The following is a 108,514-nucleotide window of genomic DNA, read 5'->3' as shown; positions in this document are numbered from 1 at the left end:
GCCAGCAGCAGAGAGCCTTTCACCCTTGAGCCTCATTTGCTGCTCTGGTGCTACTTGACTTCGCCCAGCCAACGTGCTTTAGAAGTTTGGTGTTCAGGTTTTAACAATTACAAACTTCAAGAATTAATCTTTAAAAGTAAATAAAATGACTCTGTTTGATCATGCCAGTTATCTGGTTCATCTCCATAAATATCACAGCAGGTCTGGTGCTAGGAAGGGCTGCATTTTTGGCACCAACATCTGCTGCTGGTTCCGGTGGTGATGCCTAAAGCCATCCTGGGGGAAGAGAATGCTGTAGGATGAAAGCAGAGGCAGTTCAGCACTGTGCCTGCCCTGGGGAGCTGAAATGCCCACGGTGGGCATGTCAAATGTCACCAGTAGCCCTCAGAGTAAAGAGCCCATCTCGATGAATGGAAACAACTCTCCCCTGCCTTGCTTGTGTTGCGTGAGAATGCAGATCCTGGTGGGGCTCTGCTCATCCTGCCCGGGGTTTTGCTTACAACCATGTGGGTGACATTTATTTCCTTTTTAAGTAATTACTTTCTGGAACCGCTGTGGGGCTGCCAAAGGAGTAAGAGCCGAGCGCTGCATCCAGCCTGGCCCGGGCCCTGCCTTTGAAGTGCTATCGGGGCTGGAGATTATTCAGCAATTCTTCTTTCTCCCTGTCAGGAGTGCTCCTGAGGAGAAGGGAGGGCAGGGTTTTTGGATGGGGGTGCTGGGGAGCAGCTTTGAGGTGCCAATCCCCAGGCAGTGGTGCCTGGCACTGCTGAGCTGGGCTTTTGTCTTTGCTCCATGGGGACAGCAAGGCTGCTGAACATGGATTTGTTGCTGAAAAACCCATGGGTGCAGTGCTCTCTGAAGTGAAAAGTGTGATGATTTTCCATGTAGCTATCTGATTTCCTGAAAGGTGGCCAAACTGCCAGGAAGCGAGGGCGCAGGCGGCGCTCCCAGCGCCCGCAGTGCCGAGTGCCATTCCTGGATCCTGCTCAGTTTTGCTCCGGGCTCATTTCGAGAAACAGCCACATCAAAACAGCAGCAGGAGCAGCCCGACCTGCCTCCTTCCTGCTTGCAAAAACCCGGCTGTGAAGTTGCAGAATCGTGGGCTCTGCCATGCTCCTTCCTGGTGGGAGCGGGGCAGTGCTGCCAGGTGGGGCTGGCGGCCTCCAGAAAGAGCCCAAGCACTTCCCTGTCCTGTGCTGGGCAGGGAAAGTGAGAAGAGCTCAAAGGTTGCTGTGTTAAAAGGACAAGAGCTAAACTGCAGGGTATCAGCAGTGGGGTGTGGGTGAGAGGCAGAGGCTGCCTGGCTCCCGACTGATCAGGGTGGCACAAGTGCTTAAATAATTTTGAAATTGCTTAACAGTATAATTTAATTTTTTTTTAGTGCATTGCTCGATGGACCATCATCTTCCACCTCCTTATGTGGTCCCAGCACAAGGAAAGCTCATTCTGGGCAGCTCGGCTCTGCTGCAGCCAGCCAAAAGCCAAGGGAGGGGACGAGCAGGGGGGTCACAATGCTGGTTTTAAAAGCTTCAGTGAGCCAAAGGGACCAGGAGGAGCAGCAAGGGCTGGGTGGTTTTGGCAGCACCATCTGCTTGGCAGTTCCTGGGGTGGGACCAGCTTTGGGGGGCTAGACCTTGTCCTGGGCATATCCCTGTGGCCATGCTGGCAGCCCAGGCCACCTCTCAGCAGCTGTGCCCACATGCCCAGTCATTTGCATGACAAATTCAAATCTTTTTTATAGGAAACCATCACACTGGGGCTGTCAGGGGGAGCTGTGGCTTGTGTGGGCTGGGGAATGTGCAGCCCCTCTGCTGTCATGGGGAAGTGCCACCATAAATACCAGTGCTGGGTGCTGGTCATCATGTGGATGAACCCAGCCACAGTCTGGCATCATGTCCTGGCATCACCTCTCGTTCCACCTGGCAGCAGGAGTGAGAGACAGCCCTGTACCCCAGGGTGGCTGCTGCCAGACCTTCCCCACCTGCCTGCCATGAAAGGGGATGTCTTGGGTGAGATTTCTGCCCTTTCCAGGCACTCCCTCTCCCCAGGTGTCCCCTGACACAGAGGCACAGCCAAGGGCTCTGCTGCCAGCTGCCTGAATCTGCTTTTGACAAGGAGCAGGGGGTACCCAGCCCACACCTCTGCAGTGCTCCCCACGCTGTCCCACCTTGTTTGGGCAACCCCACGGGCTCCTGTCAAGGTCCAGATCTTTGCTGTGGCACCCCCAGCCAGTGGGTGTCCCCAGGATGGGATGGGAGCACTGGGGACATGGGGACACTGCCGATCCCCACAGCCCAGCTCCCCTGGCTAACAAGTTTGCACTGAGAGGGAAAGGCTGAGCACACCATTTATTTGCATAGTAACTGGGCTGCTTTTAGCACTTACCCTTTAAAACAGAGTTGACAGCAAAATGTTTTTACCCCCTCAAATACAGGGAATGCTAACAGCATCCTTTTTTTTTTTTTTCTCTCTCTCTCTCTTCTGGCTGAAACTTGTTTTTCCCTCCTTTGTGCCTCTCTGAATCCTGCCAGCATAGAGATTCCCTTGTTCAGAGAGTAAAAAAAGAAGAGGGAGAAAAAAAAATAGAAAAAGAAAAACTTAAGCCTGGGATTAAAAACCATCACTAAAATAGTTTGAATAACAAAGTCAACTGACCGGCCGGTGAATGCCTGTCACGTATCGCCCGGGCACGGTCACGTGTGGCACTAGATAGTTCCTGGAAAAGCTTCTGCTCAGCCTGATAGACCTGTGCCTGCTGATACTGCTGCACCCACTCCTGCAGGGCTTGGGAAACTTCCTGACAGGGTGATAAACTGGGGGGAATAAATAAATAAATCTCCCTTGGGTACCAAAGGCAATGGGTGTTCTTGAGGTTTTTCCATCCTAGTGCTGCTGGCACCACTGGGCCAGCAGGACTCTCTGTCCTTACTGATGTCTTTAGCAAGGGAATTTATGGTGGGTTTGTGGGTTTTTTTCCCTATGTAAGTTTTTTGCAATGTTTCAGGTGCATAAAAAATCAAAAATGGGACCTTGCATGAGATAAAATCAGGGGGTTTGTACCTACCCCAGGCAGAGCCAACTCAGCCATGTCAGACACATCATGTGGGGCCACACAGCCATGGAGTGTGTTACTGAGGGTTTGTACCTAAACCCAAACCTAAATAACAGTTTTATCCTCTTGCTGACTCCAGCAGCACAAATCTGGAAGCAGAGGGATGCAACAAGGCACAGCGACAGGAATGATGGCTCAGATAAAGCCACCCAGTGTGGGAGGGCAATTAAAGACAGATTTATTAGCTGTGTGCCCATGCTCAGGAGCATGATGAAGCAGTTGGAGATGGAAAAGTTGGTAATGGAAAGGTCAGAGATGGAGGCTTGTGAGAGGATGAATCAATGAGCACCCCAAATCCCAGGAGCCAATTTTTAAAAGCATTTGCCCACATAAAAGTGGAGACTGTGGCCTTTTATAAATCAGCCAGGAACATGTCTTGGTTTGAAAATAGCACTGAGCATCTTATTACATGTTTAACACTCAAAAGATCTTTTAAAATCAGACTCAGCTCATTGGAGTGGCTCCTGTTCATGGGTAAATGGGGGGTCAGTGTGTGCAGGTACTCACGGCCATTCCTGGTCTCCTGTAGCATCCACGAGCTGCTGACATGTGAGCACCTTAAACAAACCCTGAGCTCTGCAAAATGAAAGTGAAATGAAATAAATGAGTCATGCCATTAGTCTCCTGTGAGCTGGCTTTAAAATTAGCAGGTTTTAGACATAAACATGGTAGAATGAGCCCTGGGGAAAGAAAAGTCCTCCAAAAACCACATCCTACCTTCCTTTCAACAGTGCACACTACTCTTTATTTCATGCCACTTTAGTAAGGTAAACTAATTTGGTTTCCTGTTTGCAATGAATTTTATATGTAGAAAAACGTTTATATTATATACATTATAAATCTGATTAGAAACATGTATGTATGAACAAACACGTGGTTTTTATCAGTAGCTGTGTGCATTCATGTGTGTATGTGAAAGAATACACATAAATCCCTTATTTCAACTGGCATTTTAACTTTTATTTCACAAATCCTGGCTCCTGAAGATGCCAGGTGTGCACAGTTTAGAAGATAATTTAAAATGAGAAGCATAACATAACAGCAATGCAACCAAATTTAATGGCTGGTAGCACAAGCTAATCTGGGGCAAAACCCTGGACTGAGCTCAGGCTTCAGCAGACTGAGAAAAACATTAAAAATATCCCATGCTGGTGTGAGAGCCACGTCTGGAGATGGGGCAGACCCCAGGGGCATCCCCCATCCTTTTGCCCACTGCTGCCATACATTCTCAGGCAGTTTTCCTCTGTCTGTCTTTCTGTCTGTCTGTCTTTCTACATTCCGCTATGTCCTCTTCAATCAGCCAACCCCGGGCACTTCAGCCTCAGTCTGCTCAGCCCAGAATACAGATATTTTGGGCATCTGCAATCTGGACGAAAGCTGCAGTCCTGCCAGGAATCCTGCACAGGCTTGAATGGAAAAAAAATAAAAATATCCCATGGAGTTGGGCAAAGGCTGCCAGGCTGCCCCGGGCCCTGTCCCGCAGGCAGGAGCAGCCCCAGCCCCTCTGCAGCCACCAGCCGAGACACAGCCTGCAGGAGAGACAATAAATTAAATCCAAATGTTTATTCCATTGGCACTGGCCGGGTCATGTGCCTCGTGGGGCTGGAGAGTGCAGGAATATTTTCTTGTAGCTGTCGAATAAACTGCTGGAAATGGTGGCTGTGTGGAGATCCTGGAGGAGGCAGGGGCTGAGACCTGCTTGGATGGGTGGGTGGATGGATGGATGGATGGATGGATGGATGGATGGATGGATGGATGGATGGATGGATACACACACATACAACAGTTGGTACAAATTCAGAGACTGGGCCAAGAGCTTTGTGCACAGGCAGTGGTTTTGGGGGCAGGTGTGGGGGTCTGTGTGCAAGTGAGACACTGAACATTGTGGGCATGTGAGGGCCTTGGATTCCCCTCCCTCCTTTGCACACACACAGAATTAACTCTTGCCATCCTCACCAGCCTCAGTGAGCCTTGGATGTGCAGGGTCCTGAGCTCCAGCACAGCCCCAGCTCTGTGGGTGTCTGCAGCATGTCCTGGCTGCTGCAGGCCACTGTGCAGAGATGCTTTACAAACCTCCACCCCATCAGCACAGCCCGCTGCCCCACAGGTCCCAGCACGGTGGTTACAACAGGCTTACTCATTTCTGCAGTGAGTAAGAGCGAAAGGGGAGCCCCACAGGGGCAGGACTGGGGCTGATAAGGAGCAGCTCCCTAATCTCCAGCCCCAGCAGCCGAAGGGCTGAGGGTGATAACTCCCAGAGCCCCTGGGTCCCAGCAGTGCAGGGTGCTGCTGTTGGTTTCAATCAACCCTGTTTAGGAAAATCCAAAGTTTAGAAACTGGAGGTAAGGAAGGTCTCAACTTCATGCTCCATCCTCGTGCTCTGGGTGACACCAGGAACACAGGAGCACAGCAAAGCTGGCACTCCCCTGATTCAGACCTGGGCTGGGATTTAGGCTCAGGTACCTTTTTTCACCCTGTCCATGCCCATCCCTGTGGCACACACTCACATCTGCACCAGCAGCACCCACCACTGCTGCTCTGCTGGCTCAGTGTCACCTGCCCCAGCTCCAGGGACCAGCTCCACTGTCCCCTCACCGGCCCCATGTGCCAAATTGCACATGATAAGCTCTGCTCCACAGCACATTTTTGTCAGAGGCTAGCGAGATAAAGTCTGAAAATAGCTCACCATGACATCCATCAGGGCCTGTGCCACTGCATTTCCCATGTGCTGCTGTCCTCCCTGCCTGGCTTCAGCCGGGACCATCCCTGCAGCAAGGCTGGGTCTGAAATGCAAACAGCACAGGCAGAACAGAGCTGCTCCTGTCCTGGAGCACGATGGTCTACAGGCAGCGTGGCACAGAGTGTGACATGCAGTGAGCGTGACATGGCACTGAGTGTGACATGGCACTGAGTGTGACATTGCACTGAGTGTGACATGGCAGTGAATGTGGCATTGCACTGAGTGTGACATGGCATTGTGCCATGGCACTGAGTGTGGCATGGCACTGGGTGTGACATGGCAGTGAGTGTGACATTGCAGTGAGTGTGCCATGGCACTGCCAGCTCTGCAGGGCAGGCTCTGCCTTTTTGGGGTGCCCCTCTCGCACGGGCCCCGCTGCAGGGCCCCGTCCCATCCTTGGCTGGCTGCAGGAGCACCGTGCCCTCTCGCAGCCTTTGGCTCTGGCCAAACCCCGCTTGGCCAAATCCCCAGCACAGGAACAAAAGCAGAGAGCCCAGGATGGGAGCTGGGGGAGGCTGCAGCTCCCTGCACAGCTCCTCTGCAGAGCTGGGAACCAGCGGAGCGTGGAAGGGAAGTGTCCCCTCTCTGCCTTTGTCACTCCTGGTGCTGCCCTGTGTCCTTCAGGGGGCCCTGGTGGCTCTCAGGCTGGGTGCCAAGGGCAAGAGTGGGGTGCCAGCATCTCCTCCTGGAGAGGCCATTTCCAGCTCTTTCCTTGCAGGGTGAACCTGCTTCTTTAACCCTTCTGGTGCCAGCTGGCCAGCACCGTGCCCTGGCTGTGGTTCCTGGGCTCTGCCCTCACAGCGCTGCCAAGCGAGTGGCATTCAAAGCTTTAGCCTTTCTCAGCTCTTAGGCACATGCTCCAGCTCTCCCTTATTCTGTGTTTAGTTTTGGGCAGCCAACATCACGTCATACTTAAAGGCGCAGTTTCAATTCATATCTATCTCAGTTTATTATTTTTAATGAAAAAAAACAAGATTAAAAATAGTTATCAGAGAAAGCAAACACTGTAATGCCCACACAAATTTTTCAAACAATTTAAAAAATGCCCATGAGAGCAACTGCTTTTAAGTGTTTTAGAATGACAGTGGAGACTTTGCAGTGCTCTAAGGAAACAAAGCATTTTACACAAAGGGGAAATAGTCCAGGTGCTACTGTACCACAAGCCACAGCTCCTTCCACTGCACCTGACTCACACCTGGCTGGGGGCAGGTGGCCCTGCAGAGACATGTTGGAGTTACTGGGGAGGTCATGCCAGCATCTCCTGGCCCTGCCAAGGAAAATCATTCCATTTCCTCTGCCCTGTGCCTGGGAGGGGCTCATGGGCCTCCCCAGCTCATTGTCACTCAGCTCAGTGTCACCCAGCTCAGTGTGACCCTCAGTGTCAGGCAGTCACAGCACAGACTGTTGTGGCACACCAGGTGAGCCTGGGCCCACAGGGATGTCACCTGTGCCCCCAGCATCCTGGGGTGCTGAGGAGCCAGCATAGCCCACAATGGCTTGGACTCGACTCTGCAGGCTGGATGGGGTTTTTGGGGGCTTGTTTAGTCCTGTTAAGGGTTTTCCCCAGCCCCATGGCCTTGCTGCCCTCCCTCAGAGACACCAGCAAAGCCCCAGGGACCCTGTGCTCTGGGGAGCAGCAATGCAGCACAGCTCAAAGCCTGATGTGTTTGGGGCAGGGCTGTGAGGAAATCCCAGCAGGAATTATTGGAAGTGTGACAAATACTGCATGGAAAAAGGGGGGTTCCCCCAGCAGGGCCCAGACTGTGCCAGCACCCAGTAAGGCAGAAAGGCTGCCCCTCCATTTGACCATAGGGCTGCAGAACCAGTGGGAATCTTTCCGGTGCAGATCAAGGGCTGGTCTGAAGCCCCTTTTGAAAAGCTGATTCATCCCCAGCTCTACCCAGCCCTCTACACCAGAGTGCAGCATCCCCCTAGGCCTTCTCAGGGGCATAAGGATGCTGAGAACAGGGGAGAGCTCAGCTCAGGGGAAAACCACTCTGGAGAGATGCAGCCTGCCTGGAAAATGGGGTTTTACCACAGCTGCCTGTGGGCAGAGCACAGGCAGCACCACTGCCTCACACAGCCCGTGCTGCAGGAGCACGTGGCACAGGCCTGGCTCTCCCCATGGAAATGGCAGCCTGGCATCACTGCCCGTGTGGGAAAGGCTCAGCTTTGTCCCCTTGGTGCCCCTGGACGCTATGTAAATCCTGACAGGGTTTTCTTAGCAGCATGAAATGCCCATCTGCTCATGCAAAGCTGTGGGGGGGTGGCTGGTCACCGGTGCAGGAAGGTCCCTGCCATGCACGGGTGCCTCCCCTGCATGGGCCAGCCTCCCACCTCGATTTTGGGCCTGAAAGGGTTTCCTGCACCCAAAACAGGTTCTCCTCTCCTTGCTCCTCTCCTTGCCTCGAGAGCTGAGCAGGCAGCAGGAAAGCTGCCACAGCTCCTCTGCATGTCACCCAGGGAGAACCCCCAGCCCTGCAGCTCTGCTGTGCCTGGCAGGCTCCAGAGATAAGGCTGCAGGATGATCATTGGTGCTGTCATCATGACAACACAAAGCCTGGCTGCTTCCAATGCTGTTTTTCCCCCTAATTGTTCTATTTCCATGTGCCTGTGCTCACCCAGCTCTTGCCAGAAAGGCCAAGTGCTGATCATTGTCAGATGGTTCACACAGAGGTTTCTGGTTTGTTTTATTTTTCCAAGGATCCAAGAGGATAGGGGGATGGAGAGAACTTTGCTTCTCTGCTTAAAATAATTTGAGCTTTCCACTGTCTACGCCAGGCTCAGGCAGATATTTGCATAACAAATGAGCTTCTCCCCTCACTTCAACCCCGGGTTACCCCTGCAGCAATTGCTTGAGCTGGCTCCATCTCCTTCTTCATCTACAGCTCCATCATCATCATCTCCATCTCCCATCTCAGCCCTGGATCTGAGGAGGGGAGGGCATGGGGAGGGTTGCAGAGTTTTGGCACATTTGTCAATCAGACTCTAAACAGCCTCTGGAACATTTCACCAGTAAAAACATTTGCTTGGTGACCAACAAATAATTCCAGGCGTCTTTTATCTTGCTGTAAAAATGCCACAAAGCAGCTGATTAGTGGAGGTTCGTCTCCAAGCTAAAAGCTGTTGACAGCAGGACCAAACACTGACTTTCCTGTTATCAGCAGCAATGTCCTCTCTGTGCTGGGCATTCTCCAGGCAGTGATGGACAAGCATAAGGCACAGCTCTGAGAGCCTGTTTGGGTGCAGAAAAACCAAGAAAAGCCCTGAAAGTTTCACAGAATTTTTGTTTCACCCCTGAGACACATTAACACTTTGCTAGTTCAGATGGATAAATTATGCTATTGCTATTTAAACCAATTTCCTTGCAGACTGCTCCAGAGAACACCTGCTGCAATGGCTGAGGTCACGATTCCCAGCCCAGCAAAAGATAAAACTGCTGCCAGGGTCCATGGCCAGAGCTGCTTTGTGCAGAACCACACCACCTCAGCGTCTCTGCCAAGAACCTGGGGAATTTTCCAGTTCCCATTCTCCTTCTGGGAGGCAGAAAGTGGAGGAGTAAAGCTTACATACCTTCATGAAGATCTGAGAGGCATCAGGAGGGTTTCCATGAGAAACTGGATAGAAGCAAATGCTATCAGAGTCCAAATGCCCCATTAATTACACCAGAATCTCATTCTGGGGAGAAGGGAAGTCCCAGCAGTCCTGCAACAGCCTTCTCAGACAATGACTGAAAAAATGTTGCAGTTACTCATTTTGAAATGAGTTTTTGTAAGGGTTAGATTTTTCTTGCATGACAACACATTGTGGGTACACAATTAAAAAATGAATCCATGACCAGTCAGAAACAATCATTCCTCCCTTTTTCATTTAGAGTAAACTCTGAAATCTGCCTGTAACTGTAATTATAGAGCAAAACTCCAGAAGCCCTTGCAACATAAACATCCCCAGGTCCTTTCTGGGCAGCCCCCTGATATCAGTGAGTCACTGCAGCCCCCTCAGCTGCAGGTGGAGGGCACACATCCCTCCTCCAGCTTGTTTCCCAGCACGGCAAATGCTGCTCACAGCTCCTGGAAAGCAGGCAGCAAATGCTTAAGGTAATGAGATTCAACCAAACTGGGCTGTGCCTTTCCGCAGCAAACTCAGAGCATCACAAAGTGAGGTGTGAGGGAAAATCCCAGAGGAATTCTCCTGAGTCATTTTTCTTGCCTCTGTGTGTTTGGGACTTGATCCAAATGTGTACCCCTCCTCCTGTGTGCTGCAGCTCCGTTGACACCCCCAGGAGGAGCAGAGCTCAGGGCAGCCTCTCCAGCCATCCATGGTGGTTTGGCTGTGCTGCCCTCAGCCCTGGGAGCAGGTTTGGGTGCTGGCTGTCCTGGCACAGGCTCAGAGCACACACCACGTGTCCCCAAGCTCCCCTGCTGCCTGACTGGTGTTTGGGATGCTGCTCTGAGATGCCGCTCCCTCCACTTGTACCTCTTGACCACAAACCATCCTCCTTTACATGCAAACCCCCCAGTCTCAGCAGCACTGGCAGGAGACACCAACACACTCCTGAGCACCCGGGCAGGCAGCCTGAGCAGGGCAGGACAGGCTCAGCATGGCTCACAGTCCAACCTGCTGGGCTGCTCTGGTTTTGTTCCACTCCATCAGATGGCTCCCGGGGACGCTCCCCTGCAGGTTTGGTTTGCAGCACAGGAGTTGTGCCTGGCACAGGCAGCAGAGCAGCTTCCCCACCCTGTTCCAGAGTGGCCTGGGGTGACAAATGGCTCTGATGGGTGTCCCCAGCCCACACCAGTGCCCAAAGCATGGAAAATGCATTCCTGCTCCTGGCTGTGCTGTGTCCCAGTGGAATGGGGAAGGGGAAGCTCTGCTGGGTTTTTGGAGAGCCCTGGTGTGGGTTGGAGGCACAGGTGGGGTGGCAGTGGCAGCCAGGGTGCTTCTCTTGGTGTCTCTGCTAAGAAGTGACCAGCCTGGAGCTGCCTGAGCTGCTGCACAGGCCCCAGAGATGGAGAGGCCAGGAGAAGCTTGTCCTCAGGCTAAAAGAGCCTCCAGCTTCCCTCCCTCCCGTCCTTCCCTTCTCCTGCCAAGTGTTTTGAGAAGTTCATCCCCAAAAGCTGGCATCACCCTGGCTCAGCCAGGTGCAACCAGACCTCTCATCTTGGGCACCATCTCCAAACAGTGCACTGAGAACTGGGGAAACTGAGGCACATACAGCCACCAGGACACTGCTGCAGGCTGTTCCCATATTGCTTGGGAGGGACAGAAGGGACCATTGTGCCCTGCACCTTTGGTTTGACCTGGCACCTGGTACCTACCCCACCTTGTCCTCCTCGCTGCCCCTCCCTGGGCTGGTGGCAGCAGGTGACAAATCCTGCAGCTCCAGTACGTGCTGCCCACAGGTACCAGGAGCTGCTCCAACGGGCTCTGGCTAAAAAGAGAACAAAAGCAGCAACAAAAGACCAACAAATAGTTGACTCTGTTCCCAAGCAAATAAAAAAGAATGGGTTTGGATCGTCACTGCTGCTGTCCCTTTGTTTACCGAATGCAGTAACAAAAACAGCCAGGAAAGAAAAAAATATTCCCTGATAGGGACAATTTATTGTGGGTGAAGCAGGCTGGGGCATGCCCCAGGGAAGGAGGGCCAGGTTCTGTGTGGATCTGCTGGGGATGGGAAATAAACGTGCTCAAAAGCACTTAAAAAATCCTGAAAGGACCAGCCCTGATTGCAGCAGTTAGCAGTGATATATTCTTGGCATGGAAACAAAAAGCAAATTCATAGCAGATTTGGAGCTGATCTTACTGGCTTACATGGGATTTTATACTTAGGTAATTCTATTGTTGGTTGGGGCTACCTGATTTATGCCTGAATAAGGGACTGATCCTGCTAGCATTTACTGATGTACTTTAGTTTTACCTTTGCCCCAAGACATCCTACCAATTTCCCTGCAGCGAGGGCAGTGCCTGTCTGCAGAGCTGGGGCCTGTGCAAGAGGAAAATCTGTGTTGTAATGCCTGAAAGGGAGAGGAAATTTCACAGTGAGTCACTAACTTCCCCAGGCTGTGGCCATCCCCCAGTGCCAGGCAGGACACCCAAGGATGCCAGGGCAGCCCCACAACATTTGGGAGCAGTGGGGGAACATCCTCACACCAACCTGCAGCTGCATCCAGCTCTGAGTCTCTGCAACACACACCACCAGTTTAACACCAGGTTTGCTCTCCTGACAGCTCTCTCCCCAGGGCAGACCCTCCAGACAATTTGGAAACCCAGCAGAAGCCATTTGGACTGCTTGTTTCCATTCAAGAAAATGGCATTTATTGTCAAAAACACAGTGTTTACCCTGTAAGGTAAAAGAGATGGATTCATCCATCAAACACCGTCCTTTGACAGTGACACCTCTGGGTGTGCTTCAAAGGGAGCAGGAGAATAAAATCCTGAGGTGAGAGGAGGATGTCCAGGAGGAGAAGCTGTGAGCTCACCCACGGCAGTGAGATGTCCCCATGGCTCCCCTGCCCCTCACAGGCTGCTGAAATCAGACAAATGCAATCAAACAGGGGCACTGAGTCCCGGAGCAGCTGCTCTGCTCCCTGCCAAGCTATTCCTGAGCCCTGGGAGAATTCATTTGCTTTACAATGGGCTGCGAGGGCAGCCGGGGGTCTGAGCACCACCTGCAGCCAGCCCCGAGGGTGCTGGGGAGCCTGGGGGGCCCCAGAGTGAACCCCCCTGTACAAACCCCTGGGGACACCCAGAGTGAACCCCCCTGTACAAACCCTGGGGACACCCAGAGTGAACTCCCCTGTACAAACCCCTGGGGACACCCAGAGTGAACCCCCCTGTACAAACCCTGGGGACACCCAGAGTGAGCCCCCCCTGTACAAACCCCTGGGGACACCCAGAGTGAACCCCCCTGTACAAACCCTGGGGACACCCAGAGTGAACTCCCCTGTACAAACCCCTGGGGACACCCAGAGTGAACCCCCCTGTACAAACCCCTGGGGACACCCAGAGTGAGCCCCCCCTGTACAAACCCCTGGGGACACCCAAAGTGAACCCCCCTGTACAAACCCCTGGGGACACCCAGAGTGAGCCCCCCCTGTACAAACCCCTGGGGACACCCAGAGTGAACCCCGCTGTACAAACCCCTGGGGACACCCAGAGTGAACCCCCCTGTACAAACCCCTGGGGACACCTGGCTGAGCCAGCAGTGCCACCCCAGCCCAGCAGAGCTCAGGCGATGCTCACAGACCTCGGGGCACTGCTGTGGGATCTCCGTCCCCCAAAAACACACCTGGCAAAGGCTGCCAGCAGCAGTGGCAGGGCTGGGAGAGGGGCAGTGGTGTGTTCAGAGCTTGCCTTCATCCCACAGTGCTGCTGTGCACCCGGGAGTGATGGGGTTTATGTCACCCAGGACACTGCCATGACCACACAGACCGAGATGGGGTTTATGTCACCCAGGACACTGCCATGACCACACAGACCGTGATGGGGTTTATGTCCCCTGAGCTCCAGGACACTGCCATGACCACACAGACAGGCTGCAGTACTGGAGACAGCACCCAAAGGCACTTCCAGAGCAGCTCCTCTGAAATGGGCTTTGTTTATGCTGTAGCAGCCTGGAGAAATGGGTATTGCCTGCCCAGAAAGATTTAAATATACATAAAGTTAGAAGGAGGAAGTGTTAGCGAAAATCTCATGTTTCTGGAAGGCAGACGGTTCGTTAGCAGTGCTTTAATGAGGCTCTAACCTCACTGCAATGCTTTCATTAATGCTCCTTGCTTGCTGAGTGCCAAGTGCTTGGCTCCTCTCCGACAGCCCGGCTGGCCCACAAAGAGAGGGGCTGAGGGTCCTTTGATGCAGAACGTGAGCACATTGCCCCCCCAGGCAGGACAGACGACAGTTGGTGAGAGGAGACAGCCCCAAGCTCAGCAGATGGTGCCCAGGGCAGGGTGGGCAGCCAGAGCAGGGTGGGCAGCAGGGCACACAGGAGGGAACGGGAGAGGGGGGAAGATGAGGCAGTGATGCCCAGTGATGCCCGTGCTCCTGTTGGCTGCAGCAGGGTCAGCTGAGGGTCAGGCAACGAGCAATGCAGAACATCAGGGATGGGCGTGCTGGAGATTTGGTGACAAGGACAGATGTGGGCAGTGCAGGATGCAGGAGCTCAGCACTCAGCCTGCTCCCCCTGCTCTACTGCTGCAGATATCTTGTGTGCTCTGAGCCCAAAGCTGGAGCCAGATCTCACCTGCTTTGGCCAAACTAGAGTCCTTAATCCAACAGACTTCCAAACTTCCAGACTTCCAAACTCCCCCTGCTCTGCTGCTGCAGATATCTCATGTGTTTTGAGCCCAAAGCTGCATCCAGATCTCACCTGCTTTGGTCAAATGTAAGTCCTCAATCCAACAAACTTCCAAACACTCAAGGACCACTGTGACCATGAAGGGAGGGCCTCTGCCCTTGAGGTGCTCCCAGCCCTGCTGTGGAGCTGATCCAGCTGAAGGAAAACCAGGAGAGGATGGAGTCCCTCCTCCAGCCCCTCTGCCTGCGACACCCCTGTCCACGCTGCTGGCTGCGGAGGGGAGGAAGGGACAGCACCTGCTCGTGGAGCTCACCTGCTCATGGGGTGATGCCCGACACCCTGAGCACACCTTCAGACGTGGCTGCGGAAGGACAGACAGACAAGGATCACCCCAGCAGCTGCTGGGACACCCCCCACCCCTCCTGGGAGCCGAGGTGAGCATATGCCGTATGCCTCTCCTCCTGTTCCTGGAAACACTGAATAGAGGGATTAAAAACCACCCCTCACAGCCTGCAACAGCGGAGCCAAGGCTCTGGCTGGTATTCCAGCGCAGCAGAGAACAGGTGGGCAGGCTGCTGCAGGAATGGGAACAGCCTGTGGGAGCCTGGCCCTGGCTCTGCCTGCCTGGCCACCCCTGCCAGGATGGTGCCAAGAGGAATGGCAGGCTGGCCCTGGCATCACAGCACAGAGACAGGAGCAACAGGGGCTGGGCATGGTGTCCCACCAGGGTCTGGTGGCTGCAGGGGCAACCAGAGAGCCCTGGCAAAGAAAAGTTCAGCATCGTGTCACAATCAGCTGAAACAGACTCTCATGTTGTTTTAGCCAAAAAAAAAAAGAAGGAAGATTATCCAGAGAAAAAAGGAGGAGGCCATCAGGCTGCCAGGGCACAGAGTAAGCGTGAAACACAGGATGGAGGCAGGAATGACCATGGAGAAAAGCTCCTGCCCTCAGTGCATTCTGCCCAAACCACCAAACTACAAATCTCTGAACTAGAAAATTCACAATGTATTTTTTTCTCCACGTAAAACTGACAGATTCAAAGCCAAACATGGAAATATCTCAGGGTGCTGATGTGCATTTTTCCTGTTAAAGTTGCTCTGAAATCTGGCCGGCTTCTTGTGAAGGGATAAAAAAACAGAGAGAAAAAAAGAAACAGGATATTTTCAAGTAAAATTAGTTAGATGCAGTCTTTTTTTGAAGTGACTGCTATAGGCAATTGGGAAATTGGTAAAATAAAAATGTTAACCCTAGTATTTTTTGCCAAAATATGGTGTGGTTGTTTTTGAAAATAAGGCTTTCTAAATTTATCAGAATTCAGAATATGGCAGATTCTAGAAATGAAAGCAAAACACAGAAAATAAAATAGAGCAAAATTGAATGGCAAATGCTGTGAAATTTTCATCTGGAATTTACAGCAGCGTCTAAAGCCCACTCACACCACAGTAAATTCTTGTTCCTAGCACTATAAAATAGTCCCATAATAAATCTTTTTAGTTTCTACTGGCCCCATCCAAAGCTTCCCTGCACTGACAGTGAGACCTTGCAGGTCTCTGGGAGCCTGGGCATCACTTTGCACATGACAGCAACTGTGCCAGCCTGAAACACAACGTCCTGAATGCCCCAGCTCCTGTGGCAAAACAGGAGAAACTTGGTGCTTAAAATGGATTTTATCCATGACATACAGCAGATGAGTTTTGCCCTAGTGCAAAATGGGAAAACAAAGTAAAAAATGAGCACAGCTGTAAACAAGATGCACACTGGCAGCCCTCACCACCCTGGCAAGGGTAATTGCCCTCGAGTTTAATCAAGGTAGAAGGAGGGGATTAGGAAGCACCACATCCATGGCACACTTCCCTGCTTTGTCACATCACACTGAGCACTCGATAAAAGATCCCTTTGAAGAGGAGCCAAGCCCATCCTCATTGAGGACAGGGATCCTGCACTGGGTGTGCTGAGCTGGGCTCCCACTTGTGCAAAGAATTTGTAAGAGGCAGAAAAAGGAGTAGGAGTGAGCAGACAGTGTTGCAGCTCAAAGAAAACTACCAAAGTCAACAATTAATTATTGGGGTTTGCCTCTGTTTTTTTGCTGGCAGTGAAACAAACAGACTCCTGTGTTATTAAAATGTATCCTTCTCTAGAGATTTGGATATGTGTCAATAAAGATTCAAAAATCATTTGCCATCTCCCCAAAATCACGTGATGAGTAAAAAAAAAAATAGAATAAAAAACCTAATAGTAACAAGGGATTTTCTTTTGTGTCTTTCTTTCTGAGCTGCTGCCCTGCCAAGCTAATTTCAATAGAACCTTGGTTAAAGGAATATTAAAGAAGGGAAGGTGAGACTTTCCCATCATTCCACCAGAAGGGTTCAGTTTCCCAGGAAAGCAAATCTGTAATACAATGAGATCACTTCCAGCTGACGACTCTGAAGTTTGTTTTCAGAAGGCTAAAAACAACAACAAAAAAAGATAAAGTTAAAAAAACCCACACCCAAATGCAGATCACTTGGACATTGGGAATTTGGGCCCAGCCAGAGCAGGTACCGTGCCATCTTCCTGCTTCCTAGTGAAGGCAAAATTCCCTGGTTTAATTAGGGAATCCGGCTTGGGCAGAGGTGTGAGTGGTGATTAATCTTAAAAATTAATCTTAAAAATTAGTCTTAAAAATTAAATCTTAAAAATTAAGCCAGACCAGTGATTTCCCAGTGCTGTTTGAGCCCAGCCCAGGCAGGAGCAGAGGGGCTGGGGCAGTTCCACTCCAGGCTCTGCTCCTGCAGGCACAGAGGAGCTGCTGCCATCCAGGGCAGGGCAGGCACCCACTCACCAGGGCTGACGGAGCCATCCTCCTCTTCCTCCTGCTCCTGCCGTGCCAGAGCCCCACCCTGGAGCACAAACAGCCTCTGCCCACCATCCCTCTCCCTTGCAGCCCATGCCCAGCTCCTCCAGGTGTTGTTTGCTCTCCCAGTTCAGACAGAACTCACCACAAAAGCTCAGTTTCGTTGCTATTGATTCTCAGCCCCAGCCTGGTTTTGTTGAGGTGACCAAGTGAGTGGCAGGTGGTTGGTTCTTCTGCTTATTTTCTGCTGGATGGGGACACCAAATATTTGCTTTCTGAAATATTTGCAGCAGCTGGTTTCTCGGCTGTTTAGGTGACCTGGAAAGGCCCGGGGTGGCCTTGGACAGCCCGCGCTTCAAGGACGAGAAGAGGCTTCAGATCTTTTCTCTGTCTCAGTGTTTATTAATTGTTTATCTAAAAGATATGCTCAAAAAGGGTGGGAGAGTGCTCCTGTGCCTTTGCTAAGATGGCACAGAAACCCCTGGGCTGTGTTGCTTTGTCATGGAGTGCACCTCACAGGCAGCACATGTGATGGATTAACCCCTGGTTTCAGTGGAAGATGCCCACTTGGATGAAGGAGTGGATCTGGACTCCTGGTTTCTGATCCATACCAGACCACTCTTGGGGAGCAGCTTTCACTAACCCAAGTACAAATGCACTTAAAGCACTCACCAAACCAATCCTGTAGCAGCAGAACAGTTTAGACCTTGCATTTCATGAACAACAGAACTGCCTGAGGGCATGTGCTAATTACAGACTGCTCCTATCATTGCAGTTTACATTGCAAGGCACCAACCAAGCAGAGCAAGAGTGACTTACCTTTGATGAGGGGAAGCTCCAGCTATGATCAAGCTGGGATGTTGTATTCAAGGCAAATGTAGGGAAGGCTGAGCCAAGTCCTGCTCTGGATGAGCTCACAGATTGCCCAGTAGCTGTTGTCTGTAGCAGATTCATTGAGGGATGTGTTCTCATCTGAGACCTCCAGAAGTGCTGAGTTCTGGATAAGTTCTCCGTCCCTCAAATCACACTCACATCATGGCCATATTTCAAAAATAGACCAGGAATTTTGGAGACAAAATTCTCCATTGCTGAGATGTCCAAAGGCCTGCATGCTCCAAGGTTCTCACAATGTCTCCAGACGCAGCAGAGAGAGAGGGAGAAGGGTTTCCTCCAGGCAGGGACTGCTGCTGCAACAGAGATTCAAAACCACAGCTCAGCATAAGCTCTGCAAAAAGGAGACACCTACACAGAGCACAGGATTGCTGGGGCCTGAGTGCTGCACCCAGAGATCTGCTGGTGAAACGCCACAGCCTGCAGGGTGGATGGCAGAGGAGGGATCCATCCAACCTGGCAGGTCTGGGTAGAGACTCTGGCCAGTGGTTGAGGGGCTGCCTCTTCCCCATCTCTCACTGCTCTTCATATCCTCTCCTGCATGAAAGAGGCAATCATTTAGGAGTGGATTTTTAACTCAGTGCCATGAATCACTGATAGGATCAGGCCCACAGAGCATGCAGGGTATGACTCAGTGCTAAGCACCTTTTATTCTGCAATCTTCCTAGGCAGACAATATGCTTTTGGATTCATGCATTCTGCAGTTTCTTTCTTTTCCTTCTTTTTTTTTTTTTTTTTTTTTTTTTTTTTTTTTTTCTCTTGTAAATACTTTGCTATGTCAGAATCTGTCAAACAACTCCTTGTGCCATGTTTTCACAAGAATCCTACTTGCTGGCTGGTGCCAAGCTCCCTTTTAAACAATCCTCAGTGAAGCATTGCACTGCCTGTGCTCTGCTCTCATGCCATATTTAGACAAAAGCCAGGGAATTCCCTGCCCTACATGAGGGCTTGAATGAGTGTGCTCTTCTCCCACCTCAACTAAAAAAGCATGTGTTCACATCAGCCAGGCTTCCACCCAGCTTTATTTTTAATTCATTCCGCACTTGGATTTATTTACCTAGAAATCTGAAGGGGGGAAAGGAAAATTTAAAGAAAACAAAACAAAACAAGTGAATGCAACCACAGACACATGCTTAGTCCTGCTGGGTCCATTCCCAAAGAAACCAAAACCAGTGGAATAAACCAAAACCCCACACTGACAAAAGTGAGAAAAACATGCAAACCTCACCCCAGTGCACAGCTGACAACAGCTGGATCAGGTGGCTTTTAGCACATTAGCCTAGGGTAAGGAAACAGCTGACACTGCTGCAGGCTGCCAAGGGGGTTCTGGCAGAGCACCTTGTGTGCACCTGGCTGATGGGGAGGAAAAAAGGGAAAAGGAAAGAGGAAAAAAGGAAAAAAAAAAAAAAAGGGAAAAGGAAAAAAAGGGGAAAAGGAAAGGAAGGGGAAGGGGAAGGGGAAGGGGAAGGGGAAGGGGAAGGGGAAGGGGAAGGGGAAGGGGAAGGGGAAGGGGAGGTTTGGGAAGGGAAGGTTTGGGAAGGTTTGGAAAGGTTTGGGAAGGTTGGGGAAGGGAAGGTTTGGGAAGGGAAGGTTTGGGAAGGTTTGGGAAGATTTGGGAAGGGAAGGGAAGGGAAGGGAAGGGAAGGGAAGGGAAGGGAAGGGAAGGGAAGGGAAGGGAAGGGAAGGGAAGGGAAGGGAAGGGAAGGGAAGGGAAGGGAAGGGAAGGGAAGGGAAGGGAAGGGAAGGGAAGGGAAGGGAAGGGAAGCCCCGCACGGTCCCGTCCTGACGCTGCACAAGTCAATGGGGCTGCAGAGCCTTCTGGAGCGCTATTGAAGCGCCGCATTCCAGAGCACTGCGCTAATCGCTCCCCCCAGCCCTCCAGCAGCTCTCCGCTCACTGATGTTTAAATTCTTTGCCGTACTTTTGTCCGCAGCCTTTGGGCCCCCCAGATTTTTGACATGTGGTCCTTGCGCTCGCTGCCAAGTGTGCTGGAGAGGATGTCAGCCCCACAGCACCAACACAGATGCTGTCCATGCACTCACTCTGCTGGAAAAGCTTCAGATAAAGGCCTGTCTGCCCTCCTCCCCTGCCCCATGAACACTGCAAAATATTCATTACATCTGCCCCAAGAATCTGCTGAGGAGAAAATTTGAATTCTTAAATTGAGAGTCAGAGCATTGTCAAGTACAGAATACATGGCCAGAAACATGGAATGAAATACTCTGAAAAACAAGGCAGGATTTGCTCTGGATTATTGTTTTCATGTCCATAAATAAAATGCATTACAGCTATCTCTAATATATCCACAGTGCTGGTAGTGATGATGAGGACATCACTGCACACAGGATGCAGACAGGCACCTTTTAACTGCTGTCACTTAATTCTGCCCAGTGTGGCTTGAGCTGACATCCTAACTGAGACATCACTCAAGCCTTGACTAGCCTGGTGCTCCTGGTGTTGTTGCTGCTGCCAGGAGCATTCTGGGGACAGGCAGAGAGGAAAGGAATGATATGGACAGAGCTGTAGAGTTATGAAATGCACCCTTAGGATCATATGTTCAAGAGCACTCAGTTCCTGTTTAGGAACCTAAATGAAGCTGGCAGGATTTCAGAAGTGCTTAGCATCTATCAGCTCCTACTGAGAACATGCTGAGCTCTTCTTAAAATTGTCAGGGCAAAACAATTTGAAGATAAGAGCCAGCTTGTGGCTTACAATTAACATCATTGTATGGGTCTTCAGAGCAGCCTGGCAGGAGCAAGAATAGCTGCTTTCACAGAAGATATTGTACATGAGCCCACATGTCCGAGCACAGGGACAGGTCTGTAAGCACTCACCCCACTGGCTGCCTCCTGAAGGAGCTCTGCACCCCAAGGAGAATTTTCCACTTTGTGTCATTGATGCCTTACAGTGTTGAGCAAGTGGGAGTTTACACCTGACCATGCCAGGACCAGCCACAACAGTGGAGTGGAAAGGACCAAAATGAGTGCTTAAAAACTCAGAACACAACCCACAGGGCTGCAGGCAGGGCAACTGTGAAAACATCTGGAGAAATGCACTAATTTGGGCCTAACAGATTAGGTTCTGGCACATAATTAGTAGCAAAACTAAGTGCCAGTTGGTACCTTCTGTCTTTGGGCCCCAAAGTGCTCTTTGCTCTGAGATGGTGTGAAAGATGTTTTCTCCCAGTGGTGACAAACAGCTAATAATGCCATGGAACCTTCAACAGACAGAAAGATTTGTCAAATCTCTCCAAACACTTCCAGAAGCATCAATCCAGCAAAGAACTGAGTCAGCAGCAGTCCCACTTGCCCTGCTGCAACCGCTGATATATTTAAAAGGAAGGCTGCGAATTCAAACCCTCCCACTGCTCTCAGCTCCTCCACCCCTGAACCAGCTGAACCTTGGTACCAACACCAAAAAAACCCCAAACCAAGCACAGCAGCTTGTGCCAGGCTTCAGCTCACCAGGGACATATTATAATGCTTGAAGAGGGCTAAGAGTGAATCCTTCTCATCAAGCTTCTCTTTTTCACTGTGTCCTTCATCTCACATTGAGATTCCAGCAGTTATCTTCCAGGTAGGAGCAGCTTGCTTATCCTTGCTTCCCATGTATTTCAGGGGTCACAATGTCTGACTGCTCCTTGGCTGGCTATGTTGCTTGGTCTCATTCCACAGAAAAACTCCAGAGATTCCTCTGGGGGCAGCAGGAGCTGAAGGATCTCACGAATCTTGGTTCCAAGAGGTCCCTTGACTCACCTTGGTGTTGAGGTGGAGCTGTAATTTCATGTACTTCCCTAGATGAGGGTGCTACACCTCAACCAGAGCTGCCAGAGGACACTACCCCTCATGGTATTAGGACATCACAATTTTTTTTCTCTCTCTTTTAGCTTAGGAGAAGCTTCATGTTTTCTCAGTAACAGATCAAAATCCCTCCTGTTGAAGGTGAAAGCAAAAGTATTGATTCCAGAGGAGCTCCTGCTCCTAGCCCAGCTCAAGGACCCAGGAGAGAGATTAAACATCATGCAATCATCAGTGCCAGACTTTACAAGCTCTGGCCATATTGATTTATCTCCTGACATCTTGACACGACAGCAGAACAGCAGAAGAAAACATAGCACTATTTTCCATTCTGACTGAAACAAGTAGTCCAAAACATGCATGAATTTAATTTGTCACTCCTCAAATATAATGACTCATTATGATTCATTAGTCCTAAGTATTCTAGCTCATTTTCTACAGCTAATTAACCTTGTAAGCAACAATTCACCCAACAGAGGATCACTCTATTGCCATGGGGAGGCTGCACTCTGCTTTCTCCTGCAGGAGAACAGAAGTGCTGCCATGGTCTGGCCAAGGGGCACTGCTGCCCTTTCTCTCCTGAATTTGCTGAACGGGGACAGCCTGAGAAAACTCATTTAGAAAAAATGGAGAATTCTCCATTCCAGTGAGCAACATATGCTCAATGCAAACACAGTCTCCTTGGAGCAGGGAAGGGCTGGGTGGCCATTGCTGCAGCCACTGAAGGATAACAAACATTGTCCTTTGCACTGAGCTGAGCTCAGCTAGGCAGGAGAGAGGAGGGTGACAAGGAAGGTAAAGATATTAATGCTCATCTGGAGCAGTGAGAGGAATGGGGATTGCTGCAGCTCCTGGGATGATGCCCTGTCCTGGGGAAGCCAGGGGCTCACACAACTGGGTGGAGCTTGGACAGGACCTTTCAGTCTTTCTCTTGGTCCCTTTTATACCCTGCTCAGATTTAAACATCCTCTCAACTTCTCATATATATTTAGACCAAAGAAAAACACCATTAAAATGCCAAGGAGGCTTTCAAGACAATTGTTATATTAAACTAGCTTCAATCCTAAACTCTGCTCCTGTGAAATCATTCACTGGACAGCCCACTTTAATCCTGAATTAATAATTAAGTGCTGCTGTCACTGTCAGATGATTGCTGCTTTCACAGGTCAACCACAGCAGGAAAGGGAATTTTAACAAAACCCTGCCTGACCCCAGGGATTTACAGGCAGCAAGTTTTGCATTAGGCACCAGGGTATGAAATCACAAAATCTTCACTGCAGAAGTCCTCCTCATAAAGCAGCAAGAGTGGCAAGAGCTGAGCACTGCTGCTGGCTGAGGAGCACCAAAAGCCATTTCCCTGGCACGATCCCATGGCGCTGCTCCCACGGGCGGCCCAGTGTCACCCCTGAAACCCAAGAGCTGTGGCCGTTTTTAGAGCCAGCCTGCCCGAGGATCTGCTGCATTATCTGGGCACCACGTAAGGGAACAAGATGAACTGCAGCTCCCCCAGCCACTTATTTACCTTCTGTTTAGACAGAGCCTCTGCTCTCCCCACCGTGCTCCCACTCGCAAGGCACCTTGTGCAGGGCTGCTGCTCTGTTTTTAAAGGCATGCTGCTGCCTTTCAGCTGAAGCTGCTGGGGTTTTTCTGGTTGTTTTTTTTTGGTTTTTTTTTTTTTTTTAGCTCCCATACTCTTTAAAGTAATTTAAAACATGGTGGCAAATAAAGGTGGTGAGGGGAGATACAGCAAATGCACCATGGTTGGTACTGTAACTTGAGATTAAGGCAAAAGGTGCAACTTAAACTGAATTAAAATAATGTCAATGATTAGGGTCAGACAGCAGGAGTCCTTGCTAAGTGGACCATCTCCCATGTATTCGGAGTGGGAATCACTCCAAATTTGAACCAATCTATTTGAACCAAGACTTCAGGATCTGTTCTGGCAGCAAACACACTGAGGTGCTCACAGCACAGCGAGTGGCAGCTGTGAGGAGCCCTGTGAGGGAATGTGTCCCTGAAACACAGTTTGAATATTCTGGGGAGTTAAAGGCCCTGCTGGTTTGTCCTGAGCCCACATGAGCAGCAGTGCCTTCAGAGGCCTTGCACAATCCCACAGGTGGAGCAGGTGCTGCTGAGAGTCTCCAGCATTGCAGGAAGGTGGAAGGGTGCCAGAAACACGTGGCATGAAAATCCAGTGTCCCTACCTGGGGTTGTTATCCCAGGATGAACTAAACACCCTTGAACTGTTCAAGCTTGACTCAAAACCCTCAGCAGTTATTAGAATAAAAGTGTTGAGGCCATGAACACTGACAGGCTGCCAATAGGGGAAGATGGTTGACTACACTGATACATCACCAACAAAACAAGAAACCACTTCCAAAACTTCACATTTTGAGAGCTTGGAGATTTCCTAGCCACACCTTTGGTCTAGAATTTTCTCAGATGTTCAGGTGCCAGCCCTGTCAGCACTGCAGAGCTGCCTTGAACATCCTGCTGATGGTCCTGGTGCTGCAGACACTCACCTGGCTGTGCTGCGCTGGGCAGGCTGAGCTGGGCTCCATTTCAGATTCAGGACACCTCTGAGAACTGGTTGAAAGAGGACTCCCTAACACTCCCATCAGATGCTGCTGGGCCTTTTTGTGCCAGGAAAACGGATGTGTGCAACAACAGCAAAAGTGCCTGGAAGCGTCCCAAAGCCCGAGTGAAATGGGGGAATGTTGAGTGGCACCAGACAAAAGGAGCAGTGATTTAATCTCCACAGATGGGGAGGAGGGAGCAGTGTCAGGAAAAGCAGGAGGATGAGATTAGCTAGGCAATAAAATGAAAATGAGCAAGAGGTGGAGAGAGCTGTGCTGAGATAAGAGGAGGTGGATTACAGGGCTGGCAGATGGAAGGGGAGCAGGCAGCCAAACAGTGAACAAAAAACAGGTAATAAATCTGTAAAAATTGTCACCAACAATGTTAAATACCATTTTCTGCCCATTTTCTCCAAGGAAGTAAGTGGTTATGGCAGAGGGCTGTGCTGTGGATCCCCTCAGGGTGCAGTGATGCTGCCTCCAGCCCCTGCAAATGGCCAGCAAGGTGTGTTTGCTTGGCCTCCCAGCTCCTGCAAGACAGCCAGAACCCTTTCTGACACATGGATAAAGCAGCCCTTTGCACAAAAGGTGAAAGAAATGGCTTATTTCTAGAGGGCCTGACCATCCATTTGAGTCAGCCTAATTCAGGAAAGCGACACCTCGTCTCCTCTGCTGCTGAAAAGAGAATTTCCTCCAGCCCTGCTGGAGCACATTAGGCTGGGTATCTCAGTTCCGGGTGATAAGGCAGCTTTTATCAAGAGACTTTCATTAATGCAGTTTAACTGGCAATAGACAATTGATAACAAGCAGACATTTGACCACAATTTAAGTCATTAAGCCCTTGACCACCATGTTTTTGGAAGATAATCTCTAGAATATCTTAATCTGTGTCATTTTAGCAAAGCTACACTGCAGCTTTCCAAATCTGTGAACCCCCAGCCTTCCATTATCCAAGGCAAGTCAGTGCTGCTGGCAGCACATCCATCTCAAGAGGTCACTTCAAATCATTTATTTTTCATTGCACTTTAACTCTGGGAGAGGAAATTAGTGGACAAAGAGAAGCAATTTCCTTGTGAGTCTGAGACCTCTTCAGGACAGGGACACCTTGCTGCTCTGTGCCTGGCCCAGCAGGGTTTGGGCAAAAGAACAGCACTGGTGGCTCATATGTCATTGCAAACATCTGTGTGGAATAATAAATACCTGGTTTGAACTGAAAATATCCCACCCAAATGTGGGGCATGGTCACATTAAGTCCCTGCTGAGTTGGGTTACATGCCTGCCCCCTCTTTATTCCCCAATGGATACCTCTTTCCCTCCATGCCCCTTGAGCTGATTTAATGTCTCTCCAACCTCCAGCACAACCAGGAGAGGACACAAACAGATCTCAGGGTGCTGTTTGGGGACAGGGATGAGGTCAGGGGGAAGGCATGGAGAGCCCAGGTCAGAAGTTCTTCATCCCAGACCCTTCTGGAAAATCCCATTCCTCCCTATCAGGAATAAGAAACATTTCTACCATGCTGAAATGAGTGCATTTAAGAGCATTTTTTTCTCTAGGAAGGCACTGTGGTTAGGCAGTTCTTGGACAGACTCTGAGAGTTAACTGCAGGACATTCAATGCTCTCTGTTCTACACCAGAAGTCAGGCTGAGGGTCCCTTCAGATCCAAACCAGACATTTTGCAAACATTACCAAAAAAGCCCCTCCAAAACCCCCTCCAGTCTTCCACTCAGCATTAGGAAAACTTTTCAATAACAAGATGTGATTGCCAAATGTTAACAAAGAGGGCAAAACCATCGGGATCCACGTTTGACTCCAGTTTTTGTGGCAGCCAGGAGGGCTCTGGAAGGGCATTCCCCAAAGCAGCCCAGAGCTGTCCCAGCTCCACAGACACTCGTTCCTCATTGAGCCCAGGAGCTGCTGCATTTCCCAGCTGTTCCAGGCTGGGATCAGGGCTGGCCCATCCTGCCGGGAGCCAGAACTGAGAGCAGTGAGCGAACACAAACCCTGCAGTGCCCAGAGGGAGGAGCAGCCCCAGCCCCAGGGAGAAATGGGCTGCAGGGAATGGTTGGGCTGAAGGGACCCAGGAGGGCAGCAGGGAATGGTGGCTCTGAGGGAGGTTTTACAGGAGGATAGCAGGCAGAGAAAGTGCCCCACACTGACTGACCCAGCTGGGATGTGCCCAAATCCAAACTCCAGCCCAGGGGGCTGCAAATGCTGCGCTGAGATCAGTTATGTCAGGTCCTGGCAGCAGGTGTGGGGAGGAGCTGATTTCCAGCCCAGGATTAGCAGCAGGATATACAGCACATTCTCCCTGCAAAAGTGTGATCATATCAAAGCTCCATCTGCACTCAGGCTGGAGCTCAGAGCTATTAATGACTGCTGGGGGAGAACTAACATTTTTTTCTTATTACCAGTTAAATAATCTTCCCACACCTTGAGAACTAACCATTCCTTTTTCTTTAAAGACATGTCCATACATACCTCTTTCTTTCAATACAGATAATCTACACATATCTAGGGCAAGGGAAAATTGCACAGATTTTAAAACCCAGAATATTTTAAATGCTGTGTTTATCCTTTTTGTTTTAGAGGAGCTCAACTGTTCTCAGCTTGGATGCAAATACACATACTTCCACTCTAGGTATTTTTAGTGAGGAGGAAAAGACAAATAGATAGTGCATTTCAAACGTCACACTTTCAGCTGCCTTTATCTAACTTTGGTCAAGAATTTAAAGCTTTGCACTGAACATCAGCATGTTTCGAGCTTCAGCTGTAATTCTCTTCTCCTGACAAGAATTTGCTGCTAACAGAGCCTGTCTGTGACATGGGAACCAACAGGCTGAAGCTGAAACCAAGGCTGTCAAGCTCACTTCACTCATTAGTTATGAAATGGGAAAACCCAGTGAGCAGTGGTGTCACATGGAAACATGAGGGCAGCAGTGACACTGCCTTCCAAACGGTGTCAGCACCAAAACCAGGCTATAGATTATTTGGGAAGCCACAAACACTGACCTCGTGATCCTATTCTGGGCTGCTCCTGTGACAAAAAAGGGAGAAAAATACCCAAAACCATCAAAACAAAAGCAGAAGCTGACGGCCCTGAGCATTGGCACCAGGGGTGAGGGCAGTGCCTGGCTGTGAGCAGGGACCTCAGTGCCCAGCCCTGGGCTGGGGACAGGGTGGTTTACAGGGGGACAGTGTGATTTACAGGGGGACAGCTGCTGCACTCACCCCAGCTGCCTGGCCCCAGGGCACACTGCAGCTCCCAGCTGCCTCTTCCCTCCCTTATTTTAATTTTTTTTTTTTTAATTTTAAGGCAAATATCCAGTTCCAGGCTTGCCCCCACAGCTCAGAGGTGGTTTCACAAAGAGGGGAGCTGCTGCTGTCCCCCAGCCATGCCAGGAGGGCTCCCATGCCCAGGATAACACATGACTCCCCGAGCCTCCCAGCCCTGAGCTCAGCTCGGATGCTCGGGATGACTTTTCCTAATCTTCAGCACGTCAAACCTTATTAGTTGATTTTATTAAATCTCTCTCCAAACATCTCTGAAGTAACACTTGGTGTTGCTGCATCCCAAAATAGCCTCTCAGTCTGGGTTTTTGGCAGCCAGCACAAAGCCTGGATGAGACCCTGGAGAGACGGATTCAGAAGGAAACTCACACCAAACCCTCTTGTCCTTTAGACTTGCTCAGCCCTTCCCAGCCCCACACAACCCCAAACCTCCTTTACCTCAGGAACTCTGCAAGCATCTCTGCTTCTCCAGCTGCCTTGAGCTCCCAGCTGGGCCCAGGACAAAATCCTGCTGGCAAACAGCTCCACTTGTAGAAGATCTGCACTGGTGGTGCAGCTGCAGGAGCCTTCCACCAGATCATTACTCTTCCTGTTACAACAGGCTTTTATTTCTGCTGTCTGAGAGGTGAGATATCCACGAGACAGAGGTACAAAGCTCCTGCCACTGTTAATTATTAAAAGCATTTATCACTGAATCTCTAGCGATGGGCGGGTGACAAATCTTGGGTGAGCCATAACGTTTCCATGAGTGGCTTTTAAAGGGGAAAGACTTGCAGGAAATCATCATGCATTTAAAATGTAATATGAATTCATATCAGTGACTGTTTTGACACAGCTTTAACCTCTGACTGCAGGGATTTACAATTTAAAAGACATCTGGTAACGGACAATCTTGCAAGGTAGACAATTTAAAAGACATCTGGTAACTGAAGATTTTTTCAAAGCCAGAAGTCCATTACATACAGTCAAATGAGCTTGAAAAAAAAAAGCACAAGGCACATCTGGTGTGATGAGCAAGAGCTCGGAAAAATCCCCATTGTCAGTGTCAGTGCTGCTGGTTTGGGCAGCAGTGAAAAGCAGCAGAGCCCTGACCCAGGGGCAGGATGGGCAGTGCCCTCCTGAGCTGGATTTCTGTGCCTTGCTCCTCATCCTTCCTCTTAGAGCCAGCTCAGCAGTCCTGGCCACCTCTCCTCACCCTGAATGTCACCTTTCTTCTCCCACCCATAGAATTGTTGACATCTTTCCTGCAGAAGGAAAATGGTCAGATTCAGCCCCGAGCCAAAAGATCCTCATTTGGCCCTGGATGTGTTGAAAGCATGGGTCACACACCAGAGCTGGAGCACAGAAAATCTGGCTGTGTAAGCACCAGGGAATTCTGCCAAAAAGACCAGGGATTCTGTCTGTAGTCAGCCCTTGGAGAATGCTTTCTTTGACAAAAAAAAAAAAAGAAGGAAAACTATATAGAAAAACTCCATCTCTTGCAAGCTTATGAAAGCATGGCCATGTGCCACAGAGGCCACAGAGGCTAATGGGCTCCCCAGCAATGTCCCCCACCATAATTCAAATGGCAGCAGCAGACTCTAAAAAGTTCCTCACTCTCTCTTTCCTCTCTCTTCTTTTTTTTTTTTTTTTTTTTTGGAGGTTTTAAATAAAGCCATTAGACCCTTGAAAAAGCAGCCATTACAAAGTGTGGAAAGAGTTTTCCAAACAACAGCTGAGGGTGCTGAGCAGCCCCCCACAGAACCAGAGGAGGGTTTTCCACTGAGAAGTTTCCCATGTTCTCCCTTGCACTGAAAAAAACACTGAGAGTGTAAAGCTCTGCCTTTGGAAAGGGAAAAAGTTCTGTTCCAGTCTCAGCTGAGCAGGTGTGAGCTCCATCTTCCTCCCCAAAGGGGATAAACTGAAGATGCCACTTCCCTCAAAGTTGACCAGAGGTTTTGCACATCCACCTGCCCAGAGATGCCCCCAGGGCCAGAGAGCTGCTCTGAGCTCTCTGCACTACAAAATAACCTCAGTCTTTCCTCCTTCACAGGGACAAACCTTCCAGGCTGAAAATCCCCTTTCCCCTCCCAGTCCATTCCATCAGCTGAGCAAAACCTCCACCAACACTGAGGCACTGGGAGTTGTCTCTGAGCAGGCTTCACCAGGAGAATGACCCAAAGTCCCATTCTCCAGGATCTGCTTTTCTTCTCTTGCATTTAGTGGGAATTCTCTGTCTCCAGCAAGGGAGGCTCAGCCCTGATTTCCCATCTGTCACTGTCCTCCAGGGTCCATCCTAGCTGGAGATTTTCCTGAAGCCAGCCTGGCTTAATTCCAACAAGTGGGAACGAGCTCCCATCGCCCCTCTTATCACTCCCTGCCTCAAACAAGTTTGACCTTTTGATTGGTTTGAACTTGGGGCAGCACTAAAACACTTGTTCTGGCAGATGAGGTCAGTCCCCCAGCTTTCTGCTGTGTGTAATGGGGCACTAATGGCACACTGGCTTTAAATCATGGCATATTCCCAGCTGTGAGGACAGGGAAGGAAAACAAACTCACAGAGGTTGTCCCCTGACATCAGGCTGGGCCAGGCTTGTGAGCAGCTCCAGATCCAGCTCATGGCTACTTCTGGCTGCAAAGAAAAAAAACCTTTGAAATAGTATAGAAAAAATTCCTATTTCAATGTTCCTCTTCTCTCCATCACCCCCTCCTGAAGTTATCCATGCAAAATCCCTGAAAATGCCTCCTGCAAAGGATTGTGTGTCACTGCTGATCTCGGGCAGAGGATTTTAATAACCAACAATGACAAACAAAACCTCGGGAGCAAAACGTTTCCATGGCATTTAAAATTGACTTGGAAGGGAAGATATTTTGTCCAAACACATGAATATTCCTCAAGCTGTCACAGGTCAGAATTTGTAAGATCATGTTATATGTCAGGTTGGAAAAGGGGGAAAAAACCCAACTGGAAATGGATTCCAAAGATCAAGTTGAAAGAAATGCAAAACCCAACCACACGGGGAAAACCACACTGGAGCAAACCCAAATCTTTTCATCACTGCAGAAGCATTTTATGTTAACGTGAAGAGGAATTTATTCTTTTATTAATGCAGGATTTTTTTTTCCTCTGCCATCTCTGCAGGACTCAACATAGACAAATAAAAGCCCTGTCAGTGACTTCATTGCTCTCAGTTCTACATAAAGGGGTTGGACACACACTAATGGGCACTTCTATGTGGCAAACAGGAGTTAATAATGGACATTCTTTTCCCTGCTTGCAGAAGAATGCTGGTGAATTTAACACATTTTATAATGTTTGCTTATTTACAGTTACGGTTGTAAAAATGACAAGAGGAACTCTTAGTTGTAAGAGGGAAATTTATAGAAAAACCTAAGCATTGAGAAAGTTTCTTTTCAGAGGGTTGTCTCACAATAATCTGATTTCTCAGATTATTAGGACACACCCAGAGGGAAGGACCCTGTACATCTTCATTTCTGAGGGTGGTGTGGCCACCTCTTAAGTAGATGGGCTGCTGCATCCTCTGTCTTAGTCTATAGATTGATTTTTAGGTGCAATAAATTCCAGTCAAAATGCATGGAAACCTGGAATATGCTCATATTACAGCATTCCACTTCAGAAGTACAGCCCTGGGGCTAATTTCCTAATTACTCATTTCCTGCATTGCCCCAAAGCTCTGCAACTGCCACGCTCCTTTACTTCCTGCCAGCTCTAGTGAGGAATCTGGAGTTACTTACCCAAACCATCATTTCTGCAGGGAAATAAGGCTGAACCTCAGGTCTGAGGGGTCTGATGGCCAGGGTGCACCATGGGCTCTCTGCTCAGGGTATCCCAAAGCACTTCCAGCAAGAACACAGCCCTGCATGGAATACGAAGGGAGGAGAGCAAGAACATCACATTTCAGAGCCCATCATTCAACACTCACACTCAGAAAATCCCCTGGAGCCCTGCAAGGGCCTGAATATCCGCCAGCAGGGAGAGGAGAAAACAAACAATACTTTTTAAATTTAATTTTTAAAACAAGCACGCAAATATGAGCGCCCATAAATTATACATAGCAACACTCTGTCCTTCCCAAGCCACTCACGTTTGAAAAGTTAAATAAAGCCAGTTACATTGTAAAATATTAATCAAAGTGAGCATTATATTGGGTCCTATGAATCACTTTGTGTTCAATATTTGCAGTGTCACCATGGTGAGGAGCTGCACCTAACACAGTGCTGTAGTTATAGAGAGCTCAGCCATTGCTACTGGCTTCCCAAGCTATAAAACTGTCATCTGCACTAGGACAGCTCAGAGAACATTATATGAGGCTTCAAAATCAGCATCCCTGTTTGAAGCTAATCCATGGCTCATGCCAGCTGTAAAAGTTGAGGTTACAAACACTGGAACAGGAAAGTATTGACTGCTAAACACTGAGATAAAATCCAAGTGAAGATGGGGCCTTTCACTGAAATCCAGCCAATGAATTAATGGGATAGAATATGAAGTGTGAGAGCTCTAATGATCACAAGAACAAGAAAATAAAGTCATTTGAATGCTCACTACTGTGCTGTCTCCAGAGATTTTGTACAGCCCAGTCTCAGGGCTCTAGGTCACTGGGGAAATCCTCCCAGAGTATATTTATATTTTTGGGAGGGGCTCTGCAGAATGTGCTCCTACATCCCCACAGACCAGGGGCTGCTTAAAAATGTTCAGCATCCTATGAAAAGCTGTGCCTCGTGCCCAGCAAAACTGCAATAATAGTTGTAATTTTAGCAAATTTAGATGCAAGTACAAGGTAGGTGTAGGGTTCCAAATAAGAGTGAGCATGGGGAGATGAGGCACTCACAGACTCTGCCACCTGGCAGCCAGAGCATGGTGCACAGAGTGCCTCACGTGGCCACCCAGACTCTGAGGATTTCTAGATTAAATCAGCCACAAAAGGAACAATTTAGAATTGTTGAGCACGACATCTGGATCAGACCCTGCCAAGGCTGTTGTTTCACGGGCTGGCTCTGCACTGGGGGTGTTTCTGGTCCCTCCCTGCTCTGTGACAGGACTGAGCCCTTCCCTGGCACTCTGTGACTGCCAGACCAACCACAGGGCACAGCAAACCCATCCCTACTCCTCCCCTGCTCCAGCCCCGATTATCTCAGCTCATCGGTGCTTTGGACGGGCGAATAAACAGGATTATGCTGTCCCGGTGCCTGCTAAGTCACAGCTGTATGGTGATCCTGTCAGAGGATGGCAGGGCTGTGGGTACAGCCAGATCAGCTTTTGCTTGCTCTGTGGAGCTGAAAACAGCACTGGGAAATTGTTAATCTCCATGAAGGGGACACTAGAGCTCACAGAAAGAAAATCAAATTCATCTTTATTATCCTTCTCAATCAGCTGCCTCGCTAAAAAAAAAAAAAAAATTAAAAAAATATTTTAAAAATTCCTGATTGACAAAGTCATCACCTCCCTTCAGTGACAGGGCAGCAGATTTGGGATGCCAGTGAAAAGCATCTCACATGCACTGCCTTTTCTATCCCAAGTGATCCCAGGATGCTTTACAAGCGCCGCATGCAAATGGCACGTGGGATTAGCAGCACTCTGCCTCTGTTCCCACTGGGGTTACAGGGAACACAAGTGGGACTTGCTGCTGAGTAAAATGTGAACCAGGCTGGAAACCAGCCAGGACACTGAGATCAAGACTTGCATTCATTTGGAAGCTGCTGCCACAATGGCCCTATTGATCAGGACTTTGGGTTTTGGTCTTGTCCAAAACAATGCAGCAACCTACAGTGGGGCATGAAATGATGCTATTTTAAACCTGTTGGTAATTCACCATTATTTATTTTTCAAGCCCTCAAAGATAAAAATATTGAAAGAGCAAGCAACAGGGGAAATACCCATATCTAAATTAAAATCTTCTTACATAAACTATCCAGATTTTAACACAGCAGCAAGCAAGCAAAGCCAGCCAGCTCCCAACCCTCTCACATACATGCACACAGAAAAATAAATTCCTTCAAAAGAAACTTTGAAGATCATAATTAAGCATGAAAGCTGCCATATATTAAATTATACATCTAGTAAAAAAGAGTCATTAGCCCAACAAATGGGCTGTTAATGATTTCAGGTTTGCCTAAGGCCATGAGCTAATAAACCAGTGATTAACCAGCATTTCTGGGCTGCTGCTGAAGGCTGCAGCCTGGTGTCACAGCTCTGGCCCAGGGCTTGGGAGCTGCAGAGAAACCAAAACCAAAGAAAAAAACAAAACCAAAGGAAAAACCAAAACCAAAGAAAAAAACAAAACCAAAGGAAAAACCAAAACCAAAGAAAAAACCATACTGGATCTGGGCCATAGTTTGGAACTTTGGAACTTCAAAACTTCATAGTTTTTGAAACTCTGGAACTGCCAGATTTCAGGGCCTGCTCTGAGGCACCCTGAGCTCCATCTCTCATCCACATTCCTCACTTCCACCACCCACTGGGATGGCAAAACCTGGGACCTCTCCCATCCAGGTGGGACCAGGTGGGGTGGCCATGGGACACGGGACATTCCATGGGACATTCCAAGGGAAATTCTCCAGGATGTGCCCAGCACAGACCATGCCCAGGAGAGGCTCCTGCCACTGAAACTCCTCCCTGCTGCTCCTCACCTTCTCCACTCTCTGAGGCCACACCTGGGTGACCCTGGCAGTCATTTATATGGAAAGCAACCCCACCGGAGTGTGCTTGGCAGCTTTCTGCAGACATTTCTTAGCAATGGTAATAAAAATAATGGTAATAAAAATAAAAGAAAAAAAACCCACCCAGCTCTGCCCAAAGCACCTGTACTCACCTTCCTCCCCACAGTTTGAAGAGCTGAGGGTGTGGGAACCAAAACTTGCTGTATTTTTTTCCTTATTATTCCTACAAAAAGAATATAGATGAATTCCAGCAGCAGTTGCAGCGACTTCAGATTAAATATAGCAGTTATTGACTTTCCCTGAAATTCAGACACTTCTGAAAATAAGCTTTTTGGCACCCACTAAGGAACACACTGAACATCTCCTTTAGATACAAGCCCTCAAAATAAAAAATACTTATCAAGTTCTTACATTTATCTCTAAGAATTTGATCTGAGATGTTATTAACTCTCCTTGTAAATATTCAGGGCTGGCCCAGGTCTTGCTGAAGTCAGAAGATTTTCAGTGCCATCTGCATGAGCATCACAGCACACAACTGGACAAGGTAGTGATTAAAATTAAGAAATTAATTATTCCTTTTAACAGCCTCACCTTTCCTTGCAGCGTTGTACAACTGAGGTCATTTACAGAGCACCCCACAAGATGTGAGCTCAAAACCTCCCCAGCACACACAGCCCTGCCCTTCAGCCACAGTCCTCAGTATTTAAAAGGACCTTTCCAAATTTGTTTTGTTTTAAATACATTAAAAAGTCTTTCCCACTGAAGTGGGTGGATTTTCCAGTGAACTCCAGCACTTAACCCTGCAGCATTTTGCTATTTCAACATTAGAGGACGGGTTTCAAAATTTGTCCTGTACAACAAATATCTGCATGAGGTTCTGATGACGTTGCACTGAGACTCAGAGACATCCTGGAATAGAAAACAATCCAGGCAACAGTATTTGGCTCTGGATAGAAATTTTCCCAGAAGTTCAGGTGTAATTGCCTCCTTTCTGTTAAAGTTCCAAGTAATTCTGCCTGGGCTGCTGTGCATGGCTCCTGAGGCCAACATGCATGCTGCATGACGTGTCAAAATTAAATATTCCATCATTAATCATTTATATTATACCTTTCCCAAGTATTTTAGTTCTAAAGATGAAGGGGGATAGTCCTGAAACAGTTTTACCTTCTGTACAAACAGACTCTGTGAGGTCTCCAGCATTTCCCTTCACAAGGAACTACAACAGATTCGCATTATTTCTGATTGAAACCAGTTTGGTGTGCTATGAAAAAAAGTCCAGCTGGAGCATTTTACTACCACAGCTGACCACAAGATGGAAATCCTTTTCCACAAGATGTCTCCTGATTAGGAAAAGTACTAATGAGAAATTTCTCTTTCCAGGAAAATGTTTTAGAGGAAGCAAAGGAGGATTCTCATCCCCCCAGCAACTTCTTTTGGAGGCTTCATCGATTTTAAGTTGATCAAACCCAAGCTTTCCTGGGAAGTTTTCCCTTTCCTAGGAGGGCAGCTCCAGTCAGGAATCATTCTGATGGAACCCCTCTCTGACCTGGGCCAGCAGCTCAGGCACAGCAGGCACAGAAAGCACCATGGAAGTGTTCACTGTCACATTTGGAAATGTGCAGGATAAAGTAAACTCTTCCCTCATTCCACTGCAGGTTATTTTTAGAGTTCAAAATCCCTCTGAGGAGCAGCTCCAGCCACCTCAAGCCTGGCATGGCAGAGCTCAGGAGCTCTGTGGGGTTTTATACCCAACCTGCTGCCCTGCACAGCCAAAACCACTGGCCACGATCTGAACACCAAATGTAATTTATTTTTGTGATTGCTGATTTACAGAGGAGTGCAGAGGCTTGCACTGGGAAGGCACTGGGCACTAACAGAGCCCAAAGGCCATTCCTGTCCCCAGGGGCAGGGACAGGGTGGGCGATGTGTCCCTTTCCCACCTCTGTGGGATTTCTGCAGCTCCCAGGGCGGGGATGCTGCAGGGACCCTCACAGCCCCAGCCAGGTTCACTCCAGCTGCTCTTGAGCTGCAAACCATTGCAGCCAGGAGATGAAAGAGGAGCTCCCATGATTTTCATTGTCTGATGGTGCTTTCCACTCCAAATCCAACTAAGCAGCAAGCAGGGAGCTGCACTTGCAGACAGACAGGACATTTGCATCTGCTCTGCTGATTACAGGAGCTGCACATTTCACTTTAAACATCAATGGGTTGCAACTGCTATTCAAATGATATGGAAATTGCTACTTTATACTGAAATGTCCCTTAAGCAACAAAGCAAAAGATTAGCACAGGGTTTTGGTTTTTATCTTTTCTTTTCTTTTCATTTTAATAAAACACTGTGGTGCCAGTGGAAAACTCTTTGATGGCTCAGGAACAACACCTGTATCTTTGAACATTGTATTTGTACCAAGCTGCAGAATATTTGAATCCTTTTGTGCAACTATTATGACAACAATTTCCAACTAAAATGTCATTCTTTACCTGAGACAATGAATTAACTTAATTTTCACAAGACTTCTTCCCCAGAAAAATAAACCCAGGCTATATGGATAATAGTTCAAGGCAATGAAGGTACCACCACCAATTTATGATTGTTTTCAGATTCAGATGAACTTTATCAGCTGGATGCCTGTCCTGTTCCCACACACCCAATAAATATTTCTCATATGATCAAACTCACTCAAGATTGAATCCTATCTGTTTATAGCAGTATTTAGTAGAGTCACTGCACATCAGAACCAGACCACAGTGAGAATTTTTCCCATTGAAGCTCTCATAAGGCAAATCAGTTGCATTCCAACAGTTTTCAGGAATTATCTTTTCATCTCTGCCCAGTTCTGCACCTGTTTGTGCAATCTTAAAAAAGAAGTTTTTCAGTGAATTTTAATGGTAAACTTCACTCTGGGCAGAGGGGGTAAGGGATGTATAAAGACACAGCATTAGACTCCCCAAAATCAACAGATTTTGAAAGTTAGTGCAAGTTATTGATATGGCAGAGAAACATGAGCAAAGAGGGATCACTGGCTTCTGATTACCTTGAGGGGATTTACAACAAAGGGTTCCAAGAGGAACATCATCCTTGTCCCCTCTCAGCAGGGCTATTTCTGAAGAAAAAAGTAAAAGCACATTACAAACAAAATTATTTTTTTAAAAAACCCAATGCAGACACATTGACAGAATTAGTTTGCAAAGCACTCTGTCTATAGACTCATATTTGTATTCTGATGTCAAAGATTTGGGGCTTTGGGGTGCTGAAAGGTCGGAAATTATCCACTCCTGACCAAATCAGACATATTGCTATTCTCGACATTAATTATTTTAGAAAGTAGAACACTGAACTCAGTCTGTGGGATTTGTGTTCTATAAGCATCTAGCAGAGATCTGGAGAGAAACTTTCAATTCTTCATGAGCAGGTTCAGAACAGAGATGCAAACAGAATGAGCGAGCAGCAACTCCTTTCTGTCAGGAACAAGTTTCAGTGCATCCCCCACAAGAGACAGCTCTGCCCAATTCCAAAGTGCCTACATCATCCAGGGGTACAAACCCAAACCCTGCTCTTACCCACCTGCCCCTGCCATCCCACTACCTTTAGCGGAGTTTTTTCCTCACAACTGCAAAAATAACAGCATTATTCCAAAACATTCACACTGCATTCATCACTCTGAACCCATCACAGCACATCCACACAGGAGCTCTGATAACCACACTCACACTTTTGGGTTTTTAGTGCCATTATGAATAGTTATGAATATTTATGCCCATTTCCAGGCTGTGCCCCCTGGTTTGCACAGGGCACAGGTTGTTTCAGCAGCTGAAGCATTTCATTAGCATCTGACAGCTGCTGAAAGGGCTCCTTGGGAGCAAATAGGTGGTGCCAGGCGTTGTGGAGCTGGCAGGTGATCACAGCATCATTACCAGGGACAAGGAGGGCTCTTCTGCACTGCCCAGACCTGCCTGGTGCAGGGGAGATTTAATTATCACCCCCAAATGGGGAAGGTGAGGACCTGACAGGAGCAGAGAGTGGGCACGGGGCCCAGCTGGCAGTAACCAACCCCTAAATCAAGGCCCACACTCTGGCTCCACACACAGCAAATGTTCAGGTGGGATCCAAAACAAAGCAGCAGAACCTTGTTCACAGAGGATGCTTGGGTGGGGTGTGCTCAGGCAGGAAACTGGGATTTCACAGGGAAAATCTGGGAGCAGAGAGAAGATACCCAGCACACAGGGCATGGACAGATACTGAGAGGGGCCTGAAGGAAAATATTCCTTGGCCTTTAACCCACCACCATCCTCTGCTCCAGGGATGCCTCGTGGATTTGATTCTCAGGATTGGCCAACAAATTGTAGTTGTGCTCAGAGGGAGATGAACCTCGTGCCCTGGGTGGGCAAGGCTCATGATTTTCCACCCCAAATGGGCACCCATGGGAATGTGAACAAAATCCTGCTCACATTTACCCCTCCAGGTGGAACAAGTTGCACACACAGCATGAAAAAGGTGCTGCTGGATTTTTGTTCAAGTCATGGCACATTGCTTTGTCAGAAACAAACTAAATGCAAGTGTTGGGATGGTTAAATGCACAGAACAGAGGTACAGCCCTTCTGAGATGCTGGAAATGCTTCTTTTCATAACCCACTAATGAACAAAATCATTCCACTCAAGGCAATTACATAAGTTATTTAAAAAATAATTAGGTAAAAGCAGGAAATGTCAACATGCACATTACTTGCTTTCAAACCATTTTCTTGGCAACCAACCCATCTGTTCTACCTCAATCTTCCTTCCAAAAGAGAATTAATGTTCCTCTTCATCAGCTTAACATTTGAGGAAGTTCTGAAATTACTTTACCTGCACAGCATCACCTTCCTTGAGCTGCTTTCCCCACACTTGCATTCTTTTTTTGCTTCTCTGTGTGAACAATTACCATTGTAAACACACATATATACCAGTTTTCAAGAGAAAAAAAAGGCCATACTCAATAGCAACATAAATTTGGGTTGTAAATTGCCACACAGCACAATCACATTGTAAACAAGGCTGTCCATGTACAGCTCCACTGCCTTTGATGCCCAGCCAGAATTGGATCTTTTCAACATTTTCTTATTAAGGATAAATTACAAAACAGACCGAGCGTGCTCGAGTGAGAGGCCTTGATGGGAGCAGTGTCCAGGTGCCAGGGTTTCTGTGTTAGATGTTGACAGAGCCTTGCAAACACTGCAGCCTCTTCTCCGGAGACTCAGAATCTGCAATTTTAGTAAAATCATTCTGGTTAATGCGAACTTTATACTGAGGAGGTATCGTGGTATCTATACTGAGGTCTTGGCACTTTATACTGAGGCTGCCTGCCTCCTCAGACACAAATATGTCTTTGCTCCTATTCTCGATTTCACTTGTATTTTTGGAAATACACCCCACTTTCCTGGAAGATGCACAATTCACAAACCTGGGAGCCAATAAGAGCAGTAAATTTCAGACACTAATGTCTAAAACCATCAAAGTGAAGAGCTGACCCCCGTTACCCAGTCCCAGGGCTCACAAAGTGCTCACTGCTGCCTGTTTGTGCAATGCATTTTTAAAGCAGGCACTGTTTAAAATATGCACAATTAATATTAACAAAGAGCTGTGGATCCCAGTGTGAGGGGCTGGAACAAGTGCTGCCTTCTGTCTGCTGTGCGCTGACCTTTGCATGTATTTTTAGGCACTGTCCTATAAGTAATGTGTCTTGCACAAATTACTTCTGCCCAGATATAAAGCAACATTACCCAGGGGAGGGAGAGGGCAACATGGGGGGGAATTTGTGTTTGCTAAAATTGGGAAAAATAGAAAAGTACCAGGTTTTATAAGAGGATTTTTAAACTGAATTTTACAGGCATTCACAATGGACTGAAGTGTAGTGTCATTCTCCCATTTGTTGAGTAAAGAATACAGCAAGTTCCTTGCAAGAAAAACAGAATTAATAGAATCAATGATATGTTTAATTAGAAGTGCTTGTGTCTCTCAGGGAGGACAAAGATTAATTTAGGTAACTACTCAAAATTTTCAATCTTTGTAACTTTAAGCTAAGAACTAAAGTAGAAATCTGTGTGGAAAAATGCTGTTGGAAGGGATTGCTCCCGTATCCACAGGAAAAATCAAACTGCACTATGTTATGTGGTATATAAGTGGCTCACACAGCTATGTAGCAATATATATTAATAATGGGCAGGTCTAGGAAATTACATGAATATAAACAAAATAAACTGCCAAATAAAAAAAAATGGATTTGTCTGTGTGGTTACCCCACAGAGAAAAAACCTAATGTAACTGTTCCTCCCCACTTATAATTAGAAAAATCAATGTTAAAGATTAATCCTCAGCATCTGAAGGATGAAACATGACCTAAGTTGGCTTTTTCTTTTTTTTTAGCCAAGATTTCTGAAAGAAAAAATAAAGGGGGGAAATAATACTCAATATGAAACTGCCTCTGATGCAGAGAAAAGAACCAGGGCATGATTGCATAAAGGATCTCTTACTTTAGGTGACACTGTCAGACAATTTTCCTCCCTGGCACATCGCCATTAGGCTCCTCATGAAGCTTATCTCTTTAAAACTCACCCACAATGACCCCATGGCAACACAATGACTTGGTTTAACTCACACCAAACTATGAAGAAATTAAAAAGAAAAAGTCATTAAATCAGATTGAGAGGTGTAGTCCATAGCAGTTTTTCATTTAAGACTTGGATAATAAATTCCTCTGGTGTAATGGTGCCACCAGCAGATAATAGTTAGAACTGGGTTTAGCTGTAAAACCTACATGGATATAAATTTCTCTGTGGAGGATATTTAAGCTTCCAAGAATATATCCTTTAATTTTTAAAAACAATATTTTCATAAGAACATGGAACTAAACATTGGTTCTAAATGTGAACTATCAGTAGATAAAACTTTGTATTCATAATCCTCAATGTAAGATCCTCTGTGATTTATAAAGGTGTGGAAGTGTTTGGGACAGCATGGGGGTTTTTCCCACAGCAAAACCTGGTGATTTTCATGCCCAAACAAGTGACAAACATTGGAGCAGTAACAGCAACACTAAACTGAGAGAGATTAATGACTGGAACTCCTCAGTTTTGTCTGTAGGAACACTGACCTGATAAACACTGAACATGGGAGTGGAGCAGAGATCCAGGATTCATCACTTCTCTTGCAGAGAGAAAACAGAGAGGATTTGTTCCTCCAGCCACTGCAGAGCTGAATTCCCAGCATTGCTGTCGCCTGTTTATCTACAGCACCTCCATTACATTTTAAATTATCACTTCTCATTCAAATTTACTTAGAGGGTTTAGGAATCTGGAATATAATCACAATGGGAGGAAATCCCTGCCATGCAGGTGTGGATTTCCTTTCAGCCAAGGAAATGGGAGTCAGAGCATGGTGCAGCAATGCCACCAAACCAAAAACTGCTCCAAGAGTTACTCCAGACTGAAATACAAACAGGGCAATATGAGAAGCAGATCAGTTCTCAGCAAGATCATTTTACAGATTTGGAGCACAAGGACATGTGTAGGAAACACACAAATTCTGCAATCCTTTCCAGCCACAGCCTCTCCCTGTGTGCTCTGAGGTTTACTGGAGCTATCTGGAGCACTCCTGGCTGCCCTGCAGGGCCCAGGGCTCAAACCCACAGCTGAAAGTCACTGTCCCCCGTTGTGCGCTCCCACTACTGCACCTGCATATTTTATTTCTCACACAAAAGGTCAGAAGCTTGCCAGCAGGCTGCCTGCCTCCTCAGACACACAATGCCTGCAGAAAAATAACCCCAAGGAGCTGCTTGCTGTAATTTCCTGCAATTTAAGACCATTTATTTTTAAAACTTTTGCTGCCAACCTCCCCATCTGACTGTCACCCTCTTGCTGAATTCCACCATCAGAACATAGTAATTTATTAGAGATCAAATCCAACCAGTTATTTGACTGTCTTGGTTTTAAATACTACTCAGGCCTTTTAGGCTTTTTAGCTCTGAATCCTTCTGGCTCTCTATAATTAATGTTCCTTCAGCAGAGGCAGTGAGGGCTGGCAGTGCACAGCCCCTGTTAACCCTTTGGGACCACCACAGCCCACAGTGATCCAGTCCATTATTTTGACTTCTGGCATTTGGGAATGAATTTTCCCTGGCAGTGGGATGAGTTCGGCCACTCTCCACCCACGTGCTCAGGAGCTGCTCTGCTCTTGCACATGTTCATTAACAGATTGTGGGGTCACAGCCACACATATGGGCCTTGGGGAGGGGCTGCAGCTTCCCCAAAGCTTTGGTGGCAGCTTTGAATTGAGATGAGAGAAGGGGATGGTCAAGGGGATGGATGTCTGCAGTGCCAGGTGTGCACACGGTGGTGCAGCACCAAAGGTGCATGTGAGAGCAGGGATAAGCCAGAAATTGAGCCATTTCCTGTGGAAAGGGGGCCAAAATCTCAGTTTGAGTCACCAGGGAGCTGCTGTGGCAGAGAGCCAACAGAATACTGGGCTGCTCCAGCAAGGGCATCACCAACAGAAATAAAATCATCATCATCATCATCATCCCACCCAATGCAGCACTTGTCAGGCCTCACCTGCAATACTGGGGTCACTTTTGGTCCCTGCTATGCTATAAAAAAGATGTGGAAAGGCTGGAGATAGTCCAGGGAAGGACCACAAAGATGATCAAAGAACTGGGAAGATGCCCCACGAGAAAAGGTTGAGAGAATTGGGGTTGTTCAGCCTCGAGAAAAGAAGGCTTAGGGAGATTTCCTCACCATGTTCCAGCTTACAAAGAAGATGGAAATTCCCTTTCTACAGGGAACATCTTTTACAGAAAAATCTCCCCAGTGCTGGACACTTTTAAGATTCAGCTGGGCCATCCTACCAAGGCTGTGGTTTTGCCTAGAAGGGTTCAGTCATAAGATCCCTGAGGTCCTTCCCAACCTGGTATTCTATGGCTCTATGAAAAATATTTATGAGTAAATATTGAATTTATTCCTACATTGAAAGATAATCTCCTGAGCTCTTTAGGTCAATATTAGCATAGCCCAGAGGGGTCAAATAGCAGATATTTGGCAAGAAGTAAAAACCACTGCACAGTAAAAGGAGGTTGACAGTGAACACATTTTCCTTTAAATTTTAGCATCTTGTTACCATACTTTTTTTCCTCCAGCTCTGACCTATAGCCATGACTGGCAAAAAAAATAAAGCCAAGAATAGGAAAACAACAATATTAATCAAGGTCTACTCTCAGATATATATTTTTCCTAGTGAGTATTTCATAGTTAGGAGAGCTGAATTTGACCTCGAAACATTCCAATAATCCCTCCTCAAACAAATTCACAGAAAAATTACTATATTTGATATTTACTTATTAGAAATTGCAACTGCCATCGGAATTCGGAAGGGGCTGCCCTAAGAAAGCCTTTCTGGGTGAACTATTTAAGGCAGTATCCTTGACTGAACTTCCAGGATTTTAGCTAATTTGACCATGTTTGTCTTCTACCCAAAGCACTCCCAGCAAAAATAGCTGAGAGAGCTCCTGTGCAGCAAGAACTCTGCTTTTTGCAGTTCTCTTTTGCTGTATTTTAAGAAGATTTTTTCCCAAGTCTCTTATCAAATAGCTTTTAGTAGTGACAGATATGTTTGGTGTAAGCCTGTTGGTTTCCCACGAGCAAGAGCTTCAGGGGAAATTCAAGAGTATATTTCAATTATAGCCACTGAATGAATCATAGATAAATACCAGGATCTCTGGAAGCACAAAATACTGTTTTCTGTTTAGATGAATAAGTGGCAAAAGGCATAAACCAAATGACAATAGTATCAGATTATAGCTGTTATTGAACTAATATAAAACATGTAAAACTCTATTCTGAGCCACACTTTTGTTATTTCAAAGGAATTTCCACCAAAGAAAGCAATTTTTCAGACTGCATGCATATTCTACTGGGCTAAGTGGAGTCTGAAACCTATAAACAATTTGTACTAATCTAATTATAAATGTACTAATTTGTGTTGGCACAAGACCATGCTACTACCTACTTATTTCATAATAGTAAAGACAGGTTTAAATTAGTACTTTCAGGAGAGGTATATGATGTAAAACCATTATGTGTCTGACAGCAGAGCTTTCATCAGGGTGGAAAACCCCAGCAATTTCACTGAATAAAAAGGAAACCTGACTGGATAAATTGCAAGAGGAGAGCAAAGCTTTGTTGCTATCCCCACACTGGGGTGCAGTTTAGAGAGAGCTCTGCCCCATCACACTCCCTTGGAGTCAATGCAGAAAAATCCAGGAAGGAGGAAACAACAGCAGATTAAAAACCACCAAAGCAGCTTCCAGAAAATGTTCTTCTGACCCTGCCTTTGTGTCAGCGTGGGTCCAAAGGAACACGCCTGAACCTGCCCCAGAGAGGAACCAGCCTTTGCTCAGAGCAGCGCTGGGCTGCCCTGCACTTCTTCATTCCGTCAGCCCCTGGAGCCACAGAAAGGGCACACAGAGCCTGGGAGGGCAGTGAAAATGCTGCTCAGAAAGGGGCTGGGGGCTCACTCACCTTCCCCACCGCGGCTGGGCAATCCTGATCCTTTGTGGGGCTTTGGCGGAAAACAAACTCTGCAGCTTCTTGCAAAAACAAACTTTGCTTCCCATCCCTTGGGCCTCTCTGGTAAATGAAAAATTCCCCTATGGGCAAAGAAACAGTCTGTTAAAATGGGAAGTGTTGTGTGTTATACACAACATTCAAACGGTTTGGGGTAAAAAACACAATCTGATTGTTGTGTTTGAGGTAGTTCCTGCCTTTTCAATTCCTTCTTACTGAGCACAACCTCTATTGAATATCTCTTATTCTTCATATAATAAAGTCCTAAGGGGTGACTGATTGATAATGGTGTTATTTCCCCAGTTTCATTCAGCAATGCAACCACAAAGCTTTTGGATTTCTGGGCTGTGTGAAGGGGTATGAAAAAAGTTATTTTTGTGTCAGGACTAGCTTGTGTCCTGTTACCGTTCACGCTGCAACAAAAAAGCTTTTTGCATTAAATTGTGATGAAGTCACTGGACAAACTCTAGAAAAATGAATCAATCACTGTAAGAAAAAGATGCACTTTCAAGTTAAATATTATGAATTATGTATACTCATTCATGCTGCTTATTGATATTTGTTGTGAAGTAACAACAGCTTGTGTATTCATCAAAGGGTTTAACACTAAATAGTAATTTAATGTTTAAATCACAATTACTTCCCTGTTTCACAATGCAACTATTTCCTAATCACCTGCCAACAGGAGGAAAAAAAAATCAAAATAGCTTTCTCCATTTCTATCTGATGAAGGAACTTTTTTGATTTAAGGCACAGGATGAGGTTCACTGCCAAGTATAGATTCACCAGCAGCCACTGCCTGAGAGGAGCTGCATCCTCAGGGAGCAATTACAGCAATTATCTGGATGGATCCTCTCATCAGCGACCTTTGACTCATCCCCTACGAACTGTCAGGCTCCATCACAGATGGGGAAAGCAGTTTTATTGTTCCCACCATCAGCTGCTGCTGAGAGGGAGGAACCCCCGAGGCTCAGCCCGAATGCCCACAGTGCCCTCCTGCATCCCTGGCAGGATCAACCACAGCACCCTGCACACCTCTACATCCCTCACAGGCACTGGGAGGAAACAGAAAATATCCCTTTGTGTCCAATGTCCAGGTGCATTTCCTAATGTTAACAGGTGGGGTTTGTGCTTGTGCATCACTCCTTGGAAGTTTGGCCCAAAAGAAGACACAGCTGTCTCACCTTTCATCTAACCAGAATGAATTTACTATCTATCTGTAGTTACTATAAACTTACACTTCTGCAAAAATGGAGCACAGTCTTACCCCTAACACTATTATGACATTTATTATCCCACAAATTTTACTGGAGCAAAACTGCAAAAATTTTGTCAGAGGACATGGCCTGGAGGGTACAGCTCATGTAAAATTAAACAATTTCAATTCACAGTCAGTAAAGCTAAATGGTGAAAGGACAAACAGCTCCCTTTAAGCAGCAGGACATTTAAAATGGCATTGGCAAATACCAACTATAAACAGCTTCACAACTTTCACTTTGCAGTGAAACAGCTGATCCTATAACAGAACAAAAAATCACCTTTGCCATAAAGGGACTTGAGCTTAGTTGTCTCAGTCTACAGCTCTTCCAGAAGAAGGATGTCAGTTCCAGGCTTAATTATAATCACCATTAGCCGCTACCTACCATTTAATTAGTTGGTAATAAAAGCAAGTATCTTTCTTATCAAAGCAATCAGCAGTGTCACTCCTTTGCATTCCCCCCATTAGCTGCAAATGTTATGTGGCAGAGCAGGGATAGAACCAATAATAGTTCAATTTGGGGAAAACAAAAAACCAACCCCAAAAGTTAAAAATAAAATAATTTAGAGAAGCAACTCAAACAGTCAGCTACCAAAGGAGATAGAAACGAAATTCTTCATTGTCAAGTGCCAATTCAAAGTGAAAACAGATTGAACCAAAACTGTCCAAAAATGCTTTCCCATTTTGTAATGCTCACACCCCTAACGCCAGACAGAGCCCAGCTGTTTCTGCCACTGACTTCAAACAATAGCTGGGCTGTTTAAAAGCTTAAAAGCTGTTTAAAACAGGGAATGATGTTTGCCTGAAGACATACTTTATTAATGCAAATTGCTTTCAAATGCACATCCAGTTTCTTAAGCAAAACAAACCCGAGATTTCAAACGGAGTGGAAGTTACTGCTAGAGCCATACCCAACCTGTCAGCCACAATTCAGTCACCCATTAGGAGTCAGCTTGCATTCAGTAAAAGGGGCCTCCAAGGTTTGTATCAAAGGAAAATGTTTTTCATTTCACTCTTCCTGCTTTAGAAAGGCCTTGAGATTTCAGAGTTTGTGTCTTCTTTTTGGACCTTTCAATTAGCACCAGCTTGCTCGTCCAGGATGCTGCACTCCTCTCATGCCCATGGCTGTGAGTCATGCTGCCACAGTGCCTTCCTATCAGCTTAAGCACTGACCTTTAAGAAGTTATAAATGTTATTTCAGCTTTAATATTCTGATTTTAATGTCTCTGGAAGTGATTAACAGCACTAGCTTTATGTCTTCAGGTCCTTGCCTATTTGCTCACCACCTTCTGCTAATGTAACTTAATCAGCACATGCTGCAGCTCCCCAGGTTTCTATTTCTGGTTCAGTGAGATTGAAGTAGTAATGAGCAGAGCACACTGTGGGTTTCATTGCTCCTGAAAGCAAGAGGATTAAATCAGAGATTCATTTTGTTCTGTGTGTCATCTTTCTCATCTGTATAATGGAGACAACACAGCTATGGCTGAGAGACAGAGGCTTCCTCACAACAACAATTAAACTCCCATCTGTTAATTTTTTTGTCAGTTATCTTTGCAGTGTAGTTGTGAGATTGTTAAATAACCAAACTCATGTAACTAACAGAAAAGTAATCATGGCAAGGATCTCCAGGAATGTGCCGACAGACAGCAGACAAGTTTCCCTGATCCAGACTCAGCAGTCAGCAAAAAGATTTGAAAGACAGGAAAGAGACTAGTTTGGATACAAAGGAGAGGATGGCAGGAATGTTACGATGACAATTCAAGAAAATTTCTTGGAACAGTTACAAAAATGGAAATCAGCTGGAAATCCATCATTTCCTTGTATAGTGTACAAGAATAATGCTTAGACAGTGAGTAAAGACCATCTCATGGTAAAATGTCACATCACAGCATGAGAAGTCCCAGTCCTTGTGGTGACGCTGACTGTGCACCATTTCCACATTGTTGTGTCAACACTTACCTTGGAGAATGTTTGAAAAAAATCTACTGGATTTGACAAGTTCCTCCTTTATCAAAGGGTCAGGTCACTCCTCATGGCCTGTGCCCACATCACCTCACTTAAAAGGACTTTTAAAAATTCCCCTAACAAATGTGTTGCTTGTTAAAAGCCCTAACATCTCTTTAAGATTTCTTAGATAAGCTGCTTAAATTATCAACAAACATTAACTTTCTTGCTATGTTAAAAAGATTTATCAGCAACAGAAAATATATTAACGTGTCCTAGTGCAGGCTCCCTGCACCTGCCTTGCCCTGGTGCCACTGCCCTGACCCTCCATGGAGCAGCTCAGGCAAAGGGAAACACAAACACAGAAAAGGCACGAGCAGGGCTGAAGAGCTGTCACAGTCCCTGAACAGCAGGGACCAGCTCAGCCTCCATCAGTCCCACTGGGAGAAAATTCCTGTTCCAGGCACAACAAGGCAGCCCCAGCCTTGCTCAGCAGAACACAAGGCAGCAGCACACTCCCTTCCTCTCTCCTGGTAGCGACATTAGGAACATGCTAAAGGAAAGAAAAAGCTGTTTTTGTATCGCCTGGACACGGCCAAAGCGATGGAGGGACGGGCCGAGGGAAACTGAGGCAGCAATTCCAGAACCTCGAGCGGCTCCCGGAGCTGCCGCGGCCCCGTGCTGCCACCTGCGGGCAGCAACGGGAATGAGCACGGCCGGGAGTGACCGGCACCGGACCGGGAGTGACCCCGGCCGGGAATGACCGATACCAGATCCAGCACCAGGAGTGACCGATATCGACACCGGGAGTGACCGATACCAGATCCAGCACCAGGAATGACCGATATCGGCACCAGGAGTGACCACGGCCGGGAATGACCGATCCCAGATCCAGCACCAGGAATGACCGATATCGGCACCGGGAGTGACCACGGCCGGGAATGACCGATACCAGATCCAGCACCAGGAATGACCACGGCTGGGAATGACCGATCCCAGATCCCACACCAGGAATGATCACGGCTGGGAATGACCGATACCAGATCCAACACCAGGAATGACCGATATCGACACCGGGAGTGACCACGGCCGGGAATGACCGATACCAGATCCAACACCAGGAACGACCACGGCCAGGAATGACCAATCCCAGATCCAACACTGGGAGTGACCACGGCCAGGAATTACCAGTACTGGACCCGGGAGTGACCACGGCAGCTAAGAGTGACCACTACCGGACCCGGGAATGAGCACAGCCGGGAGTGACCATGGCCAGATCCAACACCGGGAACGACCACGGCCAGGAATGACCAATCCCAGATCCAACACCAGGAATGACCACGGCCAGGAATGACCGATACCAGACCCAACACCGGGAATGACCACGGCCAGGAATGACCGATACCAGACCCAGGAGTGCCCACGGCCAGGGATGACCGATCCCAAACCAGCCCTGCCCCTGAACTCCAGCAGGAGCTCCTGCAGGAACACCAGAGCCAAATTCCAGTCTCAGCTCCTTCTTCTTTTGTCCAGGATTCTTTTGAGGTCAATTCTTCCAAATTTCAGGATGCAGCTCATTCTAATTGACACATCACTTCCACAGGGTCACGTCACATTTTAGCATCATTGAAGCTACTACGGTGTCAAGTCTGTTTCATTACAGAGCCAAAATTCTAAAAGAATGTATCCAAAGGCCTGGTTTTACTCTTTCTCTGCATTTTATCTGCTGGGTCTATGAAAACTGTATTTCCTCACACATTAACTATTTAAAGCATAGACAATTTCAGCTTGCAGAGGAAACTCAGAATGCAAGTTTCCTCTTCTTTCCCAAATAACTGAATTATCTCAGAACACTGTTACATAATGCTACAGAACACTCCAGTATTATCTGTTTCAGACATGAATAATTCCTCTGTATTTAACAACTCCTCCACAATTAGTAAATTAAAATATTTTAAATTTGGCATCTGTTCAGAATATGCATTGCTTTAAAAGATATTAATACATATCTACTGGTCTGAAATATGTGAGTAATATAATGAAATTAAATTATCTCTGTAAAATATAAATCAGAATAGTGATGCAAATATTTGCATTTACATAGTTATGCAAACTCTTAATCATGAAGAACAATCACTGCTGTAGAAAAGCATAAGGCCCCTAGGAATGGCTCCTGAGGAGGTCAAAGCATTCTTTCTTCATTTCCAAAATGACATATTCATAGCTTCTAACTACTGAAATAATAATTTGAAAGTTCAGAGATAAAAATATCTTTTATTACTACATTCACATTCCACTCTATGTAGTCTGATTTTTAGATGTCAGCACAGAATGAGTCAGCTTTGTTATTAACAATTCAAATGAACAATATATATTCAGCAAATTGATCAAGGAATTTAAACAACTTCTAAAATTAATTTTAACCAAGCAATCTGCTGCTTAGAATTTATAACACAAATGGAAACAGCTCAACAAGAATAAAGTTAACAATATTATTGAAGCAATTATAATGAACAAAAGTATTCTTAAGTCCTGTCACTTGTAAGAACAAATGAACTTCCTGAAATCTTACCAGCATGAAAACAGACACAGAGCAATCAATATGAAACTTTATGAACACTGAAGTAACAGATCTGCAATGGAGGGACAGAATCAATAAGGAACCAAAATTAATTCAAGCCCTCTGACTTTTCAGGGTTAGCTACAGAACTGAAGGAGGTTTCTGTTACCACAGTGGTAATTCCTGTTCATGTGTTTGACTGAGATGATTGATGAAGGTCTTGGTGAGGCCTTTGGTGTGGTCTCTATAAATGGGATTATTTATTTAAGGCTGCAATTATCTCCTGCTAATCCCAACATCCTCCCTTATCTGCTCACTGAGCACAGAGATACTGGGGACACTGCATGGCCCAAAGCTCCTGGCCCTGCTCTGGTCACAGAACAGCTGCTGAATTAAACAAGTTACCCTAGAACAGGCGTGTAGACATGTCACCAAGTACAGGATTAAAGGTGCTGTGTTAATAAACTAACTGGCAAAAACTTAAAGATTCATTGTTTCATTTTTGAAAGTAAAAAAGTTAACAGCTGCAGTTGCTGTGAGCCTGCAGCTCACCTGGGGTGCCCAGCACAGGAATTCTGTTCCTGCCCACATCAGCAGAACCTGCAAGCACAGCCTGCCCCACCTGCAAACCCAAACCATTTCATACTGGTCAAATTCCACACCATAATGAAGTTAAACACAGATGTTAACCTTGAAATTGGGATGAGGGTTTGGCATCCCAATTAAATTCAGTTGTTACATGACCTAATATTATTAATATTTGTTAGTTATGCTGGCACTTATTTTTAATGAAATGTAACATAAGAATAGCAGCATTAAATATGAATATTTTAAAAGTATTTAAGATTTTATGAGGCTTCCAAGTATTAATTATAAATTACAAAAAAAAAAGTGTGAACAGAGCATAAATGGCAATTGTGATCATTGTAGTGAATCAGGAAAATTAATAGTACTTACTGCAATGACTCTAGTAATCATTAAGAGTTAAACCCAGTAGTTCTTATAACCTAAGGAAAGTTAGAGAATTGTATTTGACAGTTAAATTATTTTCTGATTTTAAAGTGTACTGTAAACATGAACTTTCCTAAGTAACACCGTTGTGCTTTATTGAAGATCTAATTAATTGGGTGTGGTGTGGATCTGGTGCTAAATGGAGGATCACAAACTTACACGGAACGCTTGCAAGGCTGGTTAAAGAAAACAGATCCCACCTGCATCCAAAAAAGAATCAGCTTAAGGTCACACAAGGTTTCACATTCCCAGAATATGGGGTCGTCCACACTTCTCTGCCACCCTGCTCCTGCTTCATTTTTGCCATGCCGTTCTGTTTCCCCAGCTAAGTGAGCTGAGAAAAACTCAGACAAAAGATTAGTTTCTAATTACCAGCAGTAAGAGGCATAAAAAATGGTGCTTTTCCACAAAATTGTGTCATGCATTCTATTGCATCATGAATTTGATTAGAAACTAAAGTGTTTGCAGAAAGGAGATTTAGTAAATGTACCTTGTACTAAAAAATCATTGCCTTTCATGTGCTTACCTCAGCAAAGTATAAGCACTGAAATTCAGGCAGCTCTCAGTGATACTGAGGGATAAACTTGCCTCAGATCAGTCTGCAATTCTGTGAGTAAAGCTGGCAAAAAACCAATGAAAGGGGAAACAACCAATCTATTCTTTAATAAATAACTCTGAAATTAGCTGATTTTTGCCACTCTGTTATTACCTGTATGTAATAAATCAGGTGAAAGTTGCCTCTAACTTTCACATTTTGCAATGGTATTTAGGTCACACAGTAGAAACTGCAGCAAGAAGAAACATGAGCACATGAGAAGGGCTTCAACCGCTTCCAACCAGCATCTTTTCCACCTTTCTAACTGGAGGTAGTTCCACACTTTGAGTTACACCTACTGAGAACAAGGAAGACCAATCTGTTTGTGCATTGTTTGTCCATCATGCTGAGGATCCATTTCATGAGCTGCTTCTGCTCTGTGTTCCCTTGGAGTTGCTGTTTCTGTCCCATCTGAAACAGGAATAATCTCACTGGCACAATGTTCATTTTTCACAGTAGAGTCATCTGGGAATAATTTCAGGGCAACTTTGAAAAAGAAATTAAATATTGGGATGATTAATCAGAAAGACAAGTAAATATTTCAATAAATTTAACAAGTATGCAATTTAATTTAGTGGAGAAAATGCTGCCAATATGTAACTAAAGCACATCTTTTATCTTGCACTTTACTTGGGGAATGAATTTATCTTCTGTTGAATATTACATTACAAGCCATGTTACTGAGTTTGGTATTCTCATCAGAGGAAAACTAAGCATTTTTTAACTGGAAATTTAATTATCATAGGCATGCTTTTTCTTTTTTAAGTATTAGCAACAGCAAATCACTGACAGCCCCAGTCTCACAAGTCATCATCTGCAAAGCCGCACTGAGGATCCCACAGGCCCCTTCAAGTTGTGCAAGTGGACAGTGATATATTTAAATACTTGCAAATGTCAGTTTTGGGGAAAAACCTTCTGGAACAGCACAGAAATTTCTAGGTTTTGTGTGAGTCAATTAATGAACTGAATATTTGCATGAACAACATCTGAAGACACATTATCACAGCCCTAGAAAATCAAGCTTTCAGATGAAGGTATTTACAAGATATCAAAAAGAAATTGTTTGCATGCAGGAAAACATTAATAAGCAGCAAAATCTAATTACTGCAAAAACATAAACACTGCAGCTGTAACACTTCTCTCTAACCATACCATTACAGCCTCACCAGTGAAAACAGAAGTGTCAATGCTAATGTAAACTCAGCTGCTGATATATATTCATTAGATTCAGAAAAGCTACAACATTTTTTCTTCTTGCCATGTCTAATTTTCTCTCAGTGCAGATACAATCTGATACAAAGGGTGAGGTTTAGGGACACCTAGGCATAAGGTGTATCTCCATTCTTGTCTCTTACTCCACAAAGATCATCTGAGAGCATTGCTAAAAAGGGAGGTTAGGGGCAGGAATGGTACCTGTGCAGAGACCCAGCTCACACAACAAGAATTTCTGACACACAATAAAGCCTGTTCTCAAGTATTCTTCCATTATTAGCTCCACTGTGAAACAGCAATTAAGCAGCAGGGAAGATTCACTGCCTTAGCCTTTTAGTCTTGATTCTAATTTACATGATTAAATCCTAACTTAGTCACTGATTACCTTCTGCCTTAGCACACTTCGGGTTCTCATGGATTTTATTTTTGCCTTTCCTTCCTTTTCTGGGTGTAGCAGTTTTTGCCCTCACCAATCCACGATTTTCAGCATGCTTACATATATTGCTCTGTTAGCATAATGAAGAATAAATATATCAATCAAATCTTAATCTATGTAAGCAATTTAACAGACACAAAGCAAATATAGTTCTGACAGACAAATTCTGGAACACTAAGTGGAAGACTGACTTAGTTAACAACTTCCATAAAACTCCTGAAGATTTTCCAGAATATATTAAAATTCTGCTTTCAAAGAACATTGCCATTTGGTGGGTATAAAATAAAATTTATCATTTTCTGCTTCCTGGAGAAGCAATAAAGTTTCACATGTAAAATCTGTATGTGGAAAAAGGGTCACATTTACTTTAAAGTGTGCACAGTTAAGCCAAAATGAGAATATGTTCTCATTGCATATGGTTTTGAAGTGAATAATAATTTCTTACTTTCCTTGCTGAATGGGTTCTAGCTATCCTAAAAGCACTCTTTAAAATAAATTTTTCAGTTCTGACTGAATTTAGTCAGAATTCAGTCACATTTCAGGCTCAAATGCTACATTTTGCTCTTTATCACAACATCCCTGAAAGTGACTGCTCTTACTTTATACTTCTAAGCAGTCCACGTACCAAAGACTTATCAAGAAGATAGACTCATCCTTCCAGCATATCAACTTCAATTTGTGAAAGATTTACCCTGGAAATAAGCACCACTACACTATTTCAGTTGGACAGCAGTCGGAAAAGTTTTTATTTTCTTAAGGTGACTATAACCCCAAACAGTGTCTCACAAGACCATCACCAGAGTGAGCAGTATTTTGTCAGGAACTGAAATACCTGGCTGCACTGAGCACACCTGAAGCTTTTCTCTCTCCTGTGAGCCCTCCTGTGCTGCAGTCCCTGCACTGCACTGCCTCCTCCTTGTAGGAATGCAGATTCCTCAGGTGGACACCTGGACAGTTATTCAAAATAACTCATTTTAATGGCATGGTTTTTATTTTCAGAGTTTTGAACAAGAGCTGGGCTGTGTACAGCCCTGAGAAATGTCAGTCTCACAGAGGAAAGCACCAAAGAACCTTCCATGCTCTCTGCAGTGGGGTAAAATAGACAAATTAGTTTAAGATTAAACAAAAGCTGCAGCAAGATGTTGTAACTTCCCAAAGAAAGCAAGCCTGAATCTTGCTGATTTCAGTGGAAATTCTTTAACAAATCAAATACTCCAAAAAAATCCAGTTTTAACACAGAATTTTCATGTACTTCTGGAAACTTAAAATTATATATAGGCTTTTTTCTTACTGGTCAGCTCTATTTTCACCAACACTTCTTCTGAAAAACCAGAGGGTCACAGTGCCACAGGCATCAAGCAAATCATAAAACAGAAAAAGCTAAATATTTGCTACTTTGCATTTTAAAGAAATTAAAATATCAACCACAAGATGTCACCACATCTCCTTGCAGGAGGAATTTACCTGTAAAGCTACAAATACATTTTATTCAAAATATTGTGATAATATGAAGTCAGCTATAACATATTTGGTGAAATTTTGTGAAAATGAGAGATTTCACCTCCACTTAGCTCTATATTATGTTGTTAGTGTTTTCCTTTAGACTCACCCAAATCACTTTTTCGAGAAAGGAAAGCACTACAATGTGGACATTGGTGTTTTGGCCCATTTTCTCCATGTTTCTGTAACACATGGATTTTCATGGTACCTCTCTGAGTGAATCTGGCCTGGCAAACATAACACTCATAGCGTTTTTCACCTATTAAAAAGAAATTAAAATAAGATATGCTTAGAAACTCTACTTATTTAATATAAATTCAAATTCCCACAGAATTCAGCATCCATGTTCTAACAGCAACAGTCTCCAGATCAACCAAAAGTTAATATTAGTTGACAGTGCACAAAAGGCCAAACAAGTCTGCAGAAGTTTACATAACTGATTGCAACACGAAATCTTGGCTTTCTGAGTCCACAAGTCAAACTGCTGAAGCATAAAGCCTTTCATATAATTCTAAACTAGGAATAAAGAATTATTTAAAATTGTCATCTATTCTTTCTTGAATACTTCATGTACGAAAATGCAGAATTATCTTCAAATATGCAAGGAGAGAAAGTAAACAGCAGTAAAACATCATGGTAAGAGTGATACACCATCAGCCATTGATAATGGTGGGAAGAGAAATTAGGAAAATATTTTCTTGCTTTTCCTCCCCAAAAAGCCACATCAGTTGTGACTACCATTAAAAATTACATCAACACTGGCAACTGGCACAGCTTTGAACCAGCTCCAGACTGCTTCTGTGGAATTAGTCCCTGCCAGGAGTAGGTTACACTCTTGAACTCTTCCAGTTGGACTCTTGTGGTTGACTCTCATAAAAAAATAATTCAGTTTAATTGCACCAAACTGTCTCAAGATATGAACCAATGCGTGACAAGTGGGGATATTTGGAAAATTTGATTCAAACCACGCTGTCACACTCTGATTCAACCTAAAACATTAATCAGAGCACAAATTACATATCATAATTGAGCCAAGTTAAACCCTGAAGTACAGGATTGATACTCACTGCCCCTGAGATGACTTGCATGTTACAGAGCTATGACAAGAACACACTGCTTTCAATCTTAAAGCAATTTAATTCTTTGTTGACCAAATTGGTTGCTGGCAATCTAGGGTCACAATAATATCTATGTTCTTAACAGAGAATTAAAAATCTCTCACAGGTACCTCTCCATGTAAAATCAACTAATTGAGAAATAAAAGAGACAGCTTGACCCACAGAAAATGAAATATTTCATGAAATGTTTCTCTAATATAAAAGAAGTTTAGGAGGAACAGCAAGACTAACTACTGGGATTCCAACTGCCAAATCCAGAACACTGAAAGAGAACATGTTTTTACTCCAAATCACAAGTTTAAAAAGGGCTAATTGTGAGGCTGAAATAAGATTGCTCTATGAATATTGAGAAGCTGAGAAGCCCTGGGCTTGATCCCTAGCCCAGAATCCCACCTGTGTGAGTTAACATGTGCCTCTTCAGTTTGCAGGCATCTTTGCTGGCATAGCTGCACAGGTGGCAGGGGTAGGGCCGCTCTCCCGCGTGCGAGCGAACGTGGCGCCTCATCTTGCTGGCCTCAGACAGAAAGGAGAGATTTCCTAAAGCAACATCTACATTAGAGATGCATTTCATTAAAATATAAGCTATTTTACATGCTGCACCTACTGCAATTTTAAACTTGGTATTAATCCCAGAATTAACACTCTCACATTTGTGTTTTTCCCTGCACAATCAGCCTGTTGTGGCTTTAGGACACTTCTGCACTCTTTCCCCATATTATCTTACTTTCCTATTTAGTGTCCACATTAGCAAAATGGGAAATTTTATAATAAAAACAAACAAAGATAAAATTTTAAAAAGAGGATACCTACTACTGTCAGGCTACTTGGATATACCAAACATGAAATTCTTTGAAAACACTCAGGAAAATAAATGAAAGACCAAACTCATTATCCAGAGTCTATTCACCTTCAAGTCCCAATGAAGCACTTTAGTTACAAAGTTTAATTCAATTCTACTTTTTTATGCTGTTTTTCTGATATGTTCTACATAAATATTGTAGGTATGTGATTAGGAGTTATCAACTGTTCAGTTCCTCCATTTATGAACACAATTAATGAATTCATTACTAGATTCCTTCAAATCTACACTACTATTCACTTAAATAAAATTAAACATGACTGCCAACCTTTGATACACAAAAGTCAAATAATCTGCATGTAAGTGCTGGAGAGCTCTTTCAGCTTTCTTTATTCAGGTAAAGCTCACAAGAATGTGAGTTCTGTAACAGCAGTGAATGCTGAATAGCTCCTTACTGAAACAGGGGAAAGAATAGGGTAATTTAGTATCAGCTGTCAGGCTTTTTAAAGATGCAAGCTATCAAAAATCTAATTATTAAGATAAGGTGCATGGAATAAAGTTCAGGATTGCTTACAGCTTTAGATCTGGACACAGCACAAATTCAGATATTGAACATCCACTAAACTGTGACAGTGATTCAATCACAGGTGCATTTCTAAAAGCCTGTGCACCCAATTCAATTGCAATTTCCAAGTGCACCCTTAAGCAGACTCTAAGGTATTTTATTCCCGATGGAGAAAATTCTAGAACTGGAAAAAACCCATACATCATCAAATATATAAATAGAATACATTAACTTCCTTCTAGACATTAGCTAGTATTGTCCTACAGTAGATGGAACATAGTGGAAATGAGGACCAAAAATGCTTTTGTGGGACCAAAATCACACAAACACATTGTCTAACACCAATTTTAGCATTAAAAAAAGAGGAAAAGCTCTTATAATGCAACTAGTTCTTAAACTAAATGAATATTAATTTGAAGCAAGACATTTGCAAATACTACATGGACAAAGAAGGGTTCCAGGAACTCAGGCTACTTGTTCCTTTTCTGCAGGATGATGGGGATGAAAAGATGTGCACACAAATGAAATGTAATGCAATGTAATGAAATGAAATGTAATGAAATGAAATGTAATGAAATAAATGCATGGCACCACAGAGTTGTAGCCATCAGCCACCTTGCAGTAACTCTGCAGCACCATTACAGATAAACACAATCCATCAGCATGTCCAAGGCCATCAGCAGAGCCTGGACTTCTCATGGTTAAAAAATCTGGGCAAAAATTGGATGTACATTAAAATCCTGGCATGTGAAAACCTTCACACCCTCCCAAAAGATTCAGTAAGGCTGTACTTACTTCCACACTGGAGTATTCACATATTGTGCACTTGAAAGGCTTCTCCAAAGTGTGCTTGTACCTCCTGTGTCATGCAAGTTCCCCTCAGGTCACAAAGGCTGTGTCACACTCACTGCATTTATGGGGTTTGTTCCCTGCAACAATGCATGTGAGACTTTTATTCAACACCACAGCAATTTGATTTGTCTGCCTTACATCAACATGCAAAATTTTTTAATAAAACCATTTCTGATATTCTGATTTTTTACATACAATAAATCATAGAATGATTTGGGTTGGAAGGGCCCTTAAAGATCATTTTGTTCTACTCTCTGCCATGGGCAGGGACACCTTCCACTGTCCCAGATTGCTCCAAGCCCTGCTCAACCTGGCCTTGGCACTTCCAGGGATGGGGCAGCCACAGCTTCTCTGGGCAACCTGTGCCAGTGCCTCACCACCGTCTCAGTAGAGAATATCTTCCATATATATGTACACAGTAGATTTATTATAAACACAATTTATCACTTTGCTTGATATGTTTATATAGCTAAACGAAAACATCACAGAAAATTCTATTCTGCATGTAGGAATGCAGCACAGCTGAAATCACCGTTCAGCTGACAAGAATTGTTACAATGGTACTGAACAAAATAAACAAACACACACACACAGAGTTCCTAACTACAGCCCATGTCTTCTCAGTGCAGAACGCCACAGAAAATCAGAGGAATTTCTGAGCATAAAATGATCACAGAACACAGCTCCAAGGCAAAGCCACTTGCCTGCTCACTCACTTTTGAAGGCAGTGTGTAACACAGCATTTTCAAGCCCTGGGTACCTGTGTGTGTGTTGCCATGGCTGTGCAGCAGAGCTGCTGTACGGAAGGCCCTGGGGCAGAGGTGACACGCGTGACGTTTCTCGTCCGAATGGGTTTTCAGATGACACCTAAGACTCCACAACTTCACTGAGGTGAACGTGCAGAAAAAACAGTTGAAACTTTTCTCCTGTTGGAACAAAGACACATTTACGCTGTACATGCCACAAAATAATGACTTTACTTTTTTAAAAAAAATTGTACCATTTCTAAGGAGTCCCTGCAGTCTGGGTAAAACTACTTCAAACTTCTACATCACAGGATTCATTAAGACTTAAGTGATTTGCCCCCAAAATTGTGTTAATTGCTGGTGATACAGTTTAGAATCTAATCCCAGGAAACCTAACTCCTACCCTTGCCCTCACCACCAAGACAGGATGAGATTTCCTCTCTAAGTACCATCTTTAAGACTTACAGCCTGTGCAACAAACTTCTTGATAACAACCGTGTAATTAGAACTAATTAAATTTATGCAAAGATTTGGAAATGGCAGGTTAAGCTACTCCCAGCTTTCTGGTGCTCTTGAATCTGTAAAGTGCATATAAAAAAATCATGATGTGAAAGCATCTTTAAAATTACTGGTTGAATTTAAGGGGAAAAAGTCAGTTCTGTGGAGAAGTCATAGATTAAAGTTCGAGGCACAAGAGTAATGAATTTCTTTTGAGAGTAACAAGTTAAGATTAAATGTGCAACACTTTTAGTTATGAAGAAGATTTGAAACTGTGAAATGGCAAATACGTCATATCTGAAGAGTCTTTCCAGAACAGTTGTCTCAGCTCCCAAGTGTGCTCTCTGTAATGATTTTCATGCTGAGACCAAAATGCATTTCATACATTGCTTTATACCACACAGAGATGTGCAGATAACACTTTGCTTCAGTAAAAGCAAACAAAACCACTTTATTGTCATTTGTTCATTGTGGATTCATGCCCACACAAAGGAACATTGTTAGCTTTGTTAAAACTGCTCAAACGTGCTTCCTATAAAGGCTGTAACTGCACCAGGGGACATCAACAATTTGTACAGTATCCACAGAGAGCCCCAGCCAAGATACCTTAACTTCCAGATACAACACACACATTTACAGACTCAACATCATTGATGTCATCCAATTTTTACAGTACACACACAGTTACTAGGGAAACAGATGCTTATCTGTTCTTTTCTGAGTCAGTCCTTAACTTCTGTAACATACTTTAAGGTTTCTAACATCTTAAATCAGCCATTTTCTGTTACTCTTACTTAGGCTTTGGGAAAGGCTTTGCTGACAGGTATTGATTGATAAGTGCCCACCACCCTCTGCTGGCAATGTGGAACCACTCTAAGCTCAACCATAAACCCTCAAACAAGCACATTTTGAAGCTGAATGAGTGGATCAAGACACTAAATAAATTACTAGGTTTATTCAAAGGCACTTATACAATATTAACTTTGAAATCTCCCTGGAGGTTTCAAATACCACACACTGTTCAAAAGACCATTAATTTCTAAATGCCATCCAAAATGTCTCTCCTGAACACAAGGCAGATGACATCAGCCTGAACAAGAGCTTCGAGCACTTAGGGCTGACGTTATTATTTCTTCTTCCAAATTTCCACAGAATTTTACTTAACCTAATCTAAACAATTACCACTGTGAATATTTAATGCAAAACTTCAACCTCAGTTCAAAATCTTACTTTACATGTCTTATTTAAAAATTAACTACAAAGATTATTAACTTTTTACCTTTTTCCTGTTATGGAGCACCAGCCTCAAATTTTAGATTCTTGAGATTTCTTACAACTGTTTGTTCTGATGCAGTTGAATATTCCTGCTCTTTACTTTCATTGAAAGAGTCTGACAAATCATCACCCCCTTTGCAGCTCTGACTCTTTGTTTCCCCAATAGTGGAAAAAACTTCCTTTCCTTCCCCCTCTTCAGATGGTCCCAGTTGCTGGATGTTATTTTCAGATGCAATGGCATCATTATCTCTGTTAATCTATTAAAAAAAAATGTTTTACAACTTTCTCAATTAAAGGCAAATCAACTGAGCAGTCAACAAAATGCAAGCCACCAATTCGTTCTGATTTTCAGTCTTACATGTGATGGACAAAATTTGCATTTGGCATACAGCAGCCTAACTGATAAGCTACAATTAAGTAAGAATAATTACTAAAATTATGTCCTCTCTCTTGAAAATTTTATATAAAATTTCAGAGCATCATTTTAAGTTTGCAGCACTGAGAACACAGAAACACGTATCTTTATTTTTAAAAGAAAATATTTAAAATTTCATTTCAGTACTTCTAAAAGGAAATGAGAAGTATGCTCTGTTTTTTAAACAAATTTAGGACTTTTGCAGGCTAATTGTAATGCTTTCTCTGTCATATACCAATGAACCAGGCTGTGATACTTCTTGCATTAGCTAGACTCAAATATGGCAATATGACCTACCTCAGAAATCATCTAGTGATGCACGAAATTTATGAGAAAAAAACATAGATTTTAATTGTAGAACCAATATAATAGCTAGCACAGAACAAAACAGCAGTGTTTGCATGTCTTTTTCAACAAAATTCATTTCAAATAGGACTGTATTACATAACCAGCTTTACAATGACTGCAGGATTGAGCTAACTGAATTAAGGAGAAAAAGGGAAATTCTGTAATGCCACTTGAGATGGAGTCTATCAAACAAATAGTAGCAAACTGATGAACTAAATTAAAAATTTGTCTGAATTTCAACAGTTAAATATCATCTTGACATCTTCTTGATAATCTGGGTCTCTTCCAACTCAGAATATTCTCTGAATCTAGAAAGCCTAAATTTCTAGTTTGTCCTTTTAAAAATGAGATGAAATTACAAAAAGATGTACAGAGGACTGAATACTTAAGCCCAATAAATAACATTAATGCTTAATTCTGAACCAAATCGGTGTGACAGTAGAAGCTAACAGGGAACAACATATCTCTAATTCCACTTTATGCAGAACTTGTACCTCCATCGGGAGCGTGCCTAGTGGTTTTTCTGCCGCCTTGCTTTCTGCACTCTTTACTTGCAATGTATGGGTCTGCGGCTGCTCCGAGCCCTGGAGCACGGAGATGCCGTCCCGCAGGGTCAGGGCCATGCCCGGGGGCACGGAGAGCACCGAGCCCGGGCAGCGCCCCCGACCCGGCCCGGGCAGCGCCCCCGACCCGGCCCGGGCAGAGCCCCACGGCCCGGGCAGCGTCCTACGGGCTCTCTCCACACACACCGGCCGTAGGCTCGGCTTTGTCACCTCCCGGGACGCAGATCAGGGCCCTGCGGGCTCCCCGGTGTCCGTCCCCTCCCGGGACACAGGACTCTCCGGGACGCGTGTCCCGCCCGCACTGCGCTCCCCGCTCGGGCCAGCCTGGCCTCGCCGCCCTTTCCGCTGCAGCCCCAGGGCTGCGGAGCGGTTCTGCTCGAGGTTAAACACGAGGGCAAACCTCGGCCGTTCAGGACCAGCCCCAGCCCTGCTCCTCGCCCGGGGCTCCCCCGGCCCAAGGCCCCTCTCGGCCGCTGCGGGCGGTTCCCCCGCGGGGAGCCGGGTCCCCCCGGGCTGTTGGGCCGGGCCCGGGCTGCCCCTCGAGGGGAGGCGACAGGGAAGGGGCTCAGCGCCTGCCGTGCACCTCGGCATGGCCGCCTCTGCCATCCTCTGCCTCCCTGTGCCGCTCCCTCAGCAGCAGCTGGGGTGGGAGCCCACTCGTGGTGGCAGCTTTGGGGAACAGCTGCTTCTCACCTGTTAATTCCCTCCAAAACACAAAGCCCCGAACCTGCAGAGGTTTCCCTCCCAATGCTCAAGATGCCCGGTGCTCCTTGGTCCCCATGCATGGCAAGACCTGTCAGAGCAGCTGCCGTTTTCTCACCCTCTGAGCTGGCAAAAATGAAGATCTCCGAGCCTTAATTGTAGGCCCTTAACCTTCTGCTCCCACTTGGCTGGAGACCGCGGGGCTGAGCTCAATTGGTTTCTCCACTTGGGAAATATCTGAAGCACTTGCCGTGTTTCTGTGGCGGAAAGCCTCCAGCCGGGAGCCCGGCGCTGGAGTGCTGCTGAAGGGGCCGCCTGATGCTGCCGCCACACAAGCGTTGTACAAAATTGGCTCAAGTGGCTTTGCAGAGGCAGTGGAGCGATGTACAAGCATCGTTACACTGTTCCTTAGGCCAGGATTGGTTATTCAGCGAGAACAAGTTGAAATACTTCTTTCTCCAAAGGCATTGTGAAAATGTCTTTGAGGTAAACTTGCACAGTTTGAGTGACTTAACATTTAATCTTGTGTACCCTTCTAGACTAGTAATTTCCAGCCATCAAACATTCTATAAAACCCACTTACTTTGAATACTCTATTATATGTCAGTGCAGATGACAGATTTGGAGCTTTACCTCTAAATATTAGCTCTATGCATTGCAGGGTACAGTACACTGCACAGGGACTGCAGCCCAGTGTAGTCCAGATCCTGTTAAACTGAATTACCAAACACAAATCCAAGCCCCAAACCAAGTGGTGGCTTTCCTTGTCTGTGGAAGTAACCCAGTACAACTGGCATTTATGAAAGATCTGTAGCAAAAACAACAGCTCACACAACTACCCTCAGATTAGGCGGGGTTATTAGACCTCATCCTCAGAGATATCAACTGAAAATCTTATAAACACCCTTGACAACAGCCACTCCTATCCACAGTTCTGTAAAATCTTAAATGGAGAAATAATACAACATGTTTACATTTAACAACTGCAGGTTAGTCATAACTATTCTACTGCTTGGAATCAGCACAAATCCAAAGCCATTATTTAAGGCTGAATGTCTATTCCAGCAATTTAGTGCTGATATTTTGGTTAGACACCACATTATTCATCATCCACAAATCCACAGGCTCTCAAAAGTAAAGAACAGGATGCAGAGTACACAATATATTCACATAATTAGGCTGCCAGTAACTGTGGCCAGAGATTTTACTTCTTACACATTCCTAAATCTTTTCAAGTTGCTCTGTATACTGTGCAATTATGATAGTTGAAGGGCACTGTAGGAAAAAAGTTGTTATAATAGTACACCATCCTTTAGGTTGTTTTAATGAGGTTTTCTGCACTTCAGCAGTCATCAACTTCTAAGAGCTGTCCTGCGTTGCACTTCTGCATTATTAATACCAGCACCATCCATGCAGCTACAGTAAAGGTCTGTATTATTTCCATTTTTAAACTATATTTCCAAGGATTTATAGCTCAAATGCAGAATGGCCCCTTCAGTTCATTTTTTGCTGAATTTAAAGGAACTATTTGGATCAGCAATCTACAAATTCAGCCAGTTTCTGAGTAGGTTTTGATACACTAGAGGTTAACAGCTCCATAATGGCCATTATGGTGTGTTGTGTGAACAGTCTCCAGTTACTGCTGCTGCATTGTCTATCTCCAACTGCAATCAAGCTTCTACCCACTCCTCTGGGAGTCTGGTTCCTTCTAACACATCAACAGCCTGCTTGAAAAGTCTATCACGAAAGAATAGAGATGTATTTTGCATTTTAAGTCATAATTATACTTTGGGGGGTAAACGTTCAAAATGAATTATTGTTTGTTAGGAGTATTTCATAAGGAGCAAAAGGAATTTAATGTAGGCACATTTTCTTGTGCTAAAGTAACATTACATAAAAAACCAAAATTCAGCCACAGAATTGCAGATAAATTACTGATAAGAATCTACCAGTGCATGAAAGTGAGTACATGGACAAGTAAAATCCTCAATCAGCAGAGTAAATTTCCTTGGCTGCACTAAGGAAACACAGCAAACTTTGTTCTGATCTGCGGTTTTCCACTCAAGTATAAACAGTGCAACTGATTTTTTAAAGCAAAATACTGGGTTATCTGTTCAGATTGTCAGTCTTAAATCTGAATAATGTCTTTTATAATATTAAAGATGTTTAATGTGTGTTAGGTGGAGCCGATTTTTAAAAAGCTCCATTACCATATAAATAAAGCATATTTGACCTTGAATGTAGTTCAAGGTTTGCTTCCCTTACTGTGTTTTAGAAACTCACTTTGGATGACTGCAGAGGCTGTTTATCCATCCTCCCTGGTGATATTTTGCACCTCCATCACAGGTTCCAAACTGCAGTCCTCCGATGCCAATGGAAGGATTGCCATCAATTTAACAGGGCTTGGAATTAGGCCCAGAATAGATAACTATGTGAAGCAATGACAGTGGGATTTATTTACACATTTTTGACCTGTCCACAAACTGTAGAGTAAATCAGGAATGCTGCAGTGCACTTGAAAGAGAAAAAGGAAAAACAAAGAGACCAAAGCATAAAACCCCAAAACAAATAGGTTCAAATTTAACCTCCAATGCTCATAATTGTTTCATTTATGACAGTCTGCCTTGTAGCTGAAACCTCCATTCTTCTCCAGAACATGACTCCTGTTAGTCTAGGAGAAAACCCAGTCTTTGTTGTGACTTATTTTGACAGCTTTAATACCATTTTCCACCTGGCATCTGGAAAGTTTTCCATTTTCACTTTCCACCAGTGTCTCACTTTTGTTTCCCAGCATGTGTTGCGTTCGCGCCGCACCTGTCAGCGGTGTGTGCGCCTTAGCGCCGCGAACACGCACGCCTCCCCTCTCCTCCCACCCCAGGGACAAGCACTGCCTTCAGCACCTCTTTTGCAGCGAGATATTGCCCCTCTTGATAATGACAGCACCAGATAACCTCCTTCTCGCCATCACCTGCTTCGGAGAAAGCGGAGATACTTTTACAATCTTCTAAATGATCTGGCTCCTTGAAATGTTGCTCAGGTCTTGAAGCTGTCTCTAAATGGTTGAAGTCTCTTTGCTGTATTTTTTGGTGCTCCTTGTTCCTTTGGTGTCCCACTTTCACAAATATGAAGCATTTCTTCAGAGACCACCAGAACCCTTAATTAAAAAAAAAAAAAAAAAGAAAGCACATCAGCTAATGAGTGAGATAAAAAGTTATGTTCTTTTTGATGCTGTTCTAAGCAACTGAATCTTGCAGATTCAGAATTAAGTCAGTGCTTCAGTGCTGGCCTGGAATAGTCTCAGGAGAAAATAAACAGTTTGATCACTTGGAAAGAAGAATATTATTAATTTTTTTTTTTTTCCCCCAGACCTCTGGTCCTGAGATGGAAGCTACAGTTCATTTTAGCAGACATCACTTAGGATTTAGATCTGACTTGGATTTGCCTGCCCCAAAGAACACAATTCTCTGCCTCCTATTGCTGCAGTCATATAAAAAACTAGTCAGACCTCAGACCCAGGAACATCAGAACATACAGTCCTACTTGTTTCCTTGCTGAATCCCCAAAGCAGAGAGAAGATGGGAGCAGAGCAAAGCAAAGCCAGATGGAAATCATGCTGGAGGGTATTGATTGACTAGTGTCTAGGCAGGCTATAAATTACCACTTCTCATGCAAAGAGGAGGGTGAGCAGAGCTGCTGAGCTGTCTCAGGGCACAGTGCTTGGACTGTGCTGTTCATGCAGGATCAGCTAAATTTGGGTTGTGCCTAAGGCACAGGGAAAGCCAGGCTTTGCTCTCCCTCCAGTGCTCATCTTGACTTGGAGGAGACACATCATTTCTGTAAACATGAGTGATTCTTGCAGCAGAACAAAAGCAACTCCTATTAAGTTAAAAGACTTAATACTTTCAAGTATTCTCTATGCTCTTAAAATCCTGCTCCATAGTGTAAATGATTCTGATTATATAGCATGACAAAAGCCAAGACCTAACAGAGCACAAATGTGGGTTATATAAAAGGGGAAGTATTTAGCATAAGCTTATTGGAGCTGAAAGTACCAGGGATGATTGATTGCTTAGACACAAGTCAGGGAAGTGGTCTAAAAATTATTAACCATAATTGCAATTTGTCTATTAACTGTTTCATCTAACATTATGATATATTTAGAAACAATAATACACAATTTGTTCCTTGTGGCAAACAGCAGAGCTGCGTGCCTGGATCTGTTTGGAAGAAGGATGTTTATTGGGAGGCATATCACTTATTCCATTTCAAAAGACATTAGTGTGGTTATGCAGTTAACTACACCTCAGTGACTTCCACTGTTTTTACAGAATACTCTTTAATCCAACACATAGCAAAGAAAGTTTTTAATACAACTTGCCTTAGTTAGTTATTACAGGTTTCTGTTGCTGTTTGTGCAAGGGTGGAAGAGTTAAAGGTTTAAAAGGCAGAAAGTTTTCCTCTTGTTTTGACTAAACTAGGGGAAACGTGCTGGAGCTGTGCAGAATTTGATTGCCAAACACAGATAGAAGATACACAGTGAGAAAAGATAGTAAAGGTTTAACCCAGCTGATGTAAGAAACAAACTCCAAGGATGCCCATGTTTCCTTCTTTTATCAAAGCACTGTTAATCTTTAATCAGGAAAACAGTTCTGAGAACAGCTCTTTGTGCACAGCTGAACAGACACCAAAACTTAGAAGTTAATAGGATCACTGAAGAATGAGACTATTAAATGATTGTCCTAATAAATCTGTGAGTGACATGTACAAACCCAGAGGAGTTCAAATTCTGCTTCCACGTGGATGTGCAGCAAGTCCAGGTTCAACCTTGCAAAATCAGCAGTAAGGAGGCAGTTGGTGGGTTCAGAAGAGCATTGGGTTCCTGTGCACTTCTTTCCGGCTCAGATAACAAATCCTCTTGGGCATTAAACTTTCTGAGGAGTCCAAATCAACTTCTTAATTCAAAAATCTAAAGAAATCAAGAAAATTTAAGAGAGTATTTAACAACATGTACATTAATGTCACTTCACTGAACAGCAGGTGATGTAGTCCATGATATTTATCAGCAGAAATACCTTAAATCTTAGTTTTCACACTGCTACAATGTTGAACCATCACTTAAAGTCCACAACCAGCTAGCCCCAGGCCTGTCCATCAGGAACTGGTAATGAAAATATAGTATAACAGGCTTAGTTGCACATCTTTTCTGCTCCTGTAAGAAACCAAGTCAATTTTATAGTCTTTGTAAGTTAAACATCAAGAATGAGGCAGTGTCTAGAAAGCAGATGAGAATACCTGGGTGACACGTTTTGTGAATCACAGTTATTACTCCATTCAGAGCTGCCTCTACAAACTGAAAGTCTCTTGATCTGTCATTCATACCCATCTTTTGTTTAAGATATTATGGGCAGAGAACATCTATGCTTCACCTAAAATAAAAAGGTACTTAGTGCTATTTAGTGCAAATACCTGAACCTTAAAAGGTTAGCAAGTGCATGGGGGTTTTAATTTTATTTGCAGAATGCAAGATGATTGCTGTTCATTTGTACATGGCGGTTTAAACACCCATGTAAGAACCTTCTCTTTACATGAACAGTATTGATATACACATATATCTTCCTGAATCAGTAAATTTGGAGAGTTACAGATGGTCAGTCAAAGATGCACACATAGCAGTCAGAATTCTGTCTTCCTAAAAGCATAAGAAAAAAATTCCCATGATTTCCAGGGTCCAGTTGAACTCCTGATCTCTCTACTGAGTGTTGTTTGTAGAAATAATCATAATTGTGGCATTTGTCTGGTAAGAACCATTTACACTGACCAAACAAAAGTGCCTTTACATTGAAAAAATCCCATTGTTGTCCACTGATGTTGCCTTATGCCTTTTACAATGATGCTAAGCAGAAATGTACAGTATGTAGGATTTCACCTGACCTGTTAACACTTACATAAGAATTTTCCAGTAAACAGAGGATTCGTTACAGGGATTATTGGTTTTTGTGCAATGTTGATTTTCCTTCAGCTGCCAGGTTCAAGAACCAAAAGGTATGTAGTGCTTGACATAGGCACTTTTGGCTTCTGACCTTTAGATGTAGCTTGGCTTTCATTTCTGCATAATCAGCTTTTCTATCCTGTTGTTTGGCTTTTAGTGTTATAAAATGCTTGAAATATTAATCAAAGCTGTTTTCCTGGGGAAAAAGTACAGAACAAATCTCACTTGAAACAGAAGACAAGGTTTAGCCCAAGTTGCTGCTTTTGTGTTGCTATTGAAGGAGAAAACAGTTTCTCCTTCAATAAATGCTTTACATTTAAAGTAAGAACTTACTATTTCCATTACAGTAACCTAGAGAGAGCCCAGCAGGGACTGTCTGTGGCACTGACAAAAATGAGAAGAGATAATGATCATGGTTAATTAGTTTTTAAGTTTCTCTAGCTGGGAACTATCAACCAAACTAGGAGAATTCATAAGAACAGGGAGAAATTGGCATTGTCTAGTCCCAAGCACCTTCCTAGGAGATGATAAAGGCTTGGGGATGCAGTTACATGTCCAAAGTCAAAATGGGAAATCCATAGCAGAGGAAGAAACAGAACCTAAACCTTCAGAATCTGCCCCCACTCTTACTGGTTAAAGCCATCCTTCTTCAAAGGAGTCAACTCAAGAAGGACGTACAGAACTGTGACCAGTTCTGTGCAAGTAAAAGTTGACTGAAATGTTGAGGGAGAACAAAGGTATGAGGGAGGACTTAAAGAAAAGAGAAAAAAGCCTGTGGCACAGGTAGAGCTGGGTAACCCTGAAAGGACAGCTGCCAGCACAGAGCTGCTAGCAGGCAAAGCATCACAGAGAAATAATGAACAGCATGCAAGAGGAAGGAGCCAGGGGAGCCAGGGTTGTCCCATCCTACAAAAAAAAAAACAAACAAATTTAGAATATAAAAAGGTGCTTCCCTGTCATTTCTTCATGCCTGAGGAGGTGAGGTCTCTGTAAAGGGCACAGCTAGCAGAACAACCCCAGGAAGCTGAAATTCTTGAACAAGAGGCGCTTGAACTCATGTGCAAGGATTTGTCTGTTCCCTACTCAAGTAGGAAGCAGGAAGTCCTTGACAGCTGCAAGCACACACCTCTGTGGTAAAGAGATTTCACCCCCAGCAAGGGTAACCATTTTTATTTGCAAACTGGATTTGGAGCCATCTGGGCTTTATGGGACTGAGCAGAGCAGATGCTGAAAGTAAAGGGAAACACAAACCTTTTGCTGACTGTTTTTCACTCTGGTTAGTATGATTGTCCCCTTCTCTTCTAGCTGTGGTTCTGCTGTTCATCCAGCAAAAAAATCCTGCAGTAACCATGCAAAAATCATAATTCTGTTGTGGCTAGGGTAAAAATCAAAGTCTTGGTGCGCCCAAATTCTCCACATGACTGAGACTTTCTGCAGAGAAGAGCTCCCAAGCTACCAGAATTACACATACCTGGCCACTGGTCAGGTGCCAGTGCCTACAGAGCCTATTACTCACATACTCACATTGATCCTTGACAGGGTTTTTTTTGAGAAATAACAGCATTCCTTTAGGGAAGAGTCCCCAGATTAGAGTCACACCTCAAGAAATGGCTCCAGAGGAGTGACTGCTTATCAAAGTTAAAATTACATGTCTCAATCCCATCTCCAGAGCTGAGCCTGTAAAAGTGAGCCTAAAAATAAAGTAGTATTAATAACAATAAAGACTATTTTATCTGCCAAAGCAGAACAAGCAAGAAACCAGTGTGCCCATGGTGTAATGTCAGCCTTGGCATGTACTGTAGCACAATCAGGACTTTCCCTAAAATATAGCCCAGGATTGAGCACTTGAGTTGATACTGAATGAAGCATCAAAGCTTGGTGACTGTTTAGAAACTGTAAATATGCACCAGTGCATCTTACTGGCTGATGAAATTTGCTTCCATTTGTTTTGAGAAATGTCTGTTGTCAAGCTGAAAATGCTGGACAGGTTAATGGAAGTGCAGCCTAATTATGATAAATCTGGGTATTTTTTTCCACTCCTCCACCATCAGAACAAGCCACTTCATTTTGAACACGGGCCAAAAAAATCACATTGCCTTTTGTAAGGATCCACAAACAGCATATTTTACAATCTGCCCAATCCTGTATGGGTTAGGGTTGGAAGGGAGGTGAGCAGGAGGTAAAGCACTGTGCCCCCAGCTCGCTGCTACCTGTTGTGGCCGGTGGCAGAGGCTCGGTCTCAGGGCTCACACGTGGAGGGGAGCGTGGCACACGTGGCAGGGCCCCCAGCCCTGCTGCAGATGGGTCAGTGCTGAGGAGCTGCTGCCAGAGAGGGGCTGTGAGGCAGAAACGTGCCCGGCACCGTGCAGGTTCTGGAACGAGCCCTTGGCTCGCTCACAGGCGCTTTTGCAACCTCAGGCAATTTGCACGGTTCACATTTTCCTTTGGAAGTTGAGAGAACGATCCCTGCCCTGCTCTCTCTGAGCTTGCAAGGGCTGCCCTTGGGTCTGGACTCTGTGGCATGGAGTCCAGCAGCTGTCAGAGAGTGCTCAGTGTCAGCTGAGCAAAACACCACAGAAATAGCAATCCAGAGGCAGTGAGTGCTCTTCCCTTGGAAGAGCAGCTCAGAGAATCTTTAAAAAACCTACAATTTTATAGCAAAATACCCAAGTGACAAACTCCTTGGAGGTGACAATATGTAGGAGAATTAGCAATGGGAGGGAAGTAGAATTTCTGAGTATTATTATATGCCATTAACAACTTTCAGATCTCACTCTGAGTGCTTTGTTGCACCTTGGTTTGTAGTGATGAGTTAAGCTTCCTTTTTCTGACACTTTTTTGAGCATCTAAAAACCTTTATATTTACTGAGTTCTAGTAAGTCTGTAAAGCCTGAAGTGCTGAAAAACTTCTGTTTTGAGCAACCTGAATGGTGTCCATCAAAGCAAACATCCTAAAACCCCTCCTTTCAAGGCACTTGTTGAACACTGTCATCTTGAAATGTCAGATTCACACACATTTAAATGATTTGACAGCTTCCAAGAAGGCACCTGATAAGCATCACATTCAAGTGTCAAGAAGCACAGAGAAAAAGTGCCAAAAAAAGTTCAATCAGAAGAAATCGTATCAGCTATTAGTTGAGCATTATAATGCAGCTACTACTAAAAAAGGCTTCTCATTTAAATGGAAAATAAACTTTACATTCAAGACAAATATTTTTTTAAAAGGCCTTACTTTTCCCCATACCACCTCCTATGTTTGCCATTCGTGAAATCTTCCAGAAACTGAATCCTGACAGCAGCACCCACTGGTACTGGGCGACACCTCAAGACCACTGAAACTGAGCCATTGCAAGTGCTACATCTGGGTTTTGGTGTGGGAGACAGTGGGTGTTATGAGAATTCACTGTCTTCACATAAAACCTTTAATGCCTTCTGTTGGCTTTCTAAAAGCTGAATCTCTAAATGAGAAGATTCTTGAAAAAAATCCTGGCCTTGATTTGCATATGCTCCAGTTATTTCACTGCACCAAATACTATGTGTGTTTTATATAGGGGCTTGAGGCTTACTGTGTGTTTGTGATATGCTTTGAGATCCTCTGATGGGAGGTGTTACCTAAATACAAGAAATTTGATGCTGAAGTGTCTAGAATTCCCAGTGGACATCTGTACTCGAGCCCTGCTGCCATCACAAATGAAAAACATTTGGAATCCTTAATGTGATTTTTAATGGACATATGTTCATAACACAGTGCCACCAATTTGGCATATTTAGTGTCTTCTCAAGAGAAGCCCACAGTTTGTATAGCAAGATTGTGGGAGGTTAGGATTGCAGTGCTAGAAAATTTGCACAACACCTGCCTGACTGTAATTTAATTGGCAGAAATTAATGCTCTGGGTTTGGGAATTTTTTTATTCCTCTCAAAACCTAGAGACACGAGGACTGATTCTGCTGTATTACACTGTTTTATGTAAGATTTTATTCTGATTTTATTTGTGCTGCAATATGATAATTTCCTGGTCTACTCTCTTCCTGACAACTGAGCATTGCTGGCTTACTCTCAGTTATTTCTATGTACACTGACTTACCTGGCCAACAAAAAGCACTCAGTATTTTTGTACTTCTCTGAAAAAGGGCTCCGCTTAGTATTACTACAGATTATGCTCCATTTTATTTTTAATGAAGGTACTTTATGACATGTTTTAAAAGGAAAATATTTCTCATCAGCTCCACCAGCAACACAGTATGTGGACTCTTAAGACAAACACCAGCTTTGCCATTATTAAATTGCTTTGGGATTTTATCTTTGCTTACATCACAGCCCTATCTGGAACAGTCTTTAGCACCTCTTATCCCACCAGATTTTTGTTTTCCTTTTCAGGAATGTTTGGCCTTGCCATGCATCAAGGACAGCCCCTCTTACCTCACTGTTTTCTTCCCTTATTTACAAAACACAATAAAAGGCTTTGCAAGGGAGATAAAGGGTACAGTCCCAGAGGGTGTTCCTGCAGAGAGAGAGTCAGCTCTGCAGTATTTTAGACTTGCAGGTGGGAAGGTGAGCTACAATCCTGATCCCTGCTGCTCTGCCAGCCTGGCTTTTTGGGGGGTTGGAAGTCACTGCTGGCTGCCCCAGCAAGAACCTTGCTGGGAACAACCAACTGCCTCACAAACCTGAGCAATAGCTGGGTTGTGAACACCCTTTATACAAGATAAGTCAATTTTGTTGCTTTTCAGAACTCCCTGAAACTTAGCTGGGAATCCCAGATTTCCTGTTCTGCAAACTACCAATGACAACCATGGTAAGAGCCCCATCAATATAAAAAAGTCACAAGTTGGCACAAATGCATCACCTTATCCAGGCTCCAGATGCTTTGCTAAGACTGGGTATAAATAGAGGGAGAGGAAATGGCAGCAGCGCTGTTTCTACAGTTCTATTTGTCTGAAATACTTCACACACCCAGACTGCATGGACAAATAGACGTGAAGACCACCTTTCTTTATGGTCACAATTGTCTAAAATGGAATAGTGGAAGCTAAAGACAGGCATGCAGAAACAGAGACGAGCTCAAAGTATCTGAGATGACACTCAAGTGTCTGATATCACACTGAGATAACCCTCAGAATTATAAGAGTAGTAGTGGTTGTCGATACCAGGTAGTGCCACAGCTGAAACAGATGCAGACTCAGGTCTGTGTATGTGCACATGCACACAGTGCACTTCACCCACAGAACAACAGTGTGCAGCCCCAGTCCTGAGCAGTTCTGTTCTTTTGCTCTGAGTATAAATTTAGGGGTGGGTTAATATTTTATGACACCTCGCCCCCACAGAACTCCCAGTAAAATAAAACATAATATTTGAAAGAGGAGGTTAATTATTGAGACAGTTACCACTCTGCCTCTTCTGAGATTGCAGCAATAGGAAATAACTTTCATTTGCAAGAGCCTAAAACAAGCCATAAACAAAAACTTCCTTGCCTACACTGAAGGAACCCCAACACTTAGATTTATACTGCTAGGGATGTTTTTAGAACTGCATAGACAAAAATAAGAGCTGTGGGCCTTACGTAGTGGTTATTCAGGCCTGTCAGTGCTCTCTGTTGAACTTTATACCCAGATCAGGCAATGTTCCCAAGGTGAGTAAACACTCCTTGGACAAGCCTCCACTTCACAGCCAGCTAGTGACCATCTGCCTGCAAAATGTGCCAACTGCACTTTGCCTCTGTGCATGACCTCCGTGTTCCTGGTTCCAGAAACTCTTTGTACTCAACCTTTCCCACACGCCGAGAAGTTATGACGTTTTTGATTTCAAAGCCAAAATGGATCAAAGTTTGGTTAAACTGCTAAATTTTGTAACTGCTTCAAAACAGGGGCTAAGAACCTCCGCTTTCAGCATTCATTAATCAAGCCTGTTAAATGATTACCCTGCCAGGGCTGCTTTGTTGACAACTCTGCATGATGACAATGTCAGTGGCACTGTCCCAAGACACATCCAGTGGTGATGTAAAGGCCAAGCCTCCTTCACCTCAACTGGTGGGATGGACACTACCATGAAGAATATTTAAGGAAGGAGGTGCATCCTTGGAAAGCAGCAATTGCAAGAGAGCTCCAAAGCAAGAGAAACGGTCTCAACTGAGAGGTACAGCAAAATCCTCTCTGGCATCCAGCTCCAGCTTCCATAGACAGTAAGTAGAATAGCCTCTATTTTTCCCACCTTAAATTAGTAGAATGGCCTCTATTTTTCCCATCTTAAATTAGTAGAATGGCCTCTATTTTTCCCACCTTGATCCAAATTCCCTACCTTGATTTTAAAGCAGTACATAATCAAGTCCATTGCAAATTCTTTGCGTTATACGTTGTTAGGCTTTGTGACGCTGTTTAGAACGTAGCTAAGCTAACACACCTAATCTATTTGCTTTTCCATTGTGATCAGTATTTTACAGCCATCAACAAGAACCACAGCAGCCTCAATAATGCCCCCACAGCTGAAAGCTGACATGAACGTCATGCCCAAGGTTGTGCAGGGGGATTGGGAGAGTCTGTCTCCAGAAGCCAGGGATTTCATCGAAACCAATGCCAAGCTGTGCCAGCCTGAGTGCATCCACATCTGCGATGGCTCGGAAGAAGAGAACAAGAAACTTCTGGACATCATGGTAGAACAAGGCATGATCAAGAAGCTGAACAAGTATGAGAACTGGTGAGTAGCCTACATGAAGTCAAGTATCATCTCAGAATTGGAAAATTCATTTTCTATCCTGTTTACTTTAAAAACTTCTTATAACTCTCCAATGTTTGCTTTCCATGAACATTTTGGAACTTTAGCTTACATAGGTGAAATACTCAGGAAAAGCAAACTTTTTCCTCTAAAAATTAGATAAAACATATTATTCAGTTGGACTATCAACTGTACATTTTCTCTGTTGATTAGTTACATCAGGGAACTGAAATAATGTCATGAGACTTAGGCAACTTACCATTAGCAACAGCTAAATATTATTGAGCAAATCTTCTTTTGAAGAATTCTACTATTTTAGCTAATTAATTTATTCATCACATACTTTTTTGTGGCATTCAAATAGGTCTGTGGGTGTTCAAATATTATTCAGTACAGGCATTATTCATATCATGCCGATGAGCTTTGACTCTAATGTATTCTGCAAATACTTTTTTCAAATATTTCATAATTTCTCCCAACTAACTGAACGTGAAAGGAGAATATTAACAACAAGTGCATACTCGAGAATTACGTGCCAACCACGAGATCTTCATGGGAGAAATCTGCAAAGACTTTTGAATAACTAAAAGCAGGAATTTGGCAATCTGTTTGCAGGCTATTTGGGAGAGAAAAGGGCAAGATTCACCAGATAAATTATTCATTGTTAATTATATGCTTAGCTGTAGTGATGATGGTTATGACAGCCCAACTAGAACATTTTTATACTCGTGGAAAATTTCGATGCACAGAGGTGAAAATGTAAAACAATCCCCTCTATCGTAAATAGATGGCAAAAAATTCCTTAGAGGGGAAAAAGAATCCCCTTTAATGAACTCCTTCACTTTTAATGATCGTGCTTATACTCAGTATTTCCTTTGTGATGCCTCTAATTTAAGGGACTATGCCAATCCACAAAGCTGGGTTCTGATCCCTCTGGCACTTATACCAACACTTAAACTACTTTCCTTGGCATCCACTTAGTTTGAGGCATCATTTTGTGGGCCCCATACAAAACAACTTCACACTGATGAGAATGAGAATTAAACAAGATTAACTTTTCCCTGAAAGTTAACAACAGAGAATAAGGCTGAGATAAGAGGCAAAGGAGTATTAACATGTAACAAGAATTTCCTAGGCCATATGATTTTTTATTATTACTGGAAAGTCTTATATTCTCTGATAAAATTGCTTTATCTGACTGATTTTTGAGGTTATCTGTTATACTGCTTTGTCACTAATTTTTGACTTACAAAGCATTGTTTTAGCAGCCTTTTGGGCTAAAGTGGACCCACAGAAGGGTAAGAATGCTATATTGATAATTCAAATCTAATTCCCTGGTTTTTTGGTGAAATGCAGCTGGTTGGCTCTCACTGATCCGAGAGATGTGGCAAGAATTGAGAGCAAAACTGTCATCATCACTCAAGAGCAGAGAGATACCACTCCAATACCTAAAACTGGAACCAGCCAGCTGGGGCGCTGGATGTCTGAGGAAGATTTTGAGAAAGCCTTCAACACCAGGTTCCCAGGCTGCATGCAAGGTAGGCAAGAAAAGGATAATTGACACTGAACTTTCAGCAATGCTGAGACACTTACTACTGTTGCAAGTTACTGAAAATCTTTAGAGAATGGTTTTAGCTGAAGATTTAGCTTTATCCTCCAGATAGTCACTTCACTGGTTTCAGGCAGATCTTTACCATAGACCCAAATACCTGGGCAAGGACAGTCCTCAGGTTCTTTCCAGCACTCTTATTTTCCTCGAGAGGGGCAAAGTACAAAAATTAGTGTGACTTGGTTCAGGAAGTCACATAGCAACTGAGGAGCAGATAGGAAGCGAGATAAGAACGAAGGTCCTCTCATCCACAGCAAGAATTTCAGATTCAGGGATTTACACTAACAGAGAACTTGGCCTTCACCTCCCCTTCCTCCTGGCTAGACAATCTGTCTGAACTGCTGCTTTCAGCATTTAAGATAAAACTTCTTGCTACACAATTAGACAAACAGAAAGCTGCAGCTCTTTAAACATCATCAGAAGCTGTCACAAGACAAACAGCTTTTAAAGGACTGAGAAACAACCTCCATGTTTATAAAGGTTACTTCAAATGTTCCTTGTTTTGCTCTTGGCCACATCTTGCTACTCCCTGTTTTCCAGGACGTACAATGTACGTGATCCCCTTCAGCATGGGGCCCATTGGGTCACCTCTGTCCAAGATTGGGATCGAGCTGACGGATTCACCCTATGTAGTGGCCAGCATGAGGATCATGACACGGATAGGAACAGATGTTCTGAAAGCCCTGGGCAATGGGGAGTTTGTAAAATGCCTTCACTCAGTTGGATGCCCTCTGCCACTAAAAGGTAAGAGCCATTAAAAACCCAGGAGCCATAAAAAACCCAGGAGCCATTAAAAACTCCTGGAAATGCCCAGGGCTGTGTTTTGGAGCTGAGTGCGTGTCCTCAGCACGTGGGACACCCTCATCACAGGAGCCCAGGGTGGTTCTGTAACAGCACTAGGTACAAAACTCAGTTCAAGGAATCAAAGCCCAGTGAGAGTTTGATGGAAGGGAGATCATTATCCCTAGTACTTACCAGGGATTTCCTTGAAGCATATGCTCTGGGTTGCTGTCAGAGGCTTGATGCTGATGAAACAACAGCGTGATCAAGCATGGAAATTGCTGCATTCATGACTACAACATTCTGTTCTGCAGAGCCATTAATCAACAACTGGCCGTGCAACCCGGAGCTGACGCTGATTGCTCATCTCCCGGATCGCAGGGAGATCATTTCCTTTGGCAGCGGCTACGGAGGGAACTCCTTGCTGGGGAAGAAATGCTTTGCTCTCCGGATTGCCAGCAGACTGGCCAAGGAGGAGGGCTGGCTGGCAGAGCACATGCTGGTAAGAATCTATGCTGTTAAATCTCGTGTGTTTGAACAGCCGTTAAACCTCAAATTAGAGCCACATAAATCCATCACCCCCCTGGCCATCAATGGAATTAGTCTCATATGGATAGTCCTGTAACTTTAGATAGGAATCTGTTATGTGCCAAGCTCATGGGGAATAGAAAACTGCTTGCAAGGCCAAGTACTAAACATTTAAAATAGGACCTGTCATGGTATAAAACAAGCAAAGTTTGGAACGTCTGAGAGTGACTTCTTGTACTCAAAAACCTGCAAATATCAGATTTTCTAAGGGAGTTGTGCTGTGTAACCTTCCTGGCTTTAATTTCTGCTGTCCTTTAAACATTCTACCGCCATAAAATACCACTGAAAAAAACAATTTCAAAGTGCATAAGAGAGCAGCCTTAGGAAAAAATATCCGTGGTCTTTGAGAAGAGCAGAAGAATCCATGCACAAAGTGCTTTCCTTTCACTCCACTTGTGCAGCCAAAAGAATATCGCCTGGTTTTCTTCTGTCTTGACAGAGAAACACAGATGTATATGGTCTTTAATCAGCAAAATAAAAAGAAATGTTTATTATATACCGACTTAACATTTTTTTAAAATATAAGAATTTCTTAGATATTCTAATGGGAAGAAGAGTTGACTCTGATTTTAAAAATACAGCTTGAGTTATTTGTCAACAATATTATGTCGTGCTTCTTCTGTAGGAACAAATGTGCCTAATTAAATATTTTATCATTTCCACTTGCTGGGAGACAACCTCCAAAATGAAAAGCGCAAGAAAAAAAAGGCTTTGTTTAACAGTTGCATTAATTTTTCAATAGATCCTGGGAATTACCAATCCAGAAGGTAAAAAGAAGTACTTTGCTGCAGCATTCCCTAGTGCATGTGGAAAAACTAACTTGGCCATGATGAACCCAAGCCTGCCAGGATGGAAAATTGAGTGTGTGGGTGATGATATTGCCTGGATGAAGTTTGATGAACAAGGTATGGAAATAAAATTGGAATGTTTTACAGGTTGCTGTAGGTGCAGTAAGACATGCTACAAACTTCTGGATAGAATTAAACCAGTATGGTTCACTGATATTTTATCATTTAAATTCCAGGCAACTTAAGGGCAATCAATCCTGAAAATGGCTTTTTTGGTGTTGCCCCTGGAACCTCAGTCAAAACAAACCCCAATGCTATTAAAACCATATTCAAGAACACCATCTTCACCAACGTGGCAGAAACCAGTGATGGAGGTGTTTACTGGGAAGGCATTGATGAGCCCCTGCCAGCTGGAGTGACAGTGACCTCGTGGAAGAACAAGGATTGGACCCCAGACAACGGTACCTGGCCCACCCCGTGGCCCTCTCTTTGGCTTTCTTTGGAATCAATGAATAAATTCAAGTTAATTCTGTTTTGTTGTGTTGTTCTGTGCAGGAGAACCTTGTGCTCACCCCAACTCCAGGTTCTGCTCCCCAGCCAGGCAGTGCCCCATCATGGATCCAGCCTGGGAGTCTCCCGAGGGCGTTCCCATCGAAGGGATCATCTTTGGAGGCCGCAGGCCAGCTGGTAAGAGATGCAGCAGCTGCATTTCCAGGCTGGCCACAGAAGGGTTGACACACAGCTGGGCATAGCCACAGCTTTTGCTTTCACAGCTGCAAAAGCAAGGAAATAACCACGTTAGTCCAATTCCTCTGTGTTAGCCTTTGGCACACACGCTTCCAGCCACTGGTGTTTCAGTGTCTGAGGTGTTTGATGTTAACACAAAACAGGTAATAATAATAATAATAAAGGGCTGGAGGGAGATCAGGACCCACTAACATGGGTAGCAGACACACAAAATTGCTACATTGGTCTCAATTTGCCCGTAGTTTAAGTAGTTTAGTTAGCAAATGCTTAGAGAAATTAATCAGTTTTAGATAGTTTAAAGAAAAGGAAGTAAAATAAATTTTTCTGCTAAAGGTCACCCAAAGTTGGAAAAGAAATAAAAGTAATGCTACGTCTGAGTCTAAAATGACCACAAGACCAGATTCTATTTCCACTAAAATCTGCTGGAGATTCTGATGTCCCAGGTATCTCCCACTGGATGTGTTCAGTAATCAGGAGCCAGTTTTGAAAACATTCATTTAAACTTCTTTGCTGTAAGAGAGCAGGAAATGAACTGATTTTAAAAACCCAGGAAAAATTATAATACATTATCCAGTAACATGCGTTCAGCCCTATGTCAGATGGCAAAACCTGTCATAAAAATGTTTCTGGACCTCTAATTACTGAAGTGATTTTGTTCTTTATAGGTGTCCCTCTTGTATATGAGGCCTTTAACTGGAAGCATGGAGTGTTTGTAGGAGCAGCCATGAGATCTGAAGCAACAGCAGCTGCTGAGCACAAAGGTAAATCAAAATTTAATCTGCCTACCTGTATTAAAAGCAGGCCCCTCTGGACTGCCTGCCCTCTCCTTCCCCCTGCTCTTTCACATTTCAGTCTTGGCAGCTAATTTTGCAACCTGTGCATTTTCACAATAGAAAATATTTGTACTGGAATTAACGGCCAAATTCTCTGTAAAAGTCAAATTAAGCAAAATAATCCCTTAGGTGGCAAGCATACAGAACAGGATGCAGGCACGGGGTTGCCAGAAGCCTTGACAGAGAGTTCTTGTTACAGTCTGGGATAAACAAATTTAAATTTTCTCTTCTGCTAGAGCTCAACATAAATGCATGAATGACAGCCATCTCTTGAGAATCTTCATTTAAGCTGCCTGACCTGAGATTTAAGAAATTTAATGACAAAAATTAATTTCATTTGTACCTTTTGTGCATCAAGGATAATGCTTGTGTTGTTCCTTAAAGCTCACAAGGATGGTGAAGGGATTGTGGGTAAACCCTGGGAGGATCTGAATCTTTGTGCTTCAGAATAAATGTGCTATTGATTCCCTTACCTTCCCCTTCTGTGTTTCAAACAGGCAAGGTCATTATGCACGATCCATTTGCCATGAGGCCTTTCTTTGGCTACAACTTTGGCAAGTACTTGGCCCACTGGCTGAGCATGGCCCATCGTCCAGCCGCAAAGCTGCCCAGGATCTTCCACGTGAATTGGTTCCGCAAAGACAGCCAAGGGAAATTCCTGTGGCCTGGCTTCGGCGAGAATTCCCGTGTGCTGGAGTGGATGTTCAACAGGATTGAAGGGAAAGCCTCTGCCAAACCCACTGCCATAGGTTACATCCCCACTGATGCTGCTTTGAACTTGAAAGGTTTAGAGGACATCAACCTGACTGAACTGTTTGATATCTCAAAAGATTTCTGGGAAAAGGAGGTAGAAGAAATCAAGCAGTACTTTGAAGTGCAAGTTAATGCTGACCTTCCCTATGAAATAGAAAGGGAATTGCTTGCCTTAGAGATGAGGATAAAGCAGCTCTAAGCTGGTCAAACCCACAATTATTTATCAATTCGCACACACTAAGGCAAGGCAAACACACTTTACCAAATCACCACTGGAAGCATAACAGCACACTGATGGGCAGGGGGTTATAATGAAAGTAGGTCATAGCTTAGTTAGGATATAGATACAGAGACATTCTAGAAATAACTCCAGACCTAATGATTTATAACTACATCGGTTGTTGTGAATAGGTGAGCAGCTGTGGGAGTGCATGTGCACAGGGTCTGAAACCCCTGTTCTGTCACTTACATGCACACAGAGCCATGATGGGTGTAAATTATTTGCCTAGTTCTGCATATACAATCCAAACCAATCCAGCCTTCAAGTTGTAGCACATTGTTTCCATCACAGAAACCTCTGGAGTCTCAGACTCCAGTCGAAAGAGGAGAGAAAATTAGATGCTGTATATATGTATTACCTAAACATATTTCATGTCTTAAATACTTTTTAGAAAAATGAAGTTGTAACTATCAGAGTGAAAGATGACTTTATATTACTAATGCATATTTAAGATATTGCTATTATATATTACTCATGTTCTTGTGATTTCCAGATGTTTTGAATGGCTTGTTCTTAAACTATTAAATAAATGTTTATACAAAATATTACCTCATTCCCAGTATTCTTGCTGTTTATAAACTGCATGCACATAAATCGAGGCTCCTGTCAATAGCACAGCACAGGCAGAGATGCACATGTGGAAGTTAGATGTTGACTGGAGTTGATCTGCTGCTCCTGAGCCAGCCAGTTTAAGCCACATACTGTCTTTGCAACTTCAATTCAAGCCAAAGGAATGATCCAAAAATTATGATACCAGCTGTGAGCAGTCATCCAGATGGTGACACACTCTCCATAACTGGGCATTGTTAGTTACTGCAGGCATTTATAAAATAAACTACCCTCTAGGAAAGCCCCATATTAGGACCTTGCTCATTTGTTAAATTCGTAGGATTTGTCCCTGTTCCACAGCACCTTGGCTTTTGCAAGAGTAATGAGTGAAGCTGTTGAAGTCAAGACAATTTGGGAAAAAGTTTTCCAGATATTTTGGGATGCCTAAAGCCTTAGAGCTCAATGAAAATCAGGGCAGGAACCTGTGTTGGCTTCCTTGTAAAGCCAAGACACTAAAACCAGCCCATGTTCTCCCAATTAGAGGTGTCATTTATGTGCTTCCCACATCCCTGGCAGGTATCCTGCTTTTCCACTTTGAATGCTTGATCTCCCAAAACATATTGCAAATATTTGCTTAGCAAAAAGAAAATCACTTACATTGTGTAATAAGCCTTTTTACAGACTTGCTTCCTTGCAGAGCAAACAGTGCCTGGGCTGGTCAACAACTGCCCTTCAAAGTTTGCTAGGAGAGGTCACACAATCTGAAAAGGCTCTAAACTACCCCCTGACCCCATGTTTAAGACTTAACACAAACATCATCAGTTCTGAAGTGAATAATAAAGCCCAAGTCAATGCATAGGTCACACAAAGAACAGGCAATGGAAAACTGTGAGGGAAGTGGAGGAGAGTGGTGCAGCCCCTGTGGAGATCATCAAAATCACATCTGCATCTCTTATAGTGTCCTCTTGACTGGGCTCCAGATTAACAGAAAAAAATCAAGGTGGAAGTCAGTAAATAAGTCAGAGGAAGTGAGCCAAGGAAGACTGGAATATACACTCCTCAGATTCAAGCATTACTATCAAGTGGATAAAACAAAGTTGTTAATAGAGCAATTCTATAAATAGCTGAGGAACAGCCTGGGCCATCCACAGCTGGTGTGACAGTGCTGGGCTGGTATTTGGATGGGTCTGAGGAGAGCAAGGAGAGCTGAGACAATCTGTCATGGTGATCTCAGTTATGGCCAGTTACAGCCCCAGGGTTCTTATGGGCCTCAGGAGAGGATCCCAGCCCTGAGCAGTGCAAACGTGTTCCAGGCACAGCTTGAAATGCTGCCCAGGACATGTACAGAAGCTTGGGGCTTTCCAGAGCTCCTGCTCCGCCTTCCCAAACACAATCACGCTCAAACGAGTGTTCCAAAGAAATGGCTCCTTCCTCCTGCCAGGGGAATCTGTGCCAGGGCCCAAGCCCAGCAGGCACATGGGCATGGGAAAACCAAGTGACACCTCTCCCACAAAATGCTGCTCCATGAGGAGACGCAGATACCATCACTGGGGTCCTACAGCGCACACCCAGCTCCAGCATCACTGCTGTTATAAAGTGCTAACTGCCTTGAGAACATCTTACCCAGCCCAAAACTGGCTCTCACATTCTGACTAAATCCTTGCTTGCTCCTCCTCACCCCAAGAAATCAGGGAATTTTCTTTCTTTTGACCACCACTGCCCTCAGGTTCTGCTCTGGGTGTTTTTTCCACATAACACAACACAACCCATGGACAGTGTCTATCACGAGCTCCTCTGGAAAAAAAATATTTAAACCATTTGTCGTTCTCCACTGCACACATTTTAACCACATGCACCTTTTCAAACACTGCCCAGAGACACAGATCGTTCCGGAAACCAGAAAATGGGGGGAAAAACCTGCTGTACTGTAAAGAATGAGAACAAGAAAATGAGTTTTTGCGTGAGTCATTCAACAGCTCCTTTGTATGTAAATATATCCTCAACCCATCAGCATCTATGGGGAGTACAATTTACATTTTGAATGATCAAAATGTTTAGTATTGGCAGAGAAAATGTTTTAAAAGGGAGAAGGCGGTGGTTTAAAATTTAGAAACTTAGTCAACTGTGCCAGATTATGATCTCAACTCTTCTCCCTCCAACAAATACTATGCTCCATAAAAACAAAATGCTTTTAAATTGAAATTTGGAAGTTCCCCTGATTTTCAAAAGAAAGAAGGGAAGGCAACAAATGCAATAAATTTCAACAAATTAGTAGAGAAATATAAAACTTGGCCTATTAAATGCAATTCAGAGAAGGGAAGCACAGGCAAGACTAACACATGAAGTGTACAGAGCCATAACATTTGCAACAGCTGTGTTATGAAATGCACTTGGTATTCTGGGAAGTGAGAAACAAAATACTTTGTTAAAACACTTGTGGATGTACCGGTGGCTTAGAAAAAGAGAGACAAAATTAACATCACAGTTTAACCATGAATGGTTTTGAGGATGTGATCTCTGGTACCTTGTTTGTGCCGTGATTCACTGGACAAGAACATTGTGATGGATGCACCACATCCAGGGAAGGCTGTGCTCAACTCCCTCAAATTTAGCATAGTCCCTTGGGTAAAAGTCTGGCCTCAGTGCCAAGTGCTCCTGTTAGCACTGATAAATCCAGAGCTCAGACCTAGACCTTGGCCCAATCCTTGCACAGGTTGAGAAGTCTCCAAGCCCAATGCCATTCTTTGAACTCATTTCTCATGTTTCAAGGTCAAGTTTTGACTGTGTTTTGTCTTGTTCCTTCAAATCCCCTTCTCAGATGTCAGTCTCAGCAGTAATTAGCTTGAGTATATAAGATATCCATGCACCTGGATTCTGTCAACATCATGAAGGTTAAACCAAATAAATAAATAAACCTGAAAAGCAGCATCCAGCTTGCTGCAGAACTCGTGCTGGAAAACAGTGAAACCCAACTTCAAACCTCTCACAATTCTGGGATGATATTTTCAGAAAAAGAAGCAAAATTCAGAGAAATGGCATTTGTGCTTTGGGAAATGCTGTTTTCCAAAAACCTTGGCTACCATAGTAACATGATTTATTCCATACTTGCGGCAGTATAGTCAGTCAGCTCCCCAGCTGAAAGACAATTATTGTAACTAGAGATGTACCTGGCTGGAAGACTGTGGGAATGCTGCTATGGATGGCAGAGCAGAGCACTCTGAACTCCAAATTAGTAATTGTTAGTGTTGATCGTGGAGGACATTTCTGGCAGGGGTTTAACCTCAGCAGTACAAAAGGGCACGTTGGTCAAATGAGTGTTGGCAAATCCCCCTCACCGAGATTCCAAACCACGTCCTGCCCCATCTGTGTGTCCTTATGCAAAACAGCTAGGTAGGGAAAATAGGAAAGAAAAAAACCCTAATTGCTATTGTATTCCTTCCCTGCATTCTGCAGCCACCATGGATACGTTGGCTGCAAAACTTTACCAGAGAAGGATTTTCTGAGCAAATTGCAGAAATCCACATATATTAATATGCAAAATTCAGGCCGTGTCTGATCCTTGAAAACAAAACACATGGTTATGGTTCCTTTGCTATAAAAGGCCATACAAAAGAACTCAGAGTTGTCTCTACCCAGTGGAGGGCTTTGTTCTGCCTTTGATGCCATCAGTGAGAATCACCTTGAAATTTGCTCTGCTCCTCCTCACATTGGTGCTTCTTGCTATGCCTTTTCTCGAGTGTAAATGTGACCAGACATAATTCTGAGATGATTCTGCCTTCAGTTTTCCTTCAAGCTGATAAGCTGCAAGCAGAACTTTTTCTAATACACATCCCAGAAATGTTCTTTGTGTCTTCTTTGGAAATGTCAGATGCTGGCCATTGGAAAAGGGAAAACATCTGCTTTAATTCTCCCAAAGGAACATATCAAAGTTTTTGTGCTGTTTTTTTTATCCAGCCTCAATGTCTTTTGTTCATCTAAAAAATCCCTGTATAAACTCCTGCATTTCATTTTTGTTGGTTTTGTTCTTTTTTTGAACCAAGAATGTAGTTTGTGTTCTCTTCTTGTAAAGCATCACAAAACCATTTCCCAGGTTGAGATGGCCAAGGAACAGTCCCTCCCAGAAACTTGATCCTGATAAACAGCTGTTCTCCAGCACAAACTAAGCTCATCCTCCACAGAAAATAGCTCTTAGGCTCACAATAAATAGATCTTACCCCTGCTGTGTATAGATTTGTGGGCTTTAAACTGAACTGATAGTCTGAACTTGTCATGCTTCCCATCTCATCAGAAATCCTAGAAAGGGCCTGTCACCATGGTGGAGGCTGGCACAGCAACAGCACAAATGCCAGCTCTGAACGTGAATAGAACAACAAAACCTCGTTTTACCCACTGGAAACCATCACTATATTTATCTGTGTCTTCCTGAACAGATGAGAAACTTCCCATGGTGTTCTGGAGCTCCAGATCCTGAGAGCAGCTATGAATAGCGGCTTTAAATTTATCCAGGGTTGGAAAGAGACTGAAACCCAAAGCTACAAGATGATGGCAGTTCAGCTGGCTGGGAAACCAGCAGAGCCCTGCAAGGGGCATGGAGATAAATTCCCACCCACAGGGTGAACAACATCCATGTCCAGTAATGCTGTGGAAATGAGGTGACTTTGAGTGATGAGGGATCATGACAGGTGCAGCTCTCCCAGGAGTTATTCCTGCTGGCAGGAGCCAGGAAGGGGATGAGACCCACAGGGAGCTTCTGCCTTGACCCTCACTGAGCACCCTGACTCCCCTGTTCCTTTTCCTGTAGTTCATTCAGGTCTGCCCAGGCTAAGTGTGCCTGGACTTTTGTTGTCCTCAGTCCCTGGATTGCCTTAAATAACAATTTATTGGAGAGCCACATGGCCAGGATAGTGGAACTGGACAGCAGAACTTGGGTGGTGTCCAAAAGAATCTGCAGAAAAACAAACCCCAGCAAAAACCTCACATTCAGCCTGGTTTTGCCTATCAAAGTGATACTATTAACAGTTATGTGCAGCTCCAGAAGCAACCAATAGGAAAAAAAAACCAAAACTATAAATTAGCCATAAATTTAAACTAGGACAAGAGTTGGGAAAGGGAGGGGGAGGCTGTTTGAGAGCTGTGGGTTGAGTGGTGGTCTTAGAGTACAAAAACAATAGGCTTCTGACACTAATAAGTAGAAGCAAGCCTTGGATTCTGTGGCGTTTTCTTGGTATTTATTCTATAAAGACAGAAATCTGGCTCTATTTCATCATAGTTATCTACACTCAGACACCCCTCCACCCTTGAAGGAGATTAGTAGTGATAATGCATCTGGTACCTGCCCCAGCAATAACAGATCTATGTGGAGAAGATTACAAGAAATTGTTTGGACTTCTGCCCAGTCCTAGAAGTCCCATCAAGCATTTCCAAAAGTCCCATCAGTTTTTACGGCTTGTCTCTCAAGAAGGCTGCAGAAACCTACATGAGGGAGAGACTTTAAAAAGATTTCTGCAGACATTTATTTCTGGCCAAATTATGATTGCTTGGAGGAAAAAGAAGCCACCATACAAATCTTGTTAGAGACTTCAGCAGGAACTCACAAACCCATGCAGAACCAAGATAAGCTAAAAAAAGCAATTGCATCCAGGAAGGAAAGACAGACCAGCCAGCCAAATGCAACTCTTAATTCCAACCCGTGACAGACCCCTGGGGCAGCTCCAAAGCCACTTAGCACAAGTGTGGAGCTGGGCCAGGAGGAGTCGCTGGCACAGGAGAGCAGCTCTGGCAAGTCCCCGCTGCAGTTTTGCTGAGGGGGACAGACTCAGACAGGCTCAGTACCCTCAGGACCACTCCCCACCCCCAAAAGCCCCCAGCTGGCAGCGCCAGGGACACTGTGATCCCTGAGCTCCCTGCACATGTGGGACAGCAGAGGAACAGCACATCTGCCAGCAGCACAAACACCCGGCAGCGCTCGCTGCGGCTTGGCGGGAGCTGGAGCAGCCGTCTGCAGTCCAAGGTCTAAAGGGCAATCTGCCTTCCAAGGCTCCTGCAGCTCCAAGGACCTGAGTCCAGGGTAAATATCTGTGGCTGGGCAGCCCAAAGGTTCCTGCACGTGCCCTGCAAGCACCGTGCCCACTTTGTGCTACACAGGAGGTGAATTTTCAGGGAACCCAGGGGGTGAAACCACACAGAGAGCATCCTGAGAGGCTGAAGGTGAATGCCTGTGCCCCTCACACCCTCCAATGGACTTCACTAGATGGGCTGCTCTGCCAGCAGAGGTGGAGCACACCAGCACAGCACTACCAGGCACTGGGAATATTCTCTACAGCAAGGAAAAAAGTGCTTTCTTTTCAGGGACATAGTGCAGAGAGCTGCCAGGAAGGTGACTGGGCTGATTATTCTTGTGCAGGGCTGTGGGCTGCTGGCAACTGCCTGGCCTGGGGGTCCCCAGGCTGCACTGCTCAGTAGGAGGAAGGTAAAGGAGGGGGACCAGATGGTTTCTAGCAATGACAGCTACAAACCTCCCTGCAGGCTGTGTCACATCACTGCTCCATCTCCAAACAAGCAGCTCTCACATGCAGCTACACCCTTGGACAGTGGGAGCTGGGAGCTGCTTCTGTTCCACTTGCTGGAGAGCATCAATCTCCCAGTGTCCTGGCCCAGGTGAGGGTGTTTGCTGCGTGCTGTCCCTGCTGCAGGCACAGCAGGAGGGCCCTGCTCCCAAGGCATTTATGACAGCGCCAGGTTTTTTTAACTATGAATTTGAACAGAAATCATGTCGCACCCTAAATGTCACTGCCGGGCAGAAGGGAAGTTATGAGTCTCCAGCAATATTCTCAACATCATGATTTTAAAGAATAAAATGGATATACAGTTCAGGAACCCCTACAGCTGTGGCTGCCTTGGTGAAGCCATTAACAAATGCAGTTTAACACGTCCAAGTGCAGCCAGCCCTCACTCCAGGCTGCTGGGTCTTTCTCCAATCCTTCTCCCCCCATTGCTCTGCTTATTGTTTGCTTCATTGTTAATCCCACCTAATTTAAAAATAGGAAATTGATTTCTTATGTATCCATTACAAACCAAATAATTTCTTTATTACAGCGAGGATCATGTTTCATAAGCAAGTCATGGAAAATTAAAACCATGCCTGTTGCTTTGATGAAATAATGGAGAAAAGTGCTGGAGGGGAAGGCACAGACAGCTGGGGGCTGTCATGCAACCAGTGGTGCAAGTTAACTCTTTGCTGTCACCCAGGGCTCCCAGCACTGCCTGTTCTCCTCCTCCAGGCTTCTGGTGTAGTGCTAAGTACTCCCTTACCCCTGAACCTCCAAAGCACCTCAGAGAAGGAGTGCAACCCTCTGAACAAAGTGGGCCAGTGCTTGTGGAGCTTTTGTTATTAACAGAAGGTTTGCAGCCTGCCTGTGTGCAGAACCAGATTCCTCCTAGTATTGACACTCCTGAAAACTCAGGAAATCGTTGCTGTTGCACAGTGCGCAAAACAAACAGGGACAAACACCAGGCACACTCAGCCCAGGAGTGCTTGTAGCATAAATATTTCCAGTCCTTGGGCATGTTAGACTTTGTGCTGTGCTGCTGGGAAGGGGCTCAGGCTGAGGGGGAGCCACAATTGCCTGGGGAGATCCCATTTACACCCAGGTTATGTCAGTGCAGCAGGCACCACAGCAACAGCGAGTTAGCAGTGTCCTGTGGGGTGGATTATAAATTAAAACAAAATACTTTGTGTGCATTGCAGAGGATTTATGAGCTGTTCTGTGAACCTCCCTGTGGAGCAGACAGGACAGGGGTCCTCTGAAGAGCAATCCAGATAAGTACTACAGCCCGAGGACATTGCAACATCCAACCCAAAGTTCATTGGCTGCTTCGTTAACATGTTGATCTCCAGGAATTACAGCCAAAAACACCCTCTGCAATGTCCCCATCAGGAGCAGAAAGAACACTGAGCTATCACTGCAGAATTCTTTTCATAATGTATCATCTGTAGGTGTGTCCATATAAAAATGCCATTTTTGAGGACAAAGAATAAGCAAAACTGTCACAACAGACCACAGCCAGGCTCCATGAGAGTGAAGGGCAGCAGGAGAGATTGCTTTAGAGCAGTAATTCATGTCTAGCCTGTTCAACCCTGAGCACACCTTTTTGAGCAAGCAACTATTAGTTTAATTTCTTTGGAGTAAGAGTCTCCCATTTAGAAAAAAAGCCCCCATTTTACAGTATCTTGTAAGTCTGTGTTGCTCTCAAAGCCTGCCATAGAATCATTAAGGCTGGAAAAATCTTTAAGATCACTGAGTCCCCAAGGACTTGTTCTTCCTGAAGTCAGAGATTACCATCCTGAAGCACTTCTCTCAGCAGGTGAGAGGCCTGGAAACCCTCACCTGATCCTGCTCCAGCCCTGGGAGGAGCCCAGCCAGCCTCCAGCAGGTATTTGCCCGTACACCACAAAGAGCTTCCTTCCAAGTGAGCCAAGGGAAGTCCTTTAAAACTCCTTATGGTCCCTTTGTGCTGATGATTCTCAGAATAGAAAAACAAGTTTTGTAACTCAGTGGAAGTGAAGGAAATGAGCTCTTTCCAGGAACATCCTGCAGTGGCCCTGCAGCTCCTCCAAAGGGCTTCTTGGAAGCTCTGAGACTGGGACATGCCATGCCCCTTTCTACCAGTTTCTGTACTGGCTGCTACCATGTTCAACCAACCTATTTATGCAATAAACAGCTCAAGAAATATCTGTAAAAAATACTGTAAGGTATGTCCAAGCAGCTCCAAGATCAACTTAAAGGGCCAAAACTCTCAGCCTCTGTAATGTTCTCCTGTGTGAGAGGCATTTCAGTTTCCTCTTAGGGGGTATTGAGTTTTTAAAATTATCAAGTACATGATAGAATTATTTTCAAGAAGTTTCTTCTTTGGTCTTACCATATATCACCCAAACAAAATACTCATTAGAACTCTTGGAGGAAAATTTCAAAATGATGTGATAAGTCACCAAAAATAATTCAGAAATTCAGAAACATCCATTTGCACAGCAGAGCCAGCTCACCAGGCTGATATTTTAATGGAAGCACTGGATGTTTTCATTAGCTGCATTTGCCACAATGACAGCAACAATAACTCCCAGACAGAAGTCGAGACAAGACGCAGTAATTAGGTCAAACCTTGGGGATAGAGCTGTCATCACAGACATCAATGTAAGTTACTCTCTCACTGCCCAAGCTCTGCAAGATGTGCTGCTCACTGGGTTGTCTAAACATGATAAAGAAGGGGAAGAAATGAGGGTCATCCTGCCTTTTGCTGTTCTTCACAATTACCCCGTGTTTAATTGATCTTGATTAATTATTTAAGGTAAACGGAGCTCTCCTGACCTAACAGCAACATGTAAACTGATTAACTTGACAAAGCCAGCAAAATGATCTGCACGGTGAGATCAGCTCCTGTAATCCATTATTGAGGCCAGGTTATCCCGGGTCAGGGCCAGGGGTGTGCTGCCAGACAAGGCAAGGTGGTGGAGGTGGGATGGGGTCCCTTGGGTTGGGGTCAGACTCCCCCAGCCCCTTGGCACTGGGGAAAGGGAGGAGGAAGAGGAGGAGGAGGAACTGTCCCGAGCTCTGGTAGCTCATGGTGCCTCTGGGGGCTGCACCCATATGGGCTTGGGGCAAGGAGAAGAGGAAGAAAACCCCTTTCCATGTGGGCTGGGGGCTGGAGGGAGGTGGCAGGGCAGTGTCAGGGGATGGGGCAGTGGGAGGAAGGTCTGAGCAGCCCAGCAGACCCAGCTGCTCACAGCCCCAGCCCTGCAGCCTGCACAGCCCAGCCCCAGGGGCAAATACACACTGGCCCTCTGCCTGGCCTTATTTTGGCTGCCCTGGCTGTAGCAACACCATGGGCTACAGGGCAAAACCCATTTATTTGGTGCAGATAATGCCTATCTGAGCTGAAAATCAATCCCAGATAAAAGCTTTCCAGAAGATCCTGCTTAGATTTGCGTGGGGAGCAGCAGTGCCCTATCCAGGCTGATAAGAAATCTGGTGGCATTGATTCCTTGTATGACCTAGTAAATTATGCATATTGGAAGAAAGCGATTTGTTTGGAGATCTACAGTATCCTCCATCCCTTCTGGCCAATCACTAAGGCAGGTACACAGATAAATGAGAAGAAAACACTCATCACCACTTTGGCTTCAGGGCAGAAGCAGATAAGGCTGATAAGGCAGCAAGTGAAATTCCCCTGCAGGCTCCCAAACAAACAAATACCTACTTGGGCAGAGGCTGCTCAGCTGCAGCAAAAATTCTGCTCTGGCTGTTTGAAATAGCAGCACCCCCAGGCACAAACAGAGCCATAACCTCCCTCCTCCATCAAAAGCTCCTTGTCCAGAGAACTTATGCTCAAAAGAGGTGAGAGAGAGCAGCTGGGAAGGAAAAGCACCCAGAGTCCTGCTTGGACTCACACGGACAGGTGGGAGACCCTATCCAGCACCAGCACCCCAGGGAAGCTCTGTGTTAGGGTGAGGATGGTGTCAGGGCACAAAACACAGAGGCAAGAGGCATCACAAGCCAGTCCCACCACTGAGGTCCCCATCACTGCACGGTGAAGGTGACAACTCCCATCAAAGCTGTCCCTGCTGCTGCCACCAGCCAGGAAGAAAAGCACAGGAGTCAGGAACATTCCCAGCCTGCAGGATGGACTAATCCCCATCAGCTGTGCACAGAAACCCCCAAATCCTTCAGTCAGTGAGACCTTCCTTCATGATCTGGCTGTGCCACCAAAGGCTTTGACACCATCTCCCTCCTTTTTAAACAGAGATTCATGAAGTCTCATAAGCCGTATTTTAAAAAAGGAAAAAAAAAGAGGCTTTCTGCCAAATTGCTGACACTTCACTTTTTGGGGCTTTTTTCCTCCCACCCCAGTTTCTTTTACATCTCATCAGTTCCTTCCCTGTATTCATTTCTATTTGGTTTTCTACCTCTGGGAGCAGAGCAAGCCATCAAACCTGGATTAAACATGCCACAAAAAAATTCAAGCCTTGACATGGCCAAAATATTGGTTTCCAATGAAACAAAACAAAAGACCAGGGTGAAGTAACTATTTCAGCAGCCTGTGCAGCCATGTAAATAGATGTTGCCAAGGGAGACTGAAGAGAGATGAAGATCCACCACCCCTCCAGAGCTCACAGAGGAATTGTTCAGATCCAAACTCCATTTCCCAGCAGCATTCACCAGTCCAGCTCCAGCCAAAATGGTGGATGAGCCACATTTTAAACAATAAATGCTTCAAAAAAGGACAGCAGAGTTCAGGCTTCCCAGCTGGGCACCAGGAAGGCATTTCCTCTCCGGGCAGGTCTCATTTCTGAGCTGTGGGACATCTGCAGCCTCCTACCGGTGAGGAAGGGGCTGGGCAGACCTCAGGGCTGACCCGAGACAGCAGTGGTTGTTTTTTATGGAAATATGGATTTCTTTGGGAAAACATGTGTCTCACTGGCAAACCCCAGAACCACCAGGCTGCCTCAGTGCAGCTGCTGCCAGGGGGGGCTGGCAGGGCTGGGAGAGCAGAGCCCATGGCCTGGGTGCCAGGGATGGGCCTGGGTGCCAGGGATGGGCCTGGGGTGTGCCAGGGGTGTGCTGGGGATGGGCCTGGGGATGGGGCCGGGGTGTGCCAGGGGTGGGGCCTGGGGATGGGCCTGGGGTGTGCCAGGGGTGTGCTGGGGATGGGCCTGGGGTGTGCCAGGGGTGTGCTGGGGATGGGCCTGGGTTGTGCCAGGGGTGGGCCCGGGGTGAACACCAGGAAAGTTTCTCCTTTGGGGAGGGTTGGGGCGATGCAGTGAGGCTGCCTGAGAGGCTGAGGAGGCTCTGTCCTTGGACATGCCCAGGACAGGGCACAGCTGACCCAAACCAGCCCTGGCAGCAGCTCAGAGACCAGACCAGAGCCCTCCCAAGGTCCCTCTCACCCAACACTTCCATCAGGATGGCAAATCAGTGCAAAAAGAGGTGAATACAAGACTGACCACAGAAATTCAGCTAGCAGCTCCAGAAAAGAGGCAAGTGACTTTATCCCAGTGGGTTAAACAAGTGACTTTATCCCAGTGGGTTAATTAACACTGAACCTCATAAAGCCTAACTACACTTTTGTTTTAATGAAGAGAAGGGGCCCCTTGGCAGCTCCCCCTCCATCCCAGGACCCCCACACCGAGCACAAACACTGAGGAATGCAGCTCCAGCTCACTGCTGCTGTAACGTGTTTGTTGTCCCAGTGCTGGACTCGGGCTGCACTTTGCTCCAGGAACATTTCACCTGTGTGCACAGGGCAGCCCTGCAGCAGGGCAAACCCTGCTCCCAGAGGGCAGCACACGCCATTTGCTCAGCAAACCCACGGACACAGACTTTGTTTGTGCTCAGCCTTTCCTGCCAGGGCAGGCTGTGCCAGCTGTGCAGGAATCGGAGGGGCTGTGCTGGCCTGGGGGCTGTGCTGGGTGAGCAGGGGCAAATCCTGACAAGAGTGGAGTGGCAAAGCACCCAGCAGCACCCCAGGCTCATGGGCTGCCACTGCCCCAAGAGCAAAACCAGCTGATTTTAGTGGAGGTCTGGGTTTGGATGAGGGAAGGGCAGGGCTGGCTCAGGCTGTGGTGAGCAGGGATTGAAAGCTTCTTGGGAGAAAGAAATGCAAGCACTTGTTAGTCCATGCACTGAAGACACATCAGATCCTTCCCAGGATTGCTGCCCGTATGCTGAGGGGTGGCACAGAGCTCCGGGAGTGCAGCCCCAAAGGAGACTGACCCAGAAACTGCTCACACTGCCCTGGGTGAGTTTGGTGGTGCCTAGGACTGTGCAGGGTTTCAAAAGGCTGCCAGGAGAACTGTGCCTCCAGCAGAGAACAGAACACCCTCCAGTCCAGTCCAGGCCAGCACAGAGCAGCACAAAGTCCCTCTACAGGAGCTGTGCCCACCCTGTCAGCCAGGACAGACCCTGCATTGGCTGGTTTGGGTCCCTTGGTCTCAACTCTGCACGGCAGCAAGCAGGATGTGGGGGCTCTGTCTCTGGCTGCTTTGTTTGTTTGTTTTACAGGTACATTTTCAGAGAGTGTTTCAGGTAACCACTGAAGACAGGTTCAGTGTGGTGCCAGAAGTCCCCCTGTGAGCACAGGAGCCTGCAGCTGCTCAAGAGGGCTCACACTGCTGGGATTTCAGTGTCCATGCTCTTGGCATAGTCTGCACGAGCCTGAACGTCCCTCACATGAGGCTGAGCTCCCCCAGCACAGCAGCAGAGCTGTTTCTGTGCCTCAGCTGCCACGTGCCCTGAGCTGCAATGCCTTGGAGCCCTTCTGGGATCGATGTCTAACCCAGGAACCTCACGGGACATGGCACAGAGGTGCCTCACCTCTGGATTCCTGCCCAAGAGCTTGATGCAAGCCTCAAAAGACTTCATCTCTCAGGTGAAGTTGGCATCATCTGCACTCATTCCAGCCAGGGATCTCCTCCCACCCAGGCACCCTCCCAAGGTAAAGCTGTCCCAGTTAGCACCAACAGCTCCAATTCAGCACAAATTGTCTGATTGTTTACATAATATGGGGCTTATCTCTGACTGTACAAACAGAGAAAGCAGGGCAAAATAACACGTCTCTCTACTCCCCTCCTATCTTAAAAGAACAAACCAACCAGAAAGTCTGGACACAAAAAAAAAAAAGTTATGGATTGACACAAATTGTGAAAACAGGTCTGCAGGTCAGGGTGCCCTGGGAGGGGCACTGGCTGTGTGTGTTGGGGCCCTCATCCCCTCCACAAAGTGTCTCTTATAACCATTCTCATTTGTCTCAACAGAGCAGCAAAGTACCTGCTGTGCTGCTGCAGGTGAGGGGGCTCTGCTGCCCCAGGCCTGGCTCTGGAGGGCACAGAGCAGCCAGACCCTGCTGAATGGCAGCTGTGCCAGTGCCACCCATGCCCAGCACTGGGGAGCTGCTCCCAGAGCTCACACACCATTCCCGTGTGCACATATTTAACAAGAAACCCTTTTAGTTCATGTTCCAGACATCTCTCCCCGCGGAGCTCTGAGCTGGCTTCCACAGGAAAATTCCAGCAGAAATATCCAGGGGGAAGCAGCTTTGCTGAGCCTTTTGCAGCCTGGGGCAGGTGGGAACCACTCTCAGGGATGGCCCAAACCTCCTGCCAGCTCAAATCCAGGCAGGAACAGAACCCCAGAGCCCAAAGGCTGGGACCTGTGTGCATGCACAGGAGCAGGACAGGAAGGAGTCACAGAAAATAATCAGATGAGCAAGGGTTCAGCCCTGCTGGTCTCCATCATCCCCACCTCCCTGAAACGGGGCTCACTCAGAGCCTCCCCATCCCCAACACTCACCTCCACACACAGCACTCTCCATCAGGGCCAGGAAAATCCCTTCCTCCTGCTCTCCATGCAACTCCCAGCCTGGGCTCCTGCCCTGCCCCTCATCTCAGGGCCTGCCCACCCTCAGGTGCCCCTCGTTCACCCCTCCTGCCTGGCTCTGCCCCCCTGCCCCAGCTGCAGCGGGTTATGCTGGCAGCAGAGGGGATGGAGAGGGGAGCAGGCAGCCACACTTCCCTGGAGCCAGCCTTCCCTGGTCACCTTTCCCTGGACATTCAGAGGATGGGAATAGGCAGGGCTTTGGACAGTGCGGGATGTGCTGCCACGCTCTCCCGAATCCTGCTTGGGAAACTCCGAGCATCCTTGTTCCCACAGCCCGGCTGTGGATGTGCCCGTACGTGCTCCCCACCCTGCTCTCATCCCTGGCTACGGGAAATGCGGCTGAGCCATGCCGGGAGCCGAGCCCCTTTCCCGGGACAGCCCTGCCAAGAGGCTCCTTCGCTCGCCATCTCGTGGTGGCAGCAGGCAGCCTGCCACCACGGCCCGCGGCCGCATCCCGCGTCCCATATCCCGTATCCCATATCCCGCATTCTGCATCCTACATCCCGCATTCCCCATCCCATATCCTATATCCCCCATCCTGCATTCCGCATCCCAAATCCTACATCCCGCATCTTATATTCCACATCCCGCATTCCCCATCCCATATCCCTCATCCCCCATCCTGCATTCCACATCCCAAATCCTACATCCTACATCTTGCATCCCATATCCTGCATCCCACATCCTCCATCCCATATCCCACCCGCCTGCATCCCTCATCCCACATCCCCTGCAGGGCCCCAGAGTGCGCTGGGGGTAGGTAGGGGCTGGGCCACCACCATGTCACCACCGTGTCACCATCTGCACTGCTCCATCCCCCAGACTGGACCCAGCCCCGTGGTGTCAGTGAGTTACACTGTGAGTTACACCCGTGAGTTACGCCCGCGTAACCCAGGTGTAACTTTGGCCCTGCAGAGTCACTCACAGGGCTCAGTCCTACCCTGGGAATTTCCTCTCATTCCCACGGGAGAGCACCAGTGGTCAGCACACATGGGGTGATGATGTGTTGGACACGCACGTATTTCATGTTCACGGACTTGTGGCTGTAAAGGTTTGGTCCTCACACTCCCAGCACACCAGGACTGGGCTGCCCACCCTCAGGCACCCTGAAATCGCTGTAGGTGTCACAGCCCAGGCACTCTGTGAGCACCAGGGAGTGGGAAGGGAGTGCCAGGAGGGCTCTCAGTGACAGGGACACCAGGGCAGCTTGGCACTGGCACAGCTTTGCAGGATCCAGCAGCATGGCTGAGGAGCTCCCAGGCAAAGGTCCCATCTCCAACACTTTTTAACACATTTTGCCATGGAGCCACTGCAGGACCCAGAATTGTCCCTCCACCCTGTGCAGCCCCAGGCTGCAGGCTGAGCTCTGCCATGGTGTCACCCTGCACACACTCAAATTTCACCCTCAGCCAAATGGTTTTCTTTAAACCAACCCAGGGAAATTTGCCCCAGCAAGAGCAGATGCCTGGAAGCCCTTTCAGACCTGAATACCAAAGCAATGGCAACAAAGGTGCCCTCATGCAGATTACTCCAGGGCCACCCCAGCCCCCCTCCAGCACTCCCGGCCCCCCACCAGGCTTCCCTTTTTCTGGTTTCCCCCTCTAATTTGGGCAGAACAGTACAAAAGGAGCAATTTTGCTCCCCACCCCCTTCCATCCTCCCTCCTCCCCTGTCTGGCAGGTCTGTGTTATTATTAAGACACTTGAGATTATGGTTGTCTGGAAGTGGAAGAATGACAGGAAAGAGCCAGATGCCATCCACTGATAAATTACCAGGGCATTATGTAGAGGCAGCTGTGCCATATAAAAGCTGGGTTTTTATACCAGGCCATGATTTTCCATGTGGCATTGGATGGTTCCAGCATCTGGGTGTCACCCTCCGTGCCTCCCAGAGATTTTGCTGAGCACTGTCATTATGATAATGAAGAAATTGCAGCAGACGTTAATTGTGGCTCCTGCTGGCAATAGAGAGAGCTTGAAGGTATCAGAGTGGGCTGGCAGGGCCTCTATCACCTCACAGGGTGGACAAGAGGAATTTGGATGGCTCTGAGTGCTGTGAGCAGCATCCAAGTCCTCCAGGGGCTGGACCTGATCAGGGCTGGCTGGTGCTGGTCATGATGGTGAGATGAAGTTTTAGGTCTGTACAGAGATTTGTAAATCCATTTGTAAATCCACTTCCTCCCCTTGGTTTCCTCATTATTAGCACAGAGCAGCCTTGGGCTGTGCTAAAGGATGGATGGCACAGGGGCAGGAGGGTTTGAGCCTCTGGTTTGATGCCCCATTGCTCAATTCTCAGCTGGCAGAGCTGTTCTGCAGTGGTCCAGCCCTGGGCATGGGGACAGGGACACTCAGACAACCCCTCACACCCTGGGGTGAGTCACAGTGATATCTCACAGTGCTCAGATCTCTGGGGATGGTTTTGGTGCCTCAGGAATCCACCACAGGTATGTCCTGGAAGGGGGATGAGGAGGGGCAGAATTGCTGCCCTGTGAGTCACTCTGGGAAACCTCTGTCAGACAGAAACCTCCCTGCTCCAACCCTCCTGCTCCAACCTCCCTGCTCCAACCCTCCTGCTCCAACCTCCCTGCTCCAACCCTCCTGCTCCAACCTCCCTGCTCCAACCTCCCTGCTCCAACCTCCCTGCTCCAACCCTCCTGCTCCAACCTCCCTGCTCCAATCCTCCTGCTCCAACCCTCCTGCTCCTCCTCCCTGCTCCAACCCTCCTGCTCCAACCCTCCTGCTCCAACCCTCCTGCTCCAACCCTCCTGCTCCAACCTCCCTGCTCCAACCCTCCTGCTCCAACCCTCCTGCTCCAACCCTCCTGCTCCAACCTCCCTGCTCCAATCCTCCTGCTCCAACCCTCCTGCTCCAACCTCCCTGCTCCAATCCTCCTGCTCCAACCTCCCTGTTCCAACCCTCCTGCAATCTTGCTCGACTGCTCGTGGCAACAAAAGCCTCATACCCACCAAAGAGAAGCAGCCCCTGCATCTCAGAGCCAGGGGTTGGATCAGAATAGCCTAAAACTCTTCCCCCAGAGCTCCATCAAAGCTTTCATGAGTTCCCAAAGCCCACAAAAGCAGGTACCACCACTTTCCCCTTCCTGACCCCTGCCAGACACATTTCTTTCTGAAAAGCTCTGTAAGGACACAGGTAGGGCTGATGCTCTGTAGGGCATTGATGGTCAGACCAGCTCAGGAAATGCTCCTGTTTCCTTTCCAGCTCTCTGCTGAGGAGCAGGGGCTGGCAGCAGTGTGTGCCTGTCCCCTGTGCCTCCTGCCTGGGCCCCAGAGTGTCCCAGGGCTCCTCTGGCACCCTGGGATGTCACTGCCAGCTGGGAGAGCTGGCCTGTGCTGGGCAGCTGCAGAGCTGACTTGGGAAATGAGCTCATCCCACCCTCCTCACTCACCCTGGCCTGTGGTTCACAAATCACCCCTCAAGAAGCCCTGCAGCAGGGGGGCTCCTCACTGAACCCTTGTGCCAGGGAAGAGCTTTGCTTGAAGGCAGCAGCCAGGCACAGCACACAACACTGAGCTCTCCCTGTCTGGGGGCAGCACTGGCTGCTCTAACATGGCTTTTTCCCCAATGGGCACTGGAAAACAGGAGGAGTAAATGTGGATGGCTGCAGCTTCAATGGAAAACTCCTTTGGGAGCCTGGTCGTCGAGCTGTCCCACGAGATGCACTGTACCAGACTCCAACAGAAACACAAAATTCAGTGTGATCCAGGAGTGCAGTGAGATTCCCAGGAAAGGGACAGAGGATTGTCCTGTGCTGATGCTGCTGACACTGCCAACAAGGAGGGGGAGCTCCAGCAAGAGGGTGCTTTGTTCACTCAGCTCAAAACATTTGATATCACACTGAAACAAAAAAGTGTTTGTTGGGACCAAACAGCCTTTGTGCCAGCTCTTGTCCAGCCTCCAGCTTCCAGGAAAGAAAAGAGCTAAGACGACCACTGGGCATGCAGAGCTGGAGCAGGACCCAGGGGGACCCTGGCACAGGGGTGGCACTGTCACAGCACTGCTGGGGCACTGTGTCACTGCTCAGGTGTGGCTCAGCCTGGACCTTCCCCTGGCCACAGCCACAGCAGCTGCACTGGGATCAGGACAGTGACAGCAGGGTCTCAGCCGCCAGTCCTGCTCTGCCCCACACAGGGGACCTTTGGAGGTGCCACAGGACAGCTGTTTCCAGTGGCAGCTCCTGGATACAGCCCTGTCCCAGGGAGAGCTCTCACAGAACTTTCTCTGAAGTTTCCTCTTTGCTTTGGGTGTCTGTGGGCTCCTGCCAGAAAGCCACCCCACAGCAGCACTGACATGGGCAGTTCTATGGATGTTCAGCTCTATTATCTCCCCTATGCATATGGAAATAAAAAAGGCAGCTCTTCACTTGGGTGTTCCTGTCCCAAGAGGAACCCTGGCAGGGAGAGGGGAAATGTGCCACCCTTGGAGCACCAGAGCAGCAGCTGTGGGGTCACCCATGATCTCCAAAAATGCCTGTGTGCCCTGCATGGTCTGAGATGCACAGAGCCCCACAGAAGCCACGGGCACAGAGCAGAGCCAGGGGCACAGAGCAGTGCCATGGGCACAGAGCAGAACCATGGGCTGGCAGTGCCACAGGCACAGAGCAGTGCCAGGGGCACCACAGAGCAGTGCCATAGGTAACCCCTCATGGCTGGCACTGCTGGATGTGGGAGCTTGAGCTGTGCCAGGCCAGCATCCCTGCACAGAGGCTCCATCCTGGCAGTGCCAGGAGCTGCCCCCAGTGCCCATGGTGTGGGGCAGGCACATCCAGCAGCCCCCCATGCAGACCCCACCTTGGGGGCACATTGGCACGGGCTCCTCCTCATTCCTGGCAGATATCCTCAGTGGGAAGAAAAAGCCTGGGGAACCAGGAGAATTTCCTGCAGAGGGGGGAAAAATAATAAAAAAAGATAAAGAAAAAACAGAAAAAAGAAGAAAGAGGGAGGCAGCCCATGGCAGCTCCCTCTGCCTGGCACCTGTGTCCCAGGGCAGGCGTCCAAAGCAGGCGCGGTGCCACGGCAGCAGATGGGCACCCAGCACAGCCCCGGGCTCAATCCTGCCACACCAGGGAGGGCACGGCTGCTTAGGGCAAATTTCCCAGCTGAGAATGTCAAAACAGCTGCCAGTCTGGAGTTTATACACCTATAATTAAGGGGGTATGTGATCTCTAATCCAGCTCAAACGGAGCTGGATTAATTGGCGGGCCTAAAAATAGCCTGGGTGACCATGTAAGGCAAGCTTTTGTGTGAGGTTTAAATTAGGAAAGTGGGCTCTGGCTGTTTGCAGTGAGAGACAGAGGCATCCAGACAGCCTGCAGGGCCTGATCCTGCTGAGGGACAGGGGAGGCTGCAGCACACTGAGCTCCCCGCAGGAACAGCCCGGAGCCAGGGAAGGAGCCAGGGCAGCGCCTGAATCCCAGGATGTGTGTGCTGGAGAGGGGGACACTGCTGTGCTCAGAGTGGCCCCTGACAGCCTCAGGCAGAGCTCCTCTGCTCTCCTCCCCACACACCCAAACCCGGCTGCTCCCCGCTTTACCCTGTCACATCATTCATTAGAGCCCACAGCGAGTTTGCTCACTCTGTTTGGGATGCCCAGAGCCTTTGCCTGATGGAAAGGCACTTTCTGGATTACTGGAGCCCCCAGGAGACACCTCCACTTTCCCACACTGCTCCTGGCCAGCTTTGCACCACCACGATGGCAGAAGAGCCCCTTTGACTTGTGCTCTGTGATCTGCTCCCCTTCTCAAACACTCCTCTACCCACAGCCAGACTGCAGGGTGAAATTGCTGTTAATTTTTGTTTAATTATCTGCAGCGGCACAAATAACTAACAGCATTGATTTGAACTTGGCACACAAAGGAAGGTTCCAAATGGCAAAGCATATTATGAGATCGAATTATTAAATGTAGCTAATGAGAAAAATAATGATGTGATGCCAAGCTATAAAAGGTTAGACTTTAAAGTTGTCACAGTTCATGAGCAAGAAAGATTTAATCACATTCTTAATCAAATATTTATATGATAATGTGTTTTAATCAGAATAATAGCAATTAATTTGGAAAGGGATATATTGTGCACTTCCTGTTCGTGCTTTACAGAGGTTTTTGGCGCTGAGGTTACAGAGCACATATTCCCTTACTCAACAATAATTCCATCCCAGTTGGAAGGTGTTCCAGCTGCCTGTGATGGGGACAGGCTGGTGGGACAGGGAGCAGGAGCTGTGGGTGCCCTGCTGGGCTGGGCTCTGCTCCATCCTCCATCCCTGCCTGGGGCTGGGCAGAGCAGAGCCACGCTGAGCCCGGGCCCCTCGCTCTGCCTGTGGAGCTTTTACTGCTCACAAATGATTTAACTGCTGCCTCCTTCCCTCTGAATCCTGCCAAATCTCCCAGCTCCCCTTGGCAGCTGATGCTATTGCCATCATTTCCAGCTGTGCAAGCAGCATCTTGAAATGGCTGCTGTGCTGGAGCAAGGATCCTCTCCTTCCCTCCTTCACAGGACAGCAAAGGGACATTGTCAGAGATGTCCCACTGCTGTCCCTGCTGCCCCTCTGCCCTGCCTGGCAGAGCTCAGGGCTGCAGCTGGGTCCTGAGCACTGAGCTCTGCTCTGGGATTTTGGTCTGGTGTGTTAAAGTTATAAAAATGGGCAGTTTAAAGCAGCAACAGGGTTTGATTCTGAGTGCTGCAAAGAGGGGACGTGTCTGTCCTGGATACCACGGGTGAACACCACAGAGGTTGGACAGGATGCTTAAATCTGTCTGCTTGGTGAAAAGGAAATACCTAAAACCTTTCCCCAAAACTCAGAATGAAGTTGGTCTGGAATTGAAAGCGGCCTGGAGGACTGTTTCCAGCAGGCACTTGGCAGCCAGAGCACCATGAGAATACATCACCTCTGAGGGAGCTCACTAAAGCCCTTCCAGCTAGGTGAGGAGGCACCCACAGAATCCTGGGGTTTATTTTAATGGAGCCTCCAAACCACCAGCATTCACTAATTGTGGGAAAAGCAGAGTGAAAACTGAAGGGGAGCATCCCTCACCCCAAATGCCCAGGGAGGAGATTTCACCACTCTGTGCACAGCTCCCACGGAGCTTTGGAGAGGGAGGGATGAGACAAGGGACAGCAGTGACCCCTCAGCCACCACAGAGACCACATGGCACAAACCTCACCTGTCCTGGGTGTGCTGGGGATCACCCCAAACTCACCTGACAGCCTCACCTGGCCTGGGTGTGCTGGGGGTCACCCCAAACTCACCTGACAGCCTCACCTGTCCTGGGTGTGCTGGGGATCACCCCAAACTCACCTGACAGCCTCACCTGGCCTGGGTGTGCTGGGGGTCACCCCAAACTCACCTGACAGCCTCACCTGTCCTGGGTGTGCTGGGGGTCACCCCAAACTCACCTGACAGCCTCACCTGTCCTGGGTGCCTGCAGGGAGGGGAACATGGTGCTGCAGAATCACCTCAGCATCCAGCATCCACAGGGACACCTCAGCAGCCCTGCAGCCACGCTGGGAATTCCATCCAAATCCATCCCAAACACCTGGGAATTCCATCCAAAACACCTGGGAATTCCATCCCAGGTGAATTCCATCCAGAGCACCCTGCCACTGTCCCAGCACCAGACCTGCCCCTTGGCACACACCTCATCTTGCCCCAGTCTCTCCCTCCTCCTCCTCCTCCTCGCAGCCCTGGCTGGCTGGATGTCTCTGCACTTCTCTCTCTCTCACTTTTTAACACTTCATCAGAAGCTGGAATTTTATATATATATTTTTTTAAGTGCTAAATTTGCTGTTTCTGTTGGAGTCGAGATGAAAAGCTTTCACTGAACCACCTCTGATTGGAATCACTTCTGTTGCCTTCAGTTTGGCCAGATGTTTCCTAATTACTTATCTGTCAAAACTTTTTTTTCTTTTTTTTTTTTTTTTTTAATGCACAGACATTTCCTTTAAGTGAGAAAAAGTGTAAGGCTCTTGTTTAGTGTCTTTGCCCGAGTGAAATAAGCCAGGCTAAGCTTCATCATCAAGGCTGGATTTTATGCTTGAACATGCAATTTAACATCAAAAGCTTGATCTTTTTTATTATTCAGTGCTGCCTTTTTAGACCAACTTCAGCAGGAGCCAAATGGCACATCCTAACTCGGGATTTAAAACTTTTATTTTTTAAAGCTAGGTCTGAGTCATGCATCTTTCTCCAGAGCCTGAGATGGTTTCATGTAATAACTCAGGGCCAGAATCTGCCACGATTACTCACGTCAGGGAAGGTTCCTCACATGAGCAATCTGATTGAACAGGTGCTCCTGGCAGTGAGCAATGATTACAGAATCAGCCCTCATCCTCCTCCCTTCACACAAATATTTTTTGCTGCTTTGAGTCAGTTGCTGGGGCCTGCAAGGATGTCCTGTCATTGTGTAGGAATTTGGGGGTAGAAAGACAAAGGAGGAAATCTTGAAAACTTGAATTCCCCACACTGACCTTGGTCCAGCAGGGATCCTGATCCAATCTGGAGGGGCAGAGTCTGTACATGTCAGTCATTCAAGACATCCAGCATTGATTTGCTATTGGGCTGCTGTCAGAAATCTTTTCTTTTGGGTAAAGGTGCAGAGGATCCTGAGTCAGTGCAGGAAGAAAGGGGAAACCAGGACTGAGCCTAAATGGCTCCATGAGTGCTTTAAAGTCTTTGTTGTGTCCCTCTCTATGAAGGGAAAACAAACAGCCAACACCTCTCAAAGTGAATAATACACCAATACACCAGAAGGGGACCGAATAACCCAAAAATAAATCCATATAACAATTTTTCAAAAGCTTTAAATGTCTTCAAAGCCAAGCAGCATTCTTTAATGAAAGCAGGATCAAGCCAGAAAAGCTTTAGGAGTTTAAAGTTATTTGATAGCTAGTTATTTTCCTTCAAAAGAGACTGAGTAAACCTCTGCCTGTAGCCTTCATCACTCCACCAGAAATGCTTTGTCAGGGTATTTGTGACAAATTAATTATAGCGATAGAAAATCTCAGTAGAAATGAATATTCAAAAAGAATTTTTTTTTATTCTGTTGACTTCAGGGAATGCTCTCCTGTTTCTAAAGCTGTGTGTTTTCCTCATTAGCTCTCCCCCTCCCCCAGTTCTTTTCAGAAACTTTCAGAAGTGATTAGAAATGGTTTTATTTTCAGCTCGCCTGGGGAATGGCATTTGCAGTGGAACAAACCACTGATGCTGGAGTCTTGCTGGCAACAAGAAATGGCCCATCAGCAAACTTTCCAGAGAAAACATCCTGAAATTGCCATCCCAGGCCTGACCACTAACACACAGCAAGATGCTGTGTGAGGCTGGCCCACAAAGCCCCAGTGCTGGGGGAGCTTGTGCTCACAGCAGCTCCATCCTCAGAGATCCTGGCCTGATCCTGCAAACAAAGAGCAGAGTTGGGGCAGACCCAACGTGGCTCTCACTCCCTGCAAAGGCTCTGGCAAAGCAGAGAGCTCCTCATCTCTTTCTCTTGCTGTCTGTAAATTGCAAAGCTTTCTTGTCTTAGGCTAAAGGCATTTCAAGGAGCAAAATTCCCATTTGTGCATTAAGACTGAGGAAAGCAGGAGGCCACTGCCTTCCATCATCCCCCACAGTTCCAGGCCATCCCCAAGCCTCTGTCCCCTGGGTACCCTGGTCCTGTCCCCATGCTTACCCCTGCACTGAAATATTGGGCTGCAGGCCCTGGAGTCTCTTCTGGAAAGGTTGTTTTGGGCTGGCAATAAAAAGAAATAAATGTAAATAAAGCTCTCCCAAGCTGTGACTGCCTGGCCCCACTCAGGAAGCTTCCAGGACCAACGTCCCCACATGGAGCCACAGTTCTGGCTCTGCTACAGGAACTGGGCAGGAAAAATCCTCCCCTCCATCCTCACTTCCCCCTGACAACTCAATTAACAAGCTGCCTCATTAGTATCCTATACTTAATTAACAAGTTGAATTAATAAGTAGCCTGGGTTGCTTAATTAATAATTAATTAATCCTTGGTTAATAAGGACAACAGAAACTGGTTCATAAGGGAATGATTCAATAGCTTGCAGTGAAATGAGGATCCAAGGGGAAGGTGGGGAATGGCTGAGGGGAGCTGGTGCTGGGCCCACCCTGGCACCCAGAGTCCCTCCCTGATGCAGCTGCCACCCTCAGAGCCCCTGTCTGCCTCCTCCTGCCCCAAATCCAGGCTGGAAGGGTCCAGGATCCTCATTTGGATCTTGCTTGCAGCGGTGATGCTCTGCAGAGATGCTGCCCCTGGTTCCCCCATCCAGCTGGAGTTGGGGTTGGTGTGCCACCTGGCAATGCAAAAGGGGGGACATTACCTGAAACCAGCACTGAAAAAGGGAATGTGCACAAAACACAACCTAAAGCATCCTGCCCTGGTACAGTATTTCCCAGGAAAGGACTCTGAATGTATTTCAGTATTCAATTTAACCTGCTCCAACCAAAATTGGCTGGGGCGGGGTGAGCCCAGCCTGAGCCCCTGCCCAGGGCCTGGTCCCTGGAGGAAATGCTGTGAGCTCAGGCAGTGCTCAGCTCACACCCAACTCAATATGCTGCCCACATTTGACTACATACATTTGGCAATTTTCACTAGGAAAGCATGAAGAATTGTGTTCATGTTCCCTTCTCATCTTGATACAGCAGGTGTCTTGTTTCCATATGAATGATCTCAAGGTGTGCATACATATATATCCATAGATTAAAAACACTCATATTATAACATTTCAAATTCAGCTAAATAGAAGCAGTTGATTGTTCCTGATGGTATTGATTTGAAATTCTCCATCCACAGACCATTTTGGAATCCCAAACAAAAGAAAGAGGAGAGTTATTTCCCACACAACAGATGCAGTGCACCGATCTCCAGGAAAATGACTTTTTACTTTATTGCTGCTTTTGGTGACTTCTGTTCATGGCTGGTTTCAAAGAAGATATTGAGCATAGCAACAAAACAGGTTTGCAGACAGATAATTACCATTATTTTCAATTATAATGCTGTCATCTCCAATCCAAGTGTTTCAAGACTGGAAAATACAAACATTACTGTTATTGCCACATTGATAAATTATGTTGTTGGTTTGTTCCAAGAATGACAATTAATGGTGCTCAGTTTTGTTCCCAAATTTGTTGGACAACCTGAAATGAAACACAACATAAATTTGTTACTAACAATCACAGTAAGGAGAGGGCTGGAGAGGGAAGGTATTTATTGATGAAACATTCCAGACACAGAATCTAGGAGCAAAATTGGCCTGGTAATTCAGTTT

At 45.9% G+C, this 108,514-nt stretch overlaps 2 protein-coding genes across 2 annotated transcripts; one reads left to right on the top strand and one right to left on the bottom strand.

The window, feature by feature from the left end:
- Positions 1–8,672: 8,672 nt before the first annotated feature.
- On the bottom strand, positions 8,673–62,537 carry CTCFL (CCCTC-binding factor like). Its single transcript, XM_058814560.1, is given in 10 exon segments — positions 8,673–8,781; positions 11,171–11,283; positions 11,791–11,866; positions 54,631–54,745; positions 55,408–55,557; positions 56,810–56,930; positions 58,576–58,709; positions 59,393–59,555; positions 61,136–61,363; positions 62,403–62,537. Coding segments are annotated over 10 exon segments (1,344 nt in total).
- A 12,612-nt stretch (positions 62,538–75,149) lies between these two features.
- Positions 75,150–82,808, top strand: PCK1 (phosphoenolpyruvate carboxykinase 1). Its single transcript, XM_058814536.1, has 10 exons — positions 75,150–75,347; positions 75,596–75,859; positions 77,234–77,415; positions 78,027–78,230; positions 78,581–78,768; positions 79,597–79,759; positions 79,879–80,103; positions 80,198–80,329; positions 81,055–81,150; positions 81,720–82,808. Exons 2-10 carry the CDS (start codon positions 75,636–75,638, stop codon positions 82,172–82,174), a joined length of 1,869 nt encoding a protein of 622 aa, XP_058670519.1. The 5' UTR covers positions 75,150–75,347; positions 75,596–75,635; the 3' UTR covers positions 82,175–82,808.
- The last annotated feature ends 25,706 nt before the right edge of the window (positions 82,809–108,514 follow it).

This window comes from Ammospiza caudacuta, chromosome 15, assembly GCF_027887145.1.
Source record: "Ammospiza caudacuta isolate bAmmCau1 chromosome 15, bAmmCau1.pri, whole genome shotgun sequence".
Taxonomy (NCBI): domain Eukaryota; kingdom Metazoa; phylum Chordata; class Aves; order Passeriformes; family Passerellidae; genus Ammospiza; species Ammospiza caudacuta.
Note: the sequence above shows the minus strand (reverse complement) of the source record. Positions and strands in the feature narration are given on the sequence as shown.

Excerpts from the sequence above, each read along its gene's own strand:
- PCK1 (XM_058814536.1), top strand. The coding sequence starts at position 75,636 with ATGCCCCCACAGCTGAAAGCTGACATGAACGTCATGCCCAAGGTTGTG. Across the intron at positions 80,104-80,197 it reads GGATTGGACCCCAGACAACG|GAGAACCTTGTGCTCACCCC; the intron begins GTACCTGGCCCA and ends TGTTCTGTGCAG. Across the intron at positions 81,151-81,719 it reads AGCAGCTGCTGAGCACAAAG|GCAAGGTCATTATGCACGAT; the intron begins GTAAATCAAAAT and ends TGTTTCAAACAG.